This window comes from Microcaecilia unicolor, chromosome 3 (genome assembly GCF_901765095.1).
Source record: "Microcaecilia unicolor chromosome 3, aMicUni1.1, whole genome shotgun sequence".
In the NCBI taxonomy this organism is placed as follows: domain Eukaryota; kingdom Metazoa; phylum Chordata; class Amphibia; order Gymnophiona; family Siphonopidae; genus Microcaecilia; species Microcaecilia unicolor.
In genome coordinates this window covers 14869388-15013566 of record NC_044033.1, presented here as the reverse complement: position 1 = coordinate 15013566, position 144179 = coordinate 14869388, and the positions used below count along the sequence as shown (strand labels likewise).

Here is a 144179-nt window from a genome sequence, read left to right as displayed (position 1 = left end):
AGGCTACCCTTCAGGGGTGGGGTGATCACTGAGGGACCTACCCCATAATAGCCAGGCCCCCTGCAACCAGTCACAGAATCTATTACAAGACAGAATTGGTGTGTACAGCCTGAGCTCTTTCATTAAAACTTGGGGGGCCATGGGTCAATTTTAGCAGACAATGGAAAAGGTGCCGGTACTCAGTACCCCCAAGTTCCCCCTCAAAAAAAGCCCTGATAAAATGCCAGCATTGGTGCATTTATATAGGAAATTATGGGCCCCTTGTACTAAGCCACGTAGGTGCCTACACGCACCCAACGCACGCCAAAATGGACTTACAGCCCAACTACCGCGCGGCTCTTGTGGTAATTTCATTTTTGACGTGCGTCCGATACGTGCGTCTGAAAAATATTTTTTATTTCCTGGCACGCGTCCGAGTGGCATCTGACGCGTGTAGGTCATTACCGCCCAAATTCTTTAATCGCCAAGTCTATGGCTGGCGGTAAGGTCTGAGACCCAAAATGGACGCATGGCAATTTTGATTTTGCCGCTCGTCCATTTTCAGGGGGTTGGGGAGAGGCCTTTTTTTTACAGGTGCGCTGAAAAATGATTCTGCGCGTGCCCAAAATCCGCACCTACACTGCCGCAAGCCGCTTTTCAGCGCACCTTTGTAAAAGGACCCCTAACAGAATTGTTTTGTAAAATTTCACATTGTATACGTTTTCTATAAAGTTGTTTGTGTGCATGAATGGCTGATTTTATATGTTTTGTTATTGCTTATATAGAATTTGACAATTCAACCCCTAAACGTACACTTGAGGATCAATATCAAAAACCTTTTGATATAATGATGGCTCTAGCCACGCATCTTATAGTATTTCACTGGAAAAATAATTTGCATTTGAACTTTGGTGAATGGTGGAGTCATCTTTATACTATTAGAACTACGAAGAATCTGCAGCTTTTAAATTTCGTCAATTGCCTACTTTTAAGAAGCATTGGGCTCCTTTTGATCATTACATCAAAACATCAGCATCTCCTAGAGATTAGATTTTTATATTTATACTTAAATTGTCACATTTATCTATATGTAATGCATTTGGTTTTGTTGTTGTATGTTATATTGGTTTAAATTTTCTTGAAAACTCAATAAAAATGATTTAAAAAAAAAGAAATTTGACAATAATAAAGATTTATTTTAAATAGTTCTAGGGCTCTTCTTTTTGAAGATTTAACAGGGTGGGCTCTGATTTGTATGTATCCTCTATTTTTTGTAATCGTATAAGTTGAAACAGGGGCAATGGCAGAAGCCAGTCGGGAATCCAAGTCCAGGCTCTCAGCTGACCACGTTAGTACACATATGTCTGGTGACCCGCTTGTTTAATGATTCACAGAAACATTACGAATGTGATTGGAATGACATCCACAGATTGCACAAATCATTAATTAGGGCTGAGCTGCATTCGGCAGCTCCTATTGAATACTGTCACACTCAGAGAGTAGCACGTGGATTAAGGATTAATGAAGAACCCAGGTTTTTGGGTAATGATAATTACGTCCCTAAATGAAATGCAGTGTTCCTTAGATTTAACGTTACTCACAGTAGTTGTTCTCCATGAAGATATAGGGGATCAAAAGGTGGAATTACAGAGGAAAGAGGATTTATTTCAACAAGTTCAAGAAAAATCTATTTTTGATTAAATAAAAAATATCTGAACATAATCAATTTATGGAAAAAATACAGAATAGAGCATGACTCTCCAATTTCCTCTGGAGTCTTTCATAAGGTACTTTGTCAAATGCCTTTTGAAAATCCAGATACACAATATTGACAGGCTCACCTTTATCCACATATTTATTTCTGTCTCCCCTTTCCCACCTTCTTTTTTACCTCTAATTCCATTTATCCTTCTGGTTGGGCAGTACAACAGTCTCCTTCAGTGCTCTTGCCCGTCTCTCTTCTCCCCCTATCAGTCTTCTCGGTCTTTGTACCCTGCTGTTTCTCTCTTCTCTATTTTTTCAAACACATGTGCCTATTAGAAATATAACTCATCAGAAATAGAAATATAATTTAAGGAGGATAATTTTCAAAGGCATTTGTGTGGATAACTACTACTACTACTTATCATTTCTAAAGCGCTACTAGACATGCGCAGCGCTGTACACTTGAACACGAAGAGACAGTCCCTGCTCAACAGAGCTTACAATCTAATTAGAACAGACAAACAGGACAAAAAAGGGATAAGGACAAAGGGTAGCAAGATTCCGGAATCCAAAAGAGTAGCAAGATTCCGGAACCCAAAGAATAGCAAGATTCCGGAATCCCAAAGACTACTACTACTACTACTTATCATGTCTAAAGCGCTACTAGACATATGCAGCGCTGTACACTTGAACATGAAGAGACAGTCCCTGATCGACAGAGCTTACAATCCAATTAGGACAGACAAACAAGAGATAAGGGAATATTAAAGTGAGTATGATAAAATAAAGGTTCTGAACAAGTGAATAAGGGTTAGGAGTTAAAAGCAGCATCAAAAAGGTGGGCTTTTCGCTTAGATTTTAGCTTAGATATTTGAAGACGGCCAGAGATGGAGCTTGACGTACCGGCTCAGGAAGTCTATTCCAGGCATATGGTGCAGCAAGATCAAAGGAACGGATAAATCAGTGCTTTACATGCAAAAATGCCCTGAACATATACATGCAAGTCTATTCACTATTTGATGAGGCATTCTCAAGGGTGGAGTTGAGGAGGGGATGCATTTAGGGCCACACTGTTCAAAATGCAAACAGATGAAGGAGGAAGAGAGCAGCTTTGAGCTAGAAGTATGAGCCCAGTTGGGGGACCCCTGATTTGTGAGTGGAAAGAGACATCCCAGGCTGGAGGGAAAGGTGAGGAGTGACTCTATTTACACTGCTGCCGTTTTTCCTTGTCATTTTTAATGGGCCTCGTACACTGGGCCATGTCCTACACAAGTAAACTCCTGATTTATAGATCTCTCTGGATTTAAGCTTCACTTCAGGCAACCCAACTGAGAGAATGAATGTATATTTCTATTTAGTGGAGGGGGAGGCTGTTGTCCCTTCCTTCCAATGCCTGACAAAAAGCCATGGATGACACATTCCATGCAGGTGAAGGGCTCGCTAGGGGTTGAGAGTTCATTTACCTAAGTGTTGATATGGGATCACTGCCAGGTTAACACCAGTCTGCACCCGATATAACCGTGCAGCTCTGTGATAACGGAAACTATACTGTCCAAGGGAAGGAAGGCTCTTAAAACCCACAGTTCTGAAAAGAAACAGAAGTGTGAATACTGTCCAACGCATTCCCTCCATGTCTGCAGCAATTGCCTCAACGCCCAATCCTCATTTGGCAGGAGTAGGGTTACCATATGGCTCCAGAAAAAGGAGTATACACACTGGGTATTGTTAAGGTCAGTTTCTAATACATAAATATAAAATAAAAATCAGAAACTTAATTTCAATATGCAAACAGCGAAAAAATAATAAATAAAATTAAATGATATGTGCTCAGTTTTTGGTGTATACACCAGGGGCGTAGCCAGCCTTCCGTGGGAGAGGGGTCCGAGCCCGGGGGGAGGGGGCACATTTTAGCCCTCCCCCCCGGCGCCGCCCCCCCACCGCCGACATAGCCGCCCCCCCCTCCCGCCGCGAACCCGCCGCCGCTGCAGCCTACCTTTACTTTTGCTGGCGGGGGATCCCACTCCCCGCCAGCCGACGTCTTCTTCTTAGTCGCTTCCCGCTCTTCAATTTGTTTGCTGACGTCCTGCACGTTGTACGTGCAGGACGTCAGACTCAGAGAACAGAACTGTTCTCTGAGTCTGACGTCCTGCACGTACAATTATGTGCAGGACGTCAGCAAACAAATTGAAGTGCAGGAAGGACTGAGAAGACGTCGGCTGGCGGGGAGTGGGATCCCCCGCCAGCAAAAGTAAAGGTAGGCGGGGGCGGGGGCGGGTTCGCCGGGAGGGGGGTCCTGGGGTGAATCTGCGGGGGCCCCGGCCCCCTCAGGCACCACGTAGCTACGCCACTGGTATACACTTAAACTCAGGAACTGAGATGTTATAATACATCATAGCACACCCTGCCTCCTCCTGATAAGTTATAGCTCAATCAAATCTTCAAAAGGAGTAGCCTAGTGGTTAGGGTGGTGGACTCTGGTCCTGGGGAACTGAGGAACTGAGTTTCATTCCCACTTCAGGCACAGGCAGCTCCTTGTGACTCTGGGCAAGTCACTTAACCCTCCATTGCCCCATGTAAGCCACATTGAGCCTGCCATGAGTGGGAAAGCGCAGGGTACAAATGTAACAAAAATAAAATAGATACTATTGGAGATTCTACATGGAATGTTGCTACTATTGGAGATTCTACATGGAATGTTGCTATTCCACTAGCAACATTCCATGTAGAAGGCTGCACAGGCTTCTGTTTCTGTGAGTCTGACGTCCTGCACGTACGTGCAGACGTCAGACTCACAGAAGCAGAAGCCTGCGCGGCCACATTGGTGATCTGCAAGGGCCGACTTCTACATGGAATGTTGCTAGTGGAATAGCAACATTCCAAGTAGAATCTCAAATAGTAGCAACAGTGGAGGAGTGGCCTAGTGGTTAGGGTGGTGGACATTGATCCTGGGGAACTGAGGAACTGAGTTTGATTCCCACTTCAGGCACAGGCAGCTCCTTGTGACTCTGGGCAAGTCACTTAACCCTCCATTGCCCCATGTAAGCCGCATTGAGCCTGCCATGAGTGGGAAAGTGTACAAATGTAACAAAAATAAAATAAATAAATAAAATAAAACAGTCAGTCAGTGGTGTATATAGATCATTTCATGCAGATTCCTGGTTAGTGTATAGCTTTTTTTTATAATGCAAGACTTCTTCATTCAAAACAGCCGTTAAAGACAACACAAATTCCCAAGTTCCCTACATGGGCCATGTTTTACCAATCTAGCGGCGTCTTCAGGGGAACTTAAGATACAGCATCTTCAGAAGGAAACCTTCTCCAAACCGGTCTCAATGTGGCCTACAGAGTTTGGTTATGACATAATCATTTCATTTCATTTCAAACCCCCACCCCCCCATGTGCCTCCCTTTGTAACTAGAGTGGAGATAACGGCATTCTTGAGGTGAAATACTGCAAGTTACAATCTCTATGAATGTGTTGCGGCTGAACGGTAGGAAACCAAAATAAAACAGCATCACGCTTTCTTATGTATACCACATGTTGCGCTTATTAATTCTCAAGGAACCTTCTTGAAGTAATATTTTGTCCAATTCTTTGTACTGTTTAAGATCTTCATAAAGAAATATAACTTAAACATAGTAACATAGTAAATGCGGCAGATAAAGACCTTAGGGTTCATCCAGTCTGCCCAACAAGATAAACTCATTTTACATGGTATGTGATACTTTATACCCAAGTTTGATTTGTCCTTGCCATTCTCAGGGCACAGACCGTAAAAAAGTTTGCCCAGCATTGTTCTTGTATTAAAAGTTCTGAAGATTCTGGAATCCTAAAGAGTTACAAGATTCCGGAATCCCAATTACCAGCAATATTCCATGTAGAACCCCAAAGAGTAACATAGCAACATAGTAAATGACGGCAGATAAAGACCTGAACGGTCCATCCAGTCTGCCCAACAAGATAAACTCATTTTACATGGTATGTGATACTTTATACCCGAGTTTGATTTGTCCTTGCCATTCTCAGGGCACAGACCGTAAAAACGTTTGCCCAGCATTGTTCTTGTATTAAAAGTTCTGAAGATTCTGGAATCCTAAAGAGTTACAAGATTCCGGAATCCCAATTACCAGCAATATTCCATGTAGAACCCCAAAGAGTAACATAGTAACATAGTAAATGATGGCAGATAAAGACCTGAACGGTCCATCCAGTCTGCCCAACAAGATAAACTCATTTTACATGGTATGTGATACTTTATACCTGAGTTTGATTTGCCCTTGCCTTTCTCAGGGCACAGACCATAGAAGACTTCCCAGCTCTGCTCCTGTATTAAAAGTTTCTTGTTTCCAGTGTCGAGTCATACTATAAAAGGATGAGAACTAATAGCTCACCCCTATCTCCACAGTGGGTGTTTATATGTATTAATATAACATAAAATTGTTATATACAATGGGAAGCAGGACTGGTGGTTGGGAAGCAGGGATAGTGCTGGGCAGACTTATACGGTCTGTGCCAGAGCCGGAGGTGGGAGGCGGGGCTGGTGGTTGGGAGGCGGGGATAGTGCTGGGCAGACTTATACGGTCTGTGACAGAGCCGGTGGTGGGAGGCGGGGCTGGTGGTTGGGAGGCGGGGATAGTGCTGGGCAGACTTATACGGTCTGTGACAGAGCCGGTGGTGGGAGGCGGGGCTGGTGGTTGGGAGGCGGGGATAGTGCTTGGCAGACTTATACAGTCTGTGACAGAGCCGGTGGTGGGAGGTGGGGCTGGTGGTTTGGAGGCGGGGATAGTGCTGGGTAGACTTATACGGTCTGTGCCAGAGCCAGTGGTGGGAGGCGGGGCTGGTGGTTGGGAGGCGGGGATAGTGCTGGGCAGACTTATACGGTCTGTGCCAGAGCCAGTGGTGGGAGGCGGGGCTGGTGGTTGGGAGGCGGGGATAGTGCTGGGTAGACTTATACGGTCTGTGCCAGAGCCAGTGGTGGGAGGCGGGGCTGGTGGTTGGGAGGCGGGGATAGTGCTGGGCAGACTTATACGGTCTGTGCCAGAGCCAGTGGTGGGAGGCGGGGCTGGTGGTTGGGAGGCGGGGATAGTGCTGGGCAGACTTATACGGTCTGTGCCAGAGCCAGTGGTGGGAGGCGGGGCTGGTGGTTGGGAGGCGGGGATAGTGCTGGGCAGACTTATACGGTCTGTGACAGAGCCGGTGGTGGGAGGCGGGGCTGGTGGTTGGGAGGCGGGGATAGTGCTGGGCAGACTTATACGGTCTGTGACAGAGCCGGTGGTGGGAGGCGGGGCTGGTGGTTGGGAGGCGGGGATAGTGCTGGGCAGACTTATACAGTCTGTGACAGAGCCGGTGGTGGGAGGTGGGGCTGGTGGTTGGGAGGCGGGGATAGTGCTGGGCAGACTTATACGGTCTGTGCCAGAGCCAGTGGTGGGAGGCGGGGCTGGTGGTTGGGAGGCGGGGATAGTGCTGGGCAGACTTATACGGTCTATGCCAGAGCCAGTGGTGGGAGGCGGGGCTGGTGGTTGGGAGGCGGGGATAGTGCTGGGCAGACTTATACGGTCTGTGCCAGAGCCAGTGGTGGGAGGCGGGGCTGGTGGTTGGGAGGCGGGGATAGTGCTGGGCAGACTTATACGGTCTGTGCCAGAGCCAGTGGTGGGAGGCGGGGCTGGTGGTTGGGAGGCGGGGATAGTGCTGGGCAGACTTATACGGTCTGTGCCCTGAAGAGCACAGGTACAAATCAAAGTAGGGTATACACAAAAAGCAGCAAATATGAGTTATCTTGTTGGGCAGACTTGGTGGACCGTGCAGGTCTTTTTCTGCCATCATCTACTATGTATATACTGTCCTAACCATTAGCTCTATTATGTAGTAGGGTCTGTGTACAGAGCGCTCCTTAGAAAAAGAAAGAAATGATTCATAACTGTTATGACAGTTTAAATCCGAACACACAGAGGGAGAAGAGCTAGAGGGTTTGAGCGTTTATTGCTCTGAAATCCTTGAGCCTTAGGTTAATTGCACCTTCCAAGACCATCCACATGTCTGAACTCTGTCCCAGTTCCTTTTGCTCTTTGTCCTAATCCCATTTGTACTTCTGCATTTCACTGTTGCAGGTGCAAAGACTGGGAGTTTCCTCATCTCGAACTTTGTCAACTGATGCAATAATTTCATCTTTCTTCCTCCCCCCCCCCTCCCAAAACCCTTTCCCAATTTCTGCTTTCAAAGACAACTTTCCAGACTTCAAAGTGTGACCACCCCCCCATTGGCATTTCAACCCGGCCAAGATCCCAGAAATGAAAATTTCTCAACAATGAATTACTAAATTACAAAAAAAAAAAAGAATCCGCCTTTCTTTCAGAGAAGGAAAAGAGAGGCACCATTTCTTGGAACATCCCGAAAAGGAACAAAGCTGCCAAAATAAAATGTTCTTCTGATGTGGTTCTAGGTAGTAATGCAACCCAAATTGAGTTTTAACTACTGGACTCGGCAGTCATGGCATGGACATCAGTATTCTCCTGTTTCTTTGTAGTTTCTGGTTCCTGGTTCGTTCCCAGGTAACAAAATAGAGCATGTAAAAATTGGCCACGTCATTTGCGTACTGCGCAAAATTTGAGACATTCACTGGCAGGTGTTTAGTTTGGTTCCTTACTGGTAACATCTGAGAAAGGGGCCTTGCATGATCCCAAAAGCTCAGGTAGAACACCTTTTTCATTTATGCTTTCCAGCATCCTTATTCACTTGCTCAGAACCCTTATTTTATCATCCTCACTTTAACATTCCCTTATTTCTTGTTTGCCCTGTTTGTCTGTCCTAATTAGATTGTAAGCTCTGTCGAGCAGGGACTGTCTCTTCATGTTCAAGTGTACAGCGCTGCGTACATCTAGTAGCGCTTTAGAAATGATAAGTAGTAGTAGTTGTTTAGTTTGGTTCCTTACCGGTAACATCTGAGAAAGGGGCCTTGCGTGATCCCGAAAGTTCAGGTAGAACACATTTTTCATTTATGCTTTCCAGCATGTGTGGAACCCCATTTTACATAGAGTCCTAGATTCAGTACATGGCGCTCAAAAACCATCACCGAATAAAATCAGCGCTCAACGCAATAATATTCTTATTATGGGCCCATGATATTGCGTGACTTAACTGGGCAGTAATCATCAATGCGTGTACACTGCCGATTACCGCCCGCTTAGCGCCACGCGCTAGAAAATAGAAATTCTTTTCTGCTGCACATTTTGGATGCACGTCAAAATTAGAATTACCGCTCGGGGCACGGGGTAGCTTGGCGGTAGTTTTAATTTGACACATGTTGTACGCTCGTAGGCGCCTACGTGACTTAGTAAAATGGCCCCCATTAACCAAAAAAAACCCCCCTCCTACCTAAATCAGTGCATTATAACTTTTTATGTGTTTTTTTCAATTATATTGTATCTTTCTGACTCATTAGTCTATTGTTTATCATTCTTCAAAAAATAATGCAGGCCTTCAAAATCCGTTGACAGAATGACTGGCAATAAGCACAAAGCTATCAAATGCAGTATCGCTTATCTGGAAACTCAGCAGACCCTGACAGGCAGGGCCGCCAAGAGACTGAGCCGGGCCTGGGGCAAGGCTGCCCCAGGGGCCCCGCCGCCGCCCCCCCAATCGCTACTTATGCCACCGGCGCTGCAGTCCCCAGTCTCCACCCGCCCAGCCCCGTCGACAGCCACCCTCCATCCGCCATCAGGCCCCCTGCATTCAAAATCGGCAGCGCCTCACCTCCGTGTGAAAGCTCAGCAGCAAATCGCCTCCCTTCGGGCCTTCCCTTCCTGTGTCCTGCCATCTCGGAAACAGGAAGTTACATCAGATGAGGGCGGGACACAGGGAGGAAAGGCCCGAAGGGAGGCGATCTGCCGCTGAGTTTTCACACGGAAATGAGGCGCTGCCGATTTGAATGCAGGGGGCCCGGTGGCGGATGGAGAGGGGCTGTAGACGGAGCCAATGGCAGGCGGGTGAGACCGGGGACTGCGGCGCCGGGCCCCCCTTGTCCCCCCTACCCCCTCTCTCCAGCCCTGCCGACAGGCACCCCTTTCACTGTCGCTTTTTCAAGGGATCTGAGCCAGTGGATACACCGTGCTGGCATGCCCTAGACTTCTGTGACAAATGAGACCTTTCTTCCCCCGTTAGAATATTTTTCGAGTGAACACCGTGTCTACGTTTTGCTCAGTTTACCAGTCCCAAGTCAGTAGACTAATGAGAAGTCGTAATATATTTTTTAAGTGTCCTGAGGGGTATCAGCATACACCAGGAGGGATAGGGAATCCCAAGAGTTACACACCTGTAGATTTCAGTCCTGCAGAAGCCACACCCCCTTGCAGGGTCTGCATGCTTAAAAAGCAACTTTCTGAAATCAGTATATAGTATAGACGGAACTATTTACATGTAGATACATTTCTAACATACTGGCTTGTTTTCTTACTCCTTTTATTCCATCTAATCTATCTATGTTTTATTTTTGCTTACACCCTGTGCTGTGTATTAAAATGTTTTATTCTGTTGGCATTGTTAAGCAGTATACTATCCTGCTTATAATCGAAATAGAAAAACGCCTATATTGTGACCCAAATCGGGAGATAGACGTTTATCTCCCAAAAACGAATAAAGCGGTATAATCGAAAGCCGAATTTGGACGTTTTCAACTGCACTCCGTCGCGGATGCGGACAAAGTTGATGGGGGCGTGTCGAAGGCGGAACTGGGGCGTGGTTATCGGCCGATCAGAGATAGGCGCCTTTCGCCGATAATGGAAAAAAAATATGCGCTTTTAGCGAGAATTTAGGGCACTTTTCCTGGACCCTGGTTTTCCACGAATAAGGCCCCAAAAAGTGCCCTAAATGACCAAATGACCACTGGAGGGAATCGGGGATGACCTCCCCTGACTCCCCCAGTGGTCACAAACCCCCTCCCACCACAAAATATGCCGTTTCACAACTTTTTATTTTCACCCTCAAATGTCATACCCACCTCCCTGGCAGCAGTATGCAGGTCACTGGAGCAGTTATTAGGGGGTGCAGTGGACTTCAGGCAGGTGGACCCAGGCCCATCCCCCCCCTACCTGTTACACTTGTGCTGGTAAATGGGAGCCCTCCAAACCCACTGTACCCACATGTAGGTGCCCCCCTTCACCTCTTAGGGCTATAGTAATGGTGTAGACTTGTGGGCAGTGGGTTTTGAGGGGGATTTGGGGGGCTCAACACACAAGGGAAGGGTGCTATGCACCTGGGAGCTCTTTTACCTTTTTTTTTGTTTTTGTAGAAGTGCCCCCTAGGGTGCCCGGTTGGTGTCCTGGCATGTGAGGGGGACCAGTGCACTACGAATCCTGGCCCCTCCCACGAATAAATGTCTTGGAGTTATTCGTTTTTGAGCTGGGCGCTTTCATTTTCCGTTATCGCTGAAAAACAAAAACGCCCAGCTCACAAATTGTCAAATAAAACATGGACATCTATTTTTTGCGAAAATACAGTTCGGTCCGCCCCTTCATGGACCCGTTCTCGGAGATAAACGCCCATGGAGATAGACGTTTCCGTTCGATTATGCCCCTTCACGCCATACTTTGTATTTATTTTATTTATTAGGATTTATTTACCAGCTTTTTGAAGGAATTCACTCAAGGCGGTGTACAGTAAGAATAGATCAAACATGAGCAATAGACATAAGACATAAGCATCGCCACACTGGGACAGACCAAAGGTCCATCTAGCCCAGGACCCTACCTCCGACAGTGGCCAATCCAGGTCACAATCACCCGACAAGATCCACGGAGCAAAGCATTTTGTACTGCTTGTCCCAGGAATAATGGATTTTTTCCCTACGTCCATTTAATAACATTCTATGACCTTTTCCTTCAGGAAGCCGTCCAAACCTTTCTTAAACTCTGCTAAGCTAACCGCCTTAACCACATTCTCCGGCAACGAATTCCAGAGTCGAATTACGCGCTGAGTAAAGAAAAATTTTCTCTTATTTGTTTTAAACTTACTGCACGGAGCAGTAAAAATATTCAAACAGTACAAAGTATGGCATGGTATACTACTTGCAATGACAACACAATATGTACTAGAACATTATAATTGGTAGTGAGGGGTAAGGCAAAGTTGTAACATATAGATGAGTAAGAAAGTAGGAAGAATTAGAAAGTAAGGTGATTGATTTGAAGAAAGTTGCACGTGAGGTCAAAGCGATGGTTAAATATGATCTCAGCTAGGGTAGGAGTGGATAAACATGTCCCGCTGCAGTATGTGCAGCCCGAGTTAATCCTTGTGTGTGTGAGTGAGACTAACAAGTTAGTTGTATTGTTGTTTGAATATTTGTACTGCTGTAATTGTTTATTACTTATGTTTGACGTTATTCTTGCTGTACATCGCCTTGAGTGAATTCCTTCAAAAAGGCAGTAAATAAATCCTAAGAAATAAATCCATGGCCTTAATGCTGGCAGGAATTATGTGAAAGGGATCGATGCCCACCTGTTAGTCTGTCAGAAATTCACCAGATTTTGCATGAAAAAGAATATATGGCTATCTCAGGCGAGTTTGCAAACAAGAAACATCTAATCAGTATTTTCAGAGAAAACTCCAAACATAACCCCCATTCCACTGTTAGACCACATTTCAGAAAAAAAGCCCTCAGTGCTGTATTGCAAAGCACCCCCACCCAGTGGAGTGCTGGTAACTTTTTAACACCAGGCTTTCTCCCCCCCCCCCCCCCCCCCCTCCCGTATAGCCAGCCTGGGGGGAGGTGGAGCAATGCATTACTCTTTCCAGGGAAAAAAAAAGATTTTAAATGCTCCCAGCTTCCAATCTAATTCATGCTTAATGTGGGACAAAATGCCATAAATAGGTAAATTTATTTATTTATTTGCTACATTTGTATCCCACATTTTCCCACCTATTTGCAGGCTCAATGTGGCTTACATTGTTCCGTCATGGCGATCGCCATTCCAGAGTGAGAGATACAAGTGGTATTACATAAAGATCATGAGTGACGTGATAGTAGATTAATCAATCAAGTATAAAGAGATCACAATTCGGGATAAGAGATAAAGTGGTATTGCGTTAAAGTTCATATGATGGATCGCTGCGGTATGCCTTGTTGAAGAGGCAGGTCTTCAGTGATTTCCGAAAGTTGGTTAAGTCGCGCATTTTTTTCACATCAAGTGGTAGTGCATTCCATAGCTGCGTGCTGATGTAGGAAAAGCTGGATACATGTGTTAATTTGTATTTTAGTCCTTTGCAGCGGGGGGAAATGGAGATTCAGGAATGTGCGTGCTGATCTTTTAGGTGTTCCTGGGTGGTAAGTCTATGAGGTCTGACATGTAGACCGGGGCCTCTCCGTAAATGATTTTATGAACCAGGGTGCAGACTTTGAACGTAATAAATAAATAAAATAGACAGATAGAAACTCTGAATGTTGAGCACCTGATTCTTATAACATGATGTCTGTTTAGAGGCCCTTTACCAGGAGAAAAAAACATTTTTGCACGAATACAACAGTGCTAGGGCATTCCTATAACCAGCCCCTCGAAATGACACACTGATTACGATTTATAACAAATTACTACTCTATCTGTGAAAAGTTATTCCATTATTATGCTTCCTCTATGTACATCCGTGTGCACAAGCTGGCATGTTTGGAAATATAAGTGAGATTAAATAAAAATTCAACAATTTTGTTTACAGCAGTGGCGTCCCTAGGGGGGGGCGGTGGGGGCAGTCCGCCCCGGGTGCACGCTGCTGGGGGGGTGCCGCGCGCGCCTGCCCTCCGTTGTTCCATGCTTCTTCTCTGCCCCAGGACAGGCGCGCGCGGCACCCCCCCCCCCGGCGGTATGCACCCGGCAGGGGGTGGTTCCTTCGCGGGGGTGTCCTTTCGCCGGGGGGGAGGTGTCCGTGCTGCATCGGGGGGGGGGGGCTGCACCCGGGGGGCGGGGCGAATCGGCGATCCGCCCCGGGTGCCAGCCCCCCTAGGAATGCCACTGGTTTACAGTATGTATGAAATCCCACCCACCCACCCACCTACCAGGCTATTCCAGACCTCCTCCCCGCTCCCCCGAGACGCAGGGTGCCCTCTCTCGGCACATGCCTGAAGCCACCCTGCCAGCGCTGTCCCTCTTGCTGGTGCATCGTCTTTAAAATGGCTGCCAAGACTTACAACAGCGGCCTCGCCAGACTTCAGCGGAAGTCTCGGAGGCCATTTTTAAAAAGCGATGTGGCAGCAAGATGAGGACCAGCGCCGGCAGCGGGCAGGAAGGATTGGGGATCTTTCCTGCCCCGAAGAATCCACTAGACCACCAGGGTGGCTTCAGGCATGTGCAGGGACCCCAGCAGCTTGGGGGAGCCGGGAAGAGAGGCAAACAGGGAGTGGGAGGGAACCCTGCCTGATTTTAACAACCCGGCTCACAAAATGTTTTAAAAATTTAACAACCGGCTCCAGCGCACCACTGCCCCCACCCCCATCCCCTTCCAGCACTTTGGCACAGAGAAAACATCTAAAGTGACTAGCATATGAGAGAACCAAAAAGTACATTTCAAAACCAACTCATCCCACATTTCCCAAATCAAATGCATCCCAAACATAACCGCAGCCCATACGCTTCTAAAACCACATCCCCCCACACAGTCAATACACCCCCACTCCTACCTTATCCCCAATCCTCTAGCCAAACCCACAATCCACCCCATTCCTACCTCCACACCCCACACTGAATCCCCATATGTCCCCATTCACCTGTCACACACACACATTCCTCCATGTGCTCTTATCCTCTCACCACACATGCCCACACCCCCTTGTAGAAACACACAACCCACACCGCAACCCATGTATATACACCTCACACACCCCATATACTTTTACACACCCATGCGTGCCCCCCCCCCCACAGACACACTTCTATGTACTTCCACCCAGTCCTATACACCCACAACCCTATAGTACGCCCATATCCCCCACGTACACACGTAACATTGCACAAACCCTTATTTCACACACTCCTTCGCCCATCCTATACATAAGCACAAATCCCACCCATCATGTCCGCTACACTACTACTACTACTATTTAACATTTCTAAAGCGCTACCAGGGTTACACAGCGCTGTACAATTTTAACACAGAAGGACAATCCCTGCTCAAAAAGCTTACAATCTAATGGACAAATGTACAGTCAGTCAAGTAGGGGTAGTCAATTTGGGGCATTCTCGATTACATGAAAGGTATAAAGGTTAGGTGCCGAAAGCAATATTGAAGAGGTGGGCTTTGAGCAATGATTTGAAGATGGGTAGGGAGGGGGCTTGGCGTAGGGGTTCAGCAAGTTTATTCCATGCGTAAGGTGATGCAAGGCAGAATGGACGGAGCCTGGAATTGGCGGTGGTGGAGAAGGGTGCTGAGAGGAGGGATTTGTCCTGTGAGCGGAGGTTTCGGGCGGGAACATAAGGGGAGATGAGGGTAGAGAGGTAATGAGGGGCTGCAGACTGAGTGCATTTGTAGGTGAGAAGGAGAAGCTTGAACTGTATGCGGTATCTGATCGGAAGCCAGTGAAGTGACCTGAGGAGAGGGGGGTGATATGAGTATATCGGTTCAGGCGGAATATAAGGCGTGCAGCGGAGTTCTGAACTGATTGAAGGGGGGATAGATGGTTAAGTGGAAGGCCAGTGAGGAGTAGGTTGCAGTAGTCAAGGTGAGAGGTGATGAGAGCGTGGATGAGAGTTCGGGTGCTGTGCTCAGAGAGGAAAGGGCGAATCTTGCTGATGTTAAAGAGGAAGAAGCGACAGGTCTTGGCTGTCTGCTGGATATGCGCAGAGAGGGAGGAGTCGAAGATGACTCCGAGGTTGCGGGCAGATGAGACGCAACTTCACCCACCCCACAAACCCCGCCATAAATATGCAAACCCCTCAAATACATCCCCATCACAAACCCCCTCCTTGCACTCACATCCACACCCAACTGTTCTACAAATACACCTTAGCACGAATTCCTGGAGTTGTATCTCTGCAAAGTCGTTTGTTGGTTCAGTGAAAGATATCAAAAAAAATCCAGATTTCTCCCGGGCCAATACTGCTGCCAGAACTGCGGCTCCTTTCCTCTCCTCGTTACTTGCTGCCACTGCTGCATGTGAATATTACAGCGAAAGGAATTTTGTGTGTGCGTTTGTAATAAATTGCAGAAAATCGCACAGAGGGTCAGTGGGAGAGCTGGGATTAAAACTGTACCACAGGGAGATACCTCTGCACATCGCTTCGGTGTGATTGATTTTTGAAGAGACAATTCATATCTCAATAAATGATGACGTGTCTCAGATGGGATCGTGCAGAGGGTCAGCGGCAGAGCAGGGATTACAACTGAAGCAAAGAGAGATAAAAGACCGGATGTATTTAAAGAGAGAAAATGGGAAAAGCATTTTATTTATTTATTTATTGCATTTGTATCCCACATTAATTTGTCATATTTGTACCCCACATTTTCCCACCTCTTTGCAGGCTCAATGTGGCTTACATAGTGCCGGAGAGGTGTTTGTAGACTCCAGCGTAAACAAATACAAGGTTATGTCATGGTAGGACATAGCTACGTCATGCAAGGTTCCACGTTAGGAGTTACGGACCAAGAAAGGGATCTGGGTCTCGTCGTCGATAACACACTGAAACCTTCTGTTCAGTGTGCTGCTGCGGCTCGGAAAGCGAATAGAATGTTGGGTATTATTAGGAAAGGTATGGAAAACAGGTGTGAGGATGTTATAATGCCGTTGTATCGCTCCATGGTGCGACCGCACCTTGAGTATTGTGTTCAATTCTGGTCGCCGCATCTCAAGAAAGATATAGTAGAATTGGAAAAGGTGCAGCGAAGGGCGACGAAAATGATAGCGGGGATGGGACGACTTCCCTATGAAGAAAGACTAAGGAGGCTAGGGCTATACAGCTTGGCGAAGAGACGGCTAAGGGGAGACATGATAGAGGTATATAAAATAATGAGTGGAGTGGAACAGGTGGATGTGAAGCGTCTGTTCACGCTTTCCAAAAATACTAGGACTAGGGGACATGCGATGAAACTACAGTGTAGTAAATTTAAAACAAATCGGAGAAAATGTTTCTTCACCCAACGCGTAAGTAAACTCTGGAATTCGTTGCCGGAGAAAGTGGTGAAGGCGGTTAGCTTAGCAGAGTTTAAAACGGGGTTGGACAGTTTCCTAAAGGACAAGTCCATAAACCACTACTAAATGGACTTGGGAAAAATCCTCAATTCCAGGAATAACATGTGTAGAATGTTTGTACTGGTTCCTACGTAAAAGGTTTCAGAAGCAAGAAGTAGGAAAGGTAGGCTCTTCTAAAAACCGGAGGAGACGTCTAGAAACAATTCTTTATTGCAAGCGAAGTGACAACAACTCAACACAGCTGTGTTTCGGCGCTAGCTCGCGCCTTCTTCAGGAGTCTAAAACATAAGATTTATAAAAACACAAAAACAAATAATCAAAGTATGCCTAATACCATAGATAGAAAAACATATCTTTATAATAAAAATGTATAGGAATTAAAAACATATATATCCTACTTCTTGCTTCTGTGGTAGGATAAGGTTCATGTGGTAGGACCAAGTAAAGGACAACAAGAACGGAAGAGTTGTTGGATGACCGTTACGAACTGTAGTGTTGTAGGCTCTGATAGTTTGTATCCAGCATATTCTGTTTGGTGCTACGTGATCAGTGAGTTGACAACACATATACAAGTAGGACTCTTCATTTTGCATTCATTACTTGGTGTATTTATTGACCCCTGATGCAGACGCTTTTTAGCGTCGAAACACGGCCTGTGTCGGGTCGTTATCTTTGATATAATAAAGACTGTTGGACTCACGTCTCCAGTGGTGAATCGTCTATTAGTCTCTACTTTTGCCTTCTGTGATTCGTCATCGTAGAGAACTTTTCCTGTTCTATATTTTGGTAGGGTCACAGAGTTCAGGCATTTATGTTGGGTCGGGAGGGTATGCCTTTTTAAACAGGTGAGTTTTTAGTTTTTTTGCTGAAGTGTAGGTGATCGTACGTAGTTTTCAAGGCATTTTTTTAGGGCCACAAAACTTTGGAAAGATCTGCGCTGAAAGGGCGCTCCTTGTAGAACAGCGCGTAGTGCCAATTCCCGCAACCAACTCTGGGCACGCAGACGAGTGAAACCTGGTATATAATCCTGGACCCCACAACCCCAGAATTCTATAACATCACAACTAAATTATGGGAACGCCTCTGACCTACCAATGCCCCGCCCATGGCCACACCCCCTTTTGGGATGCATGCGAGAATTTCGGCAAGTAACTTTATAGAATAGCGTGCAGGCAGAAGCACGTGCAAATCCAAATAATTGCCAATTAGTGCCAATAATTGATGTTAACTGGCTCATTACGTACATTGTGCGCACATCTCAGCATCGCACCCAAAATTTGGCATGTAGATGTCATCAACTTTTATAGATTTGCCCAAGGCTATACGCTGGCAGAGCTGGGATCAGAAATGAGGGACAGTGAGCAACTTCTCTACATACAACCCAGGTTGTTCTGTAGAGCTCTCAGATTAAACCAGGCCAAGAGAATGAGTACGATGTGGGTGAACATCATATGTGTCCCATCAGATCACACCTACTACTGCCCCTCAAAGCAGGGGTGTAGCCAGACACCCAAATTTGGGTGGGTCTGGGCCCAAGACGGGTGGGCAGAAGAACTCCGCCTTGTCCCACAAGTGATATGGTCTCTCCCTCTCTTGCCTACATGCCATATGATCTCTCAAACATCCCCCCTCCTCTGCAGCAGCTAATACACACTGCTCATGTTGACCCCACATCCTTCCCTCTGATGCAACTTCCTGTTTCTGCATAAGCAGAAATGCATCAGAGGGAAGGTTGTGGGGCAGCTGCAGGTGAAGATCTGCTATTTACAAGGTATGCAGGAGAGACGATTGTTGGGAGTTTGACTGGTGGGGCTTGGGGATCCCTGCCAGCCACATCATAGGTGTGCTGCTACTGGGTGGGCCTGAGTCCAAAGTGGGTGGGCTCGGGCCCACCCTTGGCTACGCCAGTGCCTCAAAGTAGTTTTGGAAGCCAGGACTACCAAGAGAGGGGAGCATGATCCCCTGGGCCCAGTCTCCAAGGAGGACCCGGCACCAGCAATCAAAAAAGACTGCTCTGCCGGCCACAGGTCCTTCTTCCTGCCGCATCCTGCCTATGCGGAAACAGGAAGTTACTTCACAGGAAGTAGGACGTGGCAGGGCCTGTAGCCAGCAGAGCACACTCTCTCATTTGCAGCTGCAGGAGGGGGGCGGCGGTGGCAGCGGGGAGAGGGAATTGCAGCGGTGGTGGAGGGGTGGAGCAGTGACCGTGGTGGTGGGGGAGAGTAGTGGTGGCAGTGCTGGTGGGGGGGCAGCAAGGCCCTGAAGATTGCTTGCCTAGAGCCCAGCTTGGAAGGTACTGGCCCGGACAACAAAACATGCCAAAGTTAATAAAATCAAACTTAGAAAGGCAAAAGACAGACAGGCGAGGTTCTGCAGACCACATCCAAACAACTTTTGTGGTCATCTCTGCAGGAGGCGCTGTGGTCTTACCAATCCTTTCATCCTTCTGGGTTGGCAGGGAGTCAGGAGGACTCAGGACCATTTCCACATTGCATGGTCCCATCCTGAGAAAAGAATGACTGAATCAGGCAGGCTGTTCATAGGATTTCTCGAGCTTTGCAATTCACAGTGACTTTTCAGAAGCACAAATATATTAACACAACACACACAAGGCAACTGTATAAACAGGACACTATTACACGTGCATTATGGACCGCATTCAGTAAATGGAGTTCCCGGGGAGGAGTGTAGGGAGAGATGAGAAATTGAGCTAAAATGTTTTTCTTCCAGAACAAGAAACAAGAGTAGTTTTTAAAATAAGTCAAATAAACAAGTGTTTCTAATTTAATGGTCCACAGCCAGAAGATAAACTCCGGTTAACCATTTGTCGCAATTATAGCACTAAACCATGTTTTGCGGTTTTAATCCACGCACTGGGAATAGCACTGATGTCACCAAGTCTTTGAGCCCATCGCAGGTACTAGTTTAGAAAGAACAGACAGTGAACATGGCTTCAAAAGAAAGACGTTGGGCTGTTGGTGTTACCTCAATCCCTGAACCATTCTCCCTCATAAGTCGAATTGACCACAGCTGTAGGTGAGGCCAGAGACAGGGATCCCAAGAGCTTCCCTTGAGAGGGAGGAACTGAGCACAGATAGAGTACGGAAACGTGTCATCTGCAGCAGGAACCTCATCAGATTAGCTCAAGAAAGCAAAGATAGAGCTTGAAATAACAAAACAGGAGAAGTTGTGGCTTCCATGGTCAGAAGCACCAGCTGGATAATGCGGGTCCACATTCACTCATCCAGAGATGCGGGGTCGGGGAGGACAGGAGAGAGTTGGGTAGAGGCAGATGCTTAAAGCCACACAAGCACAGACGTTCTTAAAAGGTGTGCAGAGGTGGGTCTTCTGCAGTGTGTTTTTTTCTAGCAAAAAAAGGTGCCCGTACTCAAATGCTAGGCCACCCATCAGAGGTGGGGTGATCACTGAGGGACCCACCCCACAACAGCCAGGCCCCCTGCAACCGGTCACAGAATCTATGACAAGGCAGAATTGGTGTGTAGAGCCTGAGCTCTTTCATTAAAACTTGGGGTCCTTGGGTCAATTTTAGCGGACAAAGGAAAATGTGCCGATACTCAATGCTAGACCACCCTTCAGGGGTGGGGTGATCACTGACAGACCCACCCCACAATAGCCAGGTCCCCTGCAACCAGTCACGGAATCTATGACAAGGCAGAATTGGTGTGTGGAGCCTGAGCTCTTTCATTTAAACTTGGGGTCCTTGGGTCAATTTTAGCGGACAATGGAAACAATGCCGGTACTCAAATTCCAGGCCACCCTTCAGGGATGGTGTGATCCCTGAGGGACCCATCCCACAATAGCCAGGTCCCCTGCAACCGGTCACAGAATCTATGACAAGGCAGAATTGGTGTGTAGAGCCTGAGCTCTTTCATGAAAACTTGGGGTCCTTGGGTCAAATTTAGCGGACAATGGAAAATGTGCCGATACTCAATGCTAGGCCACCCTTCAGGGGTGGGGTGTACACTGAGGGACCCACCCCACAGTAGCCAAGCCCCCTGTAACCGGTCACAGAAACTATGACAAGGCAGAATTGGTGTGTAGAGCCTGAGCTCTTTCATTAAAACTTGGGGACCATGGGTCAATTTTAGCGGACAATGGAAAAGGTGCTGATACTCAATGCTAGGCCACCCTTCAGGGGTGGGGTGTTCACTAAGGGACCCACCCCACAGTAGCCAAGCCCCCTGCAACCGGTCACAGAATCTATGACAAGGCAGAATTGGTGTGTGGAGCCTGAGCTCTTTCATTTAAACTTGGGGTCCTTGGGTCAATTTTAGCGGACAATGGAAAAGGTGCTGATACTCAATGCTAGGCCACCCTTCAGGGGTGGGGTGTTCACTGAGGGACCCACCCCACAGTAGCCAAGCCCCCTGCAACCGGTCACAGAATCTATGACAAGGCAGAATTGGTGTGTGGAGCCTGAGCTCTTTCATTAAAACTTGGGGTCCTTGGGTCAAATTTAGCGGACAATGGAAAATGTGCCGATACTCAATGCTAGACCACCCTTCAGGGGTGGGGTATTCACTGAGGGACCCACCCCACAGTAGCCAAGCCCCCTGCAACCGGTCACAGAATCTATGACAAGGCAGAATTGGTGTGTGGAGCCTGAGCTCTTTCATTAAAACTTGGGGTCCTTGGGTCAAATTAGCGGACAATGGAAAATGTGCCGATACTCAATGCTAGACCACCCTTCAGGGTGGGGTATTCACTGAGGGACCCACCCCACAGTAGCCAAGCCCCCTGCAACCGGTCACAGAATCTATGACAAGGCAGAATTGGTGTGTGGAGCCTGAGCTCTTTCATTTAAACTTGGGGTCCTTGGGTCAATTTTAGCGGACAATGGAAAAGGTGCCGATACTCAATGCTAGGCCACCCTTCAGGGGTGGGGTGATCACTGAGGGACCCACCTCACAATAGCCAGGCCCCCTGTAACCGGTCACAGAAACTATGACAAGGCAGAATTGGTGTGTAGAGCCTGAGCTCTTTCATTAAAACTTGGGGACCATGGGTCAATTTTAGCAGACAATGGAAAAGGTGCCGGTACTCTGTACCCCCAAGTACCCCCTCAAAAAAACTGCCCTGGTCTTCTGTCTAGTAATGTGTTCCATGTAGGTCCTTCACGCCTCCTTAAATAATTCTTTTGTTTTAGGGATGTAACTGCTGAACCATGCAGGCAAATCCCCTTCCCGTGTTTTCTTAAGATGTGGAAAAGTCATTATGCTAGTTCAGCTGAAGTGCTGAAAGTTTCATTTCCGTCCTCTTGCCTTTTAGGGATCCTCTGTCTGTATATATTTCATTTCTTTTGGAATCTCATCACTGGTTTTGTCTCCACTTCCTTCTCTAGGAGCACATTCCAGGCATCCACCACCTTTTCCATGCCATTGCTCTGGAGTCTACCTCTGCAGCTTCAGATCATCCTTCTAGTTCTAAGGCTTCCTTTCCTTTGGAAAAGGTTAATTTCTTGTGTATTAATATCTTTCAAGGATTTAAAGGTTTGTATCATACCTCTCTCTCCCCCCCCCCCCCCCCCCCCATCCCGTCTTTCCTCTCCTGCAAGTTTCACAAATTCAGGTCCTCCAGTCTCTTCTCGTAAGTCTCCTGTCCAATTCTGATTGCTCTGCTAAGGACCACTGGACATACATTCCTATGGGTGTCTCTAGCATCAGAGTACGTTAAAAACGCTAGCGTACCTTAGTAAACAAACAATAAACTTCATCATAGTAATATATGGGAAAAGATTTTGGTGTGCTGCTACACTCAAGATATGGCCTCCAAAACTGAACACAGTGTAAAATAAACCAGCTTGACTCTCTAATCTGTGGTTTGTTTTTTTTGAGAGGAACCATTGGAAGCCTCCTACTAACCTCCATCTGTGATTATGTATTGAAGGATGGTCCAGGGTGTCCATTACTGCCCAAAGGTGTTCCCATCTTGTGTTTTGGATGGAACTATAATGAGGACTGAACTAAAGGTGTGGAGGCTTTTGGGTAGGAGCAAGTGCCTACCACGAAGTCAACTTGAGAGAGTCCTTTGAGGCCCAAGCTGCTATCTTTACCTTTAATGTTTTGTTATTGATTAATATGATTTGCTATGGATTTACTACTGACTGTTGATTGTTTTATGTATTCATTGTAATTGGCTTCCCTTCTTGCTCCCAGTTCAGCTCTGCTGCTCTACTCCTGCTTCAGCACAAGGCCTGCTTGTAGGGTGTGATTAGAGAATGACACAGGGACGGGGAACCGTGGGGATGGGGACAGAGCTCGTGGGGTGGGGATGGGGATAACATCTGTGTATATACACCATCTATTACATTCTACATTTAAAGATGACCTGGCCAGCTTTGCTTTGCTATTTACAGCCACAGAAATGTGTGCTGAGTGGAGCACCCCAATCACTTTGAAAAGTGTATATCTACTCCATTCTCATATATACTTGTGCTAGCCATCTACGGTCAATCTCTAGGGACTTTTTCTGTGGACACCGAAGTATATGCTTAATATTTCCAGCTTTAACTTGTCACTGTCAAAAAGCATAGTAACATAGTAAATGACGGCAGATAAAGACCTGCACGGTCCATCCAGTCTGCCCAAACAAACAAAACAGCACCAAGGGCCTTAAAAAGAGGGACACAGTTCTTTAATTATAAACTTTGATTAAAAAAAACAGTCATTGAAGAAAGATCCGACACGGGCCGTGTTTCAGTGCTCTGCACCTGCGTCAGGGGTCTACATAAAATACAAAACAATTAAGAAAATAACATGAATAAAAATTAAATAGGAACCTGTAATAGATGTGGAGGGGCATAACTGAACAAAAACGTCTATCTCCATGGGCGTTTATCTCCGAGAACGGGTCCGTGAAGGGGCGGACCGAACCGTATTTTCGAAAAAAATAGACGTCCATGTTTTATTCGACAATTTGTGAGCTGGGCGTTTTTGTTTTTCAGTGATAATGGAAAATGAAAGCGCCCAGCTCAAAAACGAATAAATCCAAGGCATTTGTTCGTGGGAGGGGCCAGGAGTCGTAGTGCACTGGTCCCCCTCACATGCCAGGACACCAACCGGGCACCCTAGGGGGCACTTTTACAAAAACAAAAAAAAAGGTAAAAGAGCTCCCAGGTGCATAGCACCCTTCCCTTGTGTGTTGAGCCCCCCAAATCCCCCTCAAAACCCACTGCCCACAAGTCTACACCATTACTATAGCCCTAAGGGGTGAAGGGGGGCACCTACATGTGGGTACAGTGGGTTTGGGGGGCGGTTTGGAGGGCTCCCTTTTACCAGCACAAGTGTAACAGGTGGGGGGGATGGGCCTGGGTCCACCTGCCTGAAATCCACTGCACCCCCTAATAACTGCTCCAGTGACCTGCATACTGCTGCCAGGGAGGTGGGTATGACATTTGAGGGTGAAAATAAAAAGTTGTGAAACGGCATATTTTGGGTGGGAGGGGGTTTGTGACCACTGGGGGAGTCAGGGGAGGTCATCCCCGATTCCCTCCAGTGGTCATCTGGTCATTTAGGGCACTTTTTGGGGCCTTATTCGTGGAAAAACAGGGTCCAGGAAAGTGCCCTAAATTCTCGCTAAAAACGCATATTTTTCTTCCATTATCGGCGAAAGGTGCCCATCTCTGATCGCCCGATAACCACGCCCCAGTTCCGCCTTCACCACGCCTTCGACACGCCCCATCAACTTTGTCCGCATCCGCGACGGAGTGCAGTTGAAAACGTCCAAATTCGGCTTTCGATTATACCGCTTTATTTGTTTTTGTGAGATAAACGTCTATCTCCCGATTTGGGTCGCAATATAGGCGTTTTTCTTTTTCAATTATAAGCTGGAATGTAAAATAATAATAATAATAAAGATGACGAAAACGAAAGAAACAAAAAACTACTGTGCCCAGTCTTGAATACTAGTTTAATACTCTCAGTGCGATGTTAGCTCTGTGTTCAATAGTTAAAAAGTGAATGAAAGCGCTTGCCTTCGCATATTCGGAAAAACAGTACTCATAAGATATAGAGCTAGCGCTCTCTGTCGATATTGGTGTCCGATACATGAAAAGACTACATTTTACAGAACCCGGTTTAAATGTATACAACCTAGTGACCTCAGTGATGAGGTTTGACACACACTCCAGCCCATGCTGATCTGTCTTTGCCATATACAGGACACAGACCGTGGAAGTCCGTCCAACATTGGCTTCACTTCTCCACTGATGGAGCTGCCACCTAAGCATCAGTCTTGCCCATCATAAATGAACAATAAAGGACTGGATAGGCGACAAAAACCTCGGACTAGCTTTTCTTACTGAAACTTGGATCCATGACAAGGAAGACCCTGTAGTCCTAGAAATATGTCCACCAGGATATAAAATCCTACACTGGAGCAAAAATGGGAAAATCACCTTAATCTGCAGATCCTTATTCAAGGTCAAAGCTTCTGCAGAATCCATAACACCACACCTGAAAATTGCCTCGTTCAAAATCAATGACCAAAATCTACATAACCAACTGAGCTGAATCCTATTCTACAGACCCCCCCAGGAAATTGGAAAGCGACTCAAACAAACTTAATGGACTTCATCTCAAACACATACATAGCTAACCCCAATACCCTGCTAATAGGAGATATCAACCTACATTTGGACAACCAGAGAACGAATAGCTCCAAAGAATGTGACAAATTCCTTCAACAGTAGGGCTTCCAATGACCACCTACGACTTCGACCTACAGTAGAGGTCACACCATCGACGTACTAGCCTACAGATTCTCACATGACAGTGATTTTAGCATACAGAACCTGGTATGGACAGAAGTTCCCTGGTCTGATCACGACCCTATACTGGAAAGAACACCAAACCTACCCTACACAAGCACCGATACCATACAATCACTTGGAAAAACTGACACAACCAAATTTTGGACAGCCATATATGAAGATCAATGGTCGCCACCAACTAACACTAAAGGATTCCTACTAGAATGGGTCAAAAGCTGCAAGCACTTACTGGACACAATAGCCTCTCTAAAATCAAAAACAGGACAGAGGTACAAAGCAATACTATGGTATGATGAAAAAAAACAGCTAAAACCCACTGCCGAAAACTAGAATGAGCATTGGCAAAAAATAAAAATGATACAAGCAAAAACACATGGAGGGGGTGCAGGTAAACGTTACAAAACGAAAATTAGACAGGCCAAAATAAAATACTACAACGAACACGTAGACTTGGATTACAAAGAAACTATATAAACTTATAACTAAACTAATAAACACCAAACCAGCGACATCAGCGAATGAAGAGCCCCCGTCAGCAAATGAACTCGGCAGATTGTTCAAAGAAAAGATCCTCAACATTACGAAAAGCCTAACACAAGATGACACAAATCTCGAAGCCCTTATAGGTGAACTTGATCACCCCCAAGAAGAAGCCCCAGCGGACAGGGCATGGACCAACTTCACACAAGCCACAAGTGCTAAGAAACTTCTCCTCCGCCCATTGCATGTTAGACACCTGTCCCAACTACCTACTAAAAACAGCGCCTGACCGGTTCATAGACCAACTCACCTCCTATCTGAATTACATGTTCCAGGAAGGCCGGTTCCCAAGGGAGAAAAGTAATGTACTACTCACACCTATCCCGAAGGACACAAAAAAGATGTCAAAGCGAGTGGCATCCACCCTGCTAATGACAAAAATAATGGAAGGGCTAGTGGCCCACCAACTAACCAATTACATTGACAAACACTCGATGCTACACGATTTGCAGTCAGGCTTCAGAATACAACATAGTACCGAAACAGAAGGAAGGCATTTATTAGGTATAGTAGACGGTAGGTTTTCAGCAGTGGATTAGTAAGGTTCTGGGTTTTCGTTGTATGCTTTGTTGAAGAGATATGTCTTGAGGGATTTGCGAAAGATAGTTGTTTCGATGATTGTTTTCAGGTTTCGAGGTAATGCGTTCCATAACTTTGTGCTCATGTACGAGAAGGTGGTATCATGCATCAGCATGTATTTTAGTCCTTTGCAGCTGGGGAAGTGCAGGTCGAGAAATTTGCGGGATGATTTTGTGGCGTTTCTGGGAGGTAACTTGAGTCTGTGCTGGATAAAATGATAAGCTAAGTGCTTTCTTTATTAACATTAGTCATAAGCAAGATTTATGAAAAAAAAGAAAAAAAAAGAGATTTTTTTCAATCAGAGAGAAGTTTTTTGTATTTTCATTTGAAAGTTAGCACTTCAATCACAATTTAAAAGCATCACAAATTTTTTTTTGTTTTCTTAAAGTTATTGGAATTTTTATGCCCAGTGATCGAAATCAAACGCTGTACACATCAAGTCACTGTGATAGTGTTTTAAACCAAAGACGTCTCTCGCCTTTGGTTTCTGGGGGCTTTTCTCCAATTTTCAAAAATAATAATTTGCACCTCCGTCTGGCTGCCTGGGTTCCTAACATCTTTAAGAGGCTGAGGTCAGCCTGCCTCCAGGGTTAAAGGAAAGGGGAGGGGAAGTAGGTTTCCGTTTCTGAAGAACAAGCAAAGGGGAGGGGAAGATAATAGGTTTAAAAGAGCTGTTCCGATAATAAGAGATACTGAGAGCAAAGCTTTGATGGTGTCAGCATGGTCGTTCCTGCTCTCAGCTACTGTATGAGGCTTCAAACCTTTGCTGCAAACTCTCTCTCACACACACACACACACTCTCTCTCTCTCTCTCTCACACACACACACTCGCACACAGTCTCTCTCTCTCTCTCTGTCTCACACACTCTCTCTCCTAAGGTTCCCTTAAAAACATAATCGCCATTACATGATAATACGCCAAGTCACAATGCAAATTAGACATTTGCCCTACTAGCCTAATAAGATCCGCCCCCAAACAATTCAAAAAAGACCTCACAAATCATGTAAACCACAGGCTTCAACACGGTCTTTTTCCCACGGATAAAGGAAACATCTTACTTACTCCGCTGCCAAAAGATGCTAAGAAAAACACAATGGACCTAACCAATTATCACCCAGTAGCATCTATCCCGCTCATAACCAAACTCATGGAGGGCACAGTGACGAAACAACTCACTGAATACCTGAATAAACACTCAATTCTGCATGAGTCTCAATCAGGATTCTGGGCAAATCACAGCACCGAAACTGTACTAGTGTCCGCAATGAACTCATTCAAACAAGCAATTGCAACTGGTAACAACATACTCCTCCTACAATTTGATATGTCCAGCGCCTTCAACATGGTTAATCATGGAATACTATTACACATGCTAGAATACTTCGGAGTAGGAGGTACAGTTCTCAAATGGCTCAAAGGATTCTTGACCACAAGATCTTACCAAGTAACAACAAACGCGGACATATCACCCCCATGGACACCGGAATGTGGAGTTCCCCAAGGATCCCCCCTCTCACCAACTCTCTTCAACCTAATGATGATACCTTTAGCCAAACTTTTAGCCAATCAAAACCTCAACCCCTACATATACGCAGATGATGTCACGATTTACATCCCGTTCAAACATGATCTAAGCGAAATCACCAATGAGATTAACCAAAGCCTCCAAATCATGAACTCCTGGGCGGATGCATTCCAATTAAAACTCAACGCAGAAAAAACACAATGTCTTGTACTCACCTCACCACACAACACAAACAAATACTCCACCATAACCACACCATACTGTTCTTTACCCGTCTCACAAAATCTGAAAATTCTTGGAGTTACCATTGATCAAAACCTCACACTCGATGCCCATGTGAAGAACACGACGAAAAAGATGTTCCACTCCATGTGGAAACTCAAAAGAGTAAAACCTTTCTTCCCGAGACACATCTTCCGTACCCTGGTACAGTCAATGGTAATAAGTCATCTAGACTACTGTAACGCACTATACGCGGGCTGCAAAGAACAGACCATCAAAAAACTCCAGACAACACAGAACACCGCTGCCAGACTTATATTTGGAAAAACTAAATATGAAAGTGCAAATCCCCTAAGAGAGAAACTTCACTGGCTCCCACTCAAGGAACGTATTGCTTTCAAGATCTGCACATTGGTACTCAAAATCATTCACACAGATGCCCCAATCTACATGCTAAATCTTGTGGACCTACCTCCCAGAAACGCCATAAGATCATCCCGCAAATTTCTCAATCTGCACTTCCCCAGCTGTAAAGGACTAAAATACAAGCTGACATACGCCACCGCCTTCTCCTACATGAGCACGCAGTTGTGGAATGCTTTACCTACAGCCCTGAAAACTATTGACGAATTAACTAACTTTCGCAAATCTTTGAAGACACATCTCTTCAACAAGGCCTACAAAGAGAACCCATAACCTATAAAACTACCTACCAGCGCACCCGGGTTTTAAAGTCCACCTTATATACTATCCTGCCTAACACCCTCCTTTCACTACCCTTCTCAATCTTTGTACATTACGAATTGTATCTGATATCCTGGAATGACTATGTCATAACAAAACTCTGTAAGCCACATTGAGCCTTGCGAATAGGTGGGAAAATGTGGGATACAAATGCAATAAATAAATGATAACCTTGCTAGCACCCGTTTCATTTGTTTGAGAAATGGGTCTTTTTCTTACTAGTAAATAATATATATCATCAGCTATTTTGAATGTTATGAGCTAGAGTCAGTCTGTATTTGTATTAGATCCCTTGTATCTATCCTACGTATTTTTTTAATTTGGCACTTTTCAGTGATACAATCCAGTCCTTCCCTCTCTCCCCCACCTGCCTAAGAAAAGTCTCCTCACCTTGCTTTACATCTTTAACCATTTGTTCTTCCAGCCTCACTTTTGTGTCCTGTCTTTTTTTTTGTGTCTTGCTCAGTCTTACCAGATGTTCCTTCGTTGGGTTATTTTGTACTTTGTTTGTTGTTACATTTGTACCCCGCGCTTTCCCACTCATGGCAGGCTCAATGCGGCTTACATGGGGCAATGGAAGGTTAAGTGACTTGCCCAGAGTCACAAGGAGCTGCCTGTGCCTAAAGTGGGAATCAAACTCAGTTCCTCAGTTCCCCAGGACCAAAGTCCACCACCCTAACCACGGAATGTTGCTATTCCACTAGAAGTCAGCCCTTGCAGATCACCAATGTGGCCGCGCAGGCTTCTGCTTCTGTGAGTCTGACGTCCTGCATGTTCCCTTCTCCACTACTGCCAACTCCAGACTTCGCGCCTTCTGTCTCGCTGCACCCTACGCCTGGAATAAACTTCCTGAGCCCCTACGTCTTGCCCCATCCTTGGCAACCTTTAAATCTAGACTGAAAGCCCACCTCTTTAACATTGCTTTTGACTCGTAACCACTCGCCTCCACCTACCCTCCTCTCTTCCTTCCCGTCCACATTAATTGATTTGATTTGCTTACTTTATTTATTTTTTGTCTATTAGATTGTAAGCTCTTTGAGCAGGGACTGTCTTTCTTCTATGTTTGTGCAGCGCTGCGTATGCCTTGTAGCGCTATAGAAATGCTAAATAGTAGTAGTAAGCCTGTGCAGCCTTCTACATAGTGGAATAGCAACATTCCATGTAGAATCTCCAATAGTAGCAACATTCCATGTAGAATCTCCAATAGTATCTATTTTATTTTTGTTACATTTGTACCCTGCGCTTTCCCACTCACGGCAGGCTCAATGCGGCTTACATGGGGCAATGGAGGGTTAAGTGACTTGCCCAGAGTCACAAGGAGCTGCCTGTGCCTGAAGTGGGAATCGAACTCAGTTCCTCAGTTCCCCAGGACCAAAGTCCACCACCCTAAGCACTAGGCCACTCCTCCACTCTTTCTGCTAATATTTTTGCCACACCTTTAGAGAATCACCTGGGCTTCCTTTTCCTCTTGGTTTGACTTTCTTTCCTTACAACTAGATCCGTTGCCATTATTACAGCATCTTTTATCTCAGTCCATCGTCTGACTTCCGGTCTCTCCTCCCACCTTAGCTGCTCCTCAGATGCTTCCTCATTTTCTCAAAGTCATTTGTTTCAGATCCAGGACTTGTTAAGTTTTACTAGGAATATTATATATTCAATATCTGAATTATGTGCAATTATACCAACCATATTTCTGTGGATCTTTTTTTTTTAATTGTTTATAAGGTGTACAGATTCATTCCTCGTCCACTTTGATGCTGGTGAGTGAACTACAGTACAAGTCCTAAACTACTACTACTACTACTTAACATTTCTAGAGCGCTAATAGGGTTACGCAGCGCTGTACAATTTAACAAAGAAGGACGGTCCCTGCTCAGAGGAGCTTACAATCTAAAGGACAAAATGTCAAGTTGGTGTAGTCTAGATTTCTTGAGTAGAGGTGTGGTGGTTAGGTGCTCAGGGATTGGACCAGTCTGGATTTTCTGGATTCTCAGGCAGTACTTTTAAAGTTCAAATTTAATCCAGCATCTCTCCTCCCCATCCAGCATTTCTGTTCCTCATAGGAAGGGGGCCCAGGAGCTTGAGCCCAAAGGAGGGAGCCCAGGTCCCCCTGTGGCTCCTCCTCCCCTCCCTCCTGCCCCCCCCCCCCCACAGTCCGGCGTCTCTTCCTCCGCTCCTGTTCACAGCCCTGCCTGAGGCTCTCTCACTCCTCTGGCCTGCTTCGGGCCTTTCCCTCCGACCCATCTCGCCCCTTCTGATGCAACTTTTTGCAGCTCAGGAGACTTCTGAAAAGGTATTGTACACCGAGGGAGAGAGAGAGCCGCAGGAGAGAGACGCTGTACCATGTGCGTGTGGGGGGGGGGGGGGGAGGGGGAGAGAGCAGGGGGAAGGGAGAAAATGTAGTCTGGATTCTCGAGTCGGTCCAAATATCACAATTATTGTAGGTCTGGATTCTTGGGAGGTCCACATTTCTGGGCTTTTACTGTACGATGATGTTTTTTTGTTATTTTCTCCATCAGCATGATACTTTCTTGAGGGTGGCATCCCAATCCTTTATAAGGAATTATGATTTTTGTTTTTTTGTTTTTTAGCCTGGCAGTTTTTGTTTCTTCTTTTGGGCTTCCAGCTCAAGTGGATCAAAACTAGGGTTGGGAGCCATGGGTTTTATATTTGCCCCTATACTGACACACCACAGTCTCTCTAGTGACACAATCCTTAGGCAGAGGCTCCCTCTGAAGCCCTGCAATCATGGGCCTTAAATTTAGCCACTAGGTGTCGTCATTGTACGATGTGTAGGATTCTCTCTCCCTCAAGGCTGTGAATGTTATGGCCACAGAATCCCCAGGCCCCAGCCAGCTTGGTGAACAGGAGCAAAGCCAGGAATAACAAACCCAGGCGTTCCTCATGGCAATGTTTGCCATGGGAAGCCCAAGAATGTGAATTTCTGAAAACTAGAAAGCAGATTCTGACAGTTCAGGTTTCCCCCAGTGGAACTGTGAAAAATCCAAACAGTCCGCCAAAATTTCCATGTGTAAGTTTAAGAGTAAATGACACAACTGCAGAAGAAACCTCCAAAAGAGCAGAGCTGCAGGAATTTATTTATTTATTGCATTCGTATCCCACTTTTCCCACCTTTTAGCAGGCTCAATGTGGCTTACAGTGTACTGTTATTAATGCTATATGTACTCCATGACGATATTGTCATCTTATTTCACAGCTGTCCAAAGCTTTAGGGGTCCTTTTACTAAGCCGCATAAGCGTCTATTCGCGCCCAACACGCGCCAAAACGGAGCTATCGCCCGGCTACCGTGTGGCTCTTGCGGTAATTTCACTGTTGGTACGGGTCTGATACGCGCGTCCGAAAAATAATTTTTATTTTCGGACACGCATATTGGACGTGCGACAAGTGGCATTTGATGCGCGTAGGCCATTACCGCCCAGTTACCGCGTGAGCCTTTACCGCTAGGTCAATGGCTGGCGGTAAGGTCTCAGACCTGCTGGAAAATTTTGCACCTTAAAGGTAGGCGCTTCTTTCTGTGCAGTGCTTGGAAATGTCTGTGCATCACATGGAATGCTCATTTTAATACTAATGAGCTGGTTGTAATATATTTGCATAGGATTATGGGTAGCCACTACAGTGGAGTGGAGGAGTGGCCTAGTGGTTAGGGTGGTGGACTTTGGTCCTGGGGAACTGAGGAGCTGAGTTTGATTCCCACTTCAGGCACAGGCAGCTCCTTGTGACTCTGGGCAAGTCACTTAACCCTCCATTGCCCCATGTAAGCCGCATTGAGCCTGCCGTGAGTGGGAAAGCGCAGGGTACAAATGTAACAAAAATAAAATAGATACTATTGGAGATTCTACATGGAATGTTGCTATTCCACTAGCAACATTCCATGTAGAAGGCTGCGCAGGCTTCTGTTTCTGTGAGTCTGACGTCCTGCACGTACCTGCAGGACGTCAGACTCACAGAAGCAGAAGCCTGCGCGGCCACATTGGTGATCTGCAAGGGCCGACCTCTACATGGAATGTTGGTAGTGGAATAGCAAATCTCAAATAGTAGCAACAGTGGAGGAGTGGCCTAGTGGTTAGAGTGGTGGACTTTGGTCCTGGGGAACTGAGTTCGATTCCCGGCACAGGTAGCTCCTTGTGACTCTGGGCAAGTCACTTAACCTCCATTACCCACTGCATTGAGCCTGCCATGAGTGGGAAACTGCGGGGTACAAATGTAACAAAAAAAAAAAAAAAAGCAACTCAGAAGAACCCCTTTGTCCATTAGATGCTGAATAATGTGCAGCCAGACTGGCTAAGCTTTGAGCATTGGGGACTGAGTCACGGGATGGGAATTGGGTAATTTGTAAAAGCCATGTCATCATTAGCAAGGTAACATCCTGAGCTTTGCAAGACAGGTTTCACTCTACAGTAACCCATCCTGTAAAACCGGATCCTAAGAACTTCCTAAATCTGTCCCAGTCAGGGAGGTTTATAAAATACACATAATTTTGCATATATACTACTGGGTGTCCTATGTATGCAGGATATCCCTAAACCTGAAATGCCCTGGGCCCGTTTGGGAAGCTTAGTCCTAATTAATCAAGGAATCCTGTGCCGAAGGAATGGATCCTCAGGAGCTTAGTCAAGATCGGGAGGCGGGGCTGGTGGTTGGGAGGCGGTGCTAGTGCTGGGCAGACTTATACAGTCTGTGCCAGAGCCGGTGGTGGGAGGCGGGGCTGGTGGTTGGGAGGCGGGGATAGTGCTGGGCAGACTTATACGGTCTGTGCCAGAGCCGGTGGTGGGAGGCGGGGATAGTGCTGGGCAGACTTATACGGTCTGTGCCAGAGCCGGTGGTGGGAGGTGGGGCTGGTGGTTGGGAGGCGGGGATAGTGCTGGGCAGACTTATACGGTCTGTGCCAGAGCCGCGGGTGGTTGGGAGGAGGGGCTGGTGGTTGGGAGGCGGGGATAGTGCTGGGCAGACTTATACGGTCTGTGCCAGAGCCGGTGGTGGGAGGCGGGGCTGGTGGTTGGGAGGCGGGGATAGTGCTGGGCAGACTTATACGGTCTGTGCCAGAGCCGGTGGTGGGAGGCGGGGCTGGTGGTTGGGAGGCGGGGATAGTGCTGGGCAGACTTATACGGTCTGTGCCAGAGCCGGTGGTGGGAGGCGGGGCTGGTGGTTGGGAGGCGGGGATAGTGCTGGGCAGACTTACACGGTCTGTGCCCTGAAAAAGACAGGTACAAATCAAGGTAAGGTATACACAAAAAGTAGCACACATGAGTTTCTCTTGTTGGGCAGACTGGGTGGACCGTGCAGGTCTTTTTCTGCCGTCATCTACTATGTTACTCTATTTCTGCAAAGATCAGGAGAGGGGTTTTTTTTTTTTCACTCTTGCTTCTTTTCCTTCCTGTACAAACTCACTTTCTGCCTCTTCCCACTTCTTGTCTCTCAAATGTGTAATTTCCCCTTTCTGACTAGGAAAATCATCAAATTAAAAAACAAAACAAAGAAACCAGACCAAACAGTAAAGAAGAAAACTGGGAGGGAAGCTTAGCCGGATCTTTCCAGGACAGCCTCCACCTTCCTAATTTGATAGCCCCCCCCCTGAGGATTCCCTAGTAAGCCTGAGCACTGCCCCCCACCCCTCCCCCGGTTCCATTTACAGACTTAAGACCCCGATCGCAAACTTTTGGAGACTTGCCTTCAAGGCTTGCACCTGCCCTCCCCTCCCCACCACCCGATCCTGCCCCGGGGCGGAGCTCCGGTCCCCACCCCCTCCTCTCTGCCTCTTCCTAAAATTCACTACAAATACAAGGCAGCGAGTGATTCCCTTCTCTCGAGACACGTGTCTGCACTGCAGCCCGGGCCAGCGATCGTGGGGGGAACTGGGGAGGAAACTGGACCTGCCCAGCACATGCCAACCCCCCTCCCCCCCACAGAGGAGGAAGCAGAGGCGACGGGATCACTACCCCCCAGAACCCCAACCTGCCCTGACGCATGCGCCCCGGACGCAGCCCGACAGCTGTGGGGCACCAGAATTCGAACAGCTGTGCAGGGCGATCGCTGCTCCCCCTCCCCCCCTAGTGTGCGGATCGGCCGGGAAAGATGGTGGACAGGGGTCCCCTGCTGACCTCTGCCGTCATCTTCTACCTGGCCATCGGGGCGGCGATCTTCCAGGTCCTGGAGGAGCCCAACTTGGAGGCAGCGACCGACAAATACAAGAGCAAGAAAGAGGAAATCCTGCGCCAGTACACCTGCCTGACCCAAAAGGACCTGGAGAACATCCTGCAGGTAGGGAAGGTCCCTCGGGACTCTTAACCAATTCACTCTTGAAAAACTTTAACAGAGTTCTGGTTCCTCCTTTAAAAAAAAAAATGTATTTACGTATTCATTTTGTTGGAGTATTTTGAAATATTGCCCTCGCAGCCCTGAAACTCCCCCCAAACCGGAGGATCACTTTTGATTCCCCCAAACTCTTTCAGAAGTGTATATCCTGTTCCCCTCCCCAAAAAGCCACATTGAATCTAAAGAGTTAAAACTTAGTAACTGCAAGATCCTACTTTGATCCAGGGCATTAAACCCTACAAACTATAACAACAAAATAAAATCCTACATCTTGTTGTGCCCACCCTTGAGTAAATCGTCACGAAACGGCAGTCAATAAATCATAATAAGTACTAGAAACCGTTGTGTTGAGCGTAGTAACCAGCGCTGTGTATTTTTCCGGTGGCGGTGGGTGTGTTTTGTCGTTTGAACTGTGACTCAGACGTTTGAAACGCTGCTCTGTCGTTTCCGAATCGGCTTCCATTGCGTTTAGGAACGAAACGAAAGTGCTCCGAACGCGGCGTCAGTGTTCTGTGACCACTTTCGTTTACACGTGGCAAGTTTTTTTTGTGTTATTTCTGTCGCTTGTGCTAGTAACTGTTTTTGCTGCGCTTTGCCAATGAAAAATACAACAACGCTCTTGTGCAATACACAGGGCAGGATTAAGACATAGGCAATCTAGGCACGTGCCTGGGCCCAAATATTTAAAGGGGGATCCTGTAAGAGGTGTGATTTCAGTTTAACAGTTTGGGCAGAAAGAGCGCCTGTAGGGGGGATTTGGGGAGAAATTACTCGCCCTTGCCCTCACACTTCTCATGCCCAGGGGTGTTGTCCTTCTCTCTGAAGGAGGAGTCGACTCGGCACAGCAACCTGCTCCTTCCGCTTCTCCTCTCCAGCCAAGATCAGATGGGGCCTAATTTGCGAATATTGTAAAATGTATTAACCCTTTGAGGGGTTGCATCAAGGAGTTAGTTTCTACTCCGGTAGTTTATTCCTACATGCCTTTTAGAATCTTGCAGACGTACAGTGAGCGTCAAATGCACAGAAAAGTGATTCCGTGCTCCGTAGAGCTCGTGCCCGGTGGTGAACTATGCAGGACAGAACAGGGGGAACTCTTAGAATTTCATAGGGAATGGATAAAATCAAAAAGGATCGGGATGAGCAGGGGTTAAACGTGTACGGGTCACGTGTGTTGATGTAGCCTGTCTGTGTGCTTTGTGCAAAACCCGCCACAGGTTCAAAAACTGGCATGGCAGATGGCACCCGGATCTCTTGCTTAGTATTAAAAAGGACATGCGGCAGCCCGGTCCGCGCCAGGTTGCGGAATTTTTTTTTCTGCCCCCCCCCCCCCCCCCCGCCCCCGCTCTCTTTCAATACTCTGCAAGTGGTTTTCTGGACGGATTCTGAAGAGAATAGAGTGCACAGCTGGGCAATCGAAATCCCCTTTTAGACTACTAATTAATATTCAGACTCTCTTTGTGTAATGCAGAAAGTAGAATGTGCCACCCCCCCCCCCCCCCCCCCGGTCTGCAGCAATATAGATTTTTGCTCCCTCAGTGCACCTGTTGCCGTGCAATTTCCTTTCAAAGCTAATTTTTGCTGAACAGCACAGTGCTGAAGTCTTAAATGATCAATTAGAACGCTTTTCAGGATTCCCAGTGTTGTGGCACAAAACCCTTTTTTGTTAGAATGACGTGAGGAAAGGGCAATTAAGCAGGACTGAAATGTGTAGCACAAGGGTAGCGCAGGAGAGCTTTCTGTGTTTTGTTTCTTGTAATTGGTGGCTTCCTCTTCCTCTCCATCTGCTGCTCCTTCAGGAGACCTCTGACCTCTCTGCAGGGCCCTTGAGGGCCCTTGAGGGCTGTGGCCATAAGATTGTTTGGGGGCATGATGATTAGATTTCTAGCCAGCCGGATTTTGAAGCTGGTTGAGCTGAAATGCCCTTGACTTGAGTCCAGCTCACTTGCCGGATGCTCTGATGAAAGAGCTGCTTTGTGTCCTGTAAGCATCTGTCTGTAGCCACTTTGCAGCTACAAAATGTCAACGCTTAAGACTGCTGCCAAGGTTAGGCGGCCTCTTCTCTGATCCACAGAGAACATTCAGGGTTAGCACTATTAATCTGCCTGCTGGATCGATCCATGCAGTGAAGGTGGGCATGGAGGAATATTTATTTTACATTCAGGTACTCTGGATATTTCTCTTTCCCAGGAGGGCTCACAATCTAAGTTTGTACCTGAGGCAATGGAGGGTTAAGTGACTTGCCCAAGATCACAAGGAGCAGCAGTGGGATTTAAACCAGCCACCTCTGGATTGCAAGACTGGTGCTCTAACCACTAGGAGCATTCCATCTAGAATCTCAAATTGTACCAACATTCCATCTAGAATCTGAAATATGGAAAGGGAAATGGGACTTGATATACTGCCTTTCTGTGGTTTTTGCAACTAGGTTCACAGCGGTTTACATATATTCAGGTACTTATTTTGTACCAGGGGCAGTGGAGGGTTAAATGACTTGGCCAGAGTCACAAGGGGCTGCAGTGGGAATCAAACCCATTTCCCCAGAATCAGAGTCCGCTGCACTAACCACTAGGCTACTCCTGCCAGGCTTTCATGCATGTTTTACAGGTACAAGGGTGGAGCGAAGTGTGCGTCAAACTGTAGGTACAGTTTTTTATAGAATGAATTCAACCTCTGTGCTAGTGTGTTTATAAAAGCAGACACGTAGCCTATTTCTATAAAGAAAAGTGCTATAACAGCACCTACACCCCTGGATTATATATATCTGGTGCTGGAATGAGCCACTAACTAGGAATTTCTTGGTGTAAACGATCGGGATTTGTGTTCACATGATGTCTATATGACTAGGCACCTAAATCCCCTAGCCTGCAAGTCAGAAGGGGGAGGGATTTGCATGTGGTTTTATTAGAGTAGAGCCATTTCCTTGTCATAACATGAGTTGGGCACCAGGTTTCAGCTGGTTTCGATACAGTTGCTCAACGTTTGGTGCAGGAATGTGCTCTAATCACCTTTTTGTATAAAGGGTTCTCTTCCTGGAACACCTTCTACAGAATAGTGGTTAGTGCTGACATTCAGCACCATTTATAGCAATCCCCCCCCCCCCCCCAATAATGGTCTCCCTGTTAGAGAATTACCCCCCACATAACGCGGAGGGGCATAATCGAATGGGGACAACCATCTCTAAGGATGTCCCGGGAAAGGGGCGGGGAAACCGCTATTATCGAAACAAGATGGGCGTCCATCTTTCGTTTCGATAATACGGTCAGGGACGCCCAAATCTCAACGTTTAGGTCGACCTTAGAGATGGTCGACACAAATGTTGAGCTGGTCATACCCGGTTTTTGATCATAATGGAAACCGAGGACGCCCATCTCAAAAATGACCAAATCCAAGGTATTTGGTCGTGGGATGAGCCAGCATTCGTAGTGCATTGGTCTCCCTCACATGCCAGGACACCAACTGGGCACCTTAGGGGGCACTGCAGTGGACTTCACAAATTGCTCCCAGGTGCATAGCTCCCTTACCTTCGGTGCTGAGCCCCCCCCCCTCCAAAACCCACTCCCCACAACTGTGTACACCACTACCATAGCTCTAAGGGGTGAAGGGGGGCACCTACATGTGGGTACAGTGGGTTTCGGGTGGGTTTTGAAGGGCTCACATTTACCAGCACAAGTGTGTAACAGGTAGGGGGGGATGGGCCTGGGTCAGCTTGCCTCAAGTGCACTGCACCCACTAAAACTGCTCCAGGGACCTGCATACTGCTGTCATGGAGCTGGGTATGACATTTGAGGAGGTTGGCAAAAATAAATTGGGTGGGGGGGGGTTTGGTGACCACTGGGGGAGTAAGGGGAAGTCATCCATGATCCCTCCAGTGGTCATCTGGTCAGTTTGGGCACCTTTTTGAGGCTTGGTCGTGAAAAAAAATGGACCTAGTAAAGTCGACCAAATGCTCATCAGGGACGCCCTTCTTTTTTCCATTATCGGCTGAGGACGCCCATCTCTTAAGCACGTCCCAGTCCCGCCTTCGCTATGCCTCCCACACACCCCCGTGAACTTTGGTCGTCCCCGCGATGGACTGCAGTTGAGAACGCCCAAAACCGACTTTCGATTATGCCGATTTGGGTGACCCTGAGAGAAGGACGCCCATCTCCCAATTTGTGTCAGAAGATGGGCACCCTTCTCTTTCGAAAATGCCCCTGATAGTAAGTTTTAAATACGTTGCTGGCTTCTGATTCACGCAATTCCCATAGTCCTGAGAAGCATCACAAACTTACCTCCCAGTTCAAGAAAGACCTAAAGATCTACCTCTTCAGGAAATTCTGGGGTCCTTTTACAAAGGCGTGCTGAAAAATGGGTATTGGGCGCGCACCGATCCATTTTTCAGCATGCCTGTAAAAAAAAAAAAAAAAGGCCTTTTAAAATTTTTGCTGAAAATGGACGTGCGGCAGAATCAAAATTGCGCGTCCATTTTGGGTCTGCGACCTTACCCCCAGCCATTGACGTAGCGGTAAAGACTCACGTGGTAACTGGGCGGTAATGACTTGTGTGCGCCAAACGCCACTTGGCGCGCATCCCAAACATTTTGGACGCGCGTATTGGACACGCGCCAGAAATGAAATTACTGCAAGAGCCATGCAGTAATCGGGTGGTAACTCCATTTTGGAGCGCATAGACAATTACACAGCTTAGTAAAAGGGCCACTGAGTGAAATATACACTAATCATTCTGGAACAACAATACACAACACAACCTCAACGGTAACACACCTTTTCATTTAAGAAATTAACCAAGACATGTTCTCAAGGAATCCAATGACTATTCCATATGCACTAATAGTTATCGTGCCAATCACTGTAAAACACAGCATCATACAGCCTTGTAAACGTAGTTGTATCAATGTAATCTCTAACAACTGTTAAATGTAACCCCCATTCAACCAAAACTCGTTTTTGGATAATTGTGGGATACAAATATGAATAAGTAAATACATAAATTCTTGGTGCCTGATAATCTCTAACAATTGTTAAATGTAAGCCACATTGAACTGAATAAGTAAATATTTTTGTGAGTGACATTGCCGAAGGGGTAGAAGGTAAAGTTTGCCTTTTGATACTAAGATCTGTAACAGAGTGGACACCCAGGAGGGAGTGGAAAACATGAAAAAGGATCTGCAGAAGCTAGAAGAATGGTCTAAGGTTTGGCAATTAAAATTCAATGCGAAGAAATGCAAAGTGATGCACTTAGGGAATAGAAATCCACGGGAGACGTATGTGTTAGGTGGGGAGAGTCTGATAGGTACGGACGGGGAGAGGGATCTTGGGGTGATAGTATCTGAGGATTTGAAGGCGACGAAACAGTGTGACAAGGCAGTGGCCGTAGCTAGAAGGTTGTTAGGCTGTATAGAGAGAGGTGTTACCAGCAGAAGAAAGGGGGTGTTGATGCCCCTGTATAAGTCGTTGGTGAGGCCCCACCTAGAGTATTGTGTTCAGTTTTGGAGGCCGTATCTTGCTAAGGATGTAAAAAGAATTGAAGCGGTGCAAAGAAAAGCTACGAGAATGGTAAGGGATTTGCGTTACAAGACATATGAGGGGAGACTTGCTGAACTAAACATGTATACCCTGGAGGAAAGGAGAAACGGGGGTGATATGATACAGACTTTCAAATATTTGAAAGGTATTAATCCGCAAACGAACCTTTTCCGGAGATGGGAAGGTGGTACAACTAGAGGACATGAAATGAGATTGAAGGGGGGCAGACTCAAGAAAAACGTCAGGAAGTATTTTTTCACGGAGAGGGTGGTGGATACCTGGAATGTCCTCCCGCGGGAGGTGATGGAGATGAAAATGGTAAGGGAATTCAAAAATGCGTGGGATAAACATGAAGGAATCCTGTTCAGAAGGAATGGAGCCTCAGAAGCTTAGCGGAGATTGGATGGCAGAGCTGGTGGTAGGGAGGAGGGGCTAGTGCTGGGCAGACTGCTACGGTCTGTGCCCGAAAATGGCAGAGAAACTCATTATGTGTATACCTGACTGATTTGTTATCTTGTTGGGCAGACTAGATGGACCATGCAGGTCTTTTCTCGGCTGTCATCTACTATGTTACTATGAGGCATATTTTCAAAGCACTTTGTAAGTCTAAGTGCTTTGAAAATATTCCTCCTTGTCTGCTGCCCATATCAAAAAGCCACCATATAACACACTTGTACAATCATAACTTGCAGCTTTTTGAGTTCTGCTGAGCAGATAGTGGCTTAGATCAGGGGAAGCATTAATGTATGTACCCCCCTCTCGAGTGTCTCCTTTTTGTTGTGGTTCCCACCCCAGGACAAAAAAGTAACCGTTTTAGTTTCAATCGCAGCTATTCCACTTCACATTAAAATAAAAGGAGGAAAAAGACCTCGATAGTCACAGGCATTCCAGTGGTTCCCAAACCTGGTCCTGGAGGCACCCCAGCCAGTCAGGATTTCAAGATAAGTACATAAGTATTGCCAGACTGGGACATACCAAAGGTCCAGCATCCTGTTTTCAACAGTAGACAGTCCAGGTCGCAAATACCTGGAAAGATCTCAGAATAGTTCAGTACATTTTATGCTTCTTGTCCCATAAATAAGCAGTGGGTTTTCCCCAAGTCAATGGACCTTTCCTTTAGGAAGCCGTCCAGACCCTTTTAAACCCCGCTAAGCTAACCACCTTTACCACATTCTCTGGCAACGTTAATGAAAGATTTGCATGCGGTGGAGACGGTCTCTCTCACGAACATTCATTGTGGACATCCTGAAAACCTGCCTGGCTGGGAGCAGTTTTGGGAACCACTGCCCTAATCTTTTCCTTCTGGTCTGCTGAGCCAATTCAGCTCATCTGTTCTCAAGTGCCAGGGTTTCTCCAGAAATCTCTCAAATTTTATATGGGATTTTCTGGGTGGGGAATTAAGACTTGGGACACTCCAGGTGTAGATGCCTTTGGCCAACATCCTCATTGGTTGTAGACCTGGCATATCATTCCCAGCATCAGGTTGGCCCTTCCAAAGGGTTATAAATGGCCTTTTTAAAAAAGGGGGTTCTCGAACAGTTTCCTCTTTAATTCGGTCCATTCGCAGGGCTGTAACTGATGTGTGCATAAAGCTTCACACTTTATTTTTTGAAATGGCGGCTTAGCTGCTCTGTGGCTCGTGTCTCGACATGTTGAAAAGGATCATTTCGAGGGATGCCAGCGTTGAGCTTCAAACGAGCAATTTCTGCTTTATTCTGTGTCGGATCTTGCAGAAGATTTGTGTTTAGAAATGGGTGTGTGTGGTGGTGGGGGGGGGGGGGTTATGGACAGTGGCATGGCCTGGCTGCTGTTCTGTTCTTGGACCCTAAACGTGTTGGGTGGGAGAAGACATGAGTGAAAAAGATGGTTCTGTGAGATGTCGAAGAACAAGAGAAAAGTTGCAGAGAAGCCAGGGAGAGTACTTTCGATACTAGCTCTGACGTGGCATGTTTCCTGTTTGTCAGCTAATGATAACTCATGTGTGTGTGTGTGTGCACCTCAGAGGTGGCTGCAGAGAGATGAGGGTCAAAACATATCAGATAGCAAAATGCTGCAGGATAACGGCTTTCTCTCCTGAAACTAGGCAGAGTAAGAGGTCTGCTCAGGCTTGATTGCCGCCAAAAAGGGGAAGTAAAACCCTGTTTAGTTTGGTTCCCGCATGTTTTCTCTTAGCTGCAGCTCAGCATTTTATCTGACAAAGCCTGGTTTTTTCCCCTCCTCTCAGATCTGTGAAGGGGGGGAGGTTGAAATTAACAGAATTATCTCCTCTTCCCTTCCAAATATATGGACCTGAATGCCTTCTCCAGGAGCATGAAGAAGGCTTCAACTGGTAGACTGGCCATGAGGACTGCTGGGGCTGCATAATACTGCAGAAAGCAGTAATTATAGGAAACTTTTACATGGGGGGGGGGGGGGGAGTGTGGTAGCCGTGTTAGTCCACTCTTAAGGTTATCAATAGAAATCAAACAAAATAAAACATGGAAAAGAAAATAAGATGATACCTTTTTTATTGGACATAACTTAATACATTTCTTGATTAGCTTTCGAAGGTTGCCCTTCTTCCTCAGATCGGAAATAAGCAAATGTGCTAGCTGACAGTGTATATAAGTGAAAACATTCAAGCATTACTATGACAGTAAAATAGATACCATTGGAGATTCTACATGGAATGTTGCTACTGTTGGAGATTCTACATGGAATGTTGCTATTCCACTAGCAACATTCCATGTAGAAGGCTGCGCAGGCTTCTGTTTCTGTGAGTCTGACGTCCTGCACGTACGTGCAGGACGTCAGACTCACAGAAGCAGAAGCCTGCGCGGCCACATTGGTGATCTACAAGGGCCAACTTCTACATGGAATGTTGCTAGTGGAATAGCAACATTCCATGTAGAATCTATAGAAATCAAACAAAATAAAACATGGAAAAGAAAATAAGATGATACCTTTTTTATTGGGCATAACTTAATACATTTCTTGATTAGCTTTCGAAGGTTGCCCTTCTTCCTCAGATCGGAAATAAGCAAATGTGCTAGCTGACAGTGGATATAAGTGAAAACATTCAAGCATTACTATGACAGTCTGACAGGGTGGGAGGAGGGGGGTGGGTAGGAAGTATGCATGGGGACATCAAAGCATATCATTGATATTCTAACAGGATGGGTGTGGATAGGTGAGGGGTGGGGTGATCAACAGAGACATACAGCTTTATGGTTTATAATGGGCTAAGAACCCCAGATCCTTGTTAAGTCCTTTCTGTTGGTTGTTAAAATATTCAATCATTCTGACTTCAAAGGTCTTACGTTCTTGTATGGTTTTAAAGTTACCTTTCAGGATTCTCACTGTGAAATCACTGGTACAGTGTCCTGGTTCTGTGAAGTGCTGTCCCACCGGGGTGGGGGCCCTACTGGCTGTATTGTTCATGTGATGTCTATGTAAATTGAATCTTGTCTTAAGCATCTGGCCTGTTTCTCCAATATAGCATCCTTCGTTACATTTTTTACACTGAATGATATGTACCACATTGGAAGATGAGCAAGTGAAAGATTCCTTTATGTTGAATATCTTTCCTTTGTGGATGACTTTGGGGTCCTGTGAAATATTTTGGCATAGTTTGCAACTGGATAAATTACAGGGAAGTGTGCCCTTCTGTTCCTTTTCAGTCCGTGATGGAAGTTTACTTCTGATTAGCTTGTGTTTTAAGTTGGGTGGCTGTCGGAAGGCCAGTACTGGTGGGGATGGGAATATCTCTTTCAGTAATTCATCCTCCTGGAGTATAGGTTGTAGATCTCTTATGATTTTCCTCAGTTTTTCCAGCTCTGGATTGTATGTCACTACAAGGGGGATTCTGTCTGTGGATGTTTTCTCCTTGTACTGTAGCAGATTCTCCCTGGGTGTTTTGGGGGGAAAAGTATGCCACACACGTGTGCAAGGTTTCGCTGGAAGTACAGCTGCTTATGCGCATGTCTGAAATAAAACCGAGAGAGTGTCGGCAGCACCTGTTCTGATCATATGTTTATATCCCACATTTTCCCACCTATTTGCAGGCTCAGTGTGGCTTACATAGTACCGTAAAGGCGTTCGCCAATTCCGGTATAAACAGTTACACAGTGATGTGGTGGTAGAATGAGGTTCATGTGGAACAGACATATTAGGGAATCGTATAGAGGAAGAGTTAGTTATGTCTGTTACGTGCTTTGGTTTCGTAGTGTTGCAGGGTTCATTCACATCAGTGCGTGTTCTGCACCTAAATATCGAATTTTAATCGCTTTTGTACTGCACAGATCCCAGCATGAGGTTTAAGGCGGTCTACAGTGAATGAACTAGGTTATCATGGAGGGGAGGAAGGCGGAGGGTGGGTGGGTGGTGCCATAGAGTGGCTACACGAGGTACCTAAGTGGCTTAAGATTTGTCGAACGGTAGGGTTTTCAGATTTCTTGCGTAGTCTCGTGTAGTTCGTTTTGGAGCGGATCGTGGCTGGCAGGGAGTTCCATTCTGTGATGGCATGAAAGGGGAATAGGGAGTTTGCCTGATGTTTCAATACATTCTTAATTGGTGGGGACTTCAGTGGTATGCTGTCTCGAATTGTAGTGACAGCAAGAGAAGAGTGAAATCAGTAGTTCGGATGTACATCCCGTAAAGCATTTGAAAACTTAGGAAGACAGATGTGAAGGGGGGGGGGGGTGAGGGAAATGGGACTTGATATACCGCCTTTCTGTGGTATTTTGCAACTATATTCAAAGCGGTTTACATATATTCAGGTACTTATTTTGTATCAGGGGCAGCGGAGGGTTAAGTGACTTGCCCAGAGTCACAAGGAGCTGCAGTGGGAATTGAACTCAGTTCCCCAGTATCAAAGTCCACTGGACTAACCACTAGGCTACTCCTCCACTAGCAACATTCCATGCAGAAGCCTGCCCTTGCAGATCAGCAACGCGGCCGTGCAGGCTTCTGTTTCAGACTCGCAGAAACAGAAGCCTGCGCGGCCGTGTTGCTGATCTGCAAGGGCAGGCTTCTACATGGAATAGCAACATTAACATTCCATGTAGAATCTCAAATAGGGAAAGGGAACTGGGACTTGATATACTGCCTGTCTGAGGTTTTTGCAACTACATTCAAAGGGGTTTACATAGTATATACAGGTACTTATTTTGTACCTGGGGCAATGGAGGGTTAAGTGACTTGCCCAGAGTCACAAGGAGCTGCAGTGGGAATCAAACTCAGTTCCCCAGGATCAGTCTGCTGCACTAACCACTAGGCTACTCCTCTGATGTTTAGCCGGCGAAGATCTCTGAGATGTCCGGAAACGCTTTAGTGGAATTTAAACATGAGCAGGACAGGCACAGACTTGTGCCGACACTTTTTCGGTTTTGATCTGTCCTAGGGAATCCACAGTAAAGGTTCAGGAGAGGAACTGTCCATTGGAAACTCATACGCTAGCTCACATGTCAATAACTTAGGGTCGTCCATCAAGAAGCAGGTAGATATTCAGGGATTAGGGGGCACTAAGTAGTAAATTTAAAGCAATTGGAGAAAATATATTTCTTCACTCAATATTTATTTTTATTACATTTGTACCCAGGTAAGGTATACACAAAAAGTAGCACATATGAGTTTATCTTGTTGGGCAGACTGGATGGACCGTGCAGGTCTTTTTCTGCCGTCATCTACTATGTTACTATGTTACCCCGCGCTTTCCCACTCATGGCAGGCTCAATGCGGCTTACATGGAGCAATGGAGGGTTAAGTGACTTGCCCAGAATCACAAGGAGCTGCCTGTGCCGGGAATCGAACTCAGTTCCTCAGGACCAAAGTCGACCAACCTAACCACTAGGCCACTCTAGAATTCATAGCCAGAGAATGTGGTAAAAGCAGTTAGCTGCAGGATTTAAAAAAGGTTTGCAGCATTTCCTAAAAGAAGTCCATAATCCATGAAGACTGACTTGGGGGGAAATTCACTGCTTATTTCTAGGATAAGCAGCATAAATTTTTGTTTTTACTCTTTATGATCCTTTGCAGGTACTTGGATTCGGATTGACCACTGTTGGAAACAGGATACTGGGCTTGATGGACCACTGGTCTGTCCCAGTATGGCAACACTTACGTTAGGGTTCTCCAGAAGGGGTCCGAGTGTGCACTGGGTATGGAGGGATTAATAGTGGGCAGCCTGTAGGAAAAATGATGCAGCAGGAATCCTTGGACGGACACAAAGGCATCGGTGTCCAGAGGATGCGAGTGCCTGCCTTCAAGAGCGAGGCACCCTTTTCACAAGAGAATTCAGAGTAGCACAGTGGTTAAATGAAACAGAGTTCCATGCTCATCGTAAGGATGAAAATAATAGTTTTTTAAAAAGTATCTAGTTTTAAAGAATTGGAATTATAGTGGTTAGCAAGTCCAGAGCTGCAGATGGCAGGATACAGTGCTGGCATTGGTCTCCTGAAGCTGGCAGGGATGCTGTGAGGGAGGAGTGGTGGTCTGGCCTGGCAGAGCCGCATTATGTGATGGTGGCAGCATCACCATCGCTCTACCCCTGGGCCACTGCAGGGATTGCAAAAGTGAGATGCCACACCCCCAAAGACAAAACGTTTCAGTTGATGTGTCGGGGGGGGGGGGGGGTATAAACAGAGAAAGTGCTGTACTGTTTTTCAAATGGGGTTGTGGGGAGGGGAAACTGTGTATAAAGTATTTTGCTTTTCTTTGCAGAATGAGGCACTATGGGTAAATTGGCCAGGCCACGATGGCTGACAGCCTGCATTTTGGCTTTTACCTGCTCACCAAGATTTTTTTCATTTATTGGGGTTTCATTTTATAAACACATCGCCCTGTATTTGTTCACACCGGAGCCTGCAAAGGCCTCTCCTATACTATGTAAGCCACATTGAGCCTACAAATAGGTGGGAAAATGTAGGATACAAATGTAACAAATAAAAATAAAAAATAAATGCCTGCTGATGGGCTGTTTTATTTCAAAACCTTTACTACTTTTGTGCATTTGGTGGTTGAGCAGGTATCTGGTTTCCAGTCTATAGTTCGTTATTTAGACGATTTTTTTTATTTTGTGGTCCTGCTAGGAGTTTGTTCTTTTGAGGCCTTTTCAGGTAGTGGCAGTGGCTAAATCGGAGGGGCCTGTGGTTTTTCGTGGCATAGGGCTGGACTCGGTTAGATCTTGCCTCCCTTTGGAGAACGTTGAGACTTTGGCTGCCATCGAATGAGGCCTTGTGCTCATTCTAAGTTGACGCTCCGTGCAATTCAAGATTTGATTGGGTAGTTCAGTTTCACAACCCGTGTGATTTTCCTGTGGGAAGAATTTTCTCCCGTTGCTTTAGTATTTGTCTCGTGGGTTGCGGAACAAGCATCACCGGGTTCGTTTACCCAAGGCAGTACAGGATAACTTGTTGATGTGGGGTTCAGGTTTGGCAGGGAACTCTCAATCAATGTTGCTTTGCTCAAATTGTTTCCAGTTTATGTAAATTCAAACTATATATGGTACTTGCTAATAAACTGCAAGTTTTACTTCTAAATATGCAAGTATATCTCTCTGATTCATCTATTGGTTTGTATATAGGAGGGAAAAGACTTCAGATGCTCAATATTCTCTGTTACCTCAGTTTGAACAGTGAACGATGGAATGCCTCTGTTCCACTTCTATCAGAAATACTTTCTGATGTGGAAAGTACACGAGCTCCTCATTAGTCTAAAAAAAACCTCCATGAGTATTACATTTGTTCTGCTTGTTCTAATAATTGTAATTTTTGTATCATACTGCTGCTATTTCAGCAGTACTTATCTGGGCTTTAGTGGTGACTGCGGCTAGGAACACTCTACAGAATCCTGTTTCACTGTAAGCTTCTTAGGGAGCGAATTCCATAACCATCGTGTAGCCCTAGAATCATAAATGCATACAACATTGAATTTGATGTATGGTACCTGGCAGCTTAACCGCTTTATCTCCTGCCTTCCTTTTTCAAAGACCGCAGTTTTGAAAATGGCCAGTTTATGTAGGCATTGGTGATTTGGGGAGGACAGCTTAGGAATCGGCGTGCGGTTCTAATTTCAGATAATGACGTGGTGGTGTGAGCGCTTAAATCGCCTTACTGCTGGCTGTCCTCTGTTGCTGTTTTGTGGCTGATTGTTTTGAGTTGTTTACAGGATAATATTTCTTAGCTAGATATGGGCCAGTTTTTTTTTTTTTTTTTTTTTTAAATGAACAGTGCCTTCTCCCAGGTACAGTGGACCCATTTTTCAAGCTTTGGATCCGACAGCAAATGATTCACCTACAGCAGTGCCAAGACGAACTGTGGTCCAGCTTCCTGGAGACATCGGATCGCTGTTGGACGTCGTAGGCACCCAATACGTGGGAGATCCTGTTTATCGGGGTGAAGAGAATTTTTGGAATTTGACTCTCAGAGCATTTTAGTTGTCAAATTTTTTTTTGTTTCATATTTTTATTGGTTTCTCAAACATGACACAAAACAAAAAGAGAAAAAAACCAAAAGCAACAACAACCCATGGCAAATAGAGAAACAAAAATGAAAAGACAGAACCAACATCAGCATTTCATGACAATACCTCTTATCAAATCAGCAATTATATAGTATAGGAGTGGCTTAGTGGTTAGGGTGGTGGACTTTGGTCCTGGGGAACTGAGAAACTGAGTTTGATTCCCACTTCAGGTACAGGCAGCTCCTTGTGACTCTGGGCAAGTCATTTAACCCTCCACTGCCCCATGTAAGCTGCATTGAGCCTGCCATGAGTGGGAAAGCGCGGGGTACAAATGTAACAAAAATAAAATAGATACTATTTGAGATTCTACATGGAATGTTGCTATTCCACTAGTAACATTCCATGTAGAAGGCTGTGCAGGCTTCTGTTTCTGTGAGTCTGACGCAGGACGTCAGACTCGCAGAAGCAGAAGCCTGCGCGGCCACATTGGTGATCTGCAAGGGCCGACTTCTACGTGGAATGTTGCTAGTGGAATAGCAACATTCCATGTAGAATCTCAAATAGCAACAGTGGAGGAGTGGCCTAGTGGTTAGGGTGGTGGACTTTGGTCCTGGGGAACTGAGGAACTGAGTTGGATTCCCACTTCAGGCACAGGCAGCTCCTTGTGACTCTGGGCAAGTCACTTAACCCTCCATTGCCCCATGTAAGCCGCATTGAGCCTGCCATGAGTGGGAAAGCACGGGGTACAAATATAACAAAAATAAAAATAATCAGGTATTGCTATTGGAGTCTGACAAAATGAATCTAAATGAGCCCAAGTCTTCAAGACAGACTGAACACACCGATGTTTATGGGCTAGAATAGTTTCATATTTTCTAATCACACACACATAACTCCACCATTCATTATAATTTAGATTTACATTATTTTTCCAGTTTGAAACAATTAAGTGTAAAGCAACAGCCAACAATATATTAAACAATTTCTTATTTCTTAGTTGTTAATTTCTGATTCCAGTGCCGATAGTGAGAGGCGGGGCTGGAGGTTGGGAGGCGGGGATAGTGCTGGGCAGACTTATACGGTCTGTGCCCTGAAGAGCACAGGTACAAATCAAAGTAGGGTATACACAAAAAGTAGCACATACGAGTTTGTCTTGTTGGGCAGACTGGATGGACCATGCAGGTCTTTTTCTGCCGTCATCTACTATGTTACTACAGTGGGGGAAATAAGTATTTGATCCCTTGCTGATTTTGTAAGTTTGCCCACTGACAAAGACATGAGCAGCCCATAATTGAAGGGTAGGTTATTGGTAACAGTGAGAGATAGCACATCACAAATTAAATCCGGAAAATCACATTGTGGAAAGTATATGAATTTATTTGCATTCTGCAGAGGGAAATAAGTATTTGATCCCCCACCAACCAGTAAGAGATCTGGCCCCTACAGACCAGGTAGATGCTCCAAATCAACTCGTTACCTGCATGACAGACAGCTGTCGGCAATGGTCACCTGTATGAAAGACACCTGTCCACAGACTCAGTGAATCAGTCAGACTCTAACCTCTACAAAATGGCCAAGAGCAAGGAGCTGTCTAAGGATGTCAGGGACAAGATCATACACCTGCACAAGGCTGGAATGGGCTACAAAACCATCAGTAAGACGCTGGGCGAGAAGGAGACAACTGTTGGTGCCATAGTAAGAAAATGGAAGAAGTACAAAATGACTGTCAATCGACAAAGATCTGGGGCTCCACTCAAAATCTCACCTCGTGGGGTATCCTTGATCATGAGGAAGGTTAGAAATCAGCCTACAACTACAAGGGGGGAACTTGTCAATGATCTCAAGGCAGCTGGGACCACTGTCACCACGAAAACCATTGGTAACACATTACGACATAACGGATTGCAATCCTGCAGTGCCCGCAAGGTCCCCCTGCTCCGGAAGGCACATGTGACGGCCCGTCTGAAGTTTGCCAGTGAACACCTGGATGATGCCGAGAGTGATTGGGAGAAGGTGCTGTGGTCAGATGAGACAAAAATTGAGCTCTTTGGCATGAACTCAACTCGCCGTGTTTGGAGGAAGAGAAATGCTGCCTATGACCCAAAGAACACCGTCCCCACTGTCAAGCATGGAGGTGGAAATGTTATGTTTTGGGGGTGTTTCTCTGCTAAGGGCACAGGACTACTTCACCGCATCAATGGGAGAATGGATGGGGCCATGTACCGTACAATTCTGAGTGACAACCTCCTTCCCTCCGCCAGGGCCTTAAAAATGGGTCGTGGCTGGGTCTTCCAGCACGACAATGACCCAAAACATACAGCCAAGGCAACAAAGGAGTGGCTCAGGAAGAAGCACATTAGGGTCATGGAGTGGCCTAGCCAGTCACCAGACCTTAATCCCATTGAAAACTTATGGAGGGAGCTGAAGCTGCGAGTTGCCAAGCGACAGCCCAGAACTCTTAATGATTTAGAGATGATCTGCAAAGAGGAGTGGACCAAAATTCCTCCTGACATGTGTGCAAACCTCATCATCAACTACAGAAGACGTCTGACCGCTGTGCTTGCCAACAAGGGTTTTGCCACCAAGTATTAGGTCTTGTTTGCCAGAGGGATTAAATACTTATTTCCCTCTGCAGAATGCAAATAAATTCATATACTTTCCACAATGTGATTTTCCGGATTTAATTTGTGATGTGCTATCTCTCACTGTTACCAATAACCTACCCTTCAATTATGGGCTGCTCATGTCTTTGTCAGTGGGCAAACTTACAAAATCAGCAAGGGATCAAATACTTATTTCCCCCACTGTATATGCTGAATCTCTCATGGTTGGTCAGTAGGGATTCTCTATCGGGTCTCTTCTCCCGTGTCGGGGGATTTCCTGATTCTATGGATGTGTGTGTGTTCTCCAGAAATTGAAAGGTGTGCTCAAAGGCCAAATGCTGCATCTGTGGGATAGGTGAGGCCTTCCGCTTTTTTTTTTTTTATTTTATTTGTTTTTGTTACACTTGTATCCCACATTTTCCCACCATTTTGCAGGCTCAATGTGGCTTACGTAATACCGTTAGGCGGTCGCCAATTCAGGTAGGAACAAAATACAGAGTGAAGTTGTAGAAGGGTTAAGTGGTAACTATTTTGTTTGGAGTCTGGAGAGAATCCACGTGCGTGGAGAACTCAATAGATCCGACGAGGCGTAAAATGAGAAAAAAAAAAGGTGGAAGTATGAGCCAGGCTGTCCAAAGACTGGAATCAAAAATGAAATTAAAGTATACAACGTTTAATGATAATAAAACAATTTCACATTAAAAATGAGTCATTTGTAATGTGAAATAGTTTTATTATTTGTTTTAAAATCATTAAACGTTGTATACTTTAATTTCATTTTTGATTCCAGTCTTTGGACAGCCTGACTCATACTCCCGCTTTTGTTTGGAGTAATAAGAGAGGTTTGCTGGTCTTTTTTCAGCTTTCCTCTACGGTTTTCTTTTCACGTGGGTGAGGTTAGTGGCTCCTTTTAAGGGGAGCCCATGAGTCTACTGTTGTTCTCTGGTCTGATGCTCTCTTACAGCCTGAGGTTAAGGCATTGTAAAACTGACCAGGAAGGAAAGGGTAGGTGGGTCTGTCTGAGAGCCTCTGCTGGCCCATTATGATGTGCTGTTGAATATACCTGCCTGCGGCCGCCAGGAGACTTTTATTTTGGTTGGTTCATGAGTCTGGGATTCCCTTGGCTCGATTCCAGTTTGCGGCTGTGATTAAGGGTGGGTCATGCTTATTTGCAGTATGACCTGCAGTTGGGGGGTGGGTTTGCCTGCCGTTATTCGCTGTTTGGGGCGCTGGCATTCATATCTATTTGGGGTATATTTCAAGGTATGGGGGATTCTGTTACTTATTGATTTCTTTTTGAGTTTGCGTCGCCCTGAGTTCTGTGCTTGGCTCTGTGGACATTCAAATGTATTTTGGGCCCAGAAGAGGGTGGTTGAGTCTCCTTGGGAGCGAACCTTGGTTTAGTGGAGTAAGGTATTCAAATCCGCTGGCTGGGGATTCATGGGATACTTTGGGACCAACTTCTGCAAGCGCATGGTTTTCCATACCAGGCCTTATTTTAGTCCATTTGGGTGGGAATATGTCGTGTTAGGCGTTGATTTGCCAGATGAAAAGAGATATGTCTTGGGTGAAAGTTATTTCTGTTCTGCCATTTGGTGTGGTCCTGTATCCTCCCTCGCTTGGTGTGGAGAGATGCGGAGAAAGTGGAAGCCATTGAGTGCTCTCGTGTGAATTCAGAGGTTGCTAGTTTCATTGTGATTTTGGGGAGTTTACCCATGAATTGACTTCCAACTGATTGTCCTGGCTTGTACTGTTCTGTTGGGGTGCACTTACAGAAATTGGAAGGATATGTTTCTTAATGGCATTTTAGAGTTCACATTAGGGGGCAGATGGGCTGCAGCTAGGGTTACCATACGTCTGGATTTACCCGGACATGTCCTCTTTTTTTTGAGGACACGTCTGGGCGGGTTTTGCCAGTCCGCCCGTTTGTCCAGATTTCTGGACAAGCGGGTGGCGGGCCTATCCTAGCCTCCCCTCCCCTTCCCTTACTTACTATCTACTGCCCTGGCGGTCTAGTGACCTCTTCGGGACAGGAAAGAGCCCCCTCTTTTCTGCCAGGAGCGCTGCCCTTGCCCTGCATCCTGTTGCTGTGTGACGGTCTCGGGATTCAAAATGGCCGCCGAGAGGTGGGGCAGGGGGGGAATATATGACCCGGGGGGAGGGGAATATGTGATAGAGGGCATGGTGTGGGCGGGGCAGGGGTGCGATGTGTCCTCAGAGGACAAAATATGGTAACCCTAGCTGCAGTTCGGGGGGGGGGGGGGGGGGGAAGCAGTGAGCTAAGCTGTCATGCTTAAACTGAGGTGGAGGAAGCCTTGTCTGAATTGTGGGCGACACTGCCACGGTGATTTTGGTAGTCCTGCGTTAACCACAGATTTTGGACTTGATCAAGAGTGCTTGCTGAGGCTAGTTTGGCACCGACTAGCTTCAGGGATGCAGGAAAGGCCTCTCTGGAGTTTTGAGACAACTATAACACTTATTAAATAAGGTTTATGCGTCAATAAAGTTACGGCCCTTTTGTTACGCCAGATATGAGGGTTTTTTTGTAGCTATTGATGTGAAATCTTGTTGAGCGTGGCGTGGTGTGAATGCCGCTGTTATATTCTTAGGGTAGACAAGCCTGGAACAGGAGGAGAGGGACTGGTTTGAGGAGCAGACAGAAACACTGCTTCAGGTGTAGCCCCCCCTCCCCAACCCCCCTCCTGTTTTTCTTTGGGCTGGAGGAAATGCCTCTGCTGCTCTGGAAGCTGACTAGAAATGGTGGAACTTGAGTTCAGGCCATTCCTCCATAAATTAAACCTAGATTAATTTGTTTGTGACATCAACAGAAATAGAAAACGGGGGGAGCGGGGAGGTGGGTTTGGGGGGGAAAATGAGTAGAGGAGTGAGGTAGCCGTGTTAGTCCACTCTTAAGGTTATCAGTAGAAATCAAACAAAATAAAACATGGAAAAGAAAATAAGATGATACCTTTTTTATTGGACATAACTTAATACATTTCTTGATTAGCTTTCGAAGGTTGCCCTTCTTCGTCAGATCGGAAATAAGCAAATGTGCTAGCTGACAGTGTATATAAGTGAAAACATTCAAGCATTACTATGACAGTCTGACAGGGTGGGAGGATGGGGGTGGGTAGGAGGTATGCATGGGGACATCAAAGCATATCATTGATATTCTAACAGGATGGGTGTGGATAGGTGAGGGGAGGGTGATCAACAGAGACATACAGCTTTATGGTTTATAATGGGCTAGGAACCCCAGATCCTTGTTAAGTCCTTTCTGTTGGGTGTTAAAATATTCAATCATTCTGACTTCAAAGGTCTTACGTTCTTGTATGGTTTTAGGGGGGAAAATGAGAAGCTCGGTTTTGGTTATATTTAATTTCAGGTGGCGTTGAGACATCCAGACAGCAATGTCAGACAAGCACGCTGAAACTTTGGTTTGGATGCAAGGTGAGATATCAGGGGTAGAAAGGTAGATTATTCCAAACAGGTTTGAGTTCAATGTGGCTTACAATCAAACGTATAAACGGCGAGTGACTGACTCACTCGCAAATGCGCAGTAGAGACTTCCCTCTCTGTCCTGCCCCCACGTCAATACGTGATGACGGGGGGGGGGGAGCGGGATAGAGAGGGAAACTGCGCCGCCGAGGTTGCTACCGCTCCCCCCCCTTCGGAGTCGCCGCCACCCCTCCACCCGGCCTGGGCCCTCTCTTCCCTTCTAAACTTACACATCCATTCGCAGCAACGCACATCAGCTGAGCTGCCCCTTCCTTCTCTGCCTGTGTCCCGCCCTCGCTGACGTTACGTCACAGGAGGGCGGGGCCACAGGCAGAGAAGGAAGGGCCCACGGCAGCTGAGCTGATGTGCGTTGCTGCGTTCGGCAGATGGATGTGTAGGTTCAGAAGCGAAGAGAAGGCCCGGGCCGGGTGGAGGGGTGGCGGCGGCGACTCCGAGGGGGGGGGGGGAGCGGTGGCGCCCTCACGGGGGGGGGGGGGGAACCCCAATATCAGCCCGTTTTTATGGGCTCAACGGCTAGTAAATAGTATAGGATACATTAACAAAGAAGAATGCAAATCATTGAAGACACACCTTCAACAAGGCCTACAAAGAGAGTGGAGGAGTGGCCTAGTGGTTAGGGTGGTGGACTTTGGTCCTGGGGAACTGAGGAACTGAGTTCGATTCCCACTTCAGGCACAGGCAGCTCCTTGTGACTCTGGGCAAGTCACTTAACCCTCCATTGCCCCATGTAAGCCGCATTGAGCCTGCCATGAGTGGGAAAGAGCAGGGTACAAATGTAACAAAAAAACAAACAAACCCATAGCCTCACCAATCCACCCAGTTATTAAAGTCCACCTTCTATACCATCCTCCACTACACCTTCCTTCTCGCTTCCCTTATTCTTTGTACATTACTAATTGTATCTGATATCACGTAATGACTATGTCATAACAATACTCTGTAAGCCACATTGAGCCTGCAAATAGGTGGGAAAATGTGGGATACAAATGCAATAAAATAATGCATAAGAAAGTAATTTGTTGTAAGAATCCAATTAAAGCCTTCTGTCCTATGAAAGTTAAGGACGGTTTGGATTTTCGGAAGCACATTCGAACAAGGCTCTGGTTTGGTTCAATAGAAATAAATCAAGGGCAGAGTTGGAAGTGTTCCCAGTGGAGATCTGCTTTTCAGCAGGGGATGAAGGGGTGTTCTAGGGCCTGGTATAATGTTTGCAGTCCTGCCTTTTTTATTAGGTAGGGTTATGGCCCTCAGAACTAAGTGTACCTTGGCAGGTTTGCGCTTAGGTTCTTGGTGTCTTTTTTGCAGGGTTTTCTTACTTCACAAAGAGTGTAATTTTAAGACATTCTCGGCAGGTAAAACAGTGTCTTGTGTGCAGAAATATTCCAGCCAGTTTTTAAAAAGACTGTGTGTGGAGGAGTTTGGACTTCATAAAAATATAATTTTAGCATAGACAATACAGGCAGCTGCCTAGTGTGCCAAATGCCCAGGCTGCATACAGTGGATATCCTGAAAACCTGACTGGCTGGGGTTCTCCCAGGCCAAAGAAAGCCTTCTCTTACTTTTAGGGCAGTGATTCCGAAACCCGGCCTGGGGGAACTCCAGTCAGTCAGGTTTTTCAGGATATCCACAATGCCTGAGGGAGTTTTGCAGGCACTGCCTCCTTGGTATGCAAATCTCATGCATAGTCATTGTGGGTGTCCTGAAAATCTGGCTGGGGTTCCCCCAGGATATGTTTGGGAATCTCTGCTTTAGGGCCATATGGGGGGGGGGGGGGTGAACTGTGGCATTAAAACATTCCTTCACTCTTCTTCTGGTTCTCCAGTCTTCGGGATCTCACACACACCTTGCGAGGTTCCCAGTCTCTGGGGTCTGCTGTAGAGAGTTTCTTGGGGATCGAAACTTCACCCACAAGTAATCTCCTGCCCATGTTGATAACTTCCCTTCTCAATGCTTATGGTGATTTCAGTGCTATCAAACATATCCATTAAATTTTGTTTTAAGTGCTATTATTTTTTGGACTATAAGTCGCACTTTTTCCCCCCAAATTTGGGAGGAAAATGGGGGGTGCGAAGGTAGAGATTTGGCTGGCAGGCCGACTGCCCTCCCCCCGGCCCTGTCATCACTTCTCCCCTTACTCACGCGATCTTCCCTGGTGGTCTAGTGACGTCGGGGCAGGAAAGAGCCCCCTCTTTCCTGCCCAGCGCGCTGCTCTCCATCCTCCTGTATGCAGCCTGACGGTCTTGGCGAGATTCAAAATGGCCGCCGAGACTGCAATTCTCAGCGGCCATTTTGAATCTTGCCGAGACCGTCAGGCAGCAATGCATACAGGAGGATGGAGAGCAGCGCGCTGGGCAGGGAAGAGGGGGCTCTTTCCTGCCCCGACGTCACTAGACCACCAGGGAAGATCGCGTGAGTAAGGGGAGAGGTGGTGACAGGGCCGGGAGGGGGGAGGAGGTAACCCTGAGGGCGATCCCGAACTTGGAGGGAGGGATTCGGACAAGACGCACCGGAGCACCTAGATTTTAGAGGAGGGAAAAAGCAAATTTTTTTTTCCTATTTCCCTCCTCTAAAACCTAGGTGCGTCTTATAGTCCGAAAAATACGGTAATTGCCTTGGGTACAAGGTTAAGATAGGCTAGGCTGGCCTGGCACCACATTTCTGCAGGACCTGCATCCATCTCTGCAGGATTCCCGCTAGCCCCACTCCCTTGCAGCTCTCTAGTCTGCTGTCTGGCTTTTTTTTTTTTTGTTACATTTGTACCCTGTGCTTTCCCACTCATGGCAGGCTCAATGCGACTTACATGGGGCAATGGAGGGTTAAGTGACTTGCCCAGAGTCACAAGGAGCTGCCTGTGCCTGAAGTGGGAATCGAACTCAGTTCCTCAGTTCCCCGGGACCAAAGTCCACCCTAACCACTAGGCCACTCCTCCACCAAAATATAAATCTGGTCCTGCATGTATACATGAAAAGAAGCTAGAAATTCAAGTGAAAAATGTCTGCCTGTACTTTGGGGTAATTTGAAAGGATCAGCATGCACATAGTTTCTCTTAGAAAACTGGGATGTGTCTGGTGCACAAGTTAGGTGGCCTATTCTGAGGTATTCCCCAGTGTCTGGCAGTGCAAAGAGTTGTTGCCCTTCTGAAGTCACAGCAGAAGTTGAGTAAGTTGGGGGGGGGGGGGGGGCTTGCCTGTTTTTGTAAAGGTGAATGGCCTAGCTTTTCCTTACACTTGATTTTAGGGCCATTTCTGTGGATGTGTGATGTGTATTCACTGGCTTCCAATCCGATACCCGCATTCAGTTCAAGCTTCTCCTCCTTACCTACAAATGCACTCGGTCTGCTGCCCCTCACTACCTTTCTACCCTCATCTCCCCTTACGTTCCAGCCCGAAACCTCCGTTCACAGGACAAATCCCTCCTCTCAGTACCCTTCTCCACCACCGCCAACTCCAGGCTCCGCCCATTCTGCCTCACCTCACCCTATGCCTGGAACAACCTTCCTGAGCCCCTACGCCAAGCCCCCTCCCTGCCCATCTTCAAGTCTTTGCTTAAAGCCCACCTCTTCAATGCTGCGTTCGGCACCTAACTCTTTCAGGAAATCCAGACTGCCCCAATTTGACTGCCCCTATTGAACTGATTATTCACTTGTCCTTTAGATTGTAAGCTCTTTGAGCAGGGACTGTCCTTTTATGTTAAATTGTACAGCGCTGCGTAACCCTAGTAGCGCTTTAGAAATGTTTAGTAGTATTGCAGAAACAGAGGTTCTACTACAGACTTCACCCCTATATAAGAATTGGTTGAATGATGACTAATTGTGTTTTACTGGTTGTTGTTTTTTTTTTTTTTTTTTTTCTTTCTAGCAATAAAGCCTCTGGCCAGTGCCCCTTCCTCCCCCTTGTGTCTTTTATAAGCAGTTTAAAGGGAGATGGATTACGCTGTGGGGGTGTGGAAATAGTTTGGCCGCCAATACCTGTTGCTACACCAAATACTTGTGTCTAGACACACCCCTGACTTTATTTTTTATTTTTTTATTTTTTTTTTATTATTAGCTGCCAAGTCTGTGTAGTCAAGTGTTTGCTTATCTTCTCGGAGCCAAAAGCCGGATAGGGCTACTAGAGATGTTTTGCAATCCTGGTGTTAATCATGCACGTACCCACAATGCACCTGTTTACCAGGTAGGATTCGGCACGGTGCCATAAGTGTGCAGGGCAGTGTTTGTTCCAGGAGTATCCCCTTGCCAGTCAGGTTTTCAGGATATTCACAGGGAATATGCATGAATGAGATTTGCATATAACGGAGGCAGTTCATGCATATTCATTATGGACATCCTGAAAACCTGACTGGCAAGGGGTACTCCAGGACTGGACTTTGGGGAAACACTGGCATATAGGGTCCCTAGGTTAGTGAGAATGCTTGGGAGGGAAAGGGCTGGAGTTAGTAAGACTACGTCTAGAAATGAGATTCCTTCTCCCTGACCTCCAAAAGGAGTCGAACCAGAACTTGAGATTATACTCCCGCCCCTCCCCCTTCCCCTTATTGATTTTTGACTCTAATGTGTAGGTACACTCCTCTCCTGTGAACTGTTTGGGACAGTCCTGGATCTGTCGTTCTCCAGTTGTGGCTAATGCTTTGCTCACAGGAGCATTAAATGTAACCAGTGCGCTTATTTTAGGCAGGTAAAATGAAAATTCTAACGATGCTTTAATTTTTCCTTACCAAGGCCTCGACGAAAGCTCTGGCACTAAAGCAAACCACACCCACCCTATACTAGAGAACAGTGCTGAAAAATAACCCTTCAATACTCAAAGCTAATGGCATAAAATGTTTTGTGTGTGCTGCTATGAGACCGAAAGGAAGGGGCAGGTGGTGCCTGGCGTGTGTGCACAAGAGTTTCACAGTAAGCACAACTCTTGTGCACACGCCCAGACAAACCCCGAAGTGACGCACACACCAGCGCTGTTCTTCTGCACTTTTAAATATAAGCTTTTCATTTCAATTGAAAGGCTTGTATTTAAGCACAGAAAAACCAGGTCCCAATGTGTACTTTAATTTTCAGGTTTGTTTGAACTTGCATACACTTCTTTCTCAGTGCCAGCACTTAAAGGCTTGCACAGGCTGTGCTCTGCACCTGAAACAAAATCAAAACTGGCAGAGAAAATGATAAGCTTTGAGCTGGCGGTAGGTTTCCAGCATTAAGATCAGGGTTTGTTTTCCTGATGTGACTAAAGACACTCAGAAGCGTAGACAGCAATTTCTTATGATGAAGCCAAGGGTCCTTCATTTGGGGGGGCGACATATTTTCTAAGAGATCCCTGTAAGTGTGTTGTTAAATACCAGATGAATCCAGAAGTCAGGTATTGAATGAATTGGGATGAATGTAGAGTGAATGGGAAGGGGGGGGGGGGTCTAGCATTACGGGGACTAGAGGGGGGGTTATGGGTATCTATCGTGGTAGGATAACTGCCAGTAAGGGGAGCAGGGGAGGAATGCTTGGTATTTCTAGGGGTGGGGGAGAAGAAGGGAGGCAGGGGGGAAAGTTGAGAGGTCAACATGTAAAAGGAATAGCAAGTTACTACATTAGGTGGCTGGCATCAAAACTAACCATAAATATCTAAGCACACAGTGAAATACAGTACAATAGGAGTGTACGAGGGATTATGATTCAATCAACAAATTGCATTAAAGTAAACACAGGCCTAGTAGGGAGACGGGGGGGGGGGGGGCTATAAGAAACAAGGCCCCTTGTCTGGATACCAGTGGCGTAGGAAGGGGGGGCGGTGGGGCGGTTCGCCCCGGGTGCACGCACTGGGGGGGGGGGGGTGTCGGCTCGCTGGTTCCCTGCTCTTTCTGCCCCGGAACAGGTTACTTCCTGTTCCGGGGCAGAGAAAGCAGGGAAGCAGCAGAGCCGACGCAGCTCCCAGTGACGTGCACTCGGGGCGGATTGGCCCTCCCGCCTGCCCCCCCGCTGAAAGGTAGGGTGCGTTTCAGGGAGGGGGGGCGCCGTGCCCTGCACCCGGGGCACCCTCGCTACGGCCCTGCTGGATACTTATTTGCATAAAGTCTGATAAGCTCGTTATGTAATGGAATGGCATATATTAGATTGTAAGCGCTTTGAGCAGGGACTGTCTTTCTTCTATGTTTGTGCAGCGCTGCGTATGCCTTGTAGCGCTATAGAAATGCTAAATAATAGTAGTAGTAGTAGTAGTAGTAATTTTAGGTAGTGACGGCCTAACAATAGGTTGGATATATACACATTGGAGGTAGGGTGGACGGTGGGTGGGGGGGGGGGGGGGTAGGGAGGGAAGGAAATGTTAAAATATTGCTGATAGCATCCAATCATGATAACAAACTATGTTCGTAATGTCAGTTGTATTTGCAGTGTCTTGGAGATCATTCTGCTATATTATCAATAAAAATGTTGAAATATTAAAAAAAAAAAAAACCAGATAAGTATGTTTGTTTGTTTTTTTCGATCCACCTCTACTCACTGCATTCTTAACAGCCAGGGGGCCTATTGGGAGGGGTGAGAATAACTCAGTGTAATACATAGTAGATGACGGCAGAAAAAGACCTGCACGGTCCATCCAGTCTGCCCAACAAGACAACTCATGTGTGCTACTTTTTGTGTATACCCTACTTTGATTTGTACCTGTGCTCTTCAGGGCACAGACCGTATAAGTCTGCCCAGCACTATCCCCGCCTCCCAACCACCTGCCCCTCCTCCCAACCACCGGCTCTGGCACAGACTGTATAAGTCTGCCCAGCAGTATCCCCACCTCCCAACCACCAGTCCCGACTCCCACCACCGGCTCTGGCATAGACTGTATAAGTCTGCCCAGCACTATCCCCGCCTCCCAACCACCAGCCCCGCCTCCCAACCACCAGCCCCGCCTCCCGCCACCGGCTCTGGCACAGACCTTATAAGTCTGCCCAGCACTATCCTCGCCTCCCAACCACCAGCCCCGCCTCCCGCCACCGGCTCTGGCACAGACCTTATAAGTCTGCCCAGCACTATCCCCGCCTCCCAACCACCAGCCCCGCCTCCCGCCACCGGTTCTGGCACAGACCGTATAAGTCTGCCCAGCACTATCCCCGCCTCCCAACCACCTGCCCCTCCTCCCACCACCGGCTCTGGCACAGACCGTATAAATCTGCGCAGCACTAGCCCCGCCTCCAACCACCGGCTCTGACACCGACCGTATAAATCTGCCCAGCACTATCCCCGCCTCCCAACCTCCAGCCCCGCCTCTCACTACCGGCACTGGAATCAGAAATTGAGAAATAAGAAATTGTTTAATATATTGTTGGCTGTTGCTTTACACTTAATTGTTTCAAACTGGAAAAATAATGTAAATCTAAATTATAATGAATGGTGGAGTTATGTGTGTGTGATTAGAAAATATGAAACTATTCTAGCCCATAAACATCGGTGTGTTCAGTCTGTCTTGAAGACTTGGGCTCATTTAGATTCATTTTGTCAGACTCCAATAGCAATACCTGATTTATTTTTATTATATTTGTACCCCGTGCTTTCCCACTCATGGCAGGCTCAATGCGGCTTACTTGGGGCAATGGAGGGTTAAGTGACTTGCCCAGAGTCCCACTAGCAACATTCCATGTAGAAGTCGGCCCTTGCATATCACCAATGTGGCCGCGCAGGCTTCTGCTTCTGTGAGTCTGACATCCTGCACGTACATGCAGGACGTCAGACTCACAGAAACAGAAGCCTGTGCAGCCTTCTACATGGAATGTTGCTAGTGGAATACATTCCATGTAGAATCTCCAGTAGTAGCAACATTCCATGTAGAATCTCCAATAGTATCTATTTTATTTTTGTTACATTTGTACCCTGCGCTTTCCCACTCATGGCAGGCTCAATGCGGCTTACATGGGGCAATGGAGGGTTAAGTGACTTGCCCAGAGTCACAAGGAGCTGCCTGTGCCTGAAGTGGGAATTGAACTCGGTTCCTCAGGACCAAAGTCCACCACCCTAAGCACTAGGCCACTCCTCCACTGTTGTAGAAGTCGGCCCTTGCAGATCACCAATGTGGCCACGCAGGCTTCTGCTTCTGTGAGTCTGACGCAGCCTTCTACATGGAATGTTGCTAGGGGAATAGCAACATTCCATGTAGAATCTCCAATAGTAGCAACATTCCATGTAGAATCTCCAATAGTATCTATTTTATTTTTGTTACATTTGTACCCTGCGCTTTCCCACTCATGGCAGGCTCAATGCGGCTTACTTGGGGCAATGGAGGGTTAAGTGACTTAAGTCGGCCCTTGCAGATCACCAATGTGGCCGCGCAGGCTTCTGCCTCTGTGAGTCCGACGTCCTGCACGTACGTGCAGGACGTCAGACTCACAGAAACAGAAGCATAAACTGGAACCTTTTTTGGGGAATTAGATTCTGCAAATTTCTGTTCTGTTTTCTAGGTATTTGAATTAAATATCCATATGTGTAACGTTTTGAATCTCCAAATTGTGGACTTGAGGATAATCTGGTGAAAATATTTTCCTTATGTTTTCCTTAATGTCAAATTTCAATTTTATTTATGTATTATATAATGGAACCAGACAAGTATTATGCCTGATTGTTATTTAAAACTTATAAATAAAAGGGAAAAAAAAATCAGGGTTTGTTCGCTGTTCTCTGAGCATTGGGCATAGCAAACTTATCTTGACATCCGTTTGACTACATCAAAAAATACGATTTTCAGCCATCTGTGGAACGTATGTTTCCTGCGCTAAAGCCCTCTGAGAACTCTATACAGATTAACTCTGGCGCTAGTCCAGTGCGATTCGGCTCTAATGCCGGCTTCAGATTCTGAGCATCAGGTTCCCAGTTTCTTGCGTTTATTTATTACCATGATTTATATCGCATGCACAGAAGGCTTGTGGCCTGTATCCAGTGTAACGGTGATTAATCTCATGGGTTCCAGCTGTTTTTATCTGATGTACACCACTCGATAGATTCAAATCACACAGTTTGTGCCAGATGACAGATTAGAAGAATGCTGATTGAGTAACATTTGTCTAGTTGCGTCCCCTCTCATGTAGGCAGAGGCCACATTTTTGCGAAACTCTTTTGGTAACGCTGATTTAAAATGCTTGGTTATAAATATTTAGTCAGTGAATGTTCTGCATTGGAGTCTTTCACTTTTGTGTCTGGCTTCCATGGCTTTCGCGTGAGAGAGGGCAGCGCTCATTCCATACGTATTGGTTTGAGAATTGAGTATCATCAGTTTTCTGCCAGAATTTAGTTTGTTCTAGAATTTGATACACCACTTTGCCAAACAGATCATACATAGCATAGCAGTGTACAATAAAACTAATATTTAATATATAGAAAAGAATTCCAATAATAAGAATATACTCGTTCTTCGTATACCATGCAAGCTCCGAGATAATGAGGATCTCCAGTCAACCCAAGGTGTGGCCTTGAAAAGCAAGTGGGAAAAAGTGAACCGTTAAGACGAGGCTTTAAATGGTCGCACTTTCTTCATCACAAAGGTTAAGTGGAAGTTGATTCTAGGGATGAGGGGCTAGATGAATTTGGGGGGGAGGGGGGAATCCTGAGTGGTAACCCGGTGAGCCTTGGGGGGAGGGGGGAATCCTGAGTGGTAACTCGGTGAGCCTTGGGGGGGGGGGGGGGGATCCTGAGTGGTAACCCGGTGAGCCTTGGGGGGGTAGGGGGGGGAATCCTGAGTGGTAACCCGGTGAGCCTTGGGGGGAGGGGGGAATCCTAAGCAGACTGTAGAACAGGTTTTCAACCCCATCCCAGTCTTCAAGGCACACCTAGCCAGTTGCTATTTTCAGGATGTCCCCATTGAATTCAGTGGGAATATCCTGAAAACCCTGACTGGATAGGTGTTCCCTCGACGAGGACTGTGTTGAAAACCTCTGCTATAGAAGTGAGATATCCTTACAGGCTGCTGAGTGCACAGAAAGGGCGGATATGCTCAAGTAAGTGTCCACATCATTTTGTCCCAGATTTAATTTTATTTTGTTTTCTTGTATAAACTGAATCGCAGCAACCGCGCTTACTGGAACAACAACCCAATCGGAACCACTGGTGACTGGATGCTGTGGGGTTCAGATGGCAAAAGCAAAATCTCAAGCCTGCCAGCCCCAAGTAAGCACCACCCCCACCCCACGCCAGAAATTAAGCAGACCATGGTTGGGTCGGAGTAGAAACTCAGAACCCACAACCTGCATAAGGTCTGATTTTTAAGGTGGATATATAGACTGGATCCAGGATATCAGGAATTTTATCTTGTCCTTGTATTCATGTTTCGTTAGTGCTAAGGGTAGGGTAATATTGATCAGCACTTTTCTGTCTCCCCCGATTCACTCGGATTCATATTGATGGACCTGCTTGGGCAAGAGATGCTTTTGTTACAGGTGTAAATGTTCGGAATATAGATGTGTATGTGTCCACTTAGTCGCAAGTATGCCATCTTAACTGCTATTCGGTAAAAACCAGCTTAATTTACATGGCACATCTTTGTGGCTGGAGACAATGGCCCACATTTTGTGGATATATTTGGGCTTTATTTTGGGGTAGAAGGTATCTTGCATTTTGCTCCCTACAGTAGGTAATGCCTTTTTTTTGTTTTTTTATTTCTCCTGTGTTCTGCTTTATAGAGACTGTGTTTTCTTAATTTTTGGTCCTTTATTCTGTAACTAGCCGTTGAGCCCGTTAAAACGGGCTGGTATTGGGGTTTTCGGAGATCGACACTGGCTCCCCCCCCCCACCCACCCCCGGAGTTGCCGCCGCCAGCCCTCCACCTGGCCCAGGCCCTCTCCCCGCTACTGAACTTGCATCCATTCGCCAGAATGTAGCAGGGCAGATCAGCTGAGCTGCCGTTGACCTTCCTTCTCTGCCTGTGTCCCGCCCTCGTGTGACGTAACGTCAGCGAGGGCGGGGCACAGGCAGGGAAGGAAGGCGGATGGCAGCTCACTCAGCTGATGTGCGTGCTGCGTTCTGGCGAATGGATGTAAGTTTAGTAGCGGAGAGAGGGCCTGGGCCGGGTGGAGGGCTGGCGGCGGCGACACCGGGTGGGGGGAGCGGTAGCGACCTCAGCAGCTTTGCGCAGTTTCCCTCTCTGTCCCGCCTCCGTCATCACGTATTGACGCGGGGGCGAGACAGAGAGGGAAGTCTCTACTGCGCATTTGCGAGTGAGTCGGTCACTCGCCGTTTATATGTTTGATTGGCGAGGGTTGATCTGTGTGTGACCACGGTGAGAAATTCTGCTGGTATATAGTTTGAGTGGGGATGATTTGTCTGGCTTTTCCAATAGGAAGCATCTTGCTGTTCTGTATTTTTATTGCTTGCAGTGTGTATATGGTTTGTCGATGTAGGACAGATTGTTTACTTAGAAATTTATCGAGTCCACTGTAAGGCATTTAGGAATATAACACACGACCCGTGCGGTTTGTTTGTTTGGTTGTCTTTTTTTTGTAAGCTCTCAATTATCAAATTATATATTGCAATTCTATTAAGCTCTTCCAAACATGGATTCTGATGTTTTTATAGTACGGACTATAGTGGAGGAGTGGCCTAGTGGTTAGGGTGGTGGACTTTGGTCCTGGGGAACTGAGTTCGATTCCCACTTCAGGCACAGGCAGCTCCTTGTGACTCTGGGCAAGTCACTTAACCCTCCATTGCCCCATGTAAGCTGCATTGAGCCTGCCATGAGTGGGAAAGCGTGGGGTACAAATGTAACAACAAAAAAAAAAATCAGAAATTGGGAGACTATTAGGTAAAGGGTTACAAGCAGTTGTGGCATCTGAACAGTGTTTAATACTGTAAATCATGAAAATATTTTGTAAATTTCCTAAATAGGGATCTCGGGTCATGTTTTGAACTGGCTTGAAGGTTTTATTTTATTTTAATTTTTTTTGAAGTTACACTACAGGGTTCTCAAGGATGGTGTTTTTTTTTTTCTCGGGCCTGGTGTCCACCTTGTGGAGTTCCAATTTCTCCTCTTTATAATTTTCTTGAGTACTTTAGAAATCATTTTTAATAATGGAAAATTAATTCTTTCCTATGCTGATTTTTTTTGTTCCTATTGAATTAATTCATCTTTCTCTTTTTCAGTTATTAGTAATTTTTTTTTAAAGATGAACACTTAAGAGACCAATTTCTTAAATTATAGATAAAACTAAACTTCTTCTGGTTTAGTCCTAATCAAGTCTTTGATCCTGAAAACGGTCTCCTTCACAGATGGAATATCTTTGACGTTGGGATTATGACTAAGGTTCTAAAGTAGAGGGGTGTGGTAGCCGTGTTAGTCCACTCTTAAAGGTTATCAATAGAAATAAAACATGGAAAAGAAAATAAGACGATACCTTTTTTATTGGACATAACTTAATACATTTCTTGATTAGCTTTCGAAGGTTGCCCTTCTTCCTCAGATCGGAAATAAGCAAATGTGCTAGCTGACAGTGTATATAAGTGAAAACATTCAAGCATTACTATGACAGTAAAATAGATACTATTGGAGATTCTACTTGGAATGTTGCTACTATTGGAGATTCTACATGGAATGTTGCTATTCCACTAGCAACATTCCATGTAGAAGGCTGCGCAGGCTTCTGTTTCTGTGAGTCTGACGTCCTGCACGTACGTGCAGGATGTCAGACTCGCAGAAGCCTGCGCGGCCACATTGGTGATCTACAAGGGCCGACTTCTACATGGAATGTTGCTAGTGGAATAGCAACATTCTATGTAGAATCAATAGAAATCAAACAAAATAAAACATGGAAAAGAAAATAAGATGATACCTTTTTTATTGGACATAACTTAATACATTTCTTGATTAGCTTTCGAAGGTTGCCCTTCTTCCTCAGATCGGAAATAAGCAAATGTGCTAGCTGACAGTGTATATAAGTGAAAACATTCAAGCATTACTATGACAGTAAAATAGATACCATTGGAGATTCTACATGGAATGTTGCTACTCTTGGAGATTCTACATGGAATGTTGCTATTCCACTAGCAACATTCCATGTAGAAGGCTGCGCAGGCTTCTGTTTCTGTGAGTCTGACGTCCTGCACGTACGTGCAGGATGTCAGACTCGCAGAAGCCTGCGCGGCCACATTGGTGATCTACAAGGGCCGACTTCTACATGGAATGTTGCTAGTGGAATAGCAACATTCCATGTAGAATCAATAGAAATCAAACAAAATAAAACATGGAAAAGAAAATAAGACGACACCTTTTTTATTGGACATAACTTAATACATTTCTTGATTAGCTTTCGAAGGTTGCCCTTCTTCCTCAGATCCAATAAAAAAGGTATCATCTTATTTTCTTTTCCATGTTTTATTTTGTTTGATTTCTATTGATAACATCTAGGGTTCTAGAAATGCTTCTCGATTCCTGCTTAGTACGGAACCTCAGATCACTATTTTTGCACAGGTTTCTTTAACCCATTATAACCCATAAAGCTGTATTTCTCTGTTTATTTCTCTATTACCCTCCTCTCACCTACCAACACTCATCCTGTTAGAATATCAATGAAATGCTTTGATGTCCCCATGCATACCCCCACCCTCCCACTCTGTCAGACTGTCAAAGTAATACTTTGATGTTTCTCTCATATATACTATCTGCTACCACATTTGCTTATTTCTGATCTGAGGAAGAAGGGCAACCTTCGAAAGCTAATCAAGAAATGTATTAAGTTATGTCCAATAAAAAAGGTATCGTCTTATTTTCTTTTCCATGTTTTATTTTGTTTGATTTCTATAGATTCTACATGGAATGTTGCTATTCCACTAGCAACATTCCATGTAGAAGTCGGCCCTTGCGGATCACCAATGTGGCCGCGCAGGCTTCTGCTTCGTGCAGGACGTCAGACTCACAGAAACAGAAGCCTGCGCAGCCTTCTACATGGAATGTTGCTAGTGGAATAGCAACATTCCATGTAGAATCTCCAATAGTAGCAACATTCCATGTAGAATCTCCAATAGTAGCAACATTCCAAGTAGAATCTCCAATAGTATCTATTTTACTGTCATAGTAATGCTTGAATGTTTTCACTTATATACACTGTCAGCTAGCACATTTGCTTATTTCCGATCTGAGGAAGAAGGGCAACCTTCGAAAGCTAATCAAGAAATGTATTAAGTTATGTCCAATAAAAAAGGTATCATCTTATTTTCTTTTCCATGTTTTATTTTGTTTGATTTCTATAGATTCTACATGGAATGTTGCTATTCCACTAGCAACATTCCATGTAGAAGTCGGCCCTTGCAGATCACCAATGTGGCCGCGCAGGTTTCTGCTTCTGTGAGTCTGACGTCCTGCACGTACGTGCAAGACGTCAGACTCACAGAAACAGAAGCCTGCGCAGCCTTCTACATGGAATGTTGCTAGTGGAATAGCAACATTCCATGTAGAATCTCCAATAGTAGCAACATTCCATGTAGAATCTCCAATAGTATCTATTTTACTGTCATAGTAATGCTTGAATGTTTTCACTTATATACACTGTCAGCTAGCACATTTGCTTATTTCCGATCTGAGGAAGAAGGGCAACCTTCGAAAGCTAATCAAGAAATGTATTAAGTTATGTCCAATAAAAAAGGTATCATCTTATTTTCTTTTCCATGTTTTATTTTGTTTGATTTCTATAGATTCTACATGGAATGTTGCTATTCCACTAGCAACATTCCATGTAGAAGTCGGCCCTTGCAGATCACCAATGTGGCCGCGCAGGTTTCTGCTTCTGTGAGTCTGACGTCCTGCACGTACGTGCAAGACGTCAGACTCACAGAAACAGAAGCCTGCGCAGCCTTCTACATGGAATGTTGCTAGTGGAATAGCAACATTCCATGTAGAATCTCCAATAGTAGCAACATTCCAAGTAGAATCTCCAATAGTATCTATTTTACTGTCATAGTAATGCTTGAATGTTTTCACTTATATACACTGTCAGCTAGCACATTTGCTTATTTCCGATCTGAGGAAGAAGGGCAACCTTCGAAAGCTAATCAAGAAATGTATTAAGTTATGTCCAATAAAAAAGGTATCGTCTTATTTTCTTTTCCATGTTTTATTTTGTTTGATTTCTATTGATAACATCTAGGGTTCTAGAAATGCTTCTCGATTCCTGCTTAGTACGGAACCTCAGATCACTATTTTTGCACAGGTTTCTTTAAACCCTAGGCAGTCGAAATCTGTTTTTCTTCAAGGCCATGTTAAGTTGATGCTGTTTGTCTCGATTATTGCATCTCCTTATATTTAGGAATGGCTTACGTTGCAAAGGAGACTATGCGTAATTCAGAATACAGCTGCAAAATTGGTATTTGGTGAAACGAAATTTGATCATGCTACGCCTCTGAAGCTTTATTGACTTCCTGTGGCAGCCTGAGTTTAAGATTTGTTGCTTGGTATATAAATTTTGTATTTGGCCAAGCTCCTGAGGTTTTTGCTCCCTGGGTTTCATTACTAGGATTCTCCTTTTCCTACCCTGTTTCCCTGAAAGTAAGACATCCCCCGAAAATAAGACCTAGTAGAGGTTTTTCTGAATTGGTAGATATAAGGCCTCCCCCGAAAGTAAGACCTAGCAAATTTTTTGTTTGAAGACAAGGCCGCCCCCGGGCCGCCCCCCCTCCACCAACCGTCGCTCCCGGAACTAACCTTAAATGCCTCTTTTCACCTTCGCAGCAGGGCAGACCTCTCCTTCGTTCCGTGCCCCGCCCTCGCGGACGTTACGTCAGGCGAGGGCGGGACACGGAAGGAAGGAGTGGCCTGCTCTGCTTGCTGCGAAGGTGAAAGGAGGCGTTTAAGGTTAGTTCCGGGAGCGACGGTGGGTGGAGGGGGGGGGCGGCCCGGGGGCGGCCTTGTCTTCAAACTCAGAAACAGAACGAAGGAAAAAGACCTTGACTGGCAGGGGTTGGGTCCCTCGCCAGCAAAGGTAGCAGACTGGGACGGCAGGTTGGCGGCGGGAGGGGGGGTCGAGAAGGTCGTCGGCAGGGGGGTCCAGGGCCAAATCTATGGGGGCCCAGGCCCCCGTGGCCCCACGTAGCTACACCCCTGGACTCATCTTCTAGCAGTGGCTGCTTGTGAGAGATAGTACAGTCACTGTCCTCTTGGGATTGTCTTTGCTGAATAACTACTTGGGGAAATGAGATTAATAAAGCAGGTTTCAAGAGGCGGTAGGGTTTTGTGCTCTTAGGTACATATCTTTTTCACAAGCTGTTTTTTTTTTTTTTTTGTACTGTTTGCTTTACGAGTTCTCTTTCTCTCCTCCCACTACAGGATCACATGCACAAATCAAACAAGCAATGGGTACAGACTGTCAATTTACCTTTTGCTGTTTGAATTCCTTTCATTGTTTAATGATATGATATATGCGGTTTGTGTACTTCTTGTACAGATTAATGCTGTAAATCTGGACAGTGGGAGATTAAAAGATCTGCCCAGGTTTGCAGAGCGATTTGGTGACGACAGGCGGGTCCAAAAACGCAGATCTGTACTAAAGATGTGTGGGTTCCCCCTCCCCCCCCCCCCCCCTTAAAGTGCTTTTTAATGGTGAAGTCTCCAAAAAATATACCGAGCAAGTGAAAAGGGTAGGAAAAAGATTTTTGTACGTTTACAACTTTATATTACCCCATTTTCTGCAGCAGGTTTCCATCTGGTGTGTTGCCAGCTTGTCTGACTAGTCTTGTCTTGTCTGGTGGTTCGGCATACTGTAACCCTAAGGGTTAAATGTTAAAAGATTACCTGGATCCAGTGGTGTGCTGGAGCGGGCTCTCACGGGCTCGTGAGAGCCGTTTATTAAGTTTTTAAGAATTTTGGGAGCTGGTTGTTAAAGTAGGCCACCCCATGGCTACCTTAACAACTGACTCCCAAAATGTGGGCTTGGGCCCCCTCCTGAATTCTCTTTTACTTTGTTGGCAGTGATGCTCCCTGCTCCTTGTTTCTGACTCTGAGCATCAGGCTGGGACTTTTCATGCAAGCGCAAGAAGGTTCCATCATGCTGCTCAGAGCCAGAAACAAGCAGCAGAGAACGGTGGCAGTCCATTTATTGGCTGGTGGGGCTCGGCAAAGGTATGCCTAGCGTGCCCGCACAAGGGAGGGGAGAGAGAGGCATGTATTTCCCCCCCCCCCCCCCCCCCAAAAAAAAGAATTTCAGGGCCGGCTATGCCCGGAGAGAGAGCCCGTTGTTAAAAATTTACCAGCACACCCCTGCCTAGATCCTTCTGGATCTGGTGTGGAGACAGTGAGCAGTGCAGTGAAACTGAGTGGTCTGTGTGCATGTGCTGAGTGTTCCGCATGCTGATGGAACTCTCAGGAGAGTGACAAACAGCTCAGGCTGGCAATTGGGAAGGAGCTGTATTGGTGAGAACATGTTACTAGGGAAAGACTGGGAGAAAGTTGATGCTGGAGATCGTCACCTGAAAGAAAAGGCGCCCACCGTTCAAGAGAGCCAGAGAGAGAAAACGAAGAGAGCAGCTAAGTGACTGAAACTATTTAAAAAAGTGTACATAAGAGAAAATAGTAAAGGAAACCTGAACAATAAGTGAGAGATAACTAAAAGAAGGGAAAAAAAGAGTAGAGGAAAACTTGGTCTCAGGAAATCTGAAAGACAGAATACAAGAAAGTTTAAAGAATCTAGTGTTTTGTAAAATTGATTGTGCTTAAATGATTTATGTACCTAATATTTATACTTATCTGAAAATGCTCTCAATGTTTCTAGAGACCAAACTGATTTGTGTTGCAAACCTGTAATTGAAATACATATGTTAAATTTGCAAGTTGGTAAGATTTCATTAGCATTTAAATATAATTCAAATAATAAAAAAAATATTTTCTTTTTATTGTTAAACTCCCTGGTTGGTGTTGAGTCATTTTGGGGAAACACTGTGACATGTTTGGTACCATCATTGTAATACCTTGCTCTGCCACCAGGGGGTTTACAATACAGGCTTCACATGACTCTCTTTTTTAGGTCCCCTCTAAGACTAGAGAGTTGTACAGGGACGGAAATCTAACCCATCCCTCCCAGAAACTAACGGTATCTTAAAAGTCGGCTCTGTCTCTCTGGGTTTTAGCAGCAGCACCGCAGGCAAGGAAGGAACAGAAGTTGGAACTTGGAACACTGGAGCGCGCATGCAGAAGATTAGTCTGTGATTCGCTGGCATTGTGTGCTGAGGTCACCACATGCATGCGCCCATAGGTCAGGTGACCTCTGATGCTCATGCCTGTGTCAGAGCCGAGGCCTGCGCCATCAGCCTGGGAGCAGAGAAGGTTAATGGAAGACTTCTTCGTGTCTGTGTGGTTTAAAGCGAGGCGGAGGGGGTGGCACTTGAACTTGGTAGGTGAGAGACTGGTGCAGCTTACACTTCCACGGGAACCCCGCAGTAACTTGCTTTTGTCCCCCTACTAGTCTCGAAGCTCCGAGAGGATTCCCGCAAACCCTGTTCCTATGCAGGTCTCTACTGAAGACACTCAAGCCACTTTTCCTGCAGCAAACTCAACAGGTCCAAAATATACTAAGGTAGACGTATAATTTTAACTGTAGCCCACAGCTATTTCCACACCTAGAAGTTCAAGCAGGGTTCAGGAAAGGGTGAGGAACAAGACATGACAGATGCAAAACAGATCCTCGAAAACGCAAAAGAATACTGAAAGGATATCTATGCGTATTTGACTACAGCAAGGCCTTTGAGTAAATCGTGAAAATCTGTGGGCCACATTAAGAAGCGTGGTTATACCAGATCATTCGGTAGATCTTGTGCATAACCTTTGCATTGATAGTGGTTTAAAATCCAGTGAAGGGGTATGGGAAGGCTGCATACTTCCCCTTAAACCTGTTCAATATACAAAACAAATCGTCATTGGCATTTGCTATGTCGATTTTGTTACTGGCTGAAAGTAGAGATGAATTGTAACATGATTATCAAGATCAAGGATCTCGGAATGGACCTGCATGTTTACGTGAAGACAAGATCAAGGATCTCGGAATGGACCTGCATGTTCACGTGAAGACAAGATCATGGATCTCGGAATGGACCTGCATGTTCACGTGAAGACAAAGATCCTGACAATTGGTATGATCAAGTTCATCCTTGATGGGGAATTATAAAAATGGTAGGTTAACTGCAACCTTCTTCAATCGATCAATACCGAAACAGCAAGCAGTCAAGAAATTGACGATGTCTCACTCTTGGCAGAAGGTAGCTCAATTTGTCTAAGGCCTGGTATTTTCAATGTCGCATGGATGTGAAACTTGAAGAAAATCAATTGCTTTAGAGTTATGACGCTGGAGAATACTGCATAGACTGCCAAAGGAAAAAATAGATCGGTCTTGGAGGAGATTGAGCCTAAGCTTTCCTTGGAAGCTCAATAACAAGACTTCATCTTTAATACTCCGGAGCCATCATGCAAAGAGATCGTTAGAGAAAGACAGATGTGCTCAGCAAGTAGGAAGTTCAACACAAGAGGAAGGCCAGCAAAGCACTGGGTTGATACAAGTGTTGCCAGTCTATCAATAGTCATCTACCCGGAGATGAAAACGGTAACGGAATTCAAACATGCCTGGGATATGCATAAAGGAATCCTGTGCAGAAGGAATGGATCCTCAGAAGCTTAGCCGAAATTGGGTGGCTGAGCAGGTGGGGGGAAGAGGGGTTGGTGGTTGGGAGGCGAGGATGATGGAGGGCAGACTTGTACGGTCTGTGCCGGGGCCGGAGGTGGGACTGGTGGTTGGGAGGCGGGAAGTAGTGCTGCGCAGACTTGTACGGTCTGTGCCCTGAACAAGGCAGGTACAAATCAAGGTAAGGTTTACACATATGTTTTGTTGGGCAGACTGGATGGACCGTGCAGGTGTTTTTCTGCTGTCATCTACTATGTTACTATAATGACTTTGGCGAAATATTAGTCGTGCAGCAGAATTTTGAACAGATTGGAGAGTATTTTTAGTACTTGCTAATTGGCTGTGATAGGATACTAACACACCAGGAGCTGGGGACGCATATATATAATTTTATATTATGACTTAGAAAAATTGTGTGCAAGCAAGCTTGTGTGGTGTGTTTTTAAGGCCGTATTTGAGCCATTGTCGCCATGGAGGGCTGAGAGAGTGGGGCTTGATTTTTGCTTTTCCATATGTGAATGGTTCATGAAGCATGATCTGTTCCTGTCATTAATTTTTTTTTTCCTTGGATTTTCCTCTTAAATCAAACAGCTGGGCTTCTGTGTGGGCAGGAGGTCATCCAGTCAGATGTGGCTTCCTGCTCTGGACTAAAGATTAGATATATTAAGGCCTAAATTGGACCCCAAGGAAGAGACCAGCTGGCTAGGAGGAGGAAGATTCTAGTTTAAAGCAGGTGAGGCAGAAGCACTATTGAAATAAGTTTCAGGAAGGGCTCATATGATTGAATGATTGATTTTTTTTTTTTTTTTTTGTACCCCGCGCTTTCCCACTCATGGCAGGCTCAATGCGGCTTACGTACGTACGTGCAGGACGTCAGACTCACAGAAACAGAAGCCTGCGCAGCCTTCTACATGGAATGTTGCTAGTGGAATAGCAACATTCCATGTAGAATCTCCAATAGTATCTATTTTATTTTTGTTACATTTGTACCCTGCGCTTTCCCACTCATGGCAGGCTCAATGCGGCTTACATGGGGCAATGGAGGGTTAAGTGACTTGCCCAGAGTCACAAGGAGCTGCCTGTGCCTGAAGTGGGAATCAAACTCAGTTCCTCAGTTCCCCAGGACCAAAGTCCACCACCCTAACCACTAGGCCACTCCTCCACTGCTCATATTGCAGTTTGACTTAGACATCCAAAAGGAAAAGTCACTGCAATGTGTCATTCCTTTTTGGATGTCTTTCCTTGGCAGATTGTTACTTTAAATGGAGAACTTTCCGTATTCTTTGCCTCTGCCATTGTGAATTGGAAACCAGGTATTGCTGTGCTGTTTGTCATCAGAAATGCACTGCATGGAAACACCTAGAGCCTTAGTTCAGTGTTGATGGGTACACTGGGCAGAGGAGAAGGTTAGCATGGAGAAACCAGTCACTTGGTATAGTTGGCAGTCAGTATGGCTGTCTTATCAATATTTACGAGATAACAGAAGGGGCCTTGGAGAAGAACAGGAAATCATGTTTGTGAGGATTATAGAGTGAGGTGGGGCACTAGGGAGGGTATGCAGGATCCCCTGTTGAGCAACTATTGAGTTTTTCTTTCCTTTTTTTTTTTAAGGGTGGTAATGTGTTCAGATAAGAAAATAAGTGAGAAGGGGCCATTCTGTCTGCACAGTATCTGAGGAGAATCTGATCTTTGCTTGAAGAGGCCACAGTGGAACTTTCCACTGCATCACTCCTTATCTGCACTTTTTTTTTTTTTTTAAGTGCTTCTAAAAAAGTTCAGTTTGCCTCTTCCCTGTGAATGGGTCTAAAACTTGTTGGCAGTACGTTCCCAAGGCCTCCATTACTGAACCTAGTTGACCGGGTCAGGCCTTGAAACTGAGATGCAGTGCCAAGGGCTGGAGGTGTGCGCCTTCCTTGCTAGCTGGGTTTGTCATCAGCTTAGTCTCTCCTCCCCACATATGCCTTGGCACAGAGCATATGTGCTCGCATAGCTATAATTCATCTGAATTCAAGAGGTTAACCAGCATTCACCACTGCTCAGGATACAAAGCGCAGCCAAGACAAAGCAGGCATTGGCCAATTCCAGGAACTAACTCTCCCTCTTAGTATTAAAAGCAGCTGTATGCTGCACAGTCCAAGATGGCTCCAGTATCTTGCATCCGTCGCATCCTCTAAAGTCTCTCCAGCTGTTCTTGCTGTATTTCTTTTTCAGGTTTCTCAGGGAAACGGTCATCAATGTTTGACAAAACACCACATAAGAATAACTATACTAGGTCAGAGCATCTAGCCCAGTATCCTGCTTCCAACAGTGGCCAATCCAGGTCGCAAGTACATGGCAGAAACCCAGATGATAGGAACATTTCATTCTACCAAGGGCAAGCAGTGGCTTCACCGTGTCTATCTCAATAGCATACTATGGACTTTTCCTCCAGGAACGTGTCCAAACTTTTTTTTTTTTTTTTTTTAAATCCAGATAACGCTAACTGCTGTTACCACAGCCTCCAGCAGCGAGTTCCAGAGCTTAGTTATTCTTTGAGTGAAAAAAAAATGTCCTCCTCTTTGTTTAAAAAGTATTTCTATGTAATTTCATTGAGTGGTCCCTGGTGTTTTGTACTTTTTTGAAAGAGTGAAAAATCGAATTATTTATACCTGTCCTGCGCCACTCAGGATTTTCTAGACCTCTATCATATCCCCCTCAGCCGTCTAGAGCCCTAACCTCTTTTAGCCTTTCTTCGTACTGGAGGAGTTCCAGCCCCTTTATCATTTTGGTCGCTCTTCTCTTCTTCGCTTTTTGAGATACAGCGACCAGAATTGAACGTAGTATTCAAGGTGAGGCCACACCATGGAGCATTATAGAGGCACTAGCCGTTGAGCCCATTAAAACGGGCTATTGGGTCGCCGCTGGCCCCTCCCCCCGAGTTCGCCGCTGCTGGTACCCCCCCCCCCCGAGTCGCCGCTGCCACCACTCCACCCGGCCCGTCCCTTCGCTATTCAACTTACATCTCCGGAGCAGGCAGATCAGCTGAGCTCCCGTCGGCCTTCCTTCTCTGCCTGTGTCCCGCCCTCGTGTGACGTAACGTCGGCGAGGGCGGGAAGGCCAACGGCAGCTCAGCTGATCTGCCTGCTCCAGAGATGTAAGTTGAATAGCGAAGAGACGGGCTGGGTGGAGGGGTGGCGGCGGCGGCGACTCCGGGGGGGGGGGTACCAGTGGCGGCGACCTCGGGGGGAGGGGGAGCAGTGGCGACCTCGGCGGTTCCCTCCCCTTCGCGCAGTTTCCCCCTCTGTCCCGTTCCCCCCCCCCATCATCACGTATTGACGTGGGGGCGGGACAGAGAGGGAAGTCTACTGCGCATTTGCGAGTGAGTACGGTCACTCGCCGTCTTTATGTTTGATTATAATATTCTTGGTGGTGTTTTGCATTCTGCTGGCTTTTTTGCCTCCACACACTGGTCAGAAAATTTCAATGCCGACTCCTAGCATGAAGTAACTGATTTGGATTATTGTTCCTAATGTGCATCACTTTGCATTAGTCCACATTAAATTTCATCTGTCTTTCAGTTTCCTAAGGTCTCCCTGCAGTTCTTCACAATCCACATTGTTTTGAATACATAGTAGATGACGGCAGAGAAAGACCTGCACGGTCCATCCAGTCTGCCCAACAAGATAAACTCATGTGTGCTACTTTTATGTGTACACCAGACTTTGATTTGCATCTGCCATTTTCAGGGCACAGACCGTACAAGTCTGCCCCGCCTCCCCCCCCCCGGCTCTGGGACTAGGGGGCGCACACAGTGAAGCCACCAAGTAGTAAATTTAAAGGCATTGGAGAAAAGAGAGCGATGGTGATGCTGCCACCATCACATAATGCGGCTCTGCCAGGCCAGACCACCACTCCTCCCTCACAGCATCCCTGCCAGCTTCAGGAGACCAATGCCAGCACTGTATCCTGCCATCCGCAGCTCTGGACTTGCTAACCACTATAATTCCAATTCTTTAAAACTAGATACTTTTTAAAAAACTATTATTTTCATCCTTACGATGAGCATGGAACTCTGTTTCATTTAACCACTGTGCTACTCTGAATTCCCTTGTGAAAAGGGTGCCTCGCTCTTGAAGGCAGGCACTTGCATCCTCTGGACACCGATGCCTTTGTGTCCGTCCAAGGATTCCTGCTGCATCACTTTTCCTTCAGGCTGCCCACCATTAATCCCTCCATACCCAGTGCACACTCGGACCCCTTCTGGAGAACCCTAACGTAAGTGTTGCCATACTGGGACAGACCAGTGGTCCATCAAGCCCAGTATCCTGTTCCCAACAGTGGTCAATCCGAATCCAAGTACCTGCAAAGGATCATAAAGAGTAAAAACAAAAATTTATGCTGCTTATCCTAGAAATAAGCAGTGAATTTCCCCCCAAGTCAGTCTTCATGGATTATGGACTTCTTTTAGGAAATGGTCCAAACCTTTTTTTAAATCCTGCAAAGCTAACTGCTTTTACCACATTCTCTGGCTATGAATGCTAGCGTTTAATTCCATATTGAGTGAAGAAATATATTTTCTCCAATTGCTTTAAATTTACTACTTAGTGCCCCCTAGTCCCTGAATATCTACCTGCTTCTTGATGGACGACCCTAAGTTATTGACATGTGAGCTAGCGTATGAGTTTCCAATGGACAGTTCCTCTCCTGAACCTTTACTGTGGATTCCCTAGGACAGATTCAAGAAGCCCCACTGTGTGTTTCTGCCACATGAGATGAGCAGTTAAGAGTTCAGCACAAGCACCCCTGAATCTAACCACTGCAATTACAAGGCTAGATACTGCTCTTAAAAAGAGCTCAACACTACCAGGAGGGCATCACGTCCCTGGTTTCCCAGCTGTGGCACAATATCAATACAGTCCGTTTCTAGGATCTAGACCCTCACCTAGCTATTAATTTTGAATACAAGCCAAATGCTGCCCGAGATCACAGCTCCTAATTTTCTGATTAACGCGTCAATAAGCAGGAGAAATGTCACGTGTGAACTTAAGAGGAAGCCTGGACACAGGCCGATGCAGAAATCCATAGTCTTGTGTCATCTACAAATTTAATCACCTCAGCGTATCAAATTAAGGCAAGTCTTCCCTTTGCTGAACCCACGCCGAGACTGTCCCATTAAACCATTTTTGTCTACGTGTTCTGTAATTTTATTCTTTATAATAGTCTCCACTGTTTTCCCCGGCACTGAAGTCACTTACTGGTCTGTAATTTCCCAGATCACAGCAGCACCATAATATTTCAGGATCCATGAGATGTTTATGGAGTCCTGTTTATCAGATGTTGGATAGAAATGAGAAATAACACAACACACAGTGGTAGCATTCTCCTCTTCTCTAGTTGTGTAATAGAAGTGTGTAGTTTGGGGGGGGGGGGTGTTTAATCTGTGGCTGATAGGGTATGCGTGTTTGTGGTGGAATTTGGACACATTAGAATGTTGGGGATGGGGGAAGGGAGATGTTAAGGGCTGTAATGGAGGTTTGTGCTGACGGAGGGTGTTTGGGGGGGGGGGGGGTTGCACACAAGACTGTGCACTCTTTCTCTCCCCACAGCAGCTGTAACATGATCGACTTCAGCTGCTTTGAGCTCTTCCTTTTGGGGATGGGTTGGGCTTCTCACCACCTGCTGCCTCTCTCCTTGGCCGTCACTGGGTTCTGCCACCATTTTTGCCTCTTAAGTCCGCTGCTGCTTCACTTGCTACCATTCCACTCTTGGTGGGGCCTGGTTCCCTTCATCCCTGGGTTCTGCCACCATTTTGTCTTTTTTTATTTTACGTCCGTCTACCTCTGCTTCACTTGCTACCACTCCTTTGCTTGGCGGAGTCTGGTCCCTGTCATTCCTACGACCCTCATGGCTTCTGCTGTCTGTGTGCTTCTGTTCATTCACACACATGCATAAAACATGCATCTAACAATTAACATATACAGGTGGACAGCCAGAAATGCCCCTGTAACGTGAGCAAAGCATGCCCTGAAAGGAAGGCCATTTATGCAGCTCAAGTTCACTTAAGTTCTAGATAGCCCTGCTGTGTCAGGAACAAGAAACAATTTCCTCTTTTTTTTTCTCTGATCTGAGTGCTGAAATTCCCTGCGACAAACTTCTTGAGGCTCTGCTGAAGAAAGAGAACCTCTTTTAGGAAATGGATTTGATTTAAGGTGAGACGGTGAAGGGGGCAGTGGTGGGATTCCGGTGGAACACCTTGAATGGTTCTTTGCTGTTGAGTAGGCCAAAGTCGTCAAACCTAATGATGAACACACGAAAAGGAGCACTGCACGGACAGGGTGATGAGAAGAAACCAGAGCTTCTGGCAGTAGATGGCCCGGGTGCTTCCAAGTATTGTTCTAGACCTTTTCCATGGCATGGAGGCAAAAAAGGAGGGAAAGGACCTTTAACGGTAGAGAATAGACAAGCCAGAAAGCAACTGTATGTTGACACATGAGCTAAACTGGTCAGGGTGGATGGGTCCCTCATTCATATCTCCTGTACTTCCTTTTTCCTGTTTGTTTATTCAGGGGTATCCTGCCCCTCACTAAGAGGCTGAGGGTGACCTGCAAGGTGAGGGGAGATGGACGAAATATTAGCAGAAAGAATCGAGCAAAGGTAAAACCTCTCTGGACAGTGGTGGGGATGTGGAGATAAAATGCACCCAGGTCTCTGCTGCAATGACATTCATGAATGTCAAAGGCTCAAAGAAATGGCCTTCACCAAAAGCATCTTCTCCGTCCCCCCCCCCCCCCCCCAACTAATGTGGTACCGTAAATGGTTGTCTACAGCTTGTTGCTACCAGCGAGCTGTAGACGGGGAGAAACACCATTTAAGGTATGAGTGGGGGGGGGGGAGGTAGGAGGAGGTCAGAGTGGTGAGGTGCCAGATCCCAGGGCAGAGGGGAGGGAAACGGAGACGCTGACTCAGTTAAACAACTGGGCCCTGTGCTCTTGTCCGTTGCTTAAGGCCATCTCTGGCCATCTATGTATTAGGTGGAGGCTAAATATTTGAATATTGCCATTACCTGGATAACCAAAGCACTGACCACAAATTTCAGATATTCAGTAGCAGTCATTGCTTGTTCCACACTTGCTATATGGGCTGGTATTTAAATAGAGCACCAACCGTTGCAGGCTGAATATTACCCCTTGTGTTTTTTTCAAAAACTGCATTCAGAACACTGCTACCTGTGTGCTCGGGGCGGAGGTGATTCACCTGACTAGTTCCCTTTCATCTCTGAAGTAAATTCAGAAAAACGCCCCTGACTTGCCTTGCTTTTAGGGAGCATTCATCAAAGGCAGCTTGCTCATCGGCCACCTCTTCATTCTCCTTAACTTTTTTTTTGCCTGAGGTTAGGCATAGCTGACATTGAACTCTGTGATCCGTAGTTGGAATGAACTTTCTCAGATTGCTGAGCCCCCTTGGGTTCCCTCAGCACCTCCGACGTTCCCAGCGCCAGCCTAATTAGTGGTTTAAGTAGTTTATTCCCCAATGTGCGGGAGCCAGTGACGGGCAAGCAGGCCTGACTTCCATTATCTCACCATAGAACAGTGATTCCCAAACCTGTTCTTGGGGAACCCCAGCCAGTCGGGTTTTTAACATAACTACAATGAATGTGCATGAGACAGTTTTACATAACATACACTGTCCTCATTGTATGCAAATCTTTCATGCATGTTCTTGTGGATTTCTTGGAAAAACAGGTCATCTCGGATTGGATTGAGAACCATGCAGAATCCACCTTTAATCTGCATGCAGGTTGCAATGTCTTGCTTTGTAATATCCTGGTCTCCTCTCCCAGAGTGTCCTTGGTTGCGTTGGTTACATTTTTGTAGGGCTTTTGTACATGCAAATATGGAAATCTCCAGAACTGGACAGTAATGTAGAATTGAGATCTTAACAACATCTTCGGCAGACATTTCGGGTTCCTGCTTTAAATCTTAATCGGCAAACTCGTAACCATTCCCTGAGCTGGTTTGGATCGGGCATGTCTGCCCTATTTGCAGTTGTTGCTTTTCTGCAAAACCCAACCCGTTCATGTAACTTGCATGCTGCAGCACGGCCTGTGTTTAGAATTACTGATATCTGCGTCAGGCTTAAGGTGGGGCCTTGCTTTTCTCGTTCTTCTGCTAAAGTCTGCAAGTCCTGCGTGTATAGCAGAGAGGCAGGATCTGTAGCAGATTTCTAGTGATTGGACAGCCTGTCCTTTTATCTAAATGATATATAGTGATTTTGTTTCAGGGCATCCATGGTCATAGATAGTGGAATTGGAACTCTGATCCCATGCAAGCGGAGCTCAGTGAGCGTTAAAATCGTCTCTTCCCTTGTCGGGCTGTCTACTTTTCTGACCTGCCCTCGGCTCCCAAACACAGCTGGCTCATTAAGCGCTGTTCCAGGTGTTTGTTTGTTTTTTTAACCTCCTTGGCGCAGATTTTTCTGTAGCAGGTGCTACATCTTGGCTCAGCTCTGGCAACCCAAGACTCTCTCATTTAGACTGCAGATAGGAGCTGCACCTCTCCCCAACTCCCTCTCCCTCTGTCTTGGTTCTGCCTTCCTTCTTCCCTGGAATGTTGAACTGCCTCCAAGGACTCCCTGGCCTGAGCCGATACCAGCCACAGATCATTCATTGCAGTAGTTACAGCATGTCAAGCTTTATGTATAACGGGGTGCACTTCCCTGGAAAATGAGGTTTTACTTACTTGGGGTCTTTATAAATGGGACAAAATTTAACCTAGTAACAGACTTAAACCCTTTATTTTTTCCGGAATAAAGATCTGGGGGGGGGGGGGGGGTATCCTCCTTTGATTTTGAAAGCCTCACATTATTGGACCTTTTGAGGCTTCAGTGACACGGTAACATAGTAAATGACGGCAGATGAAGGCCAGTACGGTCCATTCATAGTAACATAGATACAGTCTGCCTACAGAGATGATCAGAGTTGTAGCTTGTGACTCCATGGAAGTCTCTTCCCCCGCTTTGTCTTCAGGGTTGTAACTGATAACCTGGTTCAGTCTACCCCCCCCCCCCCCCCCCCATATGCCCTTTTAATTCTTTAAAGTATGAGAGGTTTTTTATTACTATTCTTTTGAAAAAAATGTTTGTGGAACTGCTCTTATAATATTATTATTATTAGCATTTGTATAGCGCTACCAGACGCACACAGCGCTGAATACCTGATACAAAGAGACAGTCCCTGCTCAATAGAGCTTACAATCTAAATAATATAGGCAGACAAGACAATTAAGGGCGAGGGAAGTACTGGGTGAAAAGGAAAAGGGGAGGGCAATTGAGTAGTGGCTAGGAGCCAAAACATTCCATCTAGAATCTCCAATAGTAGCAACATTCCGTGTAGAATCTCTAACAGTAGCCAACATTCCATGTTCCACTGCACTAACCATTAGGCTACTCCTCCACTAGCAACATTCCATGTAGAAGCCTGCCCTTGCAGATGAGCAACGCGGTCGCGCAGGCTTCTGTTTCTGTGAGTCTGACGTCCTGCACGTACGTGCAGGACGTCAGACTCACAGAAACAGAAGCCTGCGCGGCCGCGTTGCTCATCTGCAAGGGCAGGCTTCTACATGGAATGTTATTATTATTAACATTTGCATAGCGCTACCAGACGCACGCAGCACTGAACACCTGATACAAAGAGACAGTCCCTGCTCAATACAGCTTACAATCTAAATAATATAGGCAGACAAGACAATTAAGGGCGAGGGAAGTACTGGGTGAAAAGGAAAAGGGGAGGGCAATTGAGTAGTGGCTAGGAGCCAAAACATTCCATCTAGAATCTCCAATAGTAGCAACATTCCGTGTAGAATCTCTAACAGTAGCCAACATTCCATGTTCCACTGCACTAACCATTAGGCTACTCCTCCACTAGCAACATTCCATGTAGAAGCCTGCCCTTGCAGATGAGCAACGCGGTCGCGCAGGCTTCTGTTTCTGTGAGTCTGACGTCCTGCACGTACGTGCAGGACGTCAGACTCACAGAAACAGAAGCCTGCGCGGCCGCGTTGCTCATCTGCAAGGGCAGGCTTCTACATGGAATGTTATTATTATTAACATTTGCATAGCGCTACCAGACGCACGCAGCACTGAACACCTGATACAAAGAGACAGTCCCTGCTCAATACAGCTTACAATCTAAATAATATAGGCAGACAAGACAATTAAGGGCGAGGGAAGTACTGGGTGAAAAGGAAAAGGGGAGGGCAATTGAGTAGTGGCTAGGAGCCAAAACATTCCATCTAGAATCTCCAATAGTAGCAACATTCCGTGTAGAATCTCTAACAGTAGCCAACATTCCATGTTCCACTGCACTAACCATTAGGCTACTCCTCCACTAGCAACATTCCATGTAGAAGCCTGCCCTTGCAGATGAGCAACGCGGTCGCGCAGGCTTCTGTTTCTGTGAGTCTGACGTCCTGCACGTACGTGCAGGACGTCAGACTCACAGAAACAGAAGCCTGCGCGGCCGCGTTGCTCATCTGCAAGGGCAGGCTTCTACATGGAATGTTATTATTATTAACATTTGCATAGCGCTACCAGACGCACGCAGCACTGAACACCTGATACAAAGAGACAGTCCCTGCTCAATACAGCTTACAATCTAAATAATACAGGCAGACAAGACAATTAAGGGCGAGGGAAGTACTGGGTGAGAAGGAACAAGGATAGGGCAATTGAGTAGTGGTTAGGAGCCAAAAGCAGTGGTGAAAAGGTGGGTTTTCAACATAGATTTGAAAACAGGTAGAGATGGAGCTAGACGTATAGGTCCAGGAAGTCTATTCCAGGCATAAGGTGCCGCGAGGGAAAAGGAACGAAGCCTGGAGTTAGCAGTGGAGGAGAAGGGGGACGACAAGAGGGATTTGTCCAGTGAGCGGAGTTCACGGGGAGGAATGTAGGGAGAGACGAGAGTGGAGAGGTAATGGGGGGCTGCAGAGTGGATGCATTTAAGGGTCAGTAAGAGAACTTTAAACTGTATGCGGAAGCGGACAGGGAGCATGCCATAATAGGGGTCCTATGCGTTTATCCCGTGGCCTTTTTTTTTTTTTTTTTAAATTCCATCACTGTTACATAAGAACATAAAGTGTTGTCATCCTGGGGCAGACTGAAGGTCCAAGCCCAGTATCCTGTTTCCAAAATGGCCATCCAGGTCACACATACCTGGCAAGATCCCAAAACAGTAAAAGACTCTGCTGTTTATCCTAGAAATAAACAAGTGGTTTTTTTTTTCCTAAGTCCATCTTAATAATGGCTTATGGACTTTCCTTTTAGGAAATTAGCCAAGCCTTTTTAAAACCCTGCTTAGCTAATTGCTTTCATTCTCTGTCAACGAATTTGACTTTTTAATTACACATTGAGTGAAGAAATAATATTTTCTCCAGTTTGTTTTAAAATTTACTATGTAGTAGCTTCATTGTGTGCCCCCTTGTGCTTTTGAAAAAAAAGTAATTCACGCTTACCCATTCCACTACTCTCGGGATTTTATAGACCTCTGTCATATCTCCCCTCAGCTGTCTCTTCTCCAAGTTGAAGATCCCTAGCTGCTTTTAGCCTTGTCTCTTGGGAAAGTCACCCTGTCCTCTTTATTGCCCTTCTCTGTGTCTTTTCTAATTCCATTATATCTTTTTTTGAGATGTGGTGAGCAGAATTGCACACAGTATTAGAGGTGAAGTTGCACCATGGAGAGATACAAAGGCATTATATAACATTCTCTGTTTTTGTTTTGCTTTCCTTTCCTAATCGAACACTCTTATTTGCTTTCTTAGCTGCCACTGCACACTGTAGGTGGATCAGCGATGACACCTACATTCTCAACTTTGAATGACTTTGTGTCATCAGCAAACTTAATTACCTCACTAGTTTATTCCCAGCTCTAGATCATTTACAAATTAAAGCAGCAGTTCCAGCACGGATCCCTAGGGATATCCTTCTCCATTGAGAATACTGACCACTTAACCCTACTCTTTTGTTTTTCTGCCTTTTTAACCAGTTCTTAATCCTATCCCATGACTTTTTCTAATTTCCTCAAGAGTCTTTCATGAGGTACTTCCAAATGCCTTTTGACAATCCAGATACACAATTATCGACGGGCTCACTTTTATCCACGTTTGTTCAGCCCTTCAAAGAAATGTAATAAATTGGTGAGGCAAGATTTCACAAAATCCATTTTGGCTTTCTCATTAATACATGGTTATGTATATGATCCTGTAATTTTGTTTTTATAATCTCTACCACTTTGCCAGACACCAACGTCGGACTCACCGGTCTATAACTTCCCGGTCATCTCTGGAACCTTTTTTTAAAAATCAGCATTACACTGGCTGGCCACCCTCCAATCTTCCAGTACCATGCTTGATTTTTAAAGATATTACTAACTAACAATAGATATGCAAGTTCATTTTTCAATTCAAGCGGTACTCTGGGATGTATACCATCTGGTCCAGGCGATTTGCTACCCTTCAGTTTGTCACTGAATATCATTTCTGGCACTGGTATCTCTCTCGCATATTCCTTGGTGAGAACCAAAGCAAAGAATTCATTTAATCTTTCCGCTATGGCCTTGTCTTCCCTGCGTTCGGCACCTAACTCTTTCAGGAAATGCAGACTGCCCCAATTTGACTGCCCCTATCGGACTGACTGTTCACGTGTCCTTTAGATTGTAAGCTCTTTGAGCAGGGACTGTCCTTCTATGTTAAATTGTACAGCGCTGCGTAACCCTAGTAGCACTTTAGAAATATTAAGTAGTAGTAGTAGTAGTGATTGCCCCTTTTATCCCTCAGTCATCTAGCAGTCCAACTGATTATTTTACTGGCTTCTTGCTTCTAATATATCTAAAGCTTTTCTATGTTTTTTGCCTCCAGTGCAGTCTTCTTTTCAAAGTTGCTTTGCATTTGACTTGCCATTCCTTGTGATCTTTCTTATTATTTTCAGTGGGATTCTTCTTTCATAATCTGAAGGATTTTCTTTTAGCTCTAATAGCTTACTTCACCTCTCTCTTTAACAATGCTGGCTGTCACTTGGCCTTCCTTTCCTCCTTTTTTTTAATACATGGAATTTATCTGGGCTTCCAGGATGGTATTTTTGAACAGCATCCACACCCGATGTAAATTTTTGACCTTTGTAGCTGCTCCTCTTGTCTCTTTTTTTTTTTTTTTTTTTTTTAAACCCTGCTAGTTATGCCCCTCCTTAGTTTAAGCTCTCAAGATGTGGTAAAAGTCCCTCCCACCCCAGTGGCTGTAACCTTTTTTTTTTTTTTTTTTTGTTCCTTGGTGATCTGGAACAGTTTCCCAAGTTCTGGTCCTGGAGTACCCCTTGCCAGTCAGGTTTTCAGGATATCCATGAATATGCATGATAGATTTGCATATAATAGAGGCAGTATATGTAAATTGAGGTCATGCAAAACTCATTGTGGGATATCCTGAAAACCTGACTGGCAGAGGTACTCCAGGACTGGACTTAGGAAACACTGATCTAGAAGGTCCCTAGGCAGGAGTGATCCTCGTGGCCCTCCCTATTCCTCCTAAATGGTTCAAATCCCAGGGCAGTTCCTTGTGACCTTCATTTAACCTCTCCATGCCTTAGGAATGCAATGGCAAGCCTTTCCTATGTCTTATAAATAAAATCCAGGAGGGGAGGGGCAGAACTCGTGTGGTGGGCAGGGGCCTTATTCGAAGGCTCGTCTGGATATCTCCTGAATAGACTGTAGCTAGATATCTTTCATGAGACTCATTAAGCCATGTTTCTATAATGGCTACAGTTTCTAAGTCCATTAGAGGTTCCAGATCAGGAATTCAAGCATTTTGTCTGTAGCTTTCCAGTCTTTCCCCTTTGAGGTCATTTCTTCTTGTTTTTACCACTAATGCAATATATATTTTTTTGCTGGGTTTACTTTTGACATAATCATTCATGTGCCAACCCCTTCCTATAGGTTAAACACCTTTCCACATGTCAATTGAATTTTTCACAGAATCTTTTTATTGTTTGATAATGCTGTGCCCACCTTTAGCAGCAGTGTGGTAGGTGTTTTTTGCCCTAAACCTGCTTTGCTGTAAAAAGTGAGATCTCCCTTCTTAAATTCTGCTGGTTTTACCTCATGGACAGGGCATGGGACTTGTTAGTAACATAGTAAATGACGGCAGAAAAAGACCTGCATGGTCCATCCAGTCTGTCCAACAAGATAAACTCATATGTGCTACTTTTTGTGTATACCCTACTTTGATTTGTACCTGTCCTCTTCAGGGCACAGACCGTATAAGTCTGCCCAGCACTATCCCCGCCTCCCGCCACCGGCTCTGCCACCCAATCTCGGCTAAGCTCCTTAGGATCCATTCCTTCTGAACAGGATTCCTTTGTTTATCCCACGCGTGTTTGAATTCTGTTACCGTTTTCATTTCCACCACTTCCCGCGGGAGGGCATTCCAAGCATCCACTACTCTCTCCATTAGGATACTGCATTTGAACAATAGCTGAGAGCCTGGTACGACAGGGTGAAAAGCCAGTCTCTGCTAAATGCTGCAATTTTTTTTTTTTTTTTTGCATGTTGACACCAAACATGTTTTTAACCTTTTGGTTAAACCCTAAACACAGAACGTTTCTCTCTGAAGTTTTTGTAATAACAGCCAGTAGGAGCGGTCCCTTTCAGTTTCCTGTCCCAATTCCGCAGGCTGCCTCTATGTTCTCCTTTCGGAGTCCTATTTTTCAGTGGGTGGCGCTACCTTCTCGCCAGCCCTTGGTTTTGGTATGATGGCCAGATCTGCACAGTGCATATAGGGGTCCTTTTTTTCTAAGGTGCGCTGGTACGTTTTACAACGCACCTGCAAGAAAGGCTCTTTTTTTTTTTTTTTGCCGAAAATGGGACGCGTGTCAAAAATCAATGTGCATCCATTTTGGGCATGGCACCTTACCACCACCCATTGACTTAGTGGTAAGGTCTCGCTCGTTAACCGGGTCGGTAATCGTTGATGCACGTATACTGCAGATTACAGCCCGGTTAGCGCCATGCGGTAGAAAATTAAAAAGAGAGATTTTCTGCTGCGCGTAAAAAAAAATAGAATTACTGCCCAGGGCACGTGGTAGCCGGGTGGTAGTTCCAATTGCGTTGGGTATGCATAGGCGCTTACGCTCCTTAGTAATAGGGCCCCATAATGTGCTCATTAATAGCTAACGATAGTGTTCAATTCTGGTCGCCGCATCTCAAAAAAGATATAGTGGAATTAGAAAAGGTGCAGAGAAGGGCAACGAAAATGATAAAGGGGATGGGACGACTTCCCTATGAGGAAAGGCTAAAGTGGCTAGGGCTCTTCAGCTTGGAGAAAAGGCGGCTGAGGGGAGATATGATAGATGTCTATAAAATAATGAGTGGAGTTGAACGGGTAGATGTGAAGCGTCTGTTCACACTTTCCAAAAATACTAGGACTAGGGGGCATGCGATGAAGCTACAAAGTAGTAAATTTAAAACAAATCGGAGAAAATTTTTCTTCACTCAACGTGTAATTAAACTCTGGAATTCATTGCCAGAGAATGTGGTAAAGACGGTTAGCTTAGCGGAGTTTAAAAAAGGTTTGGATGGCTTTCTAAAGGAAAAGTCCATAGACCGTTATTAAATGGACTTGGGGAAAATCCACTGTTTCTGGGATAAGCAGTATAAAATGTTTTGTACATATTTGGGATCTTGCCGGGCATTTGTGACCTGGATTGGCCACTGTTGGAAACATGATGCTGGGCTCGATGGACCTTTGGTCTTTCCCAGTATGGCAGTACTTATGTACCAACTGACCACCTGAAGCAAACAGAGCGTGCCACATGCAGTATCTTGTTTCTCTGGTAGTGCAGGATGGATGCTTTGCTTAAACATCTATCTTGTACTACCATTAACTTATTTTTTTAATTTGTTTTTGGAGGGAGCGTGTTGGGGACACAGAATGGGTGTAGAAGCCCTAATCACTAACGAAATCAAGATCAGCTTGAACATCATGGACTCTTGGGCAAATGCATTTCAACTAAAACTCAACAAAGAAAAAACACACTGTCTCATCCTCTCATCCTGACACAACGCGGACAACCCCACAATTATCAACACCCCAGATTACACCCTCCCTATCTCAAGACAGCCTGAAAATCCTCGGTGTTACATTGGACCGCAGCCTAACACTAGAGAGCCAAGTGACATCCACAACAAAGAAAATGTTCCACTCCGTGTGGAAGCTCAAACGCGTGAAACAATTCTTCCCCGAGGGGAACATTTCGCAACCTGATATAATCAGTGGTACTAAGCCATTTAGACTACTGCAGTGGAATTCATGCGGGATGCAAAGAACAAACATCAAAGAAACTTCAGACCGCTCAAAACACTGCAGCTAGACTTATCTTTGGAAAAACGCGATTTGAAAGCGCAAAACCCCTCCGCGAAAAACTACACTGGCTCCCAATCAAAGAACGCATAGCTTTCAAAATCTGCACTCTGGTTCACAAAATTATCTACGGTGAAGCCCCGGGATACATGACAGACTTGATCGGCCTACCACCTAGAAACACATCCGAATCAACATGAACGTACCAAAATCTGCACTACCCAAGCTGCAAAGGACCTCAAATACAAATGAACTTACGCATCCAGTTTCTCCTAAATAAGCACACAACTGTAGAACGCATTACTACGTACAACCACCTAAACTTCCGGAAAAAACCCCTAAAAACTAACTTGTTTAAAAAGGCAAACCCTACCAATCCAACATAAATGTCTGATCTTCAACACAACAAAACTAATTGGTGCCAGTTAACATCAGTAATTGGTTGTTTTCATCCAATTATTGATGGTAAACGACTTGTTAGCTAATTAAGTTGTGCTTGCATCACCCAAATCTGGGTGCCAGGTTTTAGTTTACAGAATACTGTAATTTTGGCATGCAAATGTCTCATTAAGGCAAGAGTCCATGAAGCCCAGCATTCTGTCTCCAACAGCGGCCAATCCAGGCTTCAAGAACCCGGCAACCCCCCCTCCCCCCCCCGCCCCCAAACAAAAAAGAAAAGTAATAATGTTCAATGGACTTTTCTTTCAGTAGACTCTGTCTTAAACTCAATGCATAACAATGTAACCACAATCGAGCTGTAACAAATTGTACTTCCATTAATACAATGTATTGTAAGCCACACTGAGCCCGCAAATAGGTGGGAAAATGTGGGATACAAATGCAATAAATAATAATAATAAAGTACGTAATGGACGTAACACAGCTCTTCCGTTGTACGATTCCCTAATGTGGCTGTACCCCACATGAACTTTATCTTACCATAACATCACTTTGTATTTGTTCTCACCGGAGTCTGCAAACGCCTCTTCGGTGCTATGTAAGCTACATTGAGCCTACAAATAGATGGGAAAATGCGGGATGCAAATGTAACAATAATAATATTCAAGTGGTACGTTCATATGAGCACGTGCTAGCTAGGAGCTCTTAATGCCTCCTAAATACAAGGCAATAAGTGCTTAAAGCACTGTCTTAGCAGTTGTCACGCAAGCAATGACGACATTAGCACACGACCTGCAAATAAAATCAAATGCCCTGTTTTATGGATATGCTAGAAAGGGCTTGGTGCATCCTAATGTGGCACTTTCCCACACGCTGACCCCATTTCGTAGCACATTAATGACTTTTGGCTATTCCTTCTTGGTTCTAGATGTGCAGCTTGAGTGTCTGCTAGGCCTTGCGCTTTCTACTTTGCCTCTCCCTTCCTATTCGTGCTGATCAATCGCTGAAGAACTTTTGCAAAAGACTTGGACCTTCTCTTTAGACTAGGTCTGGGGTTTTTTTCGCTGTTTTCAACCCTGTGGTTCCTCTTCCTCCTTTCTTGTTTTGCTAAATCTTCTCCGCCTTTTTTTTCCACTACTTGAATTGGTTTGTGAGTTACTGTACGAGTGTTGACCTCTTTCTTGTCTTGAGGTTTTGTAGTTCCTTCCGTTTTGGTTTAGATTGTACACTGTTGACTGAGATTTAACAGTTTGTTATGGCAGTTTTAGCAAGTATTAAACCATAAACCACCTTAGTAAACATAGTAACATAGTAGATGACGGCAGAAAAAGACCTGCACGGTCCATCCAGTCTGCCCAACAAGATAACTCATATTTGCTGCTTTTTGTGTATACCCTACTTTGATTTGTACCTGTGCTCTTCAGGGCACAGACCGTATAAGTCTGCCCAGCACTATCCCCGCCTCCCAACCACCGGCTCTGGCACAGGCACAGACCGTATAAGTCTGCCTCCTGATCTTGACTAAGCTCCTGAGGATCCATTCCTTCGGCACAGGATTCCTTTATGCTTATCCCACGCATGTTTGAATTCCGTTACCGTTTTCATTTCCACCACCTCCCGCGGGAGGGCATTCCAAGCATCCACTACTCTCTCCGTGAAAAAATACTTCCTGACATTTTTCTTGAGTCTGCCCCCCTTCAATCTCATTTCATGTCCTCTCGTTCTACCACCTTCCCATCTCCGGAAAAGATTCGTTTGCGGATTAATACCTTTCAAATATTTGAACGGCTGTGTCATATCACCCCTGTTTCTCCTTTCCTCCAGAGTATACATGTTTAGTTCAGCAAGTCTCTCCTCATACGTCTTGTAACGCAAATCCCATACCATTCTCGTAGCTTTTCTTTGCACCGCTTCAATTCTTTTTACATCCTTAACAAGATACGGCCTCCAAAACTGAACACAATACTCCAGGTGGGGCCTCACCAACGACTTATACAGGGGCATCAACACCCCCTTTCTTCTGCTGGTCAAACCTCTCTTTATACAGCCTAACAACCTTCTAGCTACTGCCACCCGCCTTGTCACACTGTTTCGTCGCCTTCAAAGCCTTCAAAATGGCCCTTAATTCCTTAAATCAAGTTTTGGGGTTCTTGGATTCAAATAACCTGCACTAGGGACTTGCCAGGCAGAATTGGGTACCTGTGTTAACTGTAGATTTATAGAGTCGGAGAGAATGGGCATCTCTGTAGAGAAATCCAGAGCTTCTGTCCCTTTCTTGTTGAATTTAAGAAATACTTGTAGAATTGGGAGTTGCACTGGAGCACCTTCTCTCAAAGGAAGGGGAGAAATGAATGTCCGACCACAGGTTAAGCTGCTTGTTGGCATGGAGATGTCTGCTGAATAGGTTTGGCGATTAGTGACCTACTCCATTAATGCCCCCCCCACCCCACCTTTTTGTACAGTAGTTTGTGTTGCTGTAATTTAATAAGATGGCAGATATGGACCTGGATGGTCCATGCAATTACCCAACAGTTGCACTCGGCAATTCATGATTAAACCAACAATGAATTAGGTATAAAATAAGTAGACTTCATCCTGATTTCTTTGGCATTTTCAGTACACAGACTGTAGAAGTCTTCCCAGCACTGTTCTTAAGTACATTGATTCTCTTCCAGGATCATTCTGAGGTTTGCTTTGCTGGTTTCCATAAAGGCATGTTGGTTTTTTGATTTAACACGTCGATTTTCTGAAGGATTTTGTGACTGGATAGTGCTTGTATGCCTTCTGACCCTGGCCATCCACCAACATTTCTATTTGTAACACTTGGACAAGAAATATCGTAGACCAGGAGACATGTAATAAGGGAAACGGTGAAGGTAAGGTAGGGTATACCTGTGAATGATGGAGAGGACTCATAGTGGAGTCAGTGTGACTGCCTTAAAAGCTAATCTTTTGAAGGGAAATGGGACTTGATACACCGCTTTTCTGAGGGTTTTGCAACTGCATTCAAAGCGGTTTACATATATTCAGGTACTTATTTTGTACCAGGGGCAATGGAGGGTTAAGTGACTTGCCCAGAGTCACAAGGAGCTGCAGTGGGAATTGAACCCAGTTCCCCAGGATCAAAGTCCACTGAACTAACCACTAGGCACTAGGCTACTCCTCCCTATACAAGGGTGACTGGGCCTCTGGTTTTGGAACTGTGAATTAACGCTGCTCTTTGGAATTTTGTATCTGTGGACCCCCTTCAGTTGTTCATAGATGTGTAGTTTAATTTTTTTCATCTTTTTGGTTGAATACTACAGTAGGAATGGACGAAAAGGGGCAGGGAAACCTCCTATGTAGTAAGATAATGTCATCAAACGGCTCCCTGGCTCATCTACTGGTATTTTCCTCCAACATTCCAGCCCTTGTCCTTCAAACCAGGAGACACACATTGATCTTGGCCAGCTTCTGAATTACGTTGGTCATCACTCAGTGGTCATAAGTAAGGTGGCCACACATCCTGTTCCTGGAAGCTGAGGCTTCCGCATTACCGGACAAAACCTTATAATTGAGGGTGAGTGATACTGGAAGACAGGCAAGCTGTAGTCTGAGATCATTGACCACAGGGCTGAGAACTCTTTGCCACAGTGCTGGCGTGGGCAGCGTACAGATCCTCTTGCTGAACTTGTGTATCTAATACATAAAAGGCTCCTGTTCTCTTTACAGTACAGAAGTCTGTTGGACATGCAAAAATCATTCATGCGGTTCACCCCTAATCTCCATAGAAGACTTTTCTCATTACATGATAGGCTGGGACACGCAATTTACTGTACATAAGTATTGTCATACTGGGACAGACCAAAGGTCCATCAAACCAACATCCTTTTTCCAGCAGCGGCCAATTCAGCTCACAAATACCTGGCAAGATCCCAAAAAAGTACAAAACATTTTATGCTGTGGAGGAGTGGTTAGGGTGGTGGACTTTGGTTCTGAGGAACTGAGTTCGATTCCCGGCACAGGCAGCTCCTTGTGACTCTGGGCAAGTCACTTAACCCTCCATTGCCCCATGTAAGCCGCATTGAGCCTGCCATGAGTGGGAAAGCGCGGGGTACAAATGTAACTAAAATAAATACAGTGGATTTTCCCCAAATCCATTTTAATAATGGTCTATGGACTTTTCCTTTAGGAAGCCATCCAGACGTTTTGTTTTTTTAAAACCCCAATAAGCGGCCTTTACCAGATTCTCTGTCAACGAATTCCAGAGTTTAATTACACGTTGAGTGAAGGAAATTTTTCTCCTTTGTTTTAAATTTACTACTTTGTAGCCTCATTGCATGCACCCTAGTCCTAGTATTTCTGGAAAGAGTAAACAAGCAATTCACGTCTACCTGTTCCACTCCACTCATTATTTAATAGACCTCTATCATGTCTCCCCTCAGCCGCCTTTTCTCCAAGCTGAAGAGCCCTAGACGCTTCAGCCTTTCCTCATAGGGAAGTCATCCCATCCCCTTTGTCATTCTCTGTACCTTTTTTTAATTCCACTATATCTCTTTTGAGATGCAGTGACCAGAACTGAACACAATATTCGATGTGCAGTCGCACCATGGAGCGATACAAAGGCATTATAGCATCCTCTTTTTTGTCTTCCATTCCTTTCCTAATAATACCTAACATTCTATTTGCTTTCTTAGCCGCAGAAGATTTCAACGTATCATCGACGACACCTAGATCCCTTTCTTGGTCTGTGATTCCTAACGTGGAACCTTGCATGATGTAGCTATAATTCGGGTTCCTCTTTCCCACATGCATCACTTTGCACTTGCTCACATTAAACGTCGTCTGCCATTTAGACGCCCAGTCTCCCAGTGTCGTAAGGTCCTCCTTGTAATTTTTCACAATCCTCTTGCAGTCGCGTTTATGCAAAATTGCTCATTGCGTGCTGTGGTTCTTGTGTTCCTCAGTGGCATGTGTGCTTCTAATCTGGATGTACATGAAACCAGTGTAAATGCCACATCCGAGCGGTAAATTGGGTCTAAATTAAAGCGTTGTTCTTGAATTCTTGTGGAACTCAGCAGACCTTTTCCACAAGAGCTGTAGCCCCTACCTGTTGCTTCCCTCACCCCTCCCCCACTCTAATGGCCTGCTAGGCCACAGGCTTCCTGTAAACTTGTGGATAAATTTCTCCAGTTAGCAGCTGTATTCAGATAGCTGATCTCCAGCTTCGTACACAGACCACCCCTGGTACTGTCCAGATATTGCCACTGAATACTTCTTCCAATATTTCTTTCTTTGGCGCTGTATAGTTGGTGCCACTGAATGTCCTGTTACTGGCCCCTGATACTGTAAAGTACGTTCTTCAGGTATGAGTAGCCACTACTCGGGTATTTGTGGATTCAAAGATGCAACCTGTTTGGGTTCTCATTGGGGAAATTCTGAAATCTATTTGCATGCGATGGAGACGGGGCCTGCAAACAGATCTCGTCCATATTCGTTGGAGAAATCCTGAAAACCTGCAATCCTCGAGACTGAGCTGCCCACTCCTGTGCTATACAGATAGCACTACAGAATCTTCCAGACCCCTGTGCTGGGGTGAAGTTTGGCAGATACCAAGTTATCGGGCGAGTGCTCTTCCCCCCCCCCCCCCCCCCCCCCCCGAAAAGCATTTTGTCTCTGCAGAGGATGTCAAGACTCTTGAGGCTTGATAACTTGAGGCCCCAATATCTTGGAGTATAACCTTGGCACACCAATCACCCGAAATCTCTCATTTTTATGAAGTCTGTTATTGAATAAATCACAGATCATTTAATCATAGATAAGATGTTCAGAGGTGCTGCTCCAGGGCACAGAGACTCCTTCATCTGAGAGCTGTTGGAGGTGGAGATCTGAGGAGAGGTAGCTTTATTGCAGGGGAGAAAGATAGTTGGACAGGTAGAAATGGTTCAAAGCTGGGTGACTGGAATGTGCAATATCTCATTAAGGAGGAGATATTTTCAAGGTAAAAAAAACAGGTTCGTTACAGGGAGTTTCAGCAGGACAGAGCTATATGGAATAAGATGGTGCATGCTCCATGTCTCTAGCAAGATAGTGGAATGCCTCATGGCTGAAGGGACAAAGAGGTGTTGAGGCTTCACACAAGCTCAGGGAGGAGCAGATAGAGACCAATGGGGACAGAGCCTGCCACCGGGTAGCAAGGGGTGGTCCTAGAGGACGGCTCTCGATTGGGGGAAAGGTCATACCTGGCTGACCTCCCAGGACAGAGATAGTGAGAATGACCAGGAAATGATAGCAGGAAGACAAAAGAGCCAAGCTTGGCAGAGAGAGAGAGAGGAGGTCTGGGCAGCCTCACAACCAATGGTAACAGTTCTTACACAGCCAAGCAAGTGTGGTTGCACTGCCTGTGAACTACATTACCCACAGTGCATTGCTCATGTATCTTTGCAGTGAGAAAGTGCAGCAATGATAGTCCTTAGAACTGAGAATATCAGTAAAAGCATTACACACATTTTAGGATCACGTTATAAACTAGTGCGAGGCTGTCGGAGGACAGAACAGAGGATTCCCTTGGGGTCAGATTAACTCTTTGGACCCTGGGTGAAGCATATTTTGTTTTTGTTTTTTTGAGGGGGGGGGGGGGGAATCGTAATAGAAACGCAAATGAGGCATCATGTAGAACGTTTGTAAACGAAAACGCAGCAGGTCAGAAATTTTGCTTCCCAACTCGTGTAGCTGAGTAGATCGATCGCAAGTGGGTGGGGGAGCAGACGGGTCTCCGGACAGTGACTCACATTCCCTCCTGCTCTTTTCTAGAGAGTCGCTGAATTAACGCATCTAAGAGGGCCCCTCCTAAACCTCTGGGCCCTAGGCAAACGCCTGGTTTGCCTAGGCTTTAATCCTGCCCTACGTTCACTCCTCCGGTAAGGAAGAGTGTCAGCTGGGCTCGGGAGGCAGAGGAAGGAGGCTCAGGCAGGCATGAAATCCAAGACCACTTCTGTGGGCTGCTTTGCAGCCGTTAAGGACCCAAAATAAGTGTCCATGTCTTTTGTGCTATATTAAATGTTGAGTGGGGAAGTTTTTTGAGATGCTCGCCTTGTTTTCAGCTATATCCCAGGGGAATGGGTGTGGGCGAACGGAAAAGAATAAGACTGAATACATTCTTGTCATAAAAATCCTCTGGTTATCTTTACAGATGCTCAGTTTTGGAGGCGTCTCCTAATAGTTAAAACAGCAGTTTGAGGCTTGGGGGGAAAAGTCTGGGTTCAGAACCCCCGCTGTGGCTGTTTATGACCTTGGATCAGTCATAGAGAATGACACGGGGACAGAGCCCACCGGGACAAACTTTGTCCCTGTGTCATTTTCTAGTTGGAAAGGTAGAGGGTGGTGCTGGTGGAGGGTTTATTATAGCTGCTTTATACACAACAGTTGCACAGAATATTGTTGCTTTTTTTATACTTTAATACAAAGATTTAAATACAAAAGTGCTCAAGGCTTCTGCAGATGAGGACAGAGCGGACGGGGTGAGGACGGAGACAGAACCCCCCCCCCCCCCCCCATGTCATTCTCCAATCAATCAGGTATAAGGAGATGGTAAAGCCTTCCAGGGTCAGGGAAATACCTATTGTACTTGAACGTGAAAAAAATACTCAAGTCAGGAAGTATTTTTTCACGGAGAGTGTGGTGGCTACTTGGAATGCCCTCCCGCCGGAGGTGGTGGAGATGAAAACGGTAATGCGTGTTCAGAAGGAATGGATCCTCAGAAGCTTAGCCGAGATTGGGTGGCTGAGCCGGTGGGGGGGGGGGGGGGGGGGGGGGGCTAGTGCTGGGCAGACTTCTACGGTCTGTGCCCTGAAAATGGCAGATGCAAATCAAGGTCGGGTATACATATAAAGTAACACATACGAGTTTATCTTGTTGGGCAGACTGGATGGACTGTACAGGTCTTTCTCTGCCGTCGTCTACTATGTTACTATGTGCCACACCCTGAGCTACTGCTTGTACTGCCCCGTTCAGTGCTGTTTAAGGGCAGAAGGTGGCCTGTTCTCAGACACTCGGTCCCTGTTCCATCCGCTGTTAAGCATTCGTCTCCAATGCTTCTCACCCTGCTGCAGCCTGGGCTCCACACAAGCAAAGGACCCTGTCATGCTCTGAACTTCGAAGGGGTGTTGTGGCTTGTTCGAGTCCCTCATGGTGCTTTTTTTTTTTTTTTTAAAGCCCTTTTAACACTCAGTTCCTAAGAATTCTGTTTAGGAATTTTGTTGGCATGAATACACTGCCGACTGACGGTTCCCTTGCTGTTACTCGCACCGTCCTTCTCTTACATAATTTTCCAAATCTCTTTAGCTTGAGGGAGGGGAGACAGGGAGAAGTTTGTGCATTATGTAATCCCATTTATTGAGACTTATGAGCAGAAATTGCTCTCGGGGGGGGGGGGGTCTCGCAGGTTCTGGGTGTGAATGGTCTTGCGTGTTTGCAGCTGGGAAGGAGGAAAGTGACTCCTCTGAGATCAGAAAACCATAAAGCTGGTGTTGGCAGCAGGAACCAAACAGCTGATTGAATGCGCCCACAGGGAGCAGTGTTGCAAACTTGAGCTCAAGCTCCCGCCCCAGGCTCACGGCTGAAGAAAGGGTAGGGCCTGGGGAAAAGCGCATTCGAAGTAGTGATACTTCATTTATTTAGATTTGCTCACACCTTTTTCAGGTGAGTTACCTTCAGCTACTCTGGATATTTCTCTGTCCCAGGAGGGCTCACAATCTAAGTTTGTGCCTGAGGCAATGGAGGGTTAAGTGACTTCCCAAGATCACAAGGAGCAGCAGTGGGATTTGAACTGGCCACCTCTGGATTGTGACTGGTGCTCTAACCACTAGGCCACTCGTCCTCCCCAAAGAATCTTGTTACTCTTTGGGGTTCTACATGGAATGTTGCTACACTTTGAAATTCTGCATGGAATCTTGTTATTCTTTAGAATTCTAGAATCTTTATTTATTTAGATTATGCTCACACCTTTTTCAGTAGTAGCTCAACGTGAGTTACATTCAGGTACTCTGGATATTTCTCTGTCCCAGGAGGGCTCACAATCTAAGTTTGTGCCTGAGGCAATGGAGGGTTAAGTGACTTGCCCAAGATCACAAGGAGCAGCAGTGGGATTTGAATTGGCCACCTCTGGATTGCAAGACCAGTGCTCTAACCACTAGGCCACTCCTCCACTAGCAACATTCCATGTAGAATCTCAAACAGTAGCAACATTCCAGAATCTCGAAAAGTGGCAACATTCCATGTAGAATCTTCAATAGTAGCAACATTCCATATATTAGTAGCTCAAGGTGAGTTATATTCAGGTACTCTGGATATTTCTCTGTCCCAGGAGGGCTCACAATCTAATTTTGTACCTGAGGCAATGGAGGGTTAAGTGACTTGCCCAAGATCACAAGGAGCAGCAGTGAGATTTGAATTGGCCACCTCTGGATTGCAAGACCAGTGCTCTAACCACTAGGCCACTCCTCCACTATAGCAATATTCCATGTAGAATCTCAAACAGTAGCAACAGAATCTGAAGAAGTGGCAACACTCCATGTAGAATCTTCAATAGTAGCAACATTCCATATATTTATTTATTTAGATTTTGCTCACACCTTTTTCAGTAGCAGCTCAAGGTGAGTTACATTCAGGTACTCTGGATATTTCTCTGTCCCAGGAGGGCTCACAATCTAAGTTTGTACCTGAGGCAATGGAGGGTTAAGTGACTTGCCCAAGATCACAAGGAGCAGCAGTGGGATTTGAACCAGCCACCTCTGGATTGCAAGACCAGTGCTCTAACCACTAGGCCACTCCTCCACTATAGCAATATTCCATGTAGAATCTCAAATAGTAGCAACAGAATCTGAAGAAGTGGCAACACTCCATGTAGAATCTTCAATAGTAGCAACATTCCATATATTTATTTATTTATTTAGATTTTGCTCACACCTTTTTCAGTAGTAGCTCAAGGTGAGTTACATTCAGGTACTCTGGATATTTCTCTGTCCCAGGAGGGCTCACAATCTAAGTTTGTACCTGAGGCAATGGAGGGTTAAGTGACTTGCCCAAGATCACAAGGAGCAGCAGTGGGATTTGAACTGGCCACCTCTGGGTTGCAAGACCAGTGCTCCAATCATTAGGTCCATTGCAAAGGAACTAACACAGTGGCTCCCAAACCTGATCCTGGAGGCACCCCAGCCAGTCGGGTTTTCAGGATATCCACTATGAATATTCATGAGAGAGATTTACATGCACTGCATACAGATCTCTCTCATGAATATTCATTGTGGATATTCCGAAAACCTGACTGGCTGGGGTGCCTCCAGGGCTAGGTTTGGGAATCGCTGAACTAACAAAAAAGATTTGGGACAGTTGTAGAGGAAAAATCCATTAAACTTTGTATTAGCCAGGTAGGGTTTGAGAGAGCTGTAGTTTTGAAATGAGCTATGAGAAAGAGATCGACTTTTTTTTTTTTTTTTTTTTTTTTTGAATCTCCCGAATACTAATGATTTGGACTGGGCCACAGTCGGGTTGGGCTCTGCGGGTGTCAGTCTTAGCATGTATTTTTTTCTTGTGTTCTTGTATTGACAAGACACTATTTAAGAGTATTGGATGTCTCGGGAACACTCAGCCTATATAATAAAACACACCTCCAACATTCTGAAGCTGACTGCATGGCTGAGGCATTCCTGCTCTCTGTATCCATCTCCTGAATTGACATCACGTACTTCCGGGTTCGTCACAAGCAGAAGTGACCAACCACACGAGGTTTCTCGGCTTCAGAATGTTGGAGGTGCATTCTATTAAATAGGATTGGTCAGTTCCTTGAAGCACAGCCAGAGCTCAGCGTCCTGCACAGTAACGCTCAGACACCAGAGAGGGAGGGAGGGCCTGACACCAGAGAGGGGGGGGAGGTATCTCTGTCACACACACACTCTCTCTCTCACAGTCAATGTCTTTTTCACTCTCTCTCTCTCTCTCTCTCTCTCTCTCTCTCTCTCTCATAGTCAATGTCTCTCTCTCTCTCTCTCTCTCTCTCACAAAATCTTGGTCTCATACACTCAGTCTCACAGAGAGTCTGTGTCTCTCACACACTCTCTCGCACACACTGTATCTGTGTGAAACACTCTCTCTCTCTCTCACACTGTGTCTCACATACGCACTTGCACACACTCTCATTCTCACATTCTCTCTCTCTCTCTCACACACAGTCACTCTCACATACACTCTCTCAAACATACACACGCCGAGGAAAACCTTGCTAGCGCCCGTTTCATTTGTGACAGAAACGGACCTTTTTTACTAGTATCTTTATAAAGGACAGTTTGAGTGCACAGCTGTACACAGTGAGTAGATGAGGAATGTGACCTTTCAGATGTTACTTTAACGACTTTGGGCTACTCATATTGTGAGACTTTAGGGGTTGTATAGTAATACAAATTATTTGATGCATATGCTGTAAATGTTCTTACAGTAGGCCACTGTAGGTGGGGTTTTTTTCAAATTAAATATTTCAACGCTTAACACGTCTATAATAGAATTCACACTCTCTTTCCAGCCTGATGGATGTTGGAAATAAGGGTTGAATGTTTTGTCCCTCTGGGGCAAATTAATTCTCCAAAAGAAAAGGGAATGGGACCAAATTTTGTGTGTGGGGGGGTGGGGGGGGGGGGGGTGGAGGGATCCTAAGCCCTCTGGGGCAGTATTTCCCAAGTCTGGTCCTGGAGTGCCCCTTGCCAGTCAGGTTTTCAGGATATCGTAACCTCCGCTCTCAAGACAAATCCCTCCTCTCAGTACCCTTCTCCACCACCGCCAACTCCAGGCTCCGCCCCTTCTGCCTCGCCTCACCCCATGCCTGGAATGAACTCCCTGAGCCCATACCCCAAGCCCCCTCCCAAAGCCTTGCTCAAAGTCCACCTCTTCAATGTCGCCTTCGGCACCTAACCACCATACCTCTATTCAGGAAATCTAGACTGCCCCCACTTGACACTTCGCCCATTAGATTGTAAGCTCTTTTGAGCAGGGACTGTCCTTTTTGTTAAACTGTACAGCGCTGCGTAACCCTAGTAGCGCTCTAGAAATGTTTAGTAGTAGTAACTAAGCATGGACTTGATTTGCATACAATGTCTCCATTATATGCAAATTTATTTTTCATGCCAATTTTTTTTTTTTACATTTGTACTCCGCACTTTCCCGCTCAATGCAGCTTCCATGGGGCAATGGAGGGTTAAGTGACTTGCCCAGAGTCACAAGGAGCTGCCTGTGCCTGAAGTGGGAATCAAACTCAGTTCCTCAGTTCCCCAGGACCAAAGTCCACCACCCTAACCACTAGGCCACTCCTCCACTCCTACACATATTCATTGTGGGTATCCTGAAAACCTGCGTGGCAAGGGCTACTCCAGGACCAGACTTGGGAAACACTGCTTTGGGGACAGAGAAATAACGTACTGTACCTGAATATAACTTCCTTTGGTGTGAGCTAACATAATCTTTGCCCTCTCTTGTTTGACACTGGGAGCAGGATGAAGCCGTGCAGGTTTTCCTCGGTGGATCTGTGTTCTGGTGCAGCGGTTCTCAACCCAGTCCTCAGGGCTCACCCAGCCAGTCAGGTTTTCAGGATGTCCGTAATGATTTTTGCATCCAAATCTCTTGTTCGTTGTGGGTATGACTAGCTGGGTATGCCCGGAGGACTAGGTTGAGAACCTCCGATTTAGTTGCAGGGCTTCCTGGGCTGTTGTAGCTCACCTGGAAGCCCGACTGGCCGTGTCTCTGAGACAAATAGCGCTTGGAGATCTCATGGGTATATTTATTGTCTCTCTTGAAAGCCCAGCAGCCTGGAGTCACTAGAAAAGGTTTGGGAAGCCTCGTTACGGTACGAAACCCCTCTCTGTGGAAGGAGAATTTTAAGGCTCCATACTTGGGGCACTCTCCTTGCTTCCAATATTACTGGTTTTGGGACATACACATAGCCATTTGGTGACGTGTGAGATAAGGCGATTGGGATTGTAATGATTTGCACGTGTGGAAGCTGAGCTGCCTTACAGCTTGTCCATCGGCATTCCAGTCCGCAGCCAAACAGGAAGGAACACATTTTCAAAAGGTCTCTTAAGTTTTCCGGTGTCTATTTAAAAAAAAAAAAAAAACCCCACAAACCCAAAGGTACACAGCTGAACTAAGAAAGGTGAGGTTTACTAAAAAGAATGGTAATCCTAAGACTTTATCAGAGCAAGTGAGTGTTCTCAAGGATAAAATTATAACTTATTAACCAGAAGTGCATCAGTCAGCTTGAACTAATTAATGTTTCAGGCTTTATCAAATTAATGATAATCGGACCCACGGGGAGTGTTGGAGGTGCTGCTGACTTTGCTTCTTTCCGCTCCAGTTCCTAGCAGCAAATCTGTCTGGCAGCTGGGGGGGACCTGTTGGCGGTGGGCTCGGAGTACAGCCCAGGCTATCACAGTGCCACAGAGGAGGGGAAGGGATTCTCTGTACACACCCAGTCGGGATATCTGTGACGAATATGCATAAGATTTATATTCCAAGGAAGCAGTGCATATTGGTTGTGGATGTCCTGAAACTGGCGGGGAACAGCTCAAGAAATGACCCCTCCAGGAGCCTCTGGGGCGAGGAGTGCAGTAGGGCAGTGGATCTGTTCTGGTAGAGGCAGGCGAACGTGGCATGTCTCTCTCTTTGGAGCGTCCTCTGACCAAGCCCAAAAATGGTTCTGGTCCGTCGCAGCCTTTCCTCTTGTAGGTGGGGGATTTGCAGCATCCCTGCCACTTTCAACTGGGGCTGTCTGCCCAGTTAAATCTCTCCCCCCTCCCGGTGCGTTAAGGCGCACATATTGGCTTCTAAGTGGAGTGGAGGAGTGGCCTAGTGGTTAGGGTGGTGGACTTTGGTCCTGAGGAACTGAGTTCAATTCCCACTTCGGGCACAGGCAGCTCCTTGTGACTCTGGGCAAGTCACTTAACCCTCCATTGCCCCATGTAAGCCGCATTGAGCCTGCCATGAGTGGGAAAGCGCAGGGTACAAATGTAACAAAAATAAAATAGATACTATTGGAGATTCTACATGGAATGTTGCTACTATTGGAGATTCTACATGGAATATTGCTATTCCACTAGCAACATTCCATGTAGAAGGCTGCGCAGGCTTCTGTTTCTGTGAGTCTGACGTCCTGCACATACGTTGACGTCCGTCAGACTCACAGAAGCAGAAGCCTGCGCGGCCACATTGGTGATCTGCAAGGGCTGACTTCTACATGGAATGTTGCTAGTGGAATAGCAACATTCCATGTAGAATCTCCAATAGTAGCAACAGTGGAGGAGTGGCCTAGTGGTTAGGGTGGTGGACTTTGGTCCTGGGGAACTGAGGAACTGAGTTCGATTCCCACTTCAGGCACAGGCAGCTCCTTGTGACTCTGGGCAAGTCACTTAACCCTCCATTGCCCCATGTAAGCCGCATTGAGCCTGCCATGAGTGGGAAAGCGCAGGGTACAAATGTAACAAAAATAAAATAGATACTATTGGAGATTCTACATGGAATGTTGCTACTATTGGACATTCTACATGGAATGTTGCTATTCCACTAGCAACATTCCATGTAGAAGGCTGCGCAGGCTTCTGTTTCTGCGAGTCTGACGTCCTGCACGTACGTGCAGGACGTCAGACTCACAGAAGCAGAAGCCTGCGCGGCCACATTGGTGATCTGCAAGGGCCGACTTAAGTCACTTAACCCTCCATTGCCCCATGTAAGCCGCATTGAGCACTGCCATGAGTGGGAAAAAGTGCGGGGTACAAATAAAAAAATAATAATAATAGAGGCAGGCGAACGTGGCATGTCTCTCTCTCTCTCTCTGGAGCGTCCTCTGACTAAGCCCAAAAATGGTTCTGGTCCGTCGCAGCCTGTCCTCTTGTAGCTGGGGGATTTGCAGCATCCCTGCCACTCTTTCAACTGGGGCTGTCTGCCCAGGTAAATCTCTCTCCCCTCCTGGTGCATTATGGCGCACATGTTGGCTTCTAACTGGAAGCCGTACGTTCTGGATTGGACATGCTTCCAGAGGTGCGTTTTCAGATTGGAAGTAAATTGTATGTGTGTATTTTGAAAACACGCACGCACGCACGCATATGCAATTTTACCCCAATTGGCCACTTGTCGAAATAGTGTTCACAGATGTAAGTGCATTTTAAGTTGTGTTTTTTGTTTTTTTTTCCAGAGGAAACTTTCATGGGCCCTTAGCTCTGCCCCTTAATTTAAAGACCTGATGGGAGAAACTTGCAGGCCGAAGAGGGCGAGCCCCAGTTAAAAATATTTGTTTGTTATATTTGTATCTCACATTTCCCCACCTATTTGCAGGCTCAGTGTGGCTTACATAGTACCGGAGAGGCGTTTGCAGACTCCGGTGTAAACCAATACAAAGTGATGTGGTAAGATAAAGTTCATGTGGGGTACAGCCACACTAGGGAATCGTAGAACGGAAGAGTTGAGTTCATGTCCATTACATACTTTAGTTTTGTTGTGTTGCAGAGATCAGGCATTTAGGTTGGATCGGTAGGGTATGCCTTTTTAAACAGGTTAGTTTTTAGCGATTTCCGGAAGTTTAGGGGGTCGTACGTCATTTTCAAGGCTTTTGGCAGTGAATGTCGTAACTTTAGGCCTGAGCGCCCTCGCGCAGCCCTGAAAATAAAGGGCGATGTGCAAGCTTGTCCTGCTTGTGTTCTGTATAATATTAGCAGAAGAATCTCTTCATATGGCACTTAATGAAAAAAGTGGGTCTTTCCTTAGATGCGTCCAATGCAGGTGAACCAGTTTTAAAACCACGATTCCCCCCCACCCCCCACAGATGCCCCTAGATTGGAGCACAGAGGCCTCAACCCCTCAGGGCTGCACCTAGACGCAGTGGAGATCCCTGACCTGATGAAATATTAACAGATTCCTTGCCTTCCGGTCTGCTAAGGGCTCTGTCCTCCCTCCTCCCTCTTCTGCATGCGTGCCAGTCTCCACAGGGATCTTTTTATTGCTACTGCTCCTGCGGTTTTTAGTTTTGAACTTTGCCCCTATTTTTCATCTTTAAAAAAAAGAAGAGTTGTCAACTTTTGAGGCAGGGGCAAAGTCCTCGCTGAGGTTAAGATGTTTCACTTTTTTCCTTTGGTTGTGGGCTGGTGGATCCTTTTTTGAGATCTGTGCCAGCAAAAGGGAAAGTGAAAAATGAGAGCTGTCTTCACTTCTGTGTGCATTCTCTCTCTTGCCAGGTACAGCTTACAACGGTTTTAAAATGCTCTCTAGACCACACAGGGGTGTCTCTGCTGACGTGATCACAGATGTTCCCACGGGTGGTCCTTTTGTGTGTTGAACTCTGAAAATTTTATGTTAAATCAGCTGAAAGTCTCTCTTTTATGAATTTACTAGACTTCCAGTGCTGGAGCAATGAAGACTTAAGATCCCTGAACGCACGTTCGGATTCCACCACTCGCTCTCCCCTTGCCTCCAGGGTACACCATTGCTCTTTTCCTCCTCCTCCTCCTTCAAAGTTGGACAACAGGTTTCTTCTGGTTTCCACAACGGTTCACTGCTTCTGTTCATCTAGGTTCCCAGTGCTGCCTTCTGAGCTGAGCTTTCGCTCCTGTCAAAAAGTCAGCGCCATATCCTGCATCAGCTGCGACTGACCTGGCTGAGGCTAGGCACTCATCCCAAGTATGTGGCCCTTGGAAAGCAGCTTAAGGTAGCAGCAGCGAATTTGTTGTTTCCAGGGGCCACGTCCGTAAACAGCTGGGATGAGCATCCAGCCTCGGCCAGGTCAGTGAGTTGATGCAGGGGGGAGGGGATTACAGTATCTGCTGGGTAAGCTGCTGGCTGTTTGACAGGAGCAAGGGTGTGGTGGGGGGGGGGGGGGCTGGCACGAGGGGAAGTTGCATTAGTTCTGTTGGCCATGTTACCCATTTGCTCCCTAATTCTACAGACCTAGTGCGCAAAGTTGCACATGCAAGTTACAGAACAGAGGCCATTGTGCGTGTAACTTTAGCTAACAAGCTGCTAATTGGCACTTCAAAAAGGGGGGGGGGGTTGGGCTTGTACGGGGCACGTCGGACGTGATAAATACGCTGAAATCTTCTCAGCATGCAGAGGCGGCCAAAAAAGCAAACAGGATGCTAGGAATTATTAGGAAAGGATGGTGAATAAGACCGAAACACTATAATGCCTCTGTATCCGCTCCATGGTGCAACCTCACCTTGACTATTGCGTTCAGTTCTGGTCACCGTATCTAAAAAAAAAAATGATATAACGGAATTAGAAAAGGCTCAAAGAAGAGCGACCAAAATGATAAAGGGGATGGAACTCCTCTCATATGAGGAAAGACCAAAGAGGTTAGGGCTTTTCAGCTTGGAAAAGAGACAGGTAAGGGGAGATGAGGTCTACAAAATCCTGAGTGGTGTAGAACGAGTAGAAGTAAATCAATTTTTTACTCATTCCAAAATTACAAAGGCTAGAAGTTACATGGAAATACTTTTAAAACAAATTGGATGAAATATTTTTTCACTCAACGAATAGTTACTCTGAAGCTGTTTGCTGGAGGATGTGGTAACAGCGGTTAGTGCAAATTCCTGGAGGAAAAGTCCATAGTCTGCTATTGACATGGGAAGCAACTGCTTGCCCTGGGATTTGTAGTATGGAATGCTGCTACTCTGAGATTCTGCATGGAATCTTATCACTCTTTAGGTTTCCAGAATCTTGGTTTTCTTAGGGGTCCTATATGGAATGTTGCTACTCTTGAGATTCTGCATGGAATCTTGTCACTCTTTAGGTTTCCAGAATCTTGCTATTCTTAGGGGTCCTACATGGAATGTTGCTACTCTTTGAGATTCTGCATGGAATCTTGTCACTCTCTAGGATTCTAGAATCTTGGTATTCTTTGGGGTTCTACATGGAATGTTGCCACAATTTGGGTTTCTGCCAGGTACTTGTGACCTGGCTTGGCCACTGTTTGCAAAACTGGATACTGGGCTTAGAAGGACCATTGGTATGACCCAGTATGGCTGCTCTTATGTTCTTTCTATAATGTGCAGAGTGCCCCCTATCGCTCACAACAACTTGTATGCTGCTGACAGTCAAGTGCGGGCATTTACACCAGCTGTTTTGGCTGAAGCGCTCAGGCCTACAACGGCGCTGGCACACGCACTCGCTGTTCAGAGTGCAGCATCTTTCCCAGTGTGGCTTTTTTTCTCTGAGCATTGCAGTGCTGAATAGGAATTGAGAGAGTGGTTGGTCACTGAAATGTAAAGGACTCTGAACAGGAGACCTGTCTATTATACGATCGTCGTTTTTGGGGTTTTTTTTTTTTTTTTAATGAGTTTATTTTCTATTCCGCTTTGAATGGTAGATATTGTAGATAAATAAAATGCTTAACATTTAGCTGACCTTTTGGGAATTACGCCCTTAATGGGTGGAGGAGGGTGTTCAGGAGCTTTCCTAACAGAAGCGCTTTTGCGGTGGTTGGGCAGTGGGGGTGGGAGGGCTAATATAATGGTGCCCTCAGTTTAACTATGTTGGCATGTGTGGGACCTCCAGTTGGCGACTTGAGGGAGGAGCTCGCCGTCTGCTTTTTAACACACAGCTATACGACAAGATGGAAATCGGCTTTTATAATGTAGGATTGAGGCTTCTGCATGACTTTTTTTTTTTTTTTTTTTTTCTCATCCAACGAGCAGGAAAGAATTTGAAAAGCTGATCCCGTGACTTCAATAAACCCTTAGTGCCTGGCTTGACCACGTAGCACATAACCCTGCTGCAGATTTCACTGAAACGAGATTTCAACACCCTGGTACCAGAATTGGCTGTGTACATGAATATTTATTTTAAGGCTCTTGCATAACTGTTTTCACGCCTTTCAGCATCTGAACAGGGAAGCCCTGCACTTTTTTTATGAAGTCTGAAGATAAGACACTTTCAAAACATGCTTTGGGGAGAAAATCATGTGTTGTCTGGAAAGCCTGTGTGCCAGCAGCGGCGTGCTGATGTAATGAGACCCTGGGTGCGTGCCTGGAATTACTGCCGTGATCTTGGACACAGGGACAAACCGGGTGATATATGCTTGAGACGGGCTGCTACTACTACTACTACTAATAGCATTTATATAGCGCTAGCAGACGCACGCAGTGCTGAACATTTGACATAGAGAGACAGTCCCTGCTCAAAGAGCTTACAATCTAGGTAAAACAGACAGACAAGACACTACGGGCAAGGGAATTACAGGGTAAAGAGGAACAGGGGAGGAGGAGGGCAATGAGTAGAGGCTAGGAGCCAAAGGCAGTCGTGAAAAGGTGAGCCTTCAGCATAGATTTAAAAACGGGTAGAGATGGAGTTAAGACATATGGGTTCGGGAAGACGGTTCCAGGCATAAGGTGCTGCGAGACAAAAGGAACGAAGTCTGGAGTTGGCGGAGGAGAAGGGGGACGACAAGAGAGACTTGCTCAGAGAGCGGAATTCACGGGGAGGAATGTAGGGAGAAATGAGAGAGGAGAGGTAACGAGGGGTCACAGATTGGATGCATTTAAAGGTCAGTAAGAGAAGTTTGAACTGAATACAGCTGCTGGGCGATGACTTCATCATGAGAGGGAAGACCTTGGTTTCTGGTTCCCATTTTGGGCTGTGTATCCCCTGTTGTGGGAGTTGAGGCTATTCAAAGTTGGCTCAACCGTTGGGCAAGAGTATTGGGCACCCTAGGCAAGCCTTTGGCCTTATTTACCCCCTCTTCCCCCCCCCCCCCCCCCCCACTAAATTTCAGGCCTTTCTCTTGCTTCTGCCCCCAAGAGTTCGATTTAATGTAAATCAAATCATTCATAGTTGGGACATCATACTTGGATTTGCTGCCGTCTCCATCACCAAGAAGCTACTGCCCTAGGCAACCGTCTAGTGATAACCTAATGGTTGGGGCACCTCTAGGGCTATTGACTTGTCACCTGGCCAAGTTGGCCTTACTAGTGCTGAGTCCGTAGTCTTCTTCACTGCATGGTACTGGGGTGGGCTTGGAGCGCTAGAGTCAAAGCTGTGCTCATGGGTTTATCTCTTGCCTATCTGGGAGTATCATGGTTTAAGTAGCTGTTAAGCAAGTTTATTGCCCTGGGCTACTCAGCATCATTGGGCTTCAGATGCACTTTTGACTTGTCAGCACTGCCTGTGCAAAGATAAGGAACCCTGTGCTGTCATCCTTTTTATGAAGATGGGAGGGGTTCACTAGGAAACGAGGGGAGGGAAAGGATTTGCATCTTTTGGTGAGGTATGACACTTAAAACTGTATTCCAAGAGACATTGAGGCCTGGGCATAGGAGAATACTGTACACTGCCTTGGGTGAATCTCTTCATAACTCCCATTCCATTTAAACACAAAGGAATGGGTCCACGGAATCTTAGCGGAGATTGGGTAGCAACGCCGGTAATTGTGAAGCAAAACCAGTGCTGGGCAGACTTCTACAGTCTACGCCCTGAGAAAGGCAAGGATAAATCACATACCATGTAAAATGAGTTTATCTTGTTGGGCAGACTGGATGGACCGTAAGGTCTTTACCTGCCGTCATTTACTATGTTACTCTTTGGGGTTCTACATGGAATGTTGCTACTAATTGGGATTCCGGAATCTTGTAACTTTAGGATTCCAGAATCTTCAGAACGTTTAGTACAAGAACAGTGCTGGGCAGACTTCTACGGTCTGCGCCCTGAGAATGGCAAGGACAAATCAAACTCTGGTATAAAGCATCACATATCATGTAAAATGAGTTTATCTTGTTGGGCAGACTGGATGGACCTTCATTTACTATGTGAGATGTAACCAAAACAGTTTGGGGCTGTGTCCATCCCATTCTTTTAGATGACTGTGCAACAGAAGGGGGAGGGTTTGTAAGTATTGCATTCAAGTGGTCAGTTGTCCCAAGGTTGTAGCTGACCATTTTTGCTTATCTTTATGGAAACTGAAGTCCAAAGAGATTCCTTTTGTGCCATGGTGACACTGATTTGTTTTTCCACTTGGGTGTGGGGAAAAGTTGGGAAGCCGTTGTTGTAAGTTCTTTGAAGACTTTGGGCGGGGGGAGGGGGGGTGGTCAATATTCAAAGTGATGTAAACTGTCGGGAGAGGCTCCAAACTGTTCGTCTGGGGCTAGCTGCAAATATTCTTCAGCAGAAACCAGATACAGCCACTAAATATTCACAATTAGTGCCTGAGCTAAAATCGGCTCATTTGTGGGCGGTCTGGGGGCAGGGTCCGTACTGAACCACATAAGTAGCACCTGCAGTTAAGTACCAAATATTACACTTAACCGCATAAGTGTTAGCTGGCCATGTATGCCTGGATATCCAATTGCAGTTCCTGGACATGGCCCGACGTTGAATATCCAGCAATAATGCCTTCGATGGGCCAATAAACCGCTGACTGTTACCCCTTGGTAATTTCTGTAGTGCTTCAAGATGTACACAGTGCTGTACGCAACACATGTGAGACGGTCCCTGCTCAACAGAACTTACAATCTGTTCAAGAAAAAGAACACACAAGGGATTGGAGAGTGTGTGACCATGAGGGGGGTTGAGTTATTGTCACAAAAAGGTCAAATGCAAAATAGGTATTTATAAAACAGAAATCCCGAGCCTGTTTTCTTCAGAGCCTGAGGCCTAGAAAGGGAAAACCTTGGTGGGTTCAGCAAACAGCAGTAAGCCGCCTCTGGCCGTAGTCTCAAACACAGTCCTCTGCTGTGGGGTTGCCCATGTCCCAAACACAGCCGTTCAGTTATTTGTATGGAGTGGAGGAGCGGCCTAGTGGTTAGAGCACCAGTCTTGACATCCAGAGTTGGCCGGTTCAAATCCCACTGCTCCTCCTTGTGATCTTGGGCAAGTCACTTAACTGTCCATTGCCTCAGGTACAAACCTTAGATTGTGAGCCCTCCAGATATGGGGAAATGCCTAGTGCAAGTGAATACAACTCACCTTGAGCTACCACTGAAAGAGGTGTGAGCAAAATCTAAATAAAATATTTACTTGTCGGGTTTGCCTCTGGCCAGACCTCCAGCATACTTCAAATAGCAGCAAGGGCTTACTTCAGCCCAGTCACAACATTGGGATGTCTGTATGTAAGGCATACACTGGGGTGGGGGGGGGGGGTCTCTTTCTCCTCTGGGCTCACTCTCTCTGTAACCTCTGCCTGGTCCTTCCCTTTTAAACTCCCCTGGTCTCAACTCTGCCCAGCCTGGCTCACTTCCTGCCGTGGCCCTGGTTAGTTATAGAAGGATCTTAAGGTGGCCCTGGATATTGGAGAGACTTTTCCCTAAGGGAGAGAGAGGGGCAGTGTTCTGTAGACCCCGTCACAGGGATGTGGGAATGATTAAAACAGATGTGGGGTCTGTCTGCTCATAGTAGTGGAGGAGTGGCCTAGTGGTTAGGGTGGTGGACTTTGGTCCTGAGGAACTGAGTTCAATTCCCACTTCACAGGCAGCTCCTTGTGACTCTGGGCAAGTCACTTAACCCTCCATTGCCCCATGTAAGCCGCATTGAGCCTGCCATGAGTGGGAAAGCGCGGGGTACAAATGTAACAAAAAAAAATGGTTTGGATTGGCCAGCCTGGTTCATGGCATGGCTGCTCACCACCATGCAGAAGACCTGGGCTCAATTTCTGGACCTGGACAGGGAACGAACTATCCACAGCCCTCTTACCTCCCATCTGCTGATTCTATGAATGAAACCAAAAAGGAGGTTGTAGTGTATCCTGCTTGCATCAGGGTGCTGTTATTTTATACAACATATCTGTCGTTCCCTGGCCTGCCCTTCGCTGGTGAGGACACAGTGAGACTATAGTCATGGACTGAAGCTGTGAGTGACACTTTGCCACCATGGAACAATATCAGTAAACAGAAAGCAGACATCAAGGTATTCACTTGGTAGTTTCTGAGGCCCCCCCCCCCCCCCCCCCCAAATCCAGATTTTTACCTTTATTGCATACATGGACTTCTAGTTTTTGAATTTGAAGTCTGTGTGGGCAGTAAAAACTTGCCCTAAGCCTAACCCCCACCCCCCCCCCCCCCCCCCCCCCCCACACACACACACACTCAAAAAAAAAGTAGAGCCATTTGGCAGCTGTAGGTGATTTCTAGAGCTTGAATCCACAAAATATTGAGTGTTAAATGTAGCAAAGCCCAGTCTCTCAGCCCTTAGATGAAAATTTTCCTACTCTCGCTGTGAACAATGTGCAAAAAGTATTTAATTTCTTGTCGGCCTTCAGAGGATTCTGTACCTTTTTTCCCTCTTCGCCCCAGTTCTTTTTAGGGCTTCTAAAGTTCAATGGTTTCTGAGTTTTTTTTGTTTAAACTTTCTCCAAACCCAGATTTTGAGGCTGCTGCCAAGCCTCAACTTTCCATATTAAGCACATCGTGTAAATTGCAGGCTAAGCATCGATGGCTTTCACCTCCTGACCCGGCTGCTTCACAAAGGACCCTGTTGCCAGCTTTTCCAATAAAAAGGCCTTTTGAGAGCGTTCCTGAGGCAAAACCTGGCCTGCCAGGGAAGCAGAACATGGCTGGTTCAAGTACACGTCACACATGGTTTAATTCCTTGCACGAGTGATTTGTGTTGAATCGTGTTCTTAGTTGGCCTTGCGCATAGTGCAGACAAATGCACAGTCAGCATGAACCCCCCCACCCCCCCTCCCTTACTGATTTTTATTGTCGAGTCATGCTTGCTGAAACTGTTTTAAACTGTTCTTAAGCTTTTGATGTGGCCATATTTTGATGTTTGAACCTTGGTTTCTATCTATATACACACTGCACAGTCGATTGCGTTTATAAGGTGAGGATCTGTAAACCTCGCCACCCATAGAGGGGCTGGGGCAGGTTATGCAGAGTGGAATAATGCAGGAAGACACTGCACAGGTTGCATTAAAATGTATGATAAGCTGATTTAACGTATTCTGTGTAAGGCCGTGAGTATTCCACCCACTTCTGATATGCACGCAATGCAAAACATTTTTTGCCAGGTCTGGGGCTGTGTGGCAGGTTTTATCAGACTTTCGACATTTTAAGTGCTGGTTTTGTCTCTCAAGCAGAAGGAAGCCCATACACCAGGCCCCCCCTCCCTGCCCATCTTCAAATCCTTGCTCAAAGCCCACCTCTTCAATGTCGCCTTCGGCACCTAACCATTACACCTCTACTCAGGAAATCTAGACTGCCCCAACTTGACATTTCGTCCTTTAGATTGTAAGCTCCTTTGAGTAGGGGCTGTCCTTTGTTAAACTGTACTATTACTACTACTATTTAGCATTTCTATAGCGCTACAAGGCGTACGCAGCGCTGCACAAACATAGAAGAAAGACAGTCCCTGCTCAAAGAGCTATGTAATAAAAGTGAGCCAAGTATAGGACAATCAAGCCATTGTGACATCACTGATGAGGTTGGCTCTTATTGGTGGACTGAGGCATTATGACATCACAATATTAGCTCTGGTTACAAGAGACTACTACTACTACTATTTAGCATTTCTGTAGCGCTACAAGGCGTACGCAGCGCTGCACAAACATAGAAGAAAGACAGTCCCTGCTCAAAGAGCTTACAATCTAATAGACAAAAAATAAAGTAATCAAATCAATTAATGTGTACAGGAAGGAAGAGAGGAGGGTAGGTGGAGGTGAGTGGTTACGAGTCAAAAGCAATGTTAAAGAGGTGGGCTGTACAGCGCTGCGTAACCCTAATAGCGCTCTAGAAATGTTAAGTAGTAGTAAGTTTTTATGTTTCAACAATTTTTATTGATCCATATATAACGAATTATATCAAAACATACTTGGTAAAAACAAGGTGATAAATTCCATCATCAAAATTTTAACAATTTTTCCCCCTCCTTGCCCAAACCTTTTGGCCCCCCTCCCGGGTTTTAACTTTATTGATGTCAAACAAATCTCATGAAAGTTCACTATGGAATGTGCAGGATATCCAGCTATAAAAGACAGCAAGTAGAATTAAAAGGCAAGATAACAAATGTTAGCAAACAATCTCAAGCAATCTTCCCCAACTGCCACCCCCCCCCCCCCCCCCTCCCACACATCCTCCTTTTTTGTTTTTTTTTTTGTTTTTTCATCTCAAAATGTAACGGAGAACCCCATAAGATATGACCACAAAGTTGAACTCCTTATAACATTAAAAATCCCAGCCGAATACAACACTAAGCCGTCTCTCTCTCTCCTTACGCCCAATAATCAAACCCAAGAGAAAGACTAATATAGCTGTGTAGACCCCCCCCCCCTTTCCTAACCCTAAGTGCTTAAAATCCCACTTCTACCCCAGCCCCCCGCCCCCTGTGTGCACCGTCTGGTCGCCATCAGCACCCCAGTGAAAAATCTTTTTAAGACTTGGCTGCGTGCCATTGGAGAAATCTGATTCAGATATGGGCCCCCCCACACACACACACCGCAAGGAATCTCTGCTCCTCGAGACTCCCACAGCATGAGCTCATGACGCTTGTTCCTCCAGTACCAGGAGGAGGGAGGACAATCCGACACCCAGTGGTTGAGAATACACTTCCACCCCAGGACGCAGGATTTGCTTAAAAATAGTTTTTCTCCCCCGTTGTGCCAATTCCCCACAAACTCGTGGAGCTGAACATTGCTCTTTCAAAGGTAAGAACTACTCAGTGTCCCAGCACCAATTGCAAAAAAAATTGGAAAGAGCTGAACAGAATGCTTTAATACATCTATACTGCCACATACCATGGAAAAATGTAGCATTTGCTAACCCACATTTCTGACACCTGCCCGTCCTAAAACAGCACGCCTGAAGTTCTGCACTGTGTACTACCGGGGGACCTCCCCCCAAGCGCCACCCCGTGTAGGTACCCACGCCTTTAAGACAGAACGGTGATCGACACTTCTGTGCACAGGTCCAAGCAGAAAAATAAGTGTGGGTACCATTTATAAACTGCATTAAATCCTTAATTAAGTTAGCTCATTCTTCTGCAGCAGTTTCTACGCTTCCTGAGACCTGGCCTTCCAAGTTCAGGCGCTTGTGCTCGCCTTAGTCTTCTGTATTGGGGCTGAATAGCTAATAGACTCATTCCTACTCATTTTAATATGCTGTGCTCTGGTCTTCAGATTAAAGGCTTTGCTTCTGTGCCAAACCCCCTAGCTAGGATCGAATGGACCTTGTGTGAAATCCTACAACGCCCTCTTTCCCAAGGTAGTGGGGGCCGAGAGCAGGTCCCCCTTCAGCGCTTGTCACCGAGCAGGGGGAAATTGAGGGGTATCTGTGTTTGGGTGGATGTCAGGGTAAAAACATATGTGGGTCCAAGGTTTTTTTTTATGTAGGACGTGAGCTACCTAGGACAGTAGGAATTAGTGGGTATATGAGCTATGGGTCAGATGTAAGGTTTGAGAGCAGGGGACTTGTGGGCGTGCGTGTAATGTTTTATATATGTATTGGGGGGGGGGGTGGACAGTCTGTATGTAAAAGAGGGCAAGGGGGATCCTGGTCTCGGTAGGGTTCTGCCTGTGGGGGAGATGTCTGTGTGGAGGGGGGGATGGGGGAGGTGCAGTAGAAGGGAGTTGTGTGGGTCTACAGGGAGGGCATAGGAAGGGGTGTCCATGGAGGGTTCAGGGAAGACTCCTCGCTTCTGCCTTCCTGTGGGGCATATCAAATGTTTTTTTAAAGTCTGGAAGGAGGTGCACGTGACACAGGTTGCTTTTACCGCTAGCTGTGCTCTACCAGTTCCTCCCAGTCGGTCTTCAGTTTCTCCCTCCATTCAGCCAGGCACTGACGAAGAACTTCTGCTGACCATCTTGAACTGCTACGGGGCTGACCACCTGTATGAGCCACAATATCTCATGGCTTTTATTGGCACTGGCAGCAAGAAATGAGATGCTTTTCCACATTTTACCTGCTGCTAGGTTGCACCCGTGGGGAAGAATTTAAGGACCAGACCTCCTTTGTCCCCTGTAGCATTATCTTCCACAAACGAACAAAAGGTTTTGAGAAAAATGGGTGTAAAGAGTTGATTGGACTAAATCTTCTCGCACTGTTACCTTCATGTGAAAGGAAGGTAGGGTCCATTCCATTTAAACACAAAGGAATGGGTCCACGGAATCTTAGCGGAGATTGGGTAGCAACGCCGGTAATTGGGAAGCAAAACCAGTGCTGGGCAGACTTCTATGGTCTGTGCCCTGAGAAAGGCAAGAATAAATCACATACCATGTAAAATGAGTTTATCTTGTTGGGCAGACTCGATGGACCGTAAGGTCTTTATCTGCCGTCATTTACTATGTTACTCTTTGGGGTTCTACATGGAATGTTGCTACTAATTGGGATTCCGGAATCTTGTAACTCTTTAGGATTCCAGAATCTTCAGAACTTTTAGCACAAGAGTGCTGGGCAGACTTCTATGGTCTGTGCCCTGAGAATGGCAAGGACAAATCAAACTCGGGTATAAAGTATCACATACCATGTAAAATGAGTTTATCTTGTTGGGCAGACTGGATGGACCGACAAGTCTTTATCTGCCATCATTCACTATGTTACTCTTTGGGGTTCTACATGGAAAGTTGCTACTAATTGGGATTTCAGAATCTTGTAACTCTCTTTTAGGATTCCTGAATCTTCAGAACAGTACAGTACAGTGCTGGTCAGACTTCTACGGTCTGTGCCCTGATCGTGACTGAATAGATGGATGGACTTGTATAAATTTTAAGGGGCTTCGGCGTTTACTATGTCACTGAGTGTTTGGGAGGTGGCACAGCTAGAAATAAGAGCCCTGTGTGCTGCACTCATATCCTAGCACTACTGCTGCTTAGAGGAAGCTGAAGACAGTCTGCTGCCTGAGGCTGGGGATGAGATGGTCCCTGAAAATGCTGGTTAGGGAGGAGGTGCCTTAGAACACTGGTAAAGCAGTTGCAACGATTTAAAAAAAAGATAAATTTTAACTTTTACCAACATTGGTTCTGATTAACAACAATTTGTTAAGTTGTCGCCTGGAACTCTTAATATATATAAATGCTCACTCTTGTCCTCGCATCATCAGACCACTTGTAACCACTCGCTCCACCTACCCTCCTCTCTTCCTTCCCGTTCACATTAATTGATTTGATTTGCTTACTTTATTTATTTTTTGTCTATTAGATTGTAAGCTCTTTGAGCAGGGACTGTCTTTCTTCTATGTTTGTGCAGCGCTGCGTACGCCTTGTAGCGCTATAGAAATGCTAAATAGTAGTAGTAGTAGAGGAGTAGCCTATTGGTTAGTGCAGTGCAGCTCCTTGTGACTCTGGGTAAGTCACTAAACCCTCCATTGCCCCTGGTACAAAATAATACCTGAATATATGTAAACCGCTTTGAATGTAGTTGCAAAAACCTCAGAAAGGTGGTATATCAAGTCCCAGTTCCCTTTTCCTTATGACATCACAATATCAGAAGTGAGCCAAGTATCAGGCAATCAAGCCATTGTGACATCACTGATGAGGTTGGCTCTTATTGGTGGACTGAGCCTCCACCTACCCTCCTCTCCTCCTTCCCATACACATTAATTGATTTGATTTGCTTACTTTATTTTTTGTCTATTAGATTGTAAGCTCTTTGAGCAGGGACTGTCTTTCTTCTATGTTTGTGCAGCGCTGCGTACGCCTTGTAGCGCTATAGAAATGCTAAATAGTAGTAGTAGTAGTAGTATTATGTATTCCGCATCTACAGAAGCCTTCAAGCAACAATGCGTACAGAGCAAAACTAGCGCATTTTCCCCGTTGAATTCACCATGCAAAAAGTCTGGTTGCAGTTGCATCTCGGCGACAGCAACATAACCCCTCTCCAGTAGCAGGCTAATGAATACAAACCTCAACAAAGGTTATGCTGGACCTTTTTGTAGAACAAAGTTATCATTCTGTTACAGCAGCAATAAGCACCTTTCTAGGAAAACATAACTCATCGCCTTGGTGACACCCAGAACAGTCCATAACAGAGGCTGATTGATTGTGTTTAACTATTGCAAGTTAATTGGGTTCCTCAGATTAGATAATGCCTGTATATGTTGCAGAGTGTCATGTTTATATTGTAATCAGATTTTAACTCAAGACATTGATTTATTGTTTACCTGTGAGCTTTACACTGAGCTGTGTCTGCTCCAGGGCTGTCTGCTGCTACCTTCCGACAAATCCGTCCAGTGCTATCTCTTTTATTACCGGGTTTCATAGGTGGGATAACATTAGTAAATAGAACGTCAAATTAGGGGTTTCCGATCAGATCTAGGGATGGATGTGCCTTAAAATTTGTTTTTACACTGATGTTTTATCGCCCTCTGCTGACCTTTAAATGCAAATACATTTTCTGGAGATTAGGCTCAACATTACAGGGAGAACTGTCATACTTATTGTAACACAGTAAATGACGGCAGATAAAGACCTTACGGTCCATCCAGTCTGCCCAACAAGATAAACTCATTTTACATGGTATGTGATACTTTATACCCGAGTTTGATTTGTCCTTGCCATTCTCAGGGCACAGACCATAGAAGTCTGCCCAGCACTCTTGTGCTAAAAGTTCTGAAGATTCTGGAATCCTAAAGAGTTACAAGATTCCGGAATCCCAATTAGTAGCAACATTCCATGTAGAACCCCAAAGAGTAACATAGTAAATGACGGCAGATAAAGACCTTACGGTCCATCCAGTCTGCCCAACAAGATAAACTCATTTTACATGGTGTGTGATTTATCCTTGCCTTTCTCAGGACACAGACCGTAGAAGTCTGCCCAGCACTGGTTTTGCTTCCCAATTACCGACGTTGCTACCCAATCTCCGCTAAGATTCCGTGGATACATTCCTTTGTGTTTAAATGGAATGACCCTACCTTCCTTTCACATGAAGGTAACAATGTGAGAAGATTTTTTAAGTAGTCCAATCAACTCTTTACACCCATTTTTCTCAAAACCTTTTGTTCGGTTGTGGAAGATAATGCTACAGGGGACAAAGGAGGTCTGGTCTGGCCACCACAGTGCAGCTACCAAGAAAAGCTCTCAGGCTGGAACAGCTGTGTGCAAGTGTAATTCCAATACTTTTGAAGTCTGTTACTTTTATTGGACTTTAGCTCGTGCTGTTTAATAGGTGGTTCAAGATGCATTATATACTAAGATCAGTAGGTATGTTACTGTACCAGATTTTTTTAGGCCCCATTAGCAATAATGGATGTTGTGTTAATGTGGATTTAAATTGCATTAATGTACATTGGGAACAAATTTGACCTAGATTTACTAAGGTGAGGAAGGGCAAAATGATCTGAACTTTGGTTTCCTTAGTTGTCAGCCAGATGGTCTAACCGGTAGACTTGTGATTCCTAAACTGTGGATCAGGACTCCAAATGAGGTCCCATCAGCTGTGGTATGGAAACAGGGCTACCCCTGTTCCCCCCTCCCCCCCACCCCTCTGTACTGTCACTGTGACGTGTGCCCAGTTGTGACAGTCAACATGGGGTCTGTGAGTTGGTAAATGTTCAGGCCCTGCCCCTTCCTCATGTGTGAACTTCCTGCAGATTACAAAGGTCTGAGTACACTTGGGGCCCTGGGCTAGTGGCAGAGCCAAAAGTGATTTGGGGGTGAGGCGTGGAGGTAGGCAGGTCTGAACCATGCCAGTTATTCTTAATGGAGGAGTAGCAACCTAGCAGTTAATGCAGTGGGCTGAGAACCTAGCCAGCTGGGTTTGATTCAGCAGCGTACCGAAGGTGGGGTGGTCCGCCCCGGGTGCACGCTGCAGGAGGGGTGCTGTGAGCAGCCATGCAGCCGTCCGCTCTGCCAGTTCCCTGTTCCCTCTGATGTTACTTCCTGTTCTGGGGCAGAGGGAGCAGGTACCTGGCGGAGCTGACAGCCGCACGGCTGCGCCCAGCACCCCAGGAGGTAAGAGCAATGCATCTGGGGGATGGGGATAACGACACTGCACCGAGGGAGGGGGGGAATGCGCAGCTGTGATCCGCCCCGGGTGGCAGCCAACCAAGGAACACCACTGGTTTGATTACCATTCTGGCTCCTCCTGCCTCTGGTTACTTAACTCTCCATTGCCCCAGGTACAAAACTTAGGTTGTCAGCCCACTAGGGACAACGAGGTCCTGTCTGTAATAAATGTAAACTGCTTTAGTTGCACCACAGAAAGGTGATATACCAAATCCATGGGCCCTTTAATGTCTCAAGTGTGCCTGAAAATGAGTGGCTATTCCCAAGTAGTATTCAGCAGACTCCACCCCCATCCCCAATGGGTTCCGGTGGAGCCCTTCACAAATACCTTCAGGGAAGTCTGAACACCCTTTACATGTGTAGTTGAGGTTGTAGTAAGACTGACTTCTCTCCAGTGCCTACGTTACGAACTACAAAACCCTAAAGCAACCCTGTGCCAGGACTCTCGAAGCTCCAACCCTGCTATGAAAGGCAGCACTACACATAATATGTTGGGACCAGGAGCAGCAGGGGACCTCTACTGCCAGAACAGAACAAGCAGGACTGCTAGCAGACACACAGACAGACCCTCGCCAAATACAGAGCAAATAAGTAGAAATAAGCAAACTAAAATTTTGACTGAAATCCAGTAGTCAGACTCTGCATGCAATGAAAATACATTTCCTAGTCCTGAGCAATGTACAAGGACATCAAAGATGCACAGTTCCCAAAGCCCACATATTCCAGTTAATAAATCCACTGCCACACTGGAGAAACGGAAACAGAAATGCCCTTACTCAAGCTGGCAATATTCCAAAAAATAAATTCAAGTTTACATAATAACATAGTAGATGATGGCAGAAAAAGACCTGCATGGTCCATCCAATCTGCCCAACAAGACAACATATGTGTAAACCTTACCTTGATTTGTACCTTGATTTGTACCTGCCTTATTCAGGGCACAGACCGTACAAGTCTGCCCAGCACTATCCCCGCCTCCCACCCACCAGCCCCGCCTCCCACCACCGGTTCTGGCACAGACTGTATAAGTCTGCCCAGCACTATCCTCACCTCCCAACCACCAGCCCCGCCTCCCAACCACCGGCTCTGGCACAGACCATATAAGTCTGCCCAGCACTAGCCCCGCCTCCCAACCACCAGCCCCGCCTCCCGATCTTGACTAAGCTCCTGAGGATCCATTCCTTCGGCACAGGATTCCTTTATGCTTATCCCCCCCAGCTCACAGCAACTCGAAGATTTCAGTTCCGGTGCGAGGGGGAGGGTGGGGGGTTTACATGAAATTTAAATTCTAATAAGCGCTGTGTGCTGCTGTGGCCCGAGAAAGGAGTAGCATTTGTGGCAAAGAGAAAAACGCCAGGGCTCAAGATGCTGCCTCTACCACCAGCTTTCCCTCCCCACTGCCACCTCCCTCAGAACCATAATCATGTGCGAGGAAGTTTTGCACAGTGGGTTTGGGGCCCCCCACCCTCTGGGGCTACATCCCGTCCCCGTGCTGGTTGCTGATACTCTGAAAACACTACTGTTGTCTTCATGCTTTGGATAACAGGGGAGAGGAGGGGGTGTAGGTCTGCTGCTTTATTCTGTTCATCAGGAGTCTAGTGAATTGTTAAGTATTTAAAACAGCTGATGCTGGAAGAAATGTTTGGGATGCACTGCACTAGGCCACGCCTCCACTGTTATTCAGTAAGGAGGCGGCCATGTTGGGCAGATGTTAACTGTGAATGTGGTGAAGTCATCACGGGTGCTCCCTTTTGGCTTATCTAAAGCAGGGGTTCTCAACACCAGTTCAGTTTTCAGGATGTCCACAATGAATACTCGGAATACAAATCAACTTATGCATCCAGCTTCTCCTACATAAGCACACAACTGTGGAACGCACTACCGAAAGCCGTGAAAACAATGTACGACCACCTAAACTTCCGGAAATCACTAAAAACCAACCTGTTCAAAAAAGGCATACCCTACCGACCCAAGTGCCTAAACCCTGCAACACAACGAAATCAAAGCTTGTAATAGACCTTGGACAACTCTTCCTCTGTCCGATTCCCCTACGTGACTACAACAGAGGAACCTTATTCGACCACATTAACACTTTGTATTTGTTCCTCTACCGGAGAAGACAACGCCTGTACGGTACTGTGTACAGACGTTCAAATATTTGAAAAGTATTAATCCCCAAAAGAACCTTTTCCGGAGATGCGAAGGAGGTAGAACGAGAGGACATGAAATGAGATTGAATGGGGGCAGACTCAAGAAAAATGTCAGGAAGTATTTTTTCACGGAGAGAGTGGTGGATGCTTGGAATGCCCTCCCGCGGGAGGTGGTGGAAATGAAAACGGTAACGGAATTCAAGCACACGTGGGATAAACATGAAGGAATGGATCCTAAGGAGCTTAGCCGAGATTGGGTGGCAGAGCCGGAGGCGGGGATGGTGCTGGGCAGACTTCTACGGTCTGTGCCCTGAAAAGGACAGGTACAAATCAAGGTAAGATATACCCAAAAAGTAGCACATATTAGTTTATCTTGTTGGGCAGACTGGATGGACCATGCAGGTCTTTTTCTGCCGTCATCTACTGTGTTAGTATGTTACTATGTTACTGGACTTTGGTCCTGAGGAACTGAGTTCGATTCCCACTTCAGGCACAGGCAGCTCCTTGTGACTCTGGGCAAGTCACTTGACCCTCCATTGCCCCATGTAAGCCGCATTGAGCCTGCCATGAGTGGGAAAGCGCGGGGTACAAATGTAACAAAAAAACAAAACAAAAATGTGTAAGCCACATAGGTGGGAAAATGTGGGATACAAATGTAACAAATAAACTAAATAAATATGCATAACGTTTGTAGGCAAATCTATCTAATGTATATTCATTGTGGGTATCCTGAAAATCAGATTGGTTGGGTGTGTCCCCTGATCAAGTTTTATGTCTTGCAGAGTGGTCAGTGTAAAACACAGAACTACATTGGTTGTGCATAAGGTTACCAGTGGACCGTAGAGATTTGGCAAGTGTTTTCTTTCTAGAAAAATTGGAGACTCTCATGATGCAGTGAAGTAGTACAGGGCTGTTTTGAAGCCATTGAGAAGTTGGTAACCCAAGTCTCGCACAACAGGATACTGTGTTTGGAGAAAACGTGAGGTCAGCGTGTGCATGTTTTGTGCCTGTTTGCCGTTCTGCTTCCTTATCCTGGGTAAACAAAACTTTTGATTTGTGCCTGAAGGTAATCTAGTGACAGGTACTGCCCTCAGCCCAGCTGCAGACTATGCAAAGTGCACAATGCATTGAAATTGGCCCTCTACTTTCCAAGTGAGCGTGTTGATTTGGATGTGTTTCTAGTTGGTAGGTCGATCGAGTCTGACGTGGGACGTTAGTCTGCATTTTGAGTAAACTAAACTCCTTCACTGTACCTGTTTTAGGTTTCTGAATTCTAGCTAGTTGCCCCTTGTACGCACAAGTCAAAGGGTCTCCCAAACTGAAAGCGTCCTATGGTGCTATGCAGTAACTTACCGATTTTATATGGCTGTTGCACAGAAGGTGTTTGGTTTCAGGAAAGGAGTTGACATCAGGCCACCTCGAATCAACGAGGAGCTGATGCAGAAAGCCACATATTTAGAGCTGGCAACTGCACAGCTTGTAATGAAAAGGTTCCCACAAAAACTTTTTTGCTGCGTTGCAGTAACTAACACGGTACTAATTTTTCATGCTCATTAATCACAGCAGCAATCCGCAAGCTGATTGTGAAATGCCTCCCTTCTGTAACTGCACGAATGGTAACGGATCGCACACTGACAGGACAGGGGGCAAAATTTCTTTAAAGAAGAGCTACTGGTGGTCTGCAAAATGCCTCATAGTCTAGTGGCCCCCAATCTGATCCAACATCGCTTAACTCTGACCACATAGCTTTTTGTCAAGGTCCACCCCCTCCCCCTGCTGTTTAAAGGGAAAAAAAAACCCCACTGTGTCTAGCAGTAAATCCCTCTTCCCCCTCCCCCCTTTTTTGCCAGAATACCTTGAGGCAGGAGCAGTGGCCACTCATCCTGCTATAATGCCACCATCTTGAAAAAAGGGGGGGGGGATTTTCTAACTTTTTTTATTCTGCCTCTGGCGGTGGTCCCCAACCCCTGCCAGCTGAAACCTTGTCCAGCGCCGGTCTCGGGCAACTCTGAGTTGCCTGCTCTCTCGTCCTGCACGCTCCTTTTAGTGAAATCGAGCATGCTTAGTTTCACTAAAAGGAGCATGCATAGTAAACCTAGTAAATGACGGCAGATAAAGACCTTACGGTCCATCCAGTCTGCCCAACAAGATAAACTCATTTTACATGGTATGTGATAACTTTATATGTATACCAGAGTTTGATTTGTCCTTGCCATTCTCAAGGCGTAGACCGTAGGAATCTGCCAAGCTCCCTTCCAGTTACTGGCGTCGCCGCCCAATCTCCGCTAAGATTCCACGGAACCATTCCTTCTAAACAGGATTCCTTTGCAGGATGTGAGGAAGAGAGAGCAGGGCTGGAGAAGACTTCAGCTGGTGGGGGTTGGGGACCCCAGCCAGCCAAGATATTTGCTGCAGCTTGCACTTAACAATTGGGGGAGGGACAGGGCAGGGGGGCGCGGCAGACCAGACCCCCACCACCACCACCGTGAGGTCTGGCTACGCCCCTGATTGCTATGCATTAACAAATAGATTCCTTACCATAGATATCCTCTTCCCTGGGCTCACTGATCTTATCACATGGTTTCCAGTACCATCTCTATGCCGATGACACCCAGCTTTACCTCTCCACTCCCGACATCACAGTCGAAACCCAGGCCAAAGTTTCGGCCTGCCTCTCAGACATCGCTGCCTGGATGTCCAACCGGCATCTGAAACTGAACATGGCAAAGACTGAGCTCCTTGTCTTTCCACCCAAACCCTCCTCTCCTCTTCCCCCACTTTCTGTCTCTGTTGACAACACCCTCATCCTCCCTGTCTCTTCAGCCCGCAATCTCGGAGTCATCTTCGACTCCTCCCTCTCCTCTGCCCATATCCAGCAGACAGCTAAGACCTGTCACTTCTTCCTCTACAATATTAGCAAAATTCGCCCATTCCTTTCTGAACAGACCACCCGAACCCTCGTCCACTCGCTCGTTACCTCTCGTCTTGCTATGCAACCTTCTCCTTGCTGGCCTCCCGCTTAGCCACCTATCCCCCCTTCAATCTGTCCACAATTCCGCCGCACGTCTTATCTTACCGCGGTGAACCGATACTTCATATCACCCCTCTCCTCAAGTCGCTTCTCTGGCTCCCGATCCGCTACCGTATACAGTTCAAGCTTCTCCTATTGACCTTCAAGGTGCACTCAATCTGCAGCCCCCCATTACCTCTCTACCCTCCTCTCCCCGTATGTCCCCACCCGTAACCTCCGCTCTCAGGACAAATCACTCCTATCTGTACCCTTCTCCACCACTGCTAACTCCAGACTCCGCCCCTTCTGCCTCGCATCACCTTATGCTTGGAACAGACTTCCCGAGCCCATACGCCATGCACCCTCCCTGCCTATCTTCAAGTCCTTACTCAAAGCCCATCTCTTCTCCCTTGCTTTTGGCGCCTAACCACCTTCCCCATTCATGTTACCTACACCGACTACATAGTTTGTAACCTTTAGATTGTAAGCTCTCTTGAGCAGGGACTGTCCTTCCCCTTGTTTAAAATTGTACAGCGCTGCGTAACCCTAGCAGCGCTATAGAAATGCTAAGTAGTAGTAGTATTTTAATATGTCTACTGTACGAGTTAACTGCAGCGTGAAAACCTTTTTCGTCTGCATCATGCGGCCTGTAATGAGTACAAAGAGCGCACGTTTCTGCCCATGGTAACTTGCTTTCATTTGGTCCCTGAATGGATGACTTTATCTATTTTGAGCGCCATTGCAGGTATATTTCTTTGACTTGTGGGCTACTCCTAAGCTGGGGGCAGGTGGTTGGTAAAGTGAATCTTAGCTCTGGCGCTCTACAAGAGGGTTGGCCTGAGGCCTGGGTGGCCCCTGTGTACAGATGCTGGCAAATCCCAGGCAAATCATTTCTTTTTTTTTCTTTTTTTTTTTTTTTATTTTATTTATAACTTTTGAAAATAATACATTCATATCACTATAAATGCAAAGTTTAAGATTAAATTAAACAATATTATCATATCAATGAAAAAAAAGGAAATTAAGTCATATACATATTGACCACCATAATTGGGAAAACAAGATATCGGAAAAATAGATAGGAAATAAATTCAATCAGTCAAGGTGGAGAGCGTTATCCACACACTAGAAGGCATTAACAGTATCGTTTCCTGTGTTGTCATTCAGGGTTGAACCTTCCCCTCTTCCTTGGCTTTTATGAATACAGCCATTTTTTGAGGGTCTAGAAAAACATTTCCAAGTGTAACCAAGCGTCTACAGGGATACTTCAGCAAATCATTTCTTCATCTCTTTCTTGCAGGCGGTGTCGGACGCTGCTGGGCAAGGGGTTACCATCACTGGCAACTCCACCTTCAACAGCTGGAATTGGTCAAACGCTGTCATCTTTGCTGCGACGGTCATCACTACGATAGGTAAGTGAAGAGCGTGTTCGAAAGGAGCTGGGCAAAAGCAGTTTTTCCTGAGGGTTTCCAGTGGCATAACCTTGTAGCGAGTCGGCAGAAAATTCTAGCTGAGTTCTGTCACCGGTTTCTGTTGACATATGATTGCTCTTGCCTTTTGATTCTGGATATCTTTCTGGACACTTGGCTGTCGCTGTATCTCGTCACAAGTCCTTGACGTGTGTAGGGAAAGGAACTGGGACTCGATATACCGCCTTTTCTGTGGTTTTTGCAACTACATTCAAAGTGGTTTTACTGGGGCAATGGAGAGTTAAGTGACTTGCCCAAGGTCACAAGGAGCTGCAGTGGGAATCAAACCCAGGTCCCCAGGATCAAAGTCCACTGCACTAACCACTAGGCTACTCCTCCACTCATTCCACCAATAAGAGCCAACCTCATCAGTGATGTCACAATGACTTGATTGCCCGATACTTGGCTCACTTCTGATATTGTGATGTCATAAGGGAAAGGGGGAAAGTGAAATAGGATATGATATACCTCCTTTCTGAGGGTTTTGCAACTACATTCAAAGCGGTTTACATATATTCAGGTACTTATTTTGTACCAGGGGCAATGGAGGGTTAAGTGACTTGCCCAAGGTCACAAGGAGCTGCAGTGGGAATCAAATCCAGGTCCCCAGGATCAAAGTCCACTGCACTAACCACTAGGCTACTCCTCCACTCAGATGCAGGGAATTTTGACAGGAGCTAAGGTGTGGATGTTTGTGCTCGGGAAAGATCTGATGGATCCTGCTGCCTCTACAACCCCGACATTATTATTCTGTGCTGAAGCCACAGACAGGCCAATTAGAAGTTCAGTTCCCCAGTGCTTAAGGCTGTTCCATAAGAATAGGGGTAGCGATCACACGGTAATGGACGAAATCTTGAAGGGAGATGGAAAGAGGCACTGGGGCTTTTTTTTAGGACTCATTGATATCTATAGAACTTATTTCCCCCTGGGAAGTATGATAGTATGGTCTCAGAAGGAGGAGGGTAGGATGCAATGGGGCCAGATGTGTAGAAAGACCTGTAGGTGTTTATGCAAATTTTCAGGCAACTTATCCACAAGGCCATATAAAATGTAGACTTCCATTTGTGTAGCTCACTTACCAGGGTAAACTTATCCAGATAATAGCTGAATAAATTGCTGATCTCCAGATTTCTTCAGTGCCGTCTCCTAATTTTGGATGACACAAAGTTGTCTGTAAATTTTACCCACTCTGTGGCCCGGGGAATAAGCGGTAAGCATTTAATGTTGACCACAAGTGCTTGTGAACATGCAGTATCTCTTCTTTCCCCCCACCCCCAACCAGTATTTCTAGATTCGTTGGTCTTTTACAACTATAAGGGATATATTTCGAGAAGGGCTTGTCTGCTGTACTTTCCTGTGATCTCTCTCTCCTTGTTTCAGGTTATGGAAACATTGCCCCAAAGACCGCCCCTGGCCGTGTGTTCTGTGTATTCTACGGGCTCTTCGGGGTGCCCCTCTGCCTGACGTGGATCAGCGCTCTGGGAAAGTTCTTTGGTGGGCGGGCGAAGAGACTGGGCCAGTTTCTGATAAAGAGAGGCGTGAGCTTGGTAAGTCATGAGCTGGCTTTTTAGCAAGACCACCTTACGATACAGTCTGCTTCTCCCAGCTTTTCCCTTCTTTGCTGTCTGAGCGTCACTTCTAAAGTGTATGTGTTCGATATTACGACAGAAATGCAGGTTTCCAAGCTTTTTGTTGGTGGCTTTCTCATAGGTCCTGTTCTGTCTTTGAGTCGGCTCCAGCTGGGCTTCTGGTGCCATAAGCTTTCATTGGCAGCGATGTGGATCTCTTTAATTGGCTTCCACTTAGCAGCCCAGTCATGTGCCAGGTACTCCTGTGACTGATCAGCAATGACTGCTCTTCTTGAACCTAGCAAAGCATGCCCTTGGCTTGCCCATAGGCATTGGTGCCGAGTGGTAGCCGAGATTCCTTCCAATATTGGCCCAAAGAGTATATTGGGTCCAGGAATTGAACTTCATACAAATCCCTCAGCCAATAGGTTGGCCCCAATCTCTAGTTACCCCCCCCCCCCCCCAGCCAGCCAGGGGCCCAGATCAAATTTGAGGGGGGAGGGGCTCAGGCCTCTGTGGCCCCACCTAGCTATGCCACTGGACAGGCAGCCCTCCTCTCTAGAGATGAAAAGTTGAGTACTGACCTTCCAGATCTCAAATGCTCTCGTATCCTCACATTTTGATCTTAATCTCTGGCTTTTGGGGTTTTGTGATACCAACTTCAGGGACGTAAATCTTGGGATGCACCTAACAGTTTGCAATTAATGCAGGAAAATGGCACCTACTTCAAGGAGTTTCTTGCATTGGTCCCTTCTGGTAACCCACCAAGCCACATAAAAATGAGAACAGAGTAGCAAGGAGGGTTATCCGAGTATTAGAATTCTGTTAAATAGTATCTTTTATATATTCTCAGCCCTTATCCTTCACTGAATTTGTGCATAATTTGGGTGTATGTATGTATGCATATATATTCTATATCTATATATAGGAGAGAGGGGGGAGAGGATATTGATGGGGGTGAGCAGGGCCTATTGGCAGTGTTCTAAGTGGAAAGGAAGCCATTTTCTAGTTATTTCATCGGAGTAAATAAAGTGACTGAATATAGTAACATAGTAGATGACGGCAGAAAAAGACCTGCACGGTCCATCCAGTCTGCCCAACAAGATAAATTCATATGTGCTACTTTTTATTTGTACCTGCCCCCTTCAGGGCACAGACCGTATAAGTCTGGCCAGCACTATCCCCGCCTCCCAACCACCAGCCCCGCCTCCCAACCACCAGCCCCGCCTCCCACCACCAGCTCTGGCACAGACAGTATAAGTCTGCCCAGCACTATCCTCGCCTCCCAACTACCAGTCCCGCCTCCCACCACCAGCTCTGGCAGACCGTATGTCTGCCCAGCACTATCCCCGCCTCCCAATCACTAGCCCTGCCTCCCACCACCGGCTCTGCCACCTAAACTCGGCTAAGCTCCCAAGGATACATTCCTTCTGAACAGGATTCCTTTATGTTTATCCCACGCATGTTTCAATTCCGTTACCGTTTTCCTCTCCACCACCTCCCGCGGGAGGGCATTCCAAGTATCCACCACTCTCTCCGTGAAAAAGTACTTCCTGACATTTTTCCTGAGTCTGCCCCCCTTCAATCTCATTTCATGTCCTCTCGTTCTTCCACCTTCGCATCTCCGGAAAAGATTCGTTTGCGGATTAATACCTTTCAAATATTTGAACGTCTATATCATATCACCCCTGTTTCTCCTTTCCTCCAGAGTATACATGTTCAGGTCCGCAAGTCTCTCCTCATACGTAACGCAAATCCCATACCATTCTCGTAGCTTTCCTTTGCACCGCTTCAATTCTTTTTACATCCTTCGCAAGATACGGCTTCCAAAACTGAACACAATACTCCAGGTGGGGCCTCACCAATGACTTGTACAGGGGCATCAACACCTCCTTTCTTCTGCTGGTCACACCTCTCTCTATACAGCCTAGCAACCTTCTAGCTATGGCCACCGCCTTGTCACACTGTTTCGTTGCCTTCAGATCCTCAGATATTATCACCCCAAGATCCCTCTCCCCATCCATACCTATCAGACTCTCACCGTTAACACATACGTCTCCCTTGGATTTCTCTTCCCTAAGTGCATCACTTTGCATTTTTTCACATTGAAATTTAATTGCCAAACCTTAGACCATTCTTCAAGCTTCCGCAGATCCTTTTTCATGTTTTCCACTCCCTCCCGGGTGTCCACTCTGTTACAAATCTTAGTATCGTCCGCAAATAGGCAAACTTTACCTTCTAACCCTTCGGCAATGTCACTCACAAATATATTGAACAGAATTGGCCCCAGCACCGATCCTTGAGGCACTCCACTACTCACCTTTCCCTTCTCCGAGTGAACTCCATTCACCACCACCCTCTGGCGCCTGTCCGTCAACCAGTTCCTAATCCAGTTCACCACTTCGGGTCCTATCTTCAGCCTTAGCTTATTCAAGAGCCTCCTGTGGGGAACCGTGTCATAAGCCTTGCTGAAATCTAAGTAGATTACGTCTATAGCACGTCCCTGATTCAGTTCTCCAGTCACCCAATCAAAGAATTCAATGACATTTGTTTGGCACGATTTCCCTCTGGTAAAACCATGTTGTCTCGGATCTTGCAACTTATTGGCTTCCAGGAAATTCACTATCCTTTCCTTCAGCATCTCTTCCATTACTTTTCCAATAACAGAAGTGAGGCTTACCGGCCTGTAGTTTCCAGCTTCTTCCCTATCACCACTTTTGTGAAGAGGGACCACCTCTGCCGTTCTCCAATCCCTCGGAACCTCTCCCGTCTGCAAGGATATATTAAACAAATCTTTAAGGGGACCCACCAGAACCTCTCTGAGCTCCCTCAATATCCTGGGGTGGATCCCGTCGGGTGACTGTCGCCCTCTTCTACCCAGCTGGAAGGCATGCACGAGCTCCCACAGCCTGCTTAAAAAGAGGCATGTCCAAGAGTGTCTTTAGGTCAGAGGAGGAAAACTGTGTATGTGTGGTGTTGAATTCTTTGAGCTACACACCTTTTCTCTGAAAACAAAACATGTACTGAAAGTGACCCTTCTAACACTACAAACACAGGTTGTTCCAGATTAGCTTCCCGTGTGTGTGCGTTGGGGGTGGAATCGTAGTTAAGTAGGCAAACGGAGAACTCCATTCTTCATGGAAAGTAAGAGTTATCACTTGTAGAGATAACATTAGATAGTATGTAATGGAAAAAATAGTCTTAAGATGTATTCTTTTCTTGTGGTGTTTGCCATTTGGATAATTCTAACTACTTATCTTGATTTTACTTTGTTCCATTTGGAAGTGGTCCTGTTCAGGGCAAAAGGAGGCAAATTCTATCACTGACCACCTCACGTCTCTCCCTCTTTCTGCCAACCCAACAGAGAAAAGCCCAAATCGCCTGCACGGCCATTTTCATTATCTGGGGAGTTCTGGTGCACCTGGTCATCCCTCCTTTCATCTTCATGAAGATCGAGCAGTGGGACTACATCGAAGGCCTTTACTTTTCCTTTATCACCATAACCACCATAGGATTCGGCGATTACGTTGCTGGTTAGTAATTCCTAAATATTTGATGTACTTGGGCTGATGGAGTCCCTAGCGTTCAGTACAGGAAAGCTGGGAAACCCCTAGTGAGCCAAGTTGTAATCCTACTTTCACACCATGATGTTTGGCTGTGAACGAGGCGTTTAGCTTTCCTTTGCTAGAGTTGGGTTGTCGGCACTGTTCCTCTGAGCTGAGTGGGTGATCTCCAGCTACATTATTGCTACCAGTAGGAGGTGGTGTTTCAATATTATGCTTTCAATCTCTAGGGACAGGCACAGGGGCGTACCCAGATCTAGAGGTGGGATGGCACATTTTGGTCTCTGCCTCACCGCCCGCTGCCACCGTTGTACATCTTGGGCTGGCGGGCATCCCCAATCCCCGCCAGCTGAAGACTTCGCCCAGCGCTACAGACCAGTGCTGGATGAAGTCTTCAGCTGGCGGGGGTTGGGGATGCCAGCCAGGGGCCCAGATCAAATTTGGAGGGGGGGGGGGGGCTCAGGCCCCTGTGGCCCCACCTAGCTACGCCACTGGACAGGAAGGTTTCCTTGAGTCCTGGAGAACTTGCTTGGCTCTCACTAATGAAAATGCGATGGTGAAACGGCACCCCCCTTCTCCCCCTTCCCACCAGCTAGACTGTAGATGGAGGATTCCCACTCAGCTTAAAGGGAACAGTGATTGTCGGTCCTTTTGGGTCCTGGCAGCTTCTAGCTTGATAGAACAGGACTGGGATCAAATCTAATCTGGCATCTGTAACCCACTTAATCTCTAAAAAGATCCAAAACGGCGTACAACCAATGTTTATATTCACTTAATACAAACGGTGATTTAATCATAATACATGATACACAAGTTTTATCCTAACCAACTAGATAAATTTGGTTTTAGTGCATGGATTTTTTTTTTCAATCTATTAAAAAGAAAAAAGTATTACTTGATAGGAAAAGGAATTCTAATATTCTTTTAAAACAAATCCCTTGACATGGATCTAGCAGTATGGCTCCCTTTCCTTTATGTACCTACTGAGTTAGACCCTGCATTGGGATGACTCCAGGACCCCTACAATCATAGGCATTAGCTATCACCCTTAAACAGTGACCCCTTCTAGGGGAGGAGGGGGGGTGCTGTGAAAGCTGCCTCGGCAGCATTCCTAGCTGACTGGGGCATGGAAGATCTAACCCTGGGGTTAAGCCAAGAGCCTTCCACGTGGCAGTATGCAGTGGAGGAGTAGCCTAGTGGTTAGTGCAGTGGACTTTGATCCTGGGGAACTGGGTTCAATTCCCACTGTGACTCTGGGCAAGTCACTTAACCCTCCATTGCCCCTGGTACAAAATAAGTACCTGAATATATGTAAACTGCTTTGAATGTAGTTGCAAAAACCTCAGAAAGGCAGTATATCAAGTCCCAGTTCCCTTATGACATCACAATATCAGAAGTGAGCCAAGTATCGGGCAATCAAGCCATTGTGACATCACTGATGAGGTTGGCTCTTATTGGTGGAATGAGTGGAGGAGTAGCCTAGTGGTTAGTGCAGTGGACTTTGATCCTGGGGAACTGATTTCGATTCCCACTGCAGCTCCTTGTGACTCTGGGCAAGTCACTTAACCCTCCATTGCCCCTGGTACAAAATAAGTATCTGAATATATGTAAACCGCTTTGAATGTAGTTGCAAAAACCTCAGAAAGGCGGTATATCATATCCTATTTCCCTTTCCCTATTTGAGATTCTACATGGAATGTTAATGTTGCTATTCCTCTAGCAACATTCCATGTAGAAGCCTGCCCTTGCAGATCAGCAACGCAGCCACGCAGGCTTCTATTTCTGTGAGTCTGACATCAGACTCACAGAAACAGAAGCCTGCGTGTTCGCATTGCTGATCTGCAAGGGCAGGCTTCTACATGGAATGTTGCTAGTGGAGGAGTAGCCTAGTGGTTAGTGCAGTGGACCTTGATCCTGAGGAACTGAGTTCAATTCCCACTGTAGCTCCTTGTGACCTTGGGCAAGTCACTTAACCCTCCATTGCCCCTCCATTGCCCATTGCCCATGGTACCTGAATATATATATGTAAACTGCTTTGAATGTAGTTGCAAAAAACCTCAGAAAGGCGGTATATCAAGTCCCAGTTCCCTTTCCCTTACCACCAGAGTCGCTGGCTGATTGTCAACCTTGAGGTGGGAGCTTGGCAAGCATGGTGCAAATTTTTAGTGTTTATCCAAGAGGTGGGTAATTCTGAAGGAAGAAACTCAGAAGTGTGTCCATAATCCTGAGACTCATCTGTTGTTAGTGTTCATACAACGAGGGGCCTGCTTACATGGGGGTAAACTAGGCCCTCACCTAAGGAAGCAGCTTCTGAGGGGCAGCAAAGCACATCTGCAGTCAAAGCAAAACCGATTGGGCCAGTCAGGAAACTGAAAGAACCGTTGGCGTGCACTTTGGACTGCAGGGAGAGCGGGAACTCTTCCAGTTGTTCATTTACCTAGATAAATAATAAAAAGCCATGAATATAGGTAAATGACTTTTGGAAATTGCCCTCATTCCCATGCAACACAAGACTGTTAGTTAAAGTGTGATGTCAATCCTGTAAAAATCCATAGATGTTCTGGGATAGATGAGGAAGATGGAAAAGCATTGGGGGAGGGGGAGGCACAAGGCCGAGACTTTGCCTAGGATGTCAAATGCCCTTGGACTGGCCCTGAGAGAATGTCAATGAAGCAGCTAATTTTGGGTGAGGTTTAGCAGGTCGCATTCCGGGAGTGGGGGTCTTTTATAACCTCAATAAATAGAAGGGGGGTTCCTTGTACCTGTTTTGAGCCTCACTTTTTTTTTTCTTTCGCCACTTCTGTTCGTGAGTATCTTGCTCTCCTCCTACCTAGTTCATAAAATATGCGTTTACATCAATCAGCCATGCCCCTGGGAATGCCTATGTATGGCGCTCATATTAATATGAATTGTATTATTACCACATGTAGACATAGTAACATAGTAGATGACGGCAGAAAAAGACCTGCGCGGTCCATCCAGTCTGCCCAACAAGATAAACTCATATGTGCTACTTTTTTTATTTGTACTGTCCTCTTCAGTGCACAGACCGTATAAGTCTGGCCAGCCCTATCCCCGCCTCCCAACCACCAACCCCGCCTCCCAACCACCAGCTCTGGCACAGACCGTGTAAGTCTGCCCAGCACTATCCCTGCCACCCACCACCGGCTCTGGCACAGACCATATAAGTCTGCCCAGCACTAGTCCCGCCTCCCAACCACCAACCCCGCCTCCCACCACCAGCTCTGGCACAGACCGTGTAAGTCTGCCCAGCATTATCCCTGCCTCCCACCACTGGCTCTGGCACAGACCGTATAAGTCTGCCCAGCACTATCCCTGCCACCCACCACCGGCTCTGGCACAGACCGTATAAGTCTGCCCAGCACTAGTCCCGCCTCCCAACAACCAGCCCCAGCACAGACCGTATAAGTCTGCCCAGCACTAGCCCCGCCTCCCAACCACCAACCCCGCCTCCCAACCACCAGCTCTGCCACCCATTCTAGGCTAAGCTCCTGTGTAATTTTATGAATGGCCTTTTCCACTTGAGGAGACTTTACTTGCAAAACATTTTGTAGAATTACCCCCTCAATGCTTGATTTGCTTTTGCTTTCTTAAAGCACACGTCAAGTTCGGTCGAGGAACTCCGCTGTGCCAAACCTAGCTGCTTGAATTATCAGCTGAATTTCACCAGTTTAGCTGGTCTTTGAGTATCTGCATTTATATCCTAGATTGTTCTTAATGGCTTAATTTTATGTCATTCTTCTCTTTTGTAGGTGTGAACCCAGCCATAGAGTATAACACGCTTTACAGATACTTTGTTGAGATCTGGATCTACTTGGGCCTCGCCTGGCTTTCCCTCTTTGTCAACTGGAAAGTAAGCATGTTCGTTGAAGTCCACAAAGCAATCAAAAAACGAAGGAAAAGGAGGAAAGAATCCTTTGAATTGGATCCACGCTCCAAAAAGGCCGAGGCCCTTCAAGTGAACACCACCAAGGATGTGAACATCTTCAGGTTCTTATCCAAGAAGGAGGAGACCTACAACGATCTCATCAAGCAGATAGGCAAGAAGGGCCTGAAGACCAGTGGTGAGACAATGAACAATGGGGACATGGGGCCTACAAAACCAAATCGAGACAAGAGAAACAAGGAACTCCTGGTGGTGTACACCAAGAACAATGAGTGTAATTATGAGGAGGTTAGGGTCTCCAATGGTTTCACAAAACAAAATGATATAAGGCCCCTTAACAGCAAAGAACCCATATTTATAAACCAGCTGGACCGTATCAGTGAGGAAGAAGGGGAAGTTTGGGATTCCAGAGATTACAGGCCTTTGATCTTTGAGAATAATATCAGTTTTGTCAACGAAGACGACCTTTCAGAAGATGAGGAGAAATCAAAGTCCTCCAATGAGGAGAATGCGGGGGAAGCCGAGGCATCTGAAAACACGGACAAGTTCGCTTCTACAGATGAAGCCTCGTTTTCCAGTAATGAAACGGAGCTTTCTGTGTCGTACGAAGAGCTCATGAACGAATATAACAATGAGAACAATGTAAACGCTGACACGTGAAAGATTTCACAGGTGGCAGCTTGGGAACTGCAGCCTGGAGAGAGAAGGGATAATGCTGTAAGGTGTTCTATGACTGAGCCAGTATAAAGAGAAATAGACATATTTTTACAAACTAGCTGACCTGAATGTTAGATTATAATCAGATCTTGCAAAAAAAATACTGGGGATAATAATGTTCAGAAGTCCGGCTTCTGTATACAGATAAAGCGGATGAATTATTCGCTTTATCTTTACGCCCAGTATTCAATGGAGTTATCCATTTCAAGTAAGATAGTTTGAATATGTCAGCCGAAACTTAGAAAGGTTATCCATTTTTAAGGAGTTCTACCTTGTGTGGTTCCCCCTAAATGCTCACGGCATTTGGATAGCGGCTGGATACTGCTGTTCTTAAATACTGCTGCTATCTTGAAACCAGACGTAGTTGTCTGTCCCATGGTTTTATGCATTAGCCGGCAAAGAATTTGTAAATGAAAAACAGGTTTGCGCTTAGCACCTGATAACCAGTAACATAGTACACTTGAATATGGACCTGATGGTTTACGCAAACAGAAGACTGGGTGGGTTCTGGGTTCTGCTTGCTTTTTGTAGGTTACAAGATGTCATTTTTAAGTCCTGAACCTATGGAACTGTTCTTGCACTGGACCTGGCCATACTTGGTCTTTTCGATGGGGTACTCTCGTTCAAACAGTCCTACAGGTGTGTTGAGAAATAGCCTTCGACTGCCTGTCCCGTGTTTTATTTTTAAAATTCATCTTTCAAAGAAAGGTGGCTTTTATTTTTCTCGGTCCATTTCTTGGAGGGGCCAAAAAGTTCAGTCAGGCTTTCAGGATATCCACAAATATACATGAGAGAAATTTGCATAGTTGTTGTGGATATCCTGAAACCCTGATTGACTGGGGTTCCTCTAGGACAGGTTTGGGATTCCCTGAACTTTTGGTAAGAGGGGAACAGGGCAAATTACCCATTTTTAACAAAACAAATCGCACAGTAATTACACGTGACAGGGGAAATGCATGTTTTTAAAAAAAAGGACAATTGGTTTCTTGGACAAAATACTTGAAAAAGCTGCAAAGGATGGAATTTCCTGTATGTGCAGCAGGTTCATGATAGGTTTGCCCGTGTCCTGTGATGATCTGGGGAGTTTTGTGCCAGTCTCGATCATTAGTTGGTGCTTTTCCAATTCTGATTATGCGGAGTGGAAAAGCTGCCTTTGGAAGTCAGCACATGGTGCAGTGTGTGTAGGCTAGTTTTGGGTCCATTCCCATCCCAGTTCCAATATTTCAGCTGTTCCTTGGTACTGAGTTATCAGCCCCATAAGATAACACCATACATTTTTTAAAAAATAAATGGCACAGTTTGGAGATTATTTTATCCTACTAAACCAGAAGATAGAAAATGTTCCAAGCTGTATGTCCTAGGTCAGTGGTTCCCAAGTCGGTCCTGGAGTACCCCCTTGCCAGTCAGGTTTTCAGGATATCCACAATGTCATTTGCATACACCGCCTCCATTGTATACAGATCTTTCTTGTATATTCATTGTGGATATCCTGAAAACCTGACTGGCAAGGGGGTACTCCAGGACTGGCTTGGGAACCACTGCGTTTTTGTTTTTTCAGAACCTCACTGCAGCTTTTTTGGAAGTATCTGGTACTATTTATCCAAGATACCGAAAAGATTTTTCTGAACCACATTACGGATTTTGGAAGGGTTAGTTAAAATCAGACTGAGCCTGCATTTCCTTCTTTTAAGGAATATTTATCTTGACCCCCCTGAGGAAGGCGCGGTTGAGCGCCGAAACGCGGCCCGTGTCGGGTCAGTTATATTAATAAGATTGTACCATTGTTCCAGTTCTGGAGGCCGTTTTGGGCTTCTTTTTTGTTTGCTGTGTTTTTTTGTGTACTTTTGGACCCTCTCTGTTTCTTGCTGTCCTTGCTATAGATCAGGGTTTGGTCAACCGTTGCTCCTCAAGGGCCACAACCCAGTCGGGTTTTCAAGAGTTCCACAATAATCGTATTCATTGTGGAAATCTTGAAAAACCCAGCGGGCCCTTGAGGACCGTGGTTGACCACCCTGTCCGTAGACTAAACTCCAAAAAGATGTAGCTAATTTAAAAGTGTTTAAAACTGAAGTTTTTGTATCATTTTAAGTGATGTTAAAAATTGCACACAGGCAAAATCCAGAGTTCTGCATTTTTCTTTTTTGTTTTCTCAGACAAGAATTCACATCTATGGCACAGATCTGTGTTGACCTAGCGGGTTTGCGTCTTTTTGTGTGCTTTATTTCTGTTGCTTTGACCTTGCTGTATCTTGGGCTCCCCACTGTACCTCAACCCATTGCAGAGAACCGATTTTAAAAATGAGTTTTTGAAGAAGTTTTAATAATTCTCTGGTGAGAAGGGCTGAGCTAACCTTGACTGATAGCGAGGTTCACTGGTTCTGATATCGTGGGTCTGTTTGGGTGGCGGTGGTAAGCACTGGCTTATCCATGTGATAGTGTAGGAGTAGATTACATTTATGTGTTGTGTGCTGTTTAAGTTTCAAGACGTGACCTGGTTGTCCGCTGAAAACAACTGGGTATCCCCTATCTCGAGATGATAACTTTTGGCCACACGTGATTCTTGTTAGGGCAGTCAGATATTCCAGAGAGATGTTGACGTACAGGAGCTGGCTCTGTGGGGGCTTGAGCACCCCCGATATTGAGAGAATTCCTTGTACGTGCCCTGGGAGGCCATTGGGCTTAGTACCCCCCCCAATAAAGTTGGCTTCTATGGATGTTGTAATCTTTGTTTTGTAGATGAGACTTGCTAACGGGTAGGGGGTAATTCTGTAAGTGGGTGTCCCCTTTTTAGGCACCCTAATATTGTGTGGAGATTACTATAACAGAATTGGGGTGCCTGTCCCCTTATATTTGCACACCTGCAGTTACCCTAGTTGTAGACCTAGTGCAGTGGGTCCCAAACCTGGTCCTGGAGGCACCCCAGCCAGTCAGGTTTTCAGGATATTCACAGTGAATATTCATGAGAGAAATTTGCATGCAGTGGTTGCCAAACCTAGTCCTGGAGGCACCCCAGCCAGTCAGGTTTTCAGGATATTCACAGTGAATATTCATGAGAGAAATTTGCATGCAGTGGTTGCCAAACCTAGTCCTGGAGGCACCCCAGCCAGTCAGGTTTTCAGGATATTCACAGTGAATATCCATGAGAGATTTGCATGCAGTGGTTGCCAAACCTAGTCCTGGAGGCACCCCAGCCAGTCAGGTTTTCAGGATATCCACAATGAATATCCATGAGAGATTTGCATGCAGTGGTTGCCAAACCTAGTCCTGGAGGAACCCCAGCCAGTCAGGTTTTCAGGATATTCACAGTGAATATTCATGAGAGAAATTTGCATGCAGTGGTTGCCAAACCTAGTCCTGGAGGAACCCCAGCCAGTCAGGTTTTCAGGATATTCACAGTGAATATTCATGAGAGAAATTTGCATACAGTGGTTGCCAAACCTAGTCCTGGAGGAACCCCAGCCAGTCAGGTTTTCAGGATATTCACAGTGAATATTCATGAGAGAAATTTGCATGCAGTGGTTGCCAAACCTAGTCCTGGAGGCATCCCAGCCAGTCAGGTTTTCAGGATATCCACAATGAATATTCATGAGAGATTTGCATGACCTAGAGTTAACGGCAGCAAGAGCTGCAGGCACAAGAGGCAGCACCATGGCGTGAACATCCCCTCGGGCGTTTACATGGCATGTCGCTACACACATACATGTACACTTACCTGGCAAAAGTGTGGTATTTTGTATGTTTCTGTGCAAGTGACATGGAAATGCAGGCACCCCTGACCTTTTCAAGGTCCCAGCCTCGACTTATTGGTATACCTTCCCCCGAATTCATTAGATGCACATACGCTAAACTCGAGCAGTATTTGGTACTTCATGTCAGTTTCTGATTTCAGCCCCAGAAGGTACAGGTGCATTAATGAGTTTTGGCTGTATAGTTCGGATGCTCTTGGTGTGTACACCGAAGATGTTTAGAGGGGCCTAATTCAAGCCAAACGTTTAAAGACCACAGCATATGTACTGGGCCCAGCTTAAATCACTTCACTTTTACTTAATCGACGACTACATCAAATTAAGGGGGACAAGTTGTCGGCGAGATGTTTTTAATACATTTAATATTGCCTAACCTTATTCACCCTTATTTCTTTATATTGACCCAATGAGGAGGTGAAGTGAGGGCGAGTGGAAAAGCTGTAATACAGAGTGTAGCTCAATCATCTAATCAAGCCAGTTCTGTGGTCTCCTGTGCATGCAGGACGACGGCTCAGATTATCCACAAACATTTTTGAGAGGTTTGTGTTGACTTGACCATTCTGTGGTCTTCCTGCTGGCTGTTAGAATTTGATGTGGGTATTAGTGACTTAAACTCCTTACGAGAGGCTAAAACTGTAAAGTTTTGGTGGGCTCTAACTTTTGACTTCAAATCCCCAAGGCTGGGGCTGCCACACTGACGGTTTTGGCAAATATATTATAGGTTTGCATGTTTGTTCCTTTCTGCGAAGTTACTTATCGGTGTTAAACGGGCAGCCTGGCACTTTTACAAATGTCAAACACTCCCTATAGTACGTGTAAAGTCTTCCATTGTTAAAACCAAGGCCAAGAGACACTGAAATAACATGTTTTTAATTTTGGCAAAGCTTTTATCTTTCTTTCTTTTTTCTTTTTTTACATTTTTATTCTTACTGTATATACTATCAAGAGTTTTTAGCAGGCATCTTTCTTCTGCCATGACTCAGGGTGAGGATAGGGTAGCTTGCTGGAGGTCATGGAGGTGGCGAGGTGTTTGTGTTTTCACAGCTATTGTGTTTTTGGCACTAGGCCGCA

The 144179-nt window shown here is 46.0% G+C and overlaps 1 protein-coding gene across 1 annotated transcript; it reads left to right on the top strand.

Annotated features, from left to right (window-relative positions):
- The first annotated feature begins 35090 nt into the window (after positions 1-35090).
- Positions 35091-139422, top strand: KCNK5 (potassium two pore domain channel subfamily K member 5). Its single transcript, XM_030195773.1, has 5 exons — positions 35091-35528; positions 129440-129551; positions 130989-131155; positions 134541-134709; positions 138513-139422. Exons 1-5 carry the CDS (start codon positions 35343-35345, stop codon positions 139304-139306), a joined length of 1428 nt encoding a protein of 475 aa, XP_030051633.1. The 5' UTR covers positions 35091-35342; the 3' UTR covers positions 139307-139422.
- The last annotated feature ends 4757 nt before the right edge of the window (positions 139423-144179 follow it).

What these genes read in the sequence shown, in the direction of transcription:
- KCNK5 (XM_030195773.1), top strand. Translation starts at nt 35,343, where the DNA reads ATGGTGGACAGGGGTCCCCTGCTGACCTCTGCCGTCATCTTCTACCTG. An exon ending in GACGGTCATCACTACGATAG is followed by an intron (nt 129,552 to 130,988) that starts GTAAGTGAAGAG and finishes TCCTTGTTTCAG; the next exon opens with GTTATGGAAACATTGCCCCA. An exon ending in ATTCGGCGATTACGTTGCTG is followed by an intron (nt 134,710 to 138,512) that starts GTTAGTAATTCC and finishes TCTCTTTTGTAG; the next exon opens with GTGTGAACCCAGCCATAGAG.